General features: G+C 42.2%; 3 protein-coding genes across 6 annotated transcripts; 1 reads left to right on the plus strand and 2 right to left on the minus strand.

Moving 5' to 3' along the window:
* Positions 1-3,740: 3,740 nt before the first annotated feature.
* Positions 3,741-42,641, minus strand: PKIB (cAMP-dependent protein kinase inhibitor beta). The gene is made up of 3 exons (XM_028723295.2): positions 42,285-42,641; positions 6,530-6,707; positions 3,741-5,588 (listed from the first exon to the last, which is right to left on the minus strand). Exons 2-3 carry the CDS (start codon positions 6,675-6,677, stop codon positions 5,503-5,505), a joined length of 234 nt encoding a protein of 77 aa, XP_028579128.2. The 5' UTR covers positions 6,678-6,707; positions 42,285-42,641; the 3' UTR covers positions 3,741-5,502.
* Positions 42,642-56,470: 13,829 nt separating this feature from the next.
* SERINC1 (serine incorporator 1) lies at positions 56,471-66,998 on the plus strand. Its single transcript, XM_028723294.2, has 10 exons — positions 56,471-56,671; positions 58,592-58,753; positions 59,312-59,472; positions 60,857-60,936; positions 61,730-61,867; positions 62,376-62,545; positions 63,013-63,103; positions 63,806-63,947; positions 64,040-64,270; positions 64,515-66,998. Exons 1-10 carry the CDS (start codon positions 56,633-56,635, stop codon positions 64,651-64,653), a joined length of 1,353 nt encoding a protein of 450 aa, XP_028579127.1. The 5' UTR covers positions 56,471-56,632; the 3' UTR covers positions 64,654-66,998.
* Positions 66,999-67,248: 250 nt separating this feature from the next.
* HSF2 (heat shock transcription factor 2) lies at positions 67,249-83,237 on the minus strand. Of its 4 annotated transcripts, none has more exons than XM_028723290.2 (13): positions 82,955-83,234; positions 78,545-78,653; positions 77,439-77,566; positions 76,373-76,497; positions 75,145-75,220; positions 74,392-74,453; positions 74,181-74,265; positions 73,201-73,346; positions 71,304-71,567; positions 70,197-70,302; positions 69,836-69,889; positions 68,764-68,848; positions 67,249-67,949 (listed from the first exon to the last, which is right to left on the minus strand). In XM_028723290.2, the coding sequence occupies exons 1-13, from the start codon at positions 83,081-83,083 to the stop codon at positions 67,663-67,665; spliced, it is 1,656 nt and encodes a 551-aa protein (XP_028579123.1). In that variant the 5' UTR covers positions 83,084-83,234; the 3' UTR covers positions 67,249-67,662. The 4 variants fall into 4 exon arrangements, with proteins under 4 accessions (XP_028579123.1, XP_028579125.1, XP_028579124.1 ...); XM_028723292.2 differs by lacking the exon at positions 82,955-83,234 and adding an exon at positions 82,500-82,608; XM_028723291.2 differs by lacking the exon at positions 69,836-69,889 and having other exon boundaries at positions 82,955-83,236.
* Positions 83,238-144,179: the final 60,942 nt, after the last annotated feature.

Consider the following 144,179-nt stretch of genomic DNA (forward strand, 5'->3'; position numbering starts at 1 on the left):
TGGAAGACTGCTGACAATATTGAGTTAGATGGACCATAAGGCAGTTTCCTGTGTTCTTAGCAATAATTTTGGGGAAGGTCCTAGCTCAGTGGCAGAGCATCTCCTTTGCATGCACAAGTTCCCAGATTTTATCCCCGGCATCTCCCAGTAGAACTGTCTCTCGTCTGCAATCCTAGAAAGCCACTGCAAGTCACTATACTGAGCTGGATGGATTAATGGCCTGACTCAGGATAAAGCAGCTTCCTAAACTGCTAGGTAGATAGCCACTGTGGCAGTATACGGTATATGCTTCCCACCATTGTCATACCTTGCACATACGAACATGGCATTCAGGGATAACAAACCCAATGGCCTCTTCTTCCAATCACCAAAGGAAATCAAGAGAACTGGAGCGACACTTTTGCTATGCAGGAACAGCTGCCCCAGAGTTACTTGATCCATTTTAAGCTAGTTAATGCTGTGGTGTGGGGTGCTGAATTTACTGGGATCCTGTTGCTGCGGTATTTGTTGCTTTTACTATATTTTTACTGTTTTATTGTGAATTGCCTGGAGATTTATTTTTAATGGAAGGCAATGTAAAAGTATTTAAAAATAAATAACTAAGCCCCTCCTCCCGCACAGACATGCAACAGACCCTCCAAGTGTCCCTATTTTCCAAGGACAGTCTCAGATTTACAGAAGGTTTCTGATCCGATCCAGGAATGTCCCACTTTTCCTTAGGACGTCTCTATTTTCATCAGAGAAATGTTGGGGGGCAAGCACGCAATCCCAGGAGGAGCTCACTGCACTCCTATGACCTTACGGTTAGGTGGCCAACTTTGGGCTTGGTTTCATTTCTCCCCCACCCATTGAATGCTCAAAAAGGGGCATGGCTCTGTAACTCCTTACTATCTAAGCACGTCCACCATTTGAAAGCATCCTTTTTGATAGAACCAGGGCCATCATGGAAATTTCTCAAGAGACAAATAGTTGCAGGAATCTGCCTTAATCTTTCCGCTGTGATAAGGTCTCCTAAACTCTTTAGAAATGATCAAATCCTGTGTACACAGCTATCTGACAGTGAAATTCCATGGACCCGGTGAAATTCCAAGGACTCAGAAGGCTAGATTACTATTTGGCTCATCCATACTGCCATTTAATGTGGATAGTAAGCTTCTTGTGCCGCCAGCAATTTTCCACTGCCCTTATGATGTTTTTCTCCAAATCACTGCCTTCCCACACTTTTTGCTCCCTCAATCCAGTTTTTCTCATACCCTCTTCTTCCCAGAGTGTCCTGGCATGAGATGGTATGTGGTGACTCCCTTTCTCTTGAGATCACCTTCTCTCCCAGCTCAGACAACCCTTGATGTTTAAGTGTCTTCTAAAAACATTACTTGTATCCCCCCAGCCTTTGCTGTTACATTGTTATAATTGCTTTTCCTTTACTCTTGCTGTTATGAGCTGTGTTTTAAACTGCATTGCAGTTGTAATGTTATGTTATTTTAAAACTTTTGTACACTCCCTTGAGACCAGTGTGGGAGGTGTCATAAAAATGTATTAATAAATAATATATTCTAGCTGTGTAGCATGTGTTAGCCACAGCTCAATAGTGTGAAGTGCATTGCTAGTCTACGACTTTATCATCAAACCATAATGCAGTTTGCATAGGAGTTTCTGTGTGTTCGGAAGCACTGTGCAGAGAGGAAAATCCATGTCCAAGACAGGTTCTGTTCCTCAAAAGTTCAGCTAACACAAGCCTTATTGAGCTGAAGGCCTGAAACAGCTTAGGCTGCAGGACATTAAATGGTAGCATGCTTCACTTCAAATGGGTGCAGAGTGCCATCTACTGCTTGCAGCAAGCAATACCAACTTTGTCTGTTCTTTGCGGCCCCTTCACCTTATCTTGGAACTTTACAGCTTGTAAAGAACTGTGGAAACAAGCACAAGACTTTGCACAATGGTTTTCATATTTTACAACATTAAGGTAATATGCACTCCAGTTCATCACATTTAGCTTTGGAAAATAGATGCAGAATCACTGACATTCAGGACATGATTGACTTGCATGTGATGAGGAAATGTGACCTTTCTGAGTGAATTGTAGGAAAGCATTTACCTTTACCTGTAGGAAAGCATTTTCAGAATACTGTAGTATCTACCACTATCGAATATTTCAATTACCCCATCCCCCAAATGTGGGACTCAGTGGGGTGGAACCAGGGCTGGGTTTAGGTTTGCTGAGGCCCTAAGCTACTGAAGGTAATGGGGCCTTTTATACGTCCAGCTGTCCTTTGTCAACAACAAATTGCCGCTGTTGTTTGTGTTGAATATATGCTATATGGTAATTTATGGACCTAATAGGTATCTAAAGCCATTTGTACATAACAAATAGGAGCCTACACAACACAAAACACTATTGCTGTATGTTTTGTTTTATTTTATTTTTATCTTATATTTTGGAAATGTACATCCGGTTTTTTTCTTTAATTTTTTTGGGGGGCCCCCAAGAGAGTGGGGCCCTAAGCTATAGCTTGTTTAGCTTATACGTCAATCCAGCACTGGGTGGAACACAGTGTAGTACCAAGTGGGGTATGTGCACATGGAATGAGGTTCGCTTGCACAATGAGACTTTCCCTTCCTCTATTCCCTGAGTTTCTCCTAAACTTGTTCTGGTTTACCCCTCAACCCTCCAGAATAGACTTGGGGGGCACACAGGAGGGAAGAGGGGGAGAAAGTCTCATTGTGCAAGCAGGCCTTTTCCCATGCACACAACTCAGCTGAATCCTGCCCAGAGGCAGGCCACAACATTTGGTACAAATTGCTACAGGCTTGTCGTGGAGCATAGAAGGATGAATGCAGCATCTGTGGTGTGAAATAGAGGGGAGGAGAAACCCATTTCCCTATCCCATAATGTTGTTTGCAGCAGAGACCAAGGTATGCTGGAGCTGCACGCAATCTTCTTATCAAGAGACTGGCTAGCAGAACCCAGCCTGGCTGCAGTCAAATGATGCCATAGGCCTCCCTGAAGAATACTGAGCTACAGTAGATGAACCAATGATCTGACTGATCCTCAGGCCATTTCCTGTGTTCCTAACAAGTGAGAAAATTCTGCTTTGCTGACTTGTCACTTGCAAGGCCTATAACAACAAGCAATTGCTAGGTATCTGATGTATACATTATTTTTTCTAGCTGATAGCCAAACTTCCGCTTGGGTCAATTCTTGGCAAGGAAGGATCGTGATCATCTTGCCTGTTTCTAATTTCTGTATTACATGATAGTTCTGTATGATGCTGATGCCTGGCATGTGGTAATGATGACAATTATTGGCAAAACTGTACAACCCACTACATTTTGCAACTCATTACCCAAGGCATCTTTGGCAGTGCCTGGAGACAGATAGTCAGGTTGTGTATCCACAGCAGTGACCAGAGGAGGAATGACTGCTGGAAGGAATGCAGAGAGAAGAAACATCTGTAACAGCGGAACTGGATGCCTTCATCTGCCCCACCTGCAATAAAACATGTCTCTCCCGTATTGGTCTCTACAGCCACAGCAGTTGCTGTAACTCTCCAATGGTTTGACTTTACCCCAAAGGTACACTCTTCCGTTGTCTCCCAAGACAGATGGATGCCAACAACAACAACTTCTGATGCTAGAGCAAATAACAAAGTTGGATGGTACCCCATCCAAAAATATACTGCTATGGGTGCAATAATTCATACAAGTGTGCTCTTGAATTGCTGTACAAATAACATATGCAGTTTATTTTAAATACAACCTTTATTATAAAACGTGAATCAATCCTTTGGTACAGGCAAAATATATATTGAAAGAAAATGCTTTGAATGTTGATTTTAACAGGATCAGTTATGAGCCAATAAACCCACATCCTAACTCAAGTGAAAAGTTTGTGTCCCTGGGTCTTGTGAAGACACGAGTGACAAAAGACAAACAAAGACCAAAAGAAGAGATAACCAATTTCATTTTTCATGCTGAAATGAAATAAAAGTTTAAATCAATTACAAATGACACTAGTTCACTTTAGAAATTTATGGATACACAGAAGGTTGAGATCACTGGATAAGTCAGATTTGAGAAAGGGCAGCGCAGAATACTCTCAAAAGGATTTTAAAATCCTAAGTGATCTCAGTGCCTTGTGACATTTTGAAGGAGTGAGGAAAGAGTGTTTTTCATTTTCCTCTGTATACCAGGACGTCTCTAGAGTCCAAACTTCAAAAGGGTATCCTGGGGTTATAGACAGGTGGCATTCCATTTCCTCCAAAGATTAGACAGCCTACTATGTCAAAAATAAACGGCTTAATATAGCCTCGGATTCTGGAGAAATTAAAAAATGATAGGGGTGGGGGAAGAGAGAAAAGGTTACTTTAGATATGAAGAAAGGAGGGCCTTTCCAGATAGTAGCACAACACTTGTGCCATTGTTACAAGGGATCCAGGGACCTTTCGTACGATTCAGAGATACTTCCATGTTCTGAACACTCTGTATTCTCTGGCCAGGAAAATGTGGTACTCAGAGCAGCCCATTGCCATGGTGACGGCTGTGTGGAACACAGCTCCCATCAGCCAATGGCTGTTGTGCTTGCATGAGAGCCATGGGCACCTACTAGATTGTCCCCATGGTGCCTGCCCAACATTCCCCATTCCTGAAACGTTGTGTGAATGTGGGGTTGTACAATTTATTGTCTCCCTATCTCTGCCCGAGACACTGATAAACACTGCTACCCGTCTATGTAGACAATAACTGAGTTAGATGGGCAAACAATCTGGTCTGGTCTAAGGCCGCTCCCATGTTATTCATTTGTTTACATTTTTAGATAGTGCTCCTTTTGGCTGGGCTACAGAAGTGCTGCAAGGAGAGTTCTTAGGGACCTCTTAAAACAAAAAGCACCCTGGCAAGGCTGCCTTTCCTGCATCAGGGCCCTACCATTTTACAGCTTTTAGAAATGTATTGTTATTTCTGGAGCTTGAGCTCTCCTGCTCCACTCTGAAGCTCCCATCTCCCAGGATTCATTTTCTACTTTCTTTTTTAAAGCCTTGGTCAAGCTCCGTTGCTGCAGCACAGTGAACCCTACATCTTTTACATTAGTACAGTGCGCCTCCGGCTCTCAGTCAGGGTTAGGAATGTTTCACGTTAAACACAAATAGAAATGTTTTGGATTTATCCTCTGAAAAGCCCCCAAGAGATCAACCTAACAGCAGCAAGTATTTGGGTGGTTGTTGCATTTGATTATTTACACTGTATCCGAGAGGATATGCTGGCGCTGATTTTGTTACAGGACTGAAAACAAATCTAAAACCTTGACATGCATTCTGCAGATATTGGCTGTGGACTATAGCACACAAATCACTTGTTATTTCATGGATTAAGTAACACCACTGAAAACCTTCAACAGCTCCTTATTCATGTCTGCCAGCTGTTTGAAGTATTGTGTATTTCAGAGTCTTGCATACGCTGGGAGTGGAATCTGTTGGCGATCGCCACAAACCAAGCATTTCACAAATATTAGGAATCCATGCTCTTCACTTCCGTTTCTTGATTTTCCGTTGTGGTGTTGGAAGAGGACGTTTCCCCGCCAGCAGCTCCTTCATCTAAAAAGAAACAACATGTTAGATGTACCCTGAACAGTTTGGTCAAAACATTCTGATCGTTAGGAGGTTTGGTGAAGAGAATTCCAAGTTAAAAATGGATTATGTTAATATTGGACCATACGGAATTCAGAGAATCTGGGAGGTTCTACAATAAAGCTTTGGATAATGGAGATGATATGCTAATTTCATGGTGCAGGAAAAAAGCATGTATATATTACATACTACATGGAAGGTAGCATTCTGCTGCTGTTTTTTTGTTGTGAAGATATACATTTCAGAAGTTCTTGAGTTCCTCTGGCACCCAAAATAAATAAATTTATTATTATTTATACCCTGCCCATCTGGCTGGGTTGTCCCAGCCACTCTGGGCAGCTTCCAACAAATGTAAAAGCATAATAAAATATCAAACATTAAAACCTTCCCAATGCAGGACCACCTTCAGATGTCTTCTAAAAGTTGTGTAGCTCTTTATCTCCTTGACATCTGATGGGAGACCCTCTGCCTGGTTCCCTGTAAGTTTGCTTTTTGCAGCGAGGAAACTGCCAGAAGCCCCTCAGAGATGGACTTCAGTATCTGGGCTGAATGGTAGTGGTGGAGATGCTCCTTCATGTACACAGGGCTGAGGCCATTTAGGGCTTTAAAGGTCAGCACCAACACTTTGAATTGTGCTTGGGAATGTACTGGGAACCAGTGTAGCTCCTTTAGGACTGGTGTTATATTGTTCCTGTGGCCACTCCCAGTCACCAGTCTAGCTGCTGCATTCTGGATTAGTTGTAGTTTCTGGGTCACCTTCAAAGGTAGCCCCACGTAGAGCACATTGCAGTAGTCCAAGCATGTACCAGTTGGCCCGTACAGTTGGCAGTCACTAGCTAGGAAATAGTACAACCCTTGGCCATCAATGAGGGGTAACATCTTGTTCTCAATCGTTTTGTCTGCATTACCTTCAGACATTGAGAGCTCAGCTAATTTGTGTGGTAGGTCCGATGTTCCAGCACCAGCGGAAGAACCCAGAATGTCTGGTAAGGCATTTCGGCGACCGGCCCGTCCAGAGGCTGCAAAATCTGTGACCACAGGCTCCACATCAGTCATCTCTGACTTCTTTCCTCATAGCAACATTGACTGAAAAACACAGAGTAAAAAGAAGATTGTCAGCTTCAAGAGTCTAGTGTCAGAGAACAAAGTAATCCAGCTAGTTGACAGAGGAAGGTAGCTCGCCTTTTGAAAACCCAAATGTCAGCTGGCTGAAGGGAGCACAGAACCAGTTGTTCCTTAGTAAATGTCAGGGGTTCAGCACACCGATGCTGAAATTCTACCCTCAGAATCCACTTTTTCCTTTCTTTCCATTTCTCATTTGTTCTTCAACCACCAGTACTGAGCAGGCATAATAGAAAACTCTCCACATTCATGACTAGTACAAAGAAAAGCATCTGTGGACTTTCACAACTTTGAATAGGCAATTTTGTTTTGTGTATTTTGCGGGTAGTTTGATCAGCCAAATAGAAGGTGACCAGCTTTCTGTGTTATTGTCCTATCTCAGAGGAGGATTTTGTGCAAGTTAGAGAGAAAACTTCCCAACAATTCTGAAAGATATAGAAAAAGAAAGAATGAATGGAAACTTTTGTTTCAAATGTACGGCACAGGCTGGGAGCGAGCTGCAGGCTTTCGACTGAATAAAATAGACACAAATGGGATTCATAGTACGGTTTTATGGTAATGTGATCTGGTTGCACAAACATATGAAAAGCTTTTTAAATACAGTGGTACCTCGGGTTACATACGCTTCGGGTTACATACGCTTCAGGTTACATATGCTTCAGGTTACAGACTCCGCTAACCCAAAAATAGTGCTTCAGGTTAAGAACTTTGCTTCAGGATGAGAACAGAAATTGCGCTCCGGCGGAGCGGCAGCAGCAGGAGGCCCCATTAGCCTGGTGCTTAACCTGGTGCTTCAGGTTAAGAACAGTTTCAGGTTAAGAAAGGACCTCCAGAACGAATTAAGTACTTAACCTGAGGTACCACTGTATTAGCATTAAAAACATGTATTTTCTCTGCAATCCAGGAAGCACATTTGTGAAGTTAGAAAGAAGTACTGCTTTGCTATCATGTAACTACAGCGGGGGACGGGGGGTGGGGACAGGACGAATGGGCCTGCAGCTCTTTAGCTTCTACCAGCCCCAACCAGCATGGGCAGTGGTTCAGTGATGAGCCACAGATGTTCAACACCCTGAACTACAAGGGAGAACACCCCCAATTAATTATAGAGCCTTTCCTGGGGCTGCTGGGAACTTGCCAAGTGCTCTTCCCCATAACAGAACCAGTGATGTGGTTGCTCAGGCGCAGAAGTGCAGTTGTGAAGATCTGACCCCATGAAGTAGGAATAATGCAGCCATAAAGGGAGATTAGATGTGAAGACCCATCATAAGAGGAGTTAGGACCAGGAAGGATAAGGTGATAAATACAGATTAGTGCTCTCCCCCACCCCCCGAGTTTCCATTGATGGGCCTTTTTGACCACCCCAGTCCACAACAAGTGCCACCCTTTAAGATCGATTCCCTAATATGAAATAATATTGTACTGGGGGAGGGGGGAGCATCGAGTTGAAAAGCCGGGCTTGAGGCTCATTTAAAATGAGAAATAACCGTACAGACCAAATAAACTTTGGCTCACATTAGGATACATGGACCACACCAGGACATAAGACAGGGCTCAGCTGCATATGGAATCGCCTAGATTTGAAGATGGAGCAGTAGGTGGTGCTGTATGAATTCCTTCACACACATGGCTATTACTTCACAGGACTGGCTCTAGTCACAACAAGAACTCCACAGCTATAAAAAGATATTTTTTGTCATCTGGCCTTCGTAAGGGCAGTGGAGGTCATGCACTCAAAACTATGTCAACAAAATACTCCATCTAGCTGAAAACAAGCCACGAGTCATGAAAGCAACTTGATTCAAGCTCTGGTTAGTTCACACTCTTCTGGAGCAACCCTACGCATGTTGACTCAGGTGCAAGTCCCACGGTGTTCAACAAGGATTACTCCCAGGTTTTTGTACAAAATACGACAGACTTTGGCTGCAATCCTGTAGGCAGCTACAGGGCTCTTACTCTTATCTTATTTGGTTCAGATAAATGTATGAGACCTATAGGTATTCAGTGGTTTTTGTTGCATAGTGTTATGGGGGGGGGGGGTTATGTTGAGCATAATCGGTCTATAAAATCATGTCAGTAGAGTTATTGACCTTGTACCCACTTAACCTAGGAGTAAGTCCTACTGAGTTCTGAGTAGACACGTATAGGATTGTGCTTTAAAGCCATCAACCAATTAATTCACATACAGTGGTACCTCGGGTTACAGACGCTTCAGGTTACAGACTCCGCTAACCCAGAAATAGTACCTTGGATTAACAACTTTGCTTCAGGATGAGAACAGAAATCGTGCTCCGGCGGCGCGGTGGCAGTGGGAGGCCCCATTAGCTAAAGTGGTGTCTCAGGTTAAGAACAGTTTCAGGTTAAGAACAGACCTCCGGAACAAATTAATAATAATATAATAATAATAATAATATCTTTATTGTCATTGCCCCCTCTCGGGGACAACGAAATTACTTGGCTGCTCCATCCACCCAGGTAGGGCACTCCACACAAAATCAAAACAACTATAAAAACACTAATTAAAACAATACAGTATAATACAGCAAGGAAGATTAGATGACTTTCAAAGTCCAGGCTTCCCATTCAGGGCCGAGATCGCTCTGGAGAAGAAGCTGTTCTTAAGACGGCTCGTTCTTGTCTTCATCGTCCTGTATCTCCGTCCCGACGGCAGGAGCTCGAAGAGACAGTGACCAGGATGCGATGGATCTTTTACTATGTCCAGTGCCTTAAGTTCTTAACCAAAGGTACCACTGTATAAATAAGTGCTTTCTAATTGTCTTTGGCACTGTAAACCTTTGGTACACATCAGAGCAAGCCTTCAAGTAAAAAACAAAAACTAAGATTTTCACTGCCATATTCTGAACCATTAAAATATGACTCAATAATTCACTTCCAGCTGAAAAAGTTATCCATCTTTCCGGAAGCTTCCAGTCATCATAAAGACATTTCTCTTTTGCCAAGTATCAGACCCAGTGTGAGCTTAAAAATGAGCAGGTCTTGCCTGTCTGGTGTTTATCCCTCAAGGGAATATGTAAAATAAAACTTCTGAAACCTGATCAAGATAAACATGTCAATATTACCGTATTTGCTCCAACTGTCACTAATGATTCATTCCAAGATGGTTATTAACTAAAGCATTAAAAAAATGCAAGCACAGTTCGCCCAGATGTGGCACAAGTTTTCCAGCAGGGATACAAGAAAGGGAGTGAGATTGCTTATTCTTTATTTGGACTATGTCAGCAGCTTATCCTCACTGCCAGCTTAATTGTGGGAAATGAGTCACAGAATTCACTTAAAGCAAGTAACAAAAAGAACACAGATCTCTCAAAGCACCATCACAGTAGTTTATCTCAGGTTCAAACATGGTTCATAGTGGATGGGAGTGAAGAGTTTGTCCATGGAATATTTTAATGTATGTGCCCATCTCACCCCCTCTGTTACGAGGAAGTTCTGACATACGTGGTCCATTGTTTCCCTCTCCTATTATTCCCCTCTGAATGCAAGGCTCATACACGCAAGTGCAGAGTGCTGCTGGGAGAGATGGATACAAATGCACACTTAATAGCTCACCCAGGAAAGGAAACAGTTCCTTGGGAATTGTTATAAAGCTCAATTGCCTCCACTCCACACAGGGTGCTGAAAGGAGAAGAAAAAACACATTGCTACTTGCTGTTTTTAGATTCTCCCTTTTGAAACACTCTCAGTCAGCTGCAAAGATGACGTAAATTCTGTCCTCTTAAAAGATAAGACAATGCTGGCATGTGCTAAGTTCTGGATTGAGGCAACGGTTCAGATTTCTGGTTTGGGGGGTGGGTTCTCAGCATAGCTTAAAGGGTCGTTCTTGCATATATTCACAATCAAATCGCAGAAGAACAATTTACAGTGGTACCTCGGGTTAAGTACTTAATTCGTTCCGGAGGTCTGTTCTTAACCTGAAACTGTTCTTAACCTGAAGCACCACTTTAGCTAATGGGGTCTCCCGTTGCTGCCACGCCGCTGGAGCACGATTTCTGTTCTCATCCTGAAGCAAAGTTCTTAACCTGAGGTAATATTTCTGGGTTAGCGGAGTGTGTAACCTGAAGCATATGGAACCCGAGGTACCACAGTATATGAGTGTTTTATAAATGTAATATATTTAAAATCCCATAGATCATAATAAATATAGAAAAATAACTGGCACCTGCAGGTTATCTACTCCTATTTATAAACAGAAGAGACAGTCTGGTATAGTGGCTAGTATTGAACTGCCAAGTGTCCCTAGCCTGGTTCCCTCTAATGACTGGGGGGCTTCAAGTTGGGGAAGGCTGATTGACAAAGGAAACCCCTTCAAAAGATATGTAGAGCTGTCACGAGGAAGATGGAACAAGCTTGTTTCCTGCTGCTGTGGCAGGTAGGACCCGGACCAATGGATTCTAATTGCAAGAAAAGAGATTCAGACTAAAAGTTAGGAAGAATTTTTCGATGGCAAGAGCTGTTTGGAACAGGCTACCTCAGAAGGTGATGGGTCATCCTTCATTGGAAGTATTTGAACACACACAGTGTATTTGAACACTCACACCGTGCCCCACCTTTGCTGAATGGCCATCTGCCAGTGATTCTTTAGTTGGGATTCCTGCATTTAGCCAAGACTCTTCTAACTCTACATTTCCATGAATCCATGAGACCTGGGAGACCGGGGTTCTAGTTCCCACGCAGTCATGAAGCTCACTGGGTCACCTTAGGCTGGGCCAGTGTTTTTCAGACTTGGATCTCCAGCTGTTGTTGGATTACAACTCCCATCTTCCCTAGCTAGCGGGACCAGTGGCCAGAGATGTTGGGAGTTGGATCTCCAGCTGTTGTTGGACTACAAGTCTGAGAAACACTGGGCTAGCCACTGTCTCCTAACCTCACCTTCCTTCACAGGGTTGTTGCCAGGATATAATGGGGAGAAGGAAAACCACATCCATCGCCTTTTGCTCCTTAGAGCAAAGGTGAGATATAACTGTAATCACAAAATACATAACTAAAACACAAATAGGCCCACTTACCTTCCCTAGTGGTTTCTAAGAAAAGAGCTGTGCACTCTAGTTAGCTGGTGTAACATTAAAAAGGTCTTTTCCTGGGGCACACACATTTGGGCCCTGGTCTGAGGTTCCTCAGCCCTGTCCTAAGATGCTAGCAGAATTCTCTCTACTTAGTGGAAAAAGAAACAGAGAAGTGCTTCAAGGCAGCCATTTCACTAATCGGCACTGCAGCACACACACAGGCTCTGGAATAAAAATCTTATAACAGGCTGGTTGAAGTCAGTGTGACCTCTAAGCTCTGGAGGGTCTTTGGGCGAGATGCCTTCATGGGGCCCTTCCCTGAGTGGACCTCATTCCCTTATTGGCTTCTGATGCCACTGTCCGTAGCTCTCTACTAAATGCCATCTTTTTTCTTTTTTTAATGCATGGTAGCTATAATGTTAACACTTTATGTACTCTTCTAATATAAATCTCCAAGCATCATCTCCATAATGTTTTCCTGCTTTAATGAATTAAATGAAATTACGAATAGAAATCTGACTAGCACAAGGGTGACTCAGCATAAAATTGGATTTGAAATGCAACTCATCCTCAAAGTAAGCTCATTCTGACTCTGTTGTCTATCCAGAACCTGGTAATTGAAGTTTAAAAATCTCCAGATAGCTAGAACACACGCACACACATATACTGGCATCTGGATAATTCTGGGGAGCCAGTGAAAACTATAGCTGTGCAGTGCGCAAGAGACAAGGCAGACCCAGGCAGCTGCTTACCTCTAAAAGGGGTTTACAGCTGGTGCAAGGTTTGTGTTAGGCATTTAGCAGGGCCGTATGATTGGATGCAAAGGGCCAGTGCAGTCCTGCCTACTTCCTGCTAAAATGATAGTGTTGCTTTTCACCTCCATTCTCAACCTTTATTTCATCCTTGGCTATCTCTTCAGATCATATCCTAGCACTTGCAGTGAATTGCACCTCTATCGCTACACATGCATTGTCCCTATATTTCTTTCAAATTAACTTGTCAGTGTTGTTTTCCTTCCCTATAACTTCACTTTCTACAATGCAGATAAGAGCCCTCTTAATTATGCGTACAGGTTTCCTGCCAGCCTATTTGTACGTTCCTTTCCAGAAAATGCTGGCTGCAAGGCTTACTGATAAAACAAAAATGACCCAATTTGCACACAACATTATACTTTCTTTTCAACAACAGCTTGATGTGCATGAGTGTGTGGCTTGCACCTGTTCCTGACTGGGCCACACAGGGAAGGAAACAAGCAAAAGTTTGGCACACAGCCTAGGCTCAAAGTTCATTTCTTCCAAACAAACCACAAACAGAAGACGAAGGCTTCTTGGGAAGAAACAAACCACGATGCCATTTCATGACTAGCTAAACCGTGGCTTGCTAGTATGAAGCATAACCGACCCAACTCTATCTGTGGTAACAAATGGTACAGTAACTGTTTAGTGTCTGGATATTAAGCTGTTGCTTTTTCCACCTAGATACCTGTGACCTTTTAACACCTTTTCTGTCAGGTCCATTGCATAGTGCTCCAAACTGATTTCTCATATTACTAATATGCAGCTGTGCTTAGATGGGTTGGTTTTCATTACATGGCGTTTTATTTCCTTTAATAACGGCAGGAAGGAAAAGTGGGAAGGGAGATCTGCATAATCAGTAAATCCTTCAGTAATACAACACTGCTGCTTTGATATACAGATTGGAGTTGTGCAGCATGCATCTTGAAGGACATCTGCTGAGAAAAATAAGTTACAGGCAAATCTACACCCTTTTTGCCAAGAACATAAGAATGTGTCCCCTTTTTGGACCATTTGCCCCACCTAAAAAGGGGGGGGAACGGAAAGGCACTGGGTCTACAGCAAACAGCAGTATGAAAACAGCCAAAGACGTAGTGGCAACCTTAGCATTCTGGCAAAGAACAGGTTTTGCTTCTCTTCTGAAAATGGAGAATGAATGAATGGGTCCCAGGCCACAGAGAGGTTAGGCTGGCCTCAACTAGAGCCAGGGCTTTTTCGGCTGTGGATCCGATCTGGTGGAACGCTCTGTCACAAGAGACTAGGGCCCTGCGGGATTTGACATCTTTCCACAGGGCCTGCAAGACAGAGCTGTTCCACCAGGCCTTTGGTCAGGGTGCAGCCTGACTCCCTCCTTTGGCAATCTTTACAGAACTTAAGCTTATGGTTGCCATCAATTTGATTTTAATTAATTTTTATAATGAAATGTTTTTAGAATGTTGCACTATTTTATTGTTGTTAGCCGCCCTGAGCCCGGCTTCGGCTGGGGCGGGCGGGATATAAATAAATTATTATTATTATTATTATTATTATTATTATTATTATTATTATTATTATTTTCTAATTGCTAAGGCTGTCAAATTATCTGCTTCTAAAACTCAACTTCTATAACTTCCTTAATCAAGTATTGCCTCACAGCCTGTCAGCAAAGCAACCTCATTTATTTTCATAAATTAGCATATTCTTGAGCAGCTTTCGTTGCACCAGTAGCTATCCTTGGATCCGTTTGGGAGACAGTCCTCATTTATTTTTCATGTATAGTTAAAATACAAAATGCAGAAAGAACCAGGAAAACCAAAGCTAGTCGGAAAAAATGGAGATGGAGGAGACAGTTCGTGTCTATGCCATCTTTACCATTCTATTGCATAGTGGGAAATTCAGAAGCCCAGCAGACAAGGAACTGATTTGTTCAATTAGTATGTGGAGTTTAACTCTAAGACCCCTGCTTGGTTCTTGGCCCAGATAATATTAGCCTTATATTCACAAAAAGTCTTCCTCAGTGCAGCTCTCTGTTCTGGTGCTCAAAAGCTTGCACAACCTGCCCAGGTGCTACCAGGCATCATAGCCCATGAATATGCTTTCAGAACCATAACTGGACATGCTATTCTACCACGCAAACATACATTCTTGGTTTCCTCTCCAAGCTTTCTTCGTTTCTGCAGCCTAACTTGAAGGGAAGGTGAAGGTGGTCTCTACTGTTAAAGCAACTGGGAGTCAAACCCTTAGTCACCTGCTGCAAACCACCCAGAGATTTACTGATAGATTATGCTCTCTACATTCTCCCCTCCCTGTATCTCCAGTCTAAGGAAATAACTCTTGGAAGAAGTTGCTGAACAGACTTCTCTCGCTTCGCCTTAGTCACCTGCCTCTGGTTCTTTGAACACTGATCTGCGTTCATCAGAACTGGACTGCCACATGGGCCCCTAGCCTCTCACTAAGCCAGACTTGCTTGAACTCCTGCTTTTCCCCACTCTCATAACATTAGGCTTCTAACCAAAGGGTCAAGGAGATTTTTCACAATCTGTTCCTCCCTCAGTTCCATGTCTCCTCTGAAAACACTGGTAGTAGCATTGGACTCTTTCCACCAGCTCAGCCAGTGTGGAAGCTTTCACTGCTATAATCACAAGAGAAGAACTTCTATACCTGCTTTAGGGCAAAAAGAAAAAAGAAAAAGCTGAAAACCAAAATTAGATAGGGATGCATTATCAAAAGCTGGATTATTGCCCTCTACTCTGAGGCTTTACGTCACACATGGAATCTGCTTGCTCTCAAAAATACATTATGCAAAATCCTTGCACGCATATGGTTTCCATTAACATTCAGCCAAAGGAAAGATTTCTTCACCTGTCACTGCAGCTTCTAACAACTGCATCTTCACTTTTTAATAATTTATCCTGAGTCCCTGTCTTCGCCATAGACAGAGACGCCAGTTTAGGAGTCAGTTTTATCACAGTGCAGCGATTTAAATGCCAAAATCAATTCCAAGATATAATCCTGACTTTGGCCATTCTCTTTGCTGGTGTTACCCTCACTGTCAAAATAGTTTCTCTCTTCCCCTTAAAAACAGCACCCTCGGTTCTTACATTTAGTGAGCATATTCTCAGGTCCACCTTACCTTTCTGTTCTTTCTTACTTTAAAAAATATTTTATCCTCAAGGGGCAGCTAGCTGGGAACGTACATTGTAAGCAACGCCCAGAACAGGTGAGGTCTGACCAGAGTGGAATAGAGCAGTACAAGAGCTGGCTAATGGGCCATGGTCTGACTTGGGATAAAACATCTTCCTTTACTACAGTTAGCCACAGCCTTGGCTTTACTCATAAAAAGAAGGCAACTATCTCACACAGTGTCAAACCTTTGCTACCATTTTATAAGGCATCTCCTTCCACTAATCCTGATGTTAGGGCATGAGTGTTAAGGCTATCAAGTGTCAATACAATACTGTGGTACCTCGGGTTAAGAACTTAATTTGTTCTGGAGGTCCGTTCTTAACCTGAGGTACCACTTTAGCTAATGGGGCCTCCCACTGCCACTGCGCCCCCGGAGCACGATTTCTGTTCTCATCCTGAAGCAAAGTTCTTAACCTGAGGTACTATTTCTGGGTTAGCGGAGTCTGTAACCTGAAGCATCTGTAACTTGAAGCATCTGTAACCCAAGGTACCACTGTACAGATTTTTTTTTTGGGGGGGGGGAGAGAAAGAGCCAAGGACGACAGACTTCTCTTTCAATCTGCTTCAGAGACTGGAGTCGCAAATGTATCACAAGGCTTTTAAATAAAGACAGTGCAATTTCTTAAAAGTGGCAGGAAGGGAAATGGAGGACTTGTTTGCTTGCTGGTTATTATTCCCTAAACTGGTTTTGATGCTTTTCTAGCACAAACATACTTCATCATCCCATTTAAAAGAGAAGTTACCATAGCAACTTCTTAAATCACCTTGTATTCTACACTCGATACCAATCAGACTTAACGACATCTTAAGAGGAGGGAGAGGGAGTGAAGAAGTGTGCATGCATACACTTGCAGCAATCAGGGGTCTTCTGTAAAATGCAATGGCTCCAAAGTAAGGGGATATATAATATTTGCACTAGTCCATCATTGTGCTGTTCCCATTGGCTGCTTCCCCAGGTTCTAGAGGCAGGGGCGGGGGAAGGAGGGGGCAGAAAGAAAGAATAGGGACTCATGTCTGTAGTAAATGATTTGGGGGGGCAAAGGGGAGAGCGAGTGTGTGCAACAGTTTTAGTCCGCTTGTGATGTGGGGAGGAGAGAGGAAGGAAGAAGTGGGGAAGGGATAGGTGTAATTGGGGGGGGGAATAAATGTGGCATTTGGAGAGAAAAGGTAGAGGTAGGAAGGTAGATGCGAATGTGTGACAGTTTCAGGGCTCTGATGACAGAAGGGAAGAAAGCTGGAGAGGAGGAAGAATTGGGGAGCAGTCAGGTGGAAGTGGATAAAAGGAGCATTTGCAGTGCGGTGGAGTAAGAAGAGGCAATGGGAGACATGAAGGGGAATATGTCAGTGTTACTCAGTGGCGTAGCGTGGGGGGTGCAGGGGGGACCGGCCGCACCGGCTGCAACATCTGGGGTTAGGGCAAATCCACAGGTTAGGGGGCGCAAATAACTTGCCTTGCCCCGGGTGCTGACAACCCACGCTACGCCACTGGTGTTACTCCCTTCTCGCTGTACTCAAATGTCTCCCATTCTTCAGCTGCCTCATCAGAGATAAAGGATGCAGAGCCCTCATACATTTCATAGTAACTTCACCCAGTGTATTTCACTCCTGGTAGCATGGGTTATCTTCTATAAGAAGTTCCGGATTCCATGCAGCAGTGTAGAACAGATATTTCATTAACAAGCAAACATATGTGTATAGCATCCGCCAACTGAATTTAATAGTCTCTAACTGAACAAGCTTACTCTTCAGATTCTGTTTACCTTATAGATAGAGTAATGGGTTGTCCTGGGGGGCTTGTATGCAAAGGGGACTGCAGAACAGGAGAGAAGATGAGGCATGGGAATGAGTGCAAAGAAGAAAGGAAGGAAAAAAGCAGGAGAGGTGAAAAGAAGAGATTTCCTTCTGATAAATCTCTGATTTGGTGCTGATAAAATTGCGTCTGAAAATTGACAATATTTTTTCAACATAATATTTCCCAGTGGCAAATGAAATACCCATCATGTTTCGGCCTGTAGTCTCCATTGGTAAAAACATCAAAGTTTCTGTTGGACTGCCAATATGCCCTCATTTCGGGGATATAAATCCAAGGTCTCCTCCTTCAAGCCTCTTTGTTGACTTGAGGGAACATTAAATCATCAGTTCATGTTTTCCTTGTTCTCCTTTAGTGCCAATTTCAGGATACTTATCGCTCAGGACCATGACTTCAGGATACTTATCGCTCAGCACATTCTGACACAACCGAGTAATACGTCAGCAAATTAGGTCGCAGTTGTGGGGCTCTGTCTCCTTTAGAAGCTCAAACCTCATAAATATACTTTCCCCGAGTGCCTCTGTCTCAAAAATGGAAGACCTTTGCAAATAACCACACCTGCACAGTTACTTGCTCAGCATTCCATTGCATTTGTGAACTACCACATTTAGCATCTCTAGTCCCCTGTGAATCAAAAGGTAATAAATCATTTCCAATCCCAATGCCCAGCGCTGATGTGCTGTTCCAATGCTGGCGTAATTAAACTTAAAAAATCCCTTTATCAAGCCCATCTTGAATATAAACAAACACCACCTGCTTCACATCAGAATATACGCTATAGAAATCTACAAGGTCAACTCTATAGACGCTACCCAGCCAGGCAACCTATCTTCTGTATCCATCACAGTTCAGGACTGCCTACAAAAGTGAACATGGCATTTGGGTTGTTTGCCCTCTCATTCAACATCATGAGAAGCGAACTTCCATCAACTTGTAGCCACGCTTGCTGATACTGAAAGCTCAGTCAAATGACGGTAGATGTAGCTTACTCTTCTCCAAGAAGCTCAGAGTCCCATACATGGGCTTTTCTTTTTCGTCACAGCATCCATGTGGTCTGAGGGCTGGTGACTGGCCCAACAATTCTCCTAACAAACCACCAACATTTGTTAAAGCCTGCCACTTACTATATTCCCGAAACAATGGCTCCGGTGTCAAAATTAGTATGGGCTGAATGAGACAGGCTGCAGGTGATTCTGGCACAGTCAAATTGAACAAAACCTTGATTACTGCCAACATTTGTTCAAGACAAGATCTACACAGATGAAACCACAACACTTGAGTGGGGCTATGCAAACTAGCCCCATCCACTGGTATTTATGGAGGAATCTTCCCAACGTTCACACTACACACAGACAACCAACCAACCAACCAACCAACCAACCAACCATGTAAGTGCTTTTGCTTGCGTAGGGTTAGTATATTTTCCCGTTCTACTGAATATAATTGGCAGCTTATGTCATCTGTATTATCTGCTGAATAAATAACTTTGAGATGAATGGAGAAAAAGAGCACCTCACAATTTATTGGATCAAAGAGAAGAAAAATTTGTCAAAACTAACAAGTGAATACCTCCTTTAATCTCAGGAAACCCAATTAAGGCTCTTCTTCATCATTTATTTGTGGTGGTGGAAAACTATATTCCACACACATCAGTATTGTTCTTTTCCACTGAGAGATTAACCCCGGATTCCATTGGAAAGACCTCTCAGGATGGCTAACAAAAATAAGACATAATACAGGCAATCCCCTGACTGGTGATGGGGCTGCATTTTGGGTCACTGCACACAGTGACGAAGCATGTATAAGCCTGCTCCACCCCACCCCCCTTTTCCAGCCACTTCCGGGTCACTGCGATGCACGTGTGTGTGGTTGCACATCAATTGAGCGTGCATAAATCGGTTGTTGCCTGTGATACAATTTAAAAACATGTCAGCCAAAAGATAACATTAACAAGCTTCCAAAGGAGAACAATAGGCTGCTTGCCTAAAGAGAATGAAATCACATCATAAAAAAAGCAGAAACTGCACTACAAAAGCATCAGCTAGAACTATATAATCAACTTTCACCCACAGAAAGAACAATGCACACCAGAAGTCAAGAAGAGCTGATGGACACAACTGCTATGTAATTGTAATATGGAGTCATTTGCAAGAAATCAAAGGACAAAGTTGAGCTTGTTTCATCTACTGACAGTACAAAAAAAAAGAATAAATGTCAGAAGATTTATTGCCCTGCAGTTGTTAAACAAGTCCTAGCCAATAACTGGTTCACTGAAATTAACTTTGACTGGAATCCTGCCTGGGGGTAAAGTTCCATTGAGTTCAATGAGACTTATTTCTGAGAAAACCTATGTAGGATTGTTCTGTTACTGTATTAAGTAGAGGGGATGAATTTGAATCAACTAATGTGTGTTGCATTTTAAAATGTACAAATTGTGACATTTATTATAGTAAGAATCAGTTCTGCAGGTCACATTATTTAACACATGTGATGGAATAATTTACATTTATGTGTAGGTCTTTTTTCGAAGTGCATTTCTACCGAAATGGATAGTAAAATTATAAATCGAATTATGGGTGAGAAATATGCTATCCTTTGAGAGCTGCTTTTTAGAAACAGCTGCCCTGGTGAAATAACTTTCTTATTACCTAGAAACAGTGCTTTTTTCTAAAAAAAATAAATGTTTAGGGGTGCTCTCATTTTGACTCAAGAAAATCACCATAAATGGACAAAAGTACAAAGATTCACAAAGTGTTCAGGGGTATACGTACCTCTGTGTCCACCCCCCCCCCCCAAAAAGCACTGCCTAGAAACATGCTACCTGCCAACAGGAGAAAGCCTATCAAGCAATAATCTTTGCCAGGCCCTATGCAAATTTAGTAAGAGACAGAATGCCTGGCATCCAGGGTGTAGAGATTAAAATTGAAATCTGGCAATATAGTGCTTGCCCCATCCATCAAGTTAGATATTGCAAGGAACAATATAAATATACCCACATCGCTTTAACTAGTGAGTGTAGACTATAATACTACTTGGTATTATATACAAGAAAGAAAGCAAAGAAAAAAGTGTGACTAGGTGGCAAAGAAGAAGGTACTGCTTTCTGAGAGATTCAGGCAACAAAAAGAAATGTGTGCTCTGGGAGAGAGATATTTATGAGCTTGTAATGTCAGCTTGCTCATTAGGAAGGGTAAGAAATAGATCAAGAGAGATGACAATACTTGGCTCTACATCAAATAAGGCGAGAGGGGCCCTGCCTAGCAGCGTGTTTACTTTCTGTATAATGTATTATTGATGCACTCCAAAAACTAAAGTGTGATATGTTTAGTAACACCAATCTGGGGCAGTTGAATTTAGGGCACTTCGCTCCTTCGGGCATCCTTGCATCCCAAAGTCTTTAAAGCTGGAGGGGAAAACAGTGGCTGCCCTCATGTTCTGGACACATCTCCCATCATTGTTACCATTAATTATTATTATTACTATTACTATCCGTTGCAAGGTGGCTTACGACTATTAAAACACAATGTGAAAATCAGTTTAAAACAACTTATGATCACAGAAGTAAGCGGGGTGGGGGGAGGTCCTGAAAAGATACATTGCAGGCATCTATCAACACCCAAGGTAAAGAGGTGTAAGATGCACCTCTGTGGGGAGGGAGTTCTACAACTTAGGGGTTGCCACAAAGAATGCCCTCTATCAAGTTGCTGTTCCAGGAGCTTCTGAGGATGGTGAAACCAAGAGATCTCCACTGATCCTAACATCCAAAGAGGTATGCAGGGAAGCAAGTAGTCTTTCAGGTATTTGGGGCCTTAGTCATTTAGGTCTTTAAACCCTAATGTGACCACCTTGAATTGGGTCTGGAACCAAACTGGGGATCAGGGCAGCTGTTTTAAAATGGGGGCTATGTGAGATCTAAATGGAATCCCAGCCAGTAATCTGGCTACTGGATTTTGGACCAGTTGAAGTTTCTGAATTATCTAGAAAACACAGCACCCCCCCTGTAAAAAGGTAAAGGTACCCCCGCCCGTATGGGCCAGTCTTGACAGACTCTAGGGTTGTGCGCCCATCTCACTCAAGAGGCCGGGGGCCAGCGCTGTCCGGAGACACTTCCGGGTCACATGGCCAGCGTGACATCGCTGCTCTGGCGAGCCAGAGTCGCACACGGAAACGCCGTTTACCTTCCTGCTAGTAAGCGGTCCTTATTAATCTACTTGCACCCGGAGGTGCTTTCGAACTGCTAGGTTGGCAGGCGCTGGGACCGAACGACGGGAGCGCACCCCGCTGCGGGGATTCGAACCGCCGACCTTTCGATCGGCAAGCCCTAGGCGCTGAGGCTTTTACCCACAGCGCCACCCGCGTCCCTCGCACAGCCCTTGTAGGACAGAATAAATATATATATGTCATTCCCCGCCTTCTCCCTCCTGAAACATCCTCCTTGATGTCTCAATAACATTTCAAAGCTATTTCCAGGCTGCTGCTGCTACTGGTGGTGGTACCCCCTGCAAGGTATCATTTTGCTGAATTTCCCAATTCTTTCTGCTGCAATGGGACACACACCTATACCCCCAAAAACAGGCTTGTTTATACATTTGGCATTTCTTTGAAGAATACTCTTCTGTCAGCAGCATAATACCTCTTTGGGAATAATTCAGTAAACTGAGCTCTGCACAGAGACCTGCTAGATCACCCCCCCCCCCATCTCATTAAGACAAAAAGGCACATGATAACAATCCTTTTTGGAATGGTGTCATTTCAGAATGCGGGTAGAGAATCACATGACTTCCCAAGAACAAGCAAGTTCAAGTAACACCTACATTAGACAAACGGGTGACAAGAACATTCCTGCCACTGTATTGAGCTTGGATTGCTGTTTACTCACAGCAAATAAGGCGTGTAATGGCTCTCCCACCATTTCAGATCAACTGTGCAAACATTAGTACAAATCATCCACGTCAGCACTTGAATGGGCTAACAGATAGTGATAGTACCAATATCCAGTTTATGGCATATTTCAGCATGAATCTACATTATCTCTAAATAAGCCCACAAACGTGCATAGTCATTCCATTGTAACTTAAGAACATGATCTCACTCAATAGGGAAATTAAACGTGAATAGATTTTTTTGGGGGGGGGGGTCTGAAGAATCACACAAAGAATCAGTCTTGATAGAGAAATGTGGGACAGAGGCAAATGACTCAATAGCAAGGCTTGGAAAGAATTTCAGAAGGTTGACACTATGAATACATTGTGCCGCTAACAAATGCAACACAGAAGGCTGCTTATTCAATACGCCACGTTCTGTCAGATATCAAATAGCTCCTGCGAGCTACTCATGTGTTTGCACACATTTATCCATATTACACAAAAACATGGAATGAAGCGTGGAAGAGGACGTGCATGTGCACTGGAGTCACACTACCATTTGAAAGGCACATGGAATAGTCTGTATGGGGGGTCACAGTATACTCAAATATGTACGTGTGTGTGTGTGTATGTACACACACACACACACACACACACACATTTTGTGTTGGAGGTACCCCTCCTTCCAGGCTTATGGAGATCAACAAGTATATTAGTATGTTAGAAGATTAGCAAGTAAAATAGAAGATGGAAACAACCCACACAATTGTTAACACCATGTGCAGGTCCACACGCAACAGAACACCTATTTGGCAGGTGGACTAGATGAGCCTCGGAATCCCTTCCAATGCTGCAATTCTACAATTCTATGATCTCAACTACATTGCTTGACTGTAGCTTGCTCTTACAACAATTCACTTGTCCCAGTGTGCAAGAAAGAGAAACACACACAGTGGAAATGGAGAGTGTATTAATTATGGACTATGGCAGAGGTTTTTAAATTGTGGCCGCCAACCCAGTGCCCAGAAATCCCCATGTAGTTGCAACTGGACCCACGACAGGAGCAAAATGTGCCTGAGTAATTTCAAACATGGCCTAGAACTGGTTTGTTTGTCTCCCTGCCTGGTTTCTTTGTTTCTCTCAAGTTATGAGGAAACCATGGTTTATTCTTGGCTCACTTTTTCTTGGCTCCAGGCAGAGTGGAGCGAAGTGGGAGTGATCAAATAAGCAGTACACTAGTAAAAAAAAAAAAAAAGGTAAAGGACCCCTGACAGTTAAGTTCAGTCGCAGATGACTCTGGGGTTGCGGCGCTCATCTCGCTTTACAGGCCGAGGGAGCCGGTATCTGTCCGCAGACAGTTTTTCCGGGTCACGTGGCCAGCATAACTAAGCCGCTTCTGGTGAAACCAGAGCACCGCATGGAAACGCCATTTACCTTCCCACCGGAGCGGTACCTATTTGTCTACTTGCACTTTTGGGCGTGCTTTTGAACTGCTAGGCTGGCAGGAGCTGGGACCAAGCAACAGGAGCTCACCCCGTCGTGGGGATTCAAACCGCCGACCTTCTGATCAGCAAGCCCAAGAGGCTCAGTGCTTCAGACCAGTAGTACATGCTGCCAATGCTAAGCCATTATTTATTGCTTACAGCAGGAGTGGGGAACCTGTGGCCTTCCAGATGCTGATGGACTACAACTCCCATCATCCTTGACCACTGGACAAGTAGGCTGCGGCTGATGGGGGTTGCAGTCCAGCAACATTTGGAGGGTCCCTACCCATTATTGCATAAACCTATATGGATATTCAGATGTTAGGACACTGGTTCTTCCCCAGAGTACCCAGACATTTCAATCTGCACAATAACCCCAACCTTTAACTGCATAATAATTTCCAATAATTTCCATAGAGAACAAAACTTTATCATTCCTGCCCCGACAAACTGTCATACTAGCCCCCAGCTTACAAGCTGTATTTGTAGGATTTGAGCACAGCAGCAATTGTAGCGAGGTCCTGACAAATCAAGTCTACAAGATGTCCATCACAGGATGCTTCCGGAGCCCCCATCAAGCATGACCTTTTGCTTTACGTCTTTTCTATTATATAAGCAGCCTGTTGTCAAACCCTTTTCCTTACCCAAAGATGTCAGAGCACAAAGCAAAGTTATCTTCAGAAAACCTTCCTGAATGCGACTTTATTAAAAAGTCTCTGCACTGCAAAGGAAGTGAAGGAGACCTAGCCCACAGAAAAGAAGCATACGACAACAGAATGAGTTTTTTTCCTTCCTATGGATATTTAAACACAGTGCATCTGCATTATTTCCCACAAAGCTGACGCTTAATCACAATATGAAGCATTCGCTGAGCTTCCTTCCCTGTTTTCCTCCTGAAAAGCTTAAAAGTAGCAATTACTTAACATGCATTTTTGTTCAAAATACTATCAAAAACAAAGAGGGAATTTAAAAAGTCACATAAAGGTAGATTCAAGAATGTCAATTAAAAGGTGAATTACCCGGTATGTAATTATAAATATGGCACTTAATTGGAATATCCCTGACTTTGTTAAGTCAATTGGGGGGGGGCAGGTAGTGGTAACATATTTTATTTGCTTGTTTAATTGTTCTGCTTGCAGATCAGATCCATAAGTGATTACCTTAGTTACCGTTCAATGAATGGCTTTGCTCACTATGATAAAAACACCTTCTTTCTTGTAGCCTTGCCTCTACAGCTTCAACCTGCAAACAGTTAGTAGCGAGAGTGCCTAATTCATCTGAATCACAAGTCTTTCATGTAGAAAATTGTTGAGTGGGAGGGATGCTGCTCATCCAAAGTAAATCCATCCACACACATCAACTCATTAATATCTTTGATTTTTAAAATCATGCCTTACTGGCTCTCTGTTTAATTATTGCCTTCAGCGTTTCCCAAATTCTGTTTCACATCACCTTTGGTTTGTCACTGTTCAGCAATAATGTGGTACAACTGGGACTGGCAACAAAACGTTGTGGTGTATCACCACCTCTAACACAAGCACGCCTCTTAAAGATGGCAGCCGACCTTGCCCTTCCCAGGACACAAGAGCCGCTGTAAATAAGCAGAGAGCCTGTCAAACGGCAGTTAACACTGGACTAATGTAAAGGTAAAGGGACCCCTGACCATTAGGTCCAGTCGTGACCGACTCTGGGGTTGAGTGCTCATCTCGCTCTATAGGCCGAGGGAGCCGGTGTTTGTCCGCAGACAGCTTCCGGGTCATGTGGCCAGCATGACTAAGCCGCTTCTGGCAAACCAGAGCAGCACACGGAAACGCCGTTTATCTTCCCGCCGTTCGGTCCCTATTTATCTACTTGCACTTTGACGTGCTTTCACACTGGACTAGGTCCCCAAATAATCTCATTGTGCAGATTCAGTGGGTAGAATATAAGGAAAATTGGTAGATTTGAGGGCTATAACAACATCCTTCTAGTAGCAGGGGTAGCAAATATGGCACACTCTTGATGTCACTGGATTACAACTCTTATCCCAGACCACTGGCCATGTTGGATAAGGCTGATGGGGGTTCAACTCCACCACATCCAGAAGCAACCATGTTGGTTACCACAGATACACAACCATTTTCAAACACACACACACACACACACACACACACACACACACAAACCCTAAACCTGTTCTGCAGTTTTCTCACAGTACATAGCTGTATCCTTGTTCCCACTCTCCAATCTTCAATACTACCCATAAGGTTTGGTGTGGCAAGGTTAACCTAAAGTGGAACTACAATAAAACCATCTTGATCTGAGTCCCTGTCAGTTTCCCAAGCACACCATTCTGCTGAAAGATTCTCTAAGACCAAGACAGACTGCAAAGACCACCTTAGTCTGCTGCGAGCAGAGGACCTGCTAACTCAGAGTTCCCATTTGTGCCACCGTTAGGCCAGGAAATGAGACCTCCCCCCCAAAAAAATATATGCAATATGGAACAGCATATATGTATACTCATACTTTCTGCAGACTGCCAGAGTGGGGCAATCCTCTGTATCTGCAGTCATTATTGTTTCCCAAGCTCTTGCCATTGAAGATCAAAGGTTAAAACTAACAAATTAATAAGACTCACCTGGTTCATTCAGGCTTCTCCAATGTTGCCCCCCCCCCCACTGCAAACTGAAGAGCCCTTCATACATCCCTTTTATTTCACTGTAGTGCAAGAGTGCCCCCTCCACCAGACAGCAATAACGCAACAACTTTTGGGAAGCATCACAGAACTAATGAAGTTGCAAGAAATCCATCTTTAAGATACAGTACTTTGCCGATCGACATCAGTACTCTTTCCGGTGCCTGTTTAAACCATTTTTGTTTATGCAAGCCTGAACAAAGACAAATAGCTGTTGACGTGTTTTATCTCCTTCACTTTAATTATTTTCAGATGTTTTAAACTGTTTTCACTGACACTTTTAATATATCTTGTAAACCACGGAGAGGTCTTGCTACAATCAAATTGCATATAAAATCCAATTGGAAATGGAAAAATTATGTCCGGATGGTCCAGTATACATCCATCACAAATGCACTACAGTGGTACCTCGGGTTAAGAACTTAATTCGTTCCGGAGGTCCGTTCTTAACCTGAAACTGTTCTTAACCTGAGGTACCACTTTAGCTAATGGGGCCTCCCGCTGCTGCTGCGCCACCGGAGCACGATTTCTGTTCTCATCCTGAAGCAAAGTTCTTAACCCGAGGTACTACTTCTGGGTTAGTAGAGTCTGTAACCTGAAGCGTCTGTAACCCAACTGTATTACTGCATCACTGACATGTTCCAGAATATACCCACAAAAAACAAACACAAAACTGGTCTGGATTCTCCTGGGTGGGCTCAAATCCCTGATGTAGGGCCAAATCTTTATAAATGCGCTGAATCCAGCAATTTCCATTTCAGAAGCAGAAGTCATCAGACCATGTCTTTCCCAAGGGAGCAGTGCTTGGCTAAGACAGGTGTCAGATATCCTCTCTTGCTGTTATTTTAGTGAATCAAGCTTAAGAAACACAAGGGTTGACCCAGTTAATGTCTTCACTTTGACAAAAAAAAAATGTTTTACATTATTTATAAGCACCTAATGTTGTGTAGTAAATTTTTTTAAAATATAAAACTATTTGCAATCTAGCCAACAAGAGGCAAAATAAATGGGGGATGTGATGGCACAGGCTGTGGGGCAGAAAGAGGAAAAAAAGGGGTTTATTTATTGGAGCCCGATAAAGTTATTGCCCTCCTTATTGTTGTTGTCTGTCAACAGGCTCCCTGCTTACTACAATAGCTTTTGAAAACTGACATCCAGCCTCCTCTCCATGGGAAATGTTTTTGTTCAAGTGCTTATTATATCTGACCTGAAGTGGGCTCCATGATGCTGTAGCCTAATATGTAAGGATGCTTGACTTTTATACATAATGGTAAAGAAAAATGACTTATACATGAAGAGCCAGTCACTCAAGTATATGGCTAAAGGTGATTCTCCTACCTGCTTGCTGCATAAAGCTCCTCATTAAAGGACTTAATAGTAAAGGCTTCACAAACAACCATCCATCAATCGCCCTCTAGATACATAATGGACAGATTTATCATCTACCTCACAGCTGTCTTGCCATACCTACTGTGTTTTAAGGAAGATGGATGCTCTCGCTAGAATCCTAAATCTATCAGCCTACATAAGCCCTTCTGCTAAAGACAACTATGATGAAAAAAGGATGAAGAAAATGAGAGGAAAAGCAGCACAGGATGAGTTTCAAAGAGAACAATGACTTGTAGTTTTAGATGGTAGCACAAAGGAGGAAGGAAAATGGTAAGATACGGAAATGGTGTGGGGAGAAATGTAGTGCAATCTATTCAACCCATCTAAGTCCCACCAATTTGAACAGAAAGAGTTTAATTTATCTCTCTCATTAAAATGAATTGGTTTTAAGTATGCTTCACTTTGGGTGGATCATGCCCAGTGTCCAAAACTAAAGGAAGTTATGGAGCTAAAGATCTCTTGGCTATTATTTTTGCCTCTTTTTATTGGGTCTGACCCAAGAGCAACTAAGCTAAGCCTGTGGACTCATCTACAAAGCTGCAAATAAAACGTTTTAAATGTGTTGCAAAGTGCAATATATGAATGAGACACTAGATGGCGAAAGTGAGTTATGCAAAATTCAATGCATTTTTCAAAATGTTTTCTTAAAGCATTTTCACAGCATTTTTTATATGTGCGTAAATTCCGTCTGTTTCAACAGTGACACTGAATCAGGCACCCAAGTATCTTCAAGCAGAGAGGAAGACCGCAAATAAGTTATAAAGAAAACTTCTCAGGCCACAGCACTGAACTTTATATTGCATTGTATTGACCTTGAGGCTGCTCCCTCCCTTTGGGTATCCCTGTTCCTCAGCCAGCAGGAATCACCCAACATTCAAAGAAAGTTCTTGTGCACAAGATTTTTCTACAAGTGTGTCGTTGGTTTTTGGAGTTTGCGGGGATGTAGGACACCTTCCACCGAAAGCTCTCCATTCTCCTATACTGTATCTCATTTAAGATCCTGAAGTACCTGCATATGGGCACCTCATTTTACTAATACAGATGATGATGTGGTAGGAGCAAAACATTTCTCCATTTCAACTATTTATGGAGTATACCCCACACCCCACATCTTCTATTCTGGCCAGGAATTTCATAGCTACTTTGGATATGGAAAAAGGGGGTACAGGAAGTATGAATCAGTTGCACTTCGCCCCCACCCACTCCACTACTTTTCAGAACTCTCTCTCTTTTACTATGTACGTAAGTTCAAATGGCAACTTAATGCAGAAAACCTAATACCACTATTAACACATAAAAAGGGCATCTATGTCATGATTCTTGGCACCACAGCCCAGTGCTCTTCTGGTGACCTTAACATGGCACAGTCTCTAAATGTTTCATATGCAGAGTGATTTCTCATACCTTTTATAGCTAGGATCCAGAAAGCCATTAATTTATAGTGAAAATAAAAATTGGATGAGTCATTATTTCTGGATTAGATGTGAATGTAGCTTTTTTTTAAAGAGAGAGAGAGAATAAAAGAGGTCATCTGTTCACAGTCAAAACACAACCTGTCACAAATATTCCTTAGTGTCCTGTCCTGATACCTTGTTTGGATTAATAAACCTATGATAGCAGGGTCACAAAGAATGAAATGAGTAGATCAGAAATGCTCTAGGTTTCTTAGGGAGAATTATAATCATTTACAACATTTTGCCAAGGCAAGGCAGAGAGAAATCACTGTTTGTTCAAGTTATGTATGCCCACACCCATACCCACCCATTTCTGCCTCCAAATCTTTTTGAGCTTTCATACTGCAAGGTTAAGGGTGGAAAGTTTCTTAACTAATCAGGCAGAAATATAACATGTGTTCTAAGATGTGGGTTTTTGTACCTTTCCCAGAGTACACTGGAGTGTAGGTGGGTTCCCACGAGGCAAGATACAGTGGTAGCAGCAAGAACCTTTATTGAACTGACAGAACTAGACAACAGGAGCAAAGCAACTGCTTATACATTTCTGAAGGCCTGAGCCACTCCCACTCCCAACGTGATTGGCTGTCTAGACTTCCAAGCTGCGAATCATAACTCAGAGTTTAAGGGCCAATGGTAGAGGTCCAAATCCTGAATTGTTCTGTGATTGGATATCATGTATTGAATCAGAACACAGGGACTCAGAATCCAGACTCCAGACTCAAGCTCAGGCAAACACAGACCATTGAATACATAACATACACATTCAAACACACAAAAGCGCCAGGCTGCTTCTGTAACTTTAGGGAACAAGATTCCACCGGTTTACATAAGTGTGGCCAGATCAGCAAGAGACACAATCCATCTTTCAGGCAGCCTTAAATAAATCCTAATAGCAGATTAGCAAAGAACTCCCATTTCCTCTGGAGACTTCATTAGCACGAGCTTTTACTGAACTCTCCCACTCCAGAGAAGCTATTTAAAAGACTGTGTGTTAAGAGCAAAAAAGAACAAGAATGCTGCTGCTGAATTTTTTATATTTGCTCTTCTCAGGGCACAAAACAGCTGGCTGATATTTTAAAGAAACACTTATCTCAGAAAAGAAAGGTCTCTTTAGAATGTACAGATAAAATGCCATTAAGCTTTATGTATTATATTACTCAGAGCCAATCGGGCTTGTCCTGAGTATCTCTGAATCAAAGGGCAAATTTTTGACTGTGCCTGCACAGAAGCAAGCAAAGACAGGGCGGAAATCCTACGTATTTTTGAGGAATTTTCTTTGACAACCTGACAAATCTGAGGAACGGACTTTTAACAAATTGATTGCAAAAGCCGCCACACACTGGTTACAACAAATACAAACAATGCTAGTTTGCTTTATTGCTGAACTGGGTGTGACAAGTTAGGCTAGAACCTTGATAAAAAAATAACAGGAAAGATGTGATTAAGTTAGTTAAAAACAACAACACAACCCTGATTATTATAAAGACGAGAATATAATTTCCGCTCAGGAACCAAAAGGCAGATAAGCCCAAATTTATTATTTTAAAACTAATTATTTCTAAGCCAGCTCATGGCTTAAGAGGCTGATTCATTAGTTTTGAACCTTGATAGTAAAGCTGGAACTCTCTGTTCTCCCATCTTGGAGGGGACACAACTGGTGGGAGTGTACTTTGAAACATGGAAGTAATTACACGGAAGTAATTGATTCTTGACTATGAAGAAATACCACTTAAGGCAAGCACTGCTGTACAAATATAAAAGGAAAACCCAGTATGAAGCACACAGAGAACAAACCTCTCTTTTAGGTAGTCATGTACATTTTAATGGGAAAAGTTTCAGCTGGTGGCAATAAAGTGTGCCTAACATGCGTTGAAATTGGCTGTGATCTTCCTAATTATGACTCATGAAAGCCCACTGTGCTAAATTAGATTGTTCAGCTCATGAGTCTCAAGTAATTTCTGCATTTTTCACACAAGGGGGGTCGGGTAAGAGAGAGAAACATAAAACAAAGAAAAGTCAACATGTTTTCATTAACTAAGGTTTCAACACATGAGTTTCAAATACCAGAATAATTGATAATAATATGCAAAAGGGACAGATGGTATCAGAAAAGATTTGGGAAGCCAGTTTTATATTTTGTACAATCCACCACAGCGCCCCTAATCTGGTAAAGTTGCCTATAAATCTTCCATCTATATGAACTAAACTCCAAATCTGAATTAAGGCTCCAATCCAGACAACTGCAAGACTGACTGTTTACTCAACAGTAAAGTTATGTATACAAACTTGTTCAATGGGGCTTACTCCTGGAAAGTGTGTCAATGCATTGAACACAGAAAGACACTTGACGTTTATTCAAAAGTTTTGTTCTCTGAAGCTCCAATTCTAAAGCACTGAGCACAGTGGAACTCCCACGTAAACAAGAATAGTATTGTTTTGTCAATTCCACATGCTCAGCAAGTTATTCTGACCTTTTTTAACAGCAGTGGACACTGCCACCAGTCAACCCATATAGCAGACGGCGGAATTTCAGAGTCCATGATGTAGCCTGAAATGTGGTTGAATAAAATAACCTAAGTTCTGCCCAAGTCTCTAGGTGTACATTAAAGAACTGTATAGATTACAGACTCTACTTGCAGGTCTTATTTTCAAGGACACAGGGTAAGAAGCAGCAAGCGAGAAAGGACAATGGGTTGTATCCTACTCAAAGTAAACCCATTAAAATTAATGGACCCAAGTGAGAAAGTCTTAGTTTCAGTAGGTCTACTCTGATTGGATACAACCCAATTATTAAAAATTCCTGCCCTCACCCGTTTTCTAATTTAAAAGAAAATAGGTTGAATCCAAACTATTTCAAGAAGAAGAAGAAACATTCACTCATTGGGACACTGAAACTCTAAGTTTTCCTCAAAGTTTCCAGTCCCACGAAGCATAAAGAAAAGTTTGCAAACTGGAGCCAAGTAGTGAACACTGTTAACAGCTCAAGAGCTTATAACATGATTTGAAATCCTCAACACTTATGCCTACAAAATTCAAGAGTGCAAAGCTTTAGTTTTATAGGCTTGAACACTGGAAAGCACTTTAGTGGAGATAGCAACTATGAACAAATGAACCACGACTGGTACTTGGTAGGCTCTCATCTCTCAGCCATTTGCTAACTAGCCACTTAAGGATATTATTGTTTCTTGTCCAGGTTAATCCATGTGAAAGATTGGAAAACTTGGGCTAGCTTCATGACTTTTGCTCCTCTGGCCAAATTGGTTAACACCAGTTCTACTGTCATCCAGGTCAGGCACTCAGGAGGCTCACAGGCAGGACTATGTGGAAGGAAATTATCCTCAACTAAAATAGCCCTAAGTCTCTTCGGGTTTTTAAAGGTTAAAACAAGCACCTTGAGTTGGACCCAGAAACTGACTGGAAGCCAGTGGACATGACAAAGTGTTTGAGTGTCCAAGCCCATTTGCTTTTCTTCCTCCCTACCAATTCCTTTTCCATTCATATACAGTGGTACCTTGGGTTAAGTACTTAATTCGTTCCGGAGGTCTGTTCTTAACCTGAAACAGTTCTTAACCTGAAGCTCCACTTTAGCTAATGGGGCCTCCCGCTGTGCCGCTGGAGATTATTTCTGTTCTTATCCTGAAGCAAAGTTCTTAACCTGAAGCACTATTTCTGGGTTAGCAGAGCCTGTAACCTGAAGTGCATGTAACCCGAGGTACCACTGTATTGTCTTCTAGATTGTATGTATGAGCGTGAGGGCAAGAATGGTCTTATTACTGATATTTGTAAGGCTCTCCTTTGGCAGATGAGGTGGGGCAGCCAATAAATAGTATCAGAGAGCCATTCCTAATGGAGGTATCAAAAATACACTTGGGACCAAATGTCTGCACAATTCAGCATATTTCATTTGCATAAATCAGCAGCCCACAAGTTCAACTTCTGCTTCCTCTTGGGAAGAAGACAGCCACCACCAGCATGTCTGGTTTGTCTAGAGAAGAACTGGGAGAGAGACTGTGGGTGAGATGTCAGTGAATTATGACAAAATGAAAAAAGAACACATATTTAGGATTTTTTTTTAAAAAAAGGAAAAGGCACAAAAGCATCCTAGGCAATCTTGATATGCCAACTCTTTGCCTTTAACACAGGGGAAGAAAAATCACAGAATATCTAGGAAGTTTCAAAACCATCCAAGATAAACAAAATGGTTTTTTGCATGACAAATCCACCCAGACAAAACTGACACATTTCCCCGAGACAATCAAATTAGTAGGAACTGAGGAAGTGGTTGCTGTGTTGTATTTTCAGTTAAGCTTTTGATTCAGTGCCTTATAAAACCCACTCTCTAAAGCTAATTCTAATCCGCTTGGCTACAAACTGCAGTCACATGGGCTGTAACCTGGCTGATGGGCTGCGATCACAAAGCAAAGTTTCAGAGTCATAGGATGCAGGAATCTCTCTTAAGGTTGAATAAATGCTTCTCTCTTTCCATTCCCCAGGTAGGACAAAAAGAGGAAATTTAACAAATGGCACAAAAGTGAGAAGTGAGAGGAGGCAGAGCACTGTCATAAGAGGTAACAGATTTCAGAATTGAAAGCTCTGGAGAATTACCATGAGGTAAATAGATACCATGAGGTAAATAGGGAAATTAGAAAAGTGGAAGTTCAAAAGGTAATGGCTAATGAGTCTAAAGTACACTACATGTAAAAGCATTATTTTATGAGATTATCACATGGAAGTGAACTACCTGAGTGCAGTGGCTTTAGGCGTTTAATAAAGCATGAAAAACAATCCTGCACCATCCACGTTTATCTTTTTGTGCCATGCTTTCTAGGCATACGTCCACACTTTCCAAGTCTGCATGTGAGCACTTCTTTTTTGCCCTGACATTTTCCACAGGAAAGTCCAATCTTTACTGCTGAATCAGAGCAAACAGCAATTCAGGCTTTCCATGGATTGCTCTTTGCACTGATTCAGCAGTAAAGAGTGGGTTTTCGTGGGGGAAATGGTGGGGCAAAAAGATAAAAATAAAAAGCACTCGGACCTGGAAATCCCAAACTTGTGCCTAGAAATGCTCAGCAATCACTGTAATTGGAACTCCAAGAGAAGGCGCGTTTTTACATTTCTCTATCTGTAGCTTTAATAGAGTTTTCTAGTTAGGAATTTCCCTAGTATTCAGAGATATACAATGAACAGCCAGTTCTGGTGAGAACAAGAACAAGGGGATGCACCGCTATACAGTGGTACCTCAGGTTACAGACGCTTCAGGTTACAGACTCCGCTAATCCAGAAATAGTACCTCAGGTTAAGAACTTTGCTTCAGGATGAGAGCAGAAATCGGGCAGCGGCAGTGTGGCAGCAGCAGGAGGCCCCATTAGCTAAAGTGGTGCTTCAGGTTAAGAACAGTTTCAGGTTCAGAACGGACCTCCAGAACGAATTAAGTATGTAACCAGCGGTACCACTGTACTGAAAAAGTAAAAGTGGAAATTTTGAACCCAGAATTTCTGTAATTTACTTCTACGTAAAAAGAAAAACTGAGTCATTCTGGAGAGTGATGGATGTTATGCAAAGAACTCTGGGGATTCTGAGGCTGCTTAGAAAGATCTGAAGAAGTTTTGTTTGAGTTCAAGTCTCAACACTTCTTGTTTGAGAGCTATGACAGTCAAACAGGTTAACAGCAGGTTTACGGTTGTCTTTGGTGAAGCATCAAGCAGAGACTTCTCTTTCTTAGTGGCCTGGCTCTTTGGGGGTCAGTAAGTCCCTAGAACAATTGGCTGATATCCTAGGTTTAGGATTTGTGGTTTCCAAGTACTGTACGCACTCTGCTGTAGCACAAACGGAGGGAATGGGTAGTGGTAGGCTAAGCAGATCATCTTATGGAGGGTAAAAGACCAATGTTTCTGATGTCCAGGAAAAGAGGAAGGTGAACTTCTTTATGATAGTTTCAGGAATGCAGATGGACCATGAGGGTGCAGGGAGGACACCATCACAGTATTCCCTTGCCATTTCAGGTCAAGCTAAACATAGCCCATGTGTTTATAACCCGCGTGGCAGTAATTCAATCCTTCTGTAATTGGTTTAAATTGCAAGGTTACGTTCAACATAGAATTGAAAAATCCTCCAAACCATAAGCTGCCAAGTATGCAAGCTGCCTGACATCGGTTTAAATTACTTTGTTAGGTTTCTAAGATGACAGCTAATCATTTAGGAGAATGCCATTACATAACCAGACATGGATGCATCCTGCCACATTCAGGATTATCAATCAAACCCCTGAAAAGATATTGGGTGATATTCAACAAAGTTTGACTCAAAGTAGACCCACTGAAATTAGTGAACACAATGAACTTAGTTGAATACCAGTAACTGTATCTTTGCAAGTTCCTTTCTTTAAACCACTGTTTTGTGTTCCATATATGAAGAGTTTTATAAACATCAAGCTATTTACAAGCTAGGTATTATTTCTAACGCCATATGCACTTGCTCTTAGGCAAAAATGCTGTACCTGATAACCAACCAGTAAAGGAAAACCAAAGTGCAAATGTATGGCAAAGTAATAATCCACATCACGAAAGGGGGTAAAAGCAGCCATGCATTTAACTATAGCACAACAACAGAAAGCTGTGGACAGACATAGCTGTGACAAGGCCACGGAAAAGCACTTGCACATTAAGGCATTTCATATCACAGTCATTTTATTTAACAGATGCTTACTGCAACACACAAGGGACGCGGGTGGCGCTGTGGGTTAAACCACAGCGCCTAGGACTTGCCGATCAGAAGGTTGGAGGTTCGAATCCCTGTGACGGGGTGAGCTCCCGTTGCTCGGTCCTGGCTCCTGCCAACCTAGCAGTTCAAAAGCACATCAAAGTGCAAGTAGATAAATAGGTATCGCTCCGGCAGGAAGGTAAACACCGTTTCCATGCGCTGCTCTGGTTTGCCAGAAGCGGCTTAGTCATGCTGGCCACATGACCCGGAAGCTGTACGCCTGCTCCCTCGGCCAATAAAGTGAGATGAGCGCCGCAACCCCAGAGTCAGTCATGACTGGACCTAACGGTCAGGGGTCCCTTTACCTTTACCTTACTGCAACACACTGGGACATTTGCATGCCATGTGAGCGCACCAGTGATCTGCAAGCTCCAAGGCAAATCAGCAGCCACATGAGAATGGCCCAGTAAGCACCAGTTAAATGACACAGCAGATACCTGGAATGTCTAGCAGGTAAATGCTTTTGATATTTCAATCACACCTCACTGGAAGGATTTTAGAGAACAAAAGAGATTATGCTTTTAGAGATTCACTGTAGGTGAATATTGGAAGACTATCATTGCTTTTTTCAAATGCAAACATTATTGCAATAATCCATTTTGTGAAAGCAGGGGTTGTGATTTTAATATGAGACAACAGAACTGCCACTAAAAGTCTTGACACCATAATAGTAGTGGCAGAACTCTTCAGGTCTACACTTCATTGGTAATCCAGACCACTCTTTGATCTCCAAGTGCCCCTAGTGATCAGCAACCTAGCACAGCCAGGTAGGAAAATATTCAGTCTTATTAGTAAAAGGTAAAGGGACCCCTGACCATTAGGTCCAGTCGTGGCCAACTCTGGGGTTGCGGCGCTCATCTCGCTTTATTGGCCAAGGGAGCCGGCGTACAGCTTCCGGGTCATGTGGCCAGCATGACTAAGCCGCTTCTGGCAAACCAGAGCAGCGCAGAAACGCCGTTTACCTTCCCACCGGAGAGGTACCTATTTATCTACTTGCACTTTGATGTGCTTTCTTTCAAACTGCTAAGTTGGCAGGAGCAGGGACCAATCAAGTACCCTGAAGCTAATGCCTGAAAAAGAACTTGAAAGGTTCCGGTGCTTTTCAGTCTTTAAAACATTGTCATATTGAACAATGAACAGCAGTTCACACAGGTTGCAAGGCAAACAGGAAGAATGTGCATAGAAAATTGGGTTTCGTGGAGACTATGTAACCTCTGCACTTTTTGGTAGGCAATAATTACCCTCTCCTCAAAACATTATACATTTTAATTTAAATATTTATAAACCACACTTACATAAAAAACAACAAGACTGTGTACCACATAAAAACACAATATTACAACAACAGTAACAGATTAGTAAAAGTAAGTAAGTAAGTATCAAATACAACCCAGGTTTAGTTACAGATAGGTAGCCGTGTTGGTCTGCCATAGTCAAAACAAAAAAAAATCCTTCCAGTAGCACCTTAAAGACCAACTAAGTTAGTTCTTGGTATGAGCTTTCGTGTGTATCTGAAGAAGTGTGCATGCACACGAAAGCTCATACCAAGAACTAACTTAGTTGGTCTTTAAGGTGCTACTGGAAGGAATTTTTTTTTTGTTTTAACCCAGGTTTAGTTTTTTTAATTTGTATACTGCCCTTCATCTGATCAGGGTGGTTTACAACATAAAAAAACAAAAGGAGAACACAAAGTACTTAACAAAAAAACCAAACAAACCAGTTGCCCCACAAACACACATAAAAGGCCATATATTGTTTAATCAGCCAAAAGCTTGGTTGTAGAGAAAAGTTTTCACTCGGTGCCCAAAGATAGGCAAATTAATAAATGTTTTAACCTTTTCAGAGTTAAGTGAGCAAGTCAGGACAAACTTCTGTCATTGTGATGTATCAGGAGCTCCTTTTAAAAGTGCATATGTCTGTACTTCAAGTGAAAATTCAAAAGAAACATTTCCCCATTGCTGTAACTCAATGCAAGAGAAGCTGCACCCCCTGAATTGCTGCCTGGGCACATGGCAGTAAAAAAATAATGCCAAACATAGTCACCACGTGGAGATATTTATTAAACCAGAAGAGAAAGATAAGCTTGTTGTACTTTGGAGATTACAACTCAATAATCCCACTGTGTAAGCCACAACAGTTTTGAATTGCTGCAATAAAATCTATTTTTGAAGAGTATGAATCACTCACTTTATTACTGTCAATGACCAGGATCCAGTTTTTGAAGATTACACACTGCGGGTGCAAAGGCTCCTGACAGTGAATAACAGCCCTACCTCCTCCCCACTACCCTTTTCAGTGTGCACACTTTGAGTATTGATTATTGAATTTCCATACCGCTTAACATAATAAAAATATCTCTAAGCGGGGTACAAAAAAACTGAAGCGACAACAGAAAACTTAAACAGAACAGTATGAAAATACACAGTTACATATAAAAATGGTACATTTATACAAAGTTACTAATATACTGTATACAAATCAACATACAGTGGTACCTCACAAGACGAATGCCTCGCAAGACGAAAGTGAAGTGTTTTTGGTTTTTTGAGTTGCTTCGCAAGACGAATTTCCCTATGGGCTTGCTTTGCAAGACGGAAACGTCTTGCAAGTTTGTTTCCTTTTTCTTAAAACCGTTAATACAGTTGCGACTTGACTTCGAGGAGCAACTCATAGCACGCGGTGTGGTAGCCTTTTTTGAGGTTTTTGAAGACTTTCGTGATTTTTGAAGCTTTTCCAAAACTTTTCCGAAACCGTGCTTCGCAAGACGAAAAATTCGCAAGACGAAAAAACCCACAGAACGAATTAATTTCGTCTTGCGAGGCACCACTGTAAATTCATTTTCCTTCTAACAGTTTCGGGTTCTCACTCAGCATTCAAACAAACTCAGGTCACCCACAAAAGTCTCACAATGGAAAGAGATCCTGGAAACAGCAGACATCACTCTAGACTTGTGTTTTATGAAGGGAAAGTGTTTCACACTTTCCAGATCCCCATCCAGCCCTCCTCCTCCTCTTCCTCCTCCCACTCAGTCATGGAACTTGAGCTAGAAGCCTCCTTTCCTGTAATGGTCTGGTGCACTGAGTGCCCATAAGTGGGGGGGAAGGGGGAAAGTGAGCTACATTATGCCCTGTGGGGATCCGCCCAAGGACATTGCACCCACAGTGAGCTTGAGCAAATCCACCGTGTTGTTTTATTGCTGTAATTCAATGAGCCACCAGAGATTACAGTACTGTATGTACTTTTGCTGCCTTTACTGTGCATAGAACTGAAGACCTACGTGACTTGCAACTGATAAAACATCTAGTAGTTAATTATGATATCACTGCAACTTTCACGGGGGGGAAACACTAATTATGATCAATACGTTGCTGAGCAAACAATTCTTTCCTTCCCGAGCTGTTTTCAAAAGGAGTTTCTGAGCATTATTTGCCAGACACAGCAAGGAAGGCCTGTGTGCAGAAGCAGACCAATCTCTCTGTGTGTGCCCCCATCAGGGTGGATTTGTGTTTCAACTTGCCATTTCATATTTTTTGCAATCCATGAATTACCTAAAGAAGAACGCGTTCTGATTGGCTGCAGAAATAATCCACACATACAAGGGGCCTGTGACAAAATGTAGCCATATGGAATGTTCAGGGTTCCAACAACGCCCTCCCAAAAGATATTCCATTCTGCCCTCCCCCCATGTTTCCAAACACCCCCCAAAAAAGTCATGGCCACAAAGCACACTCAGTTCTCACTGTGCTTCTTTTGGGGTTCACTATTACAGTGGTACCTCGGGTTAAGTACTTAATTCATTTGTTCTTAACCTGAAACTGTTCTTAATCTGAAGCACCACTTTAGCTAATGGGGCCTCCTGCTGCTGGAGCCCGATTTCTGTTCTTATCCTGAAGCAAAGTTCTTAACCTGAAGCACTATTTCTGGGTTAGCACAGTCTGTAACCTGAAGTGTATGTAACCCAAGGTACCACTGTAGTTCATACAGTGATTAGCTGAGGCCATTTTGGCACCAGATCTTGGAACAGAACAGGAGAAATATGGTATAGTAAGGAGGAAGTGGAACACTTACCGTAAGCAATCATGAACTGCCTCTTTTTTTCTTTTTTGCAACTCATTAATAGAACTAGCTTCCAGTCTGGGATAAGGGTTAAGAGTTTCCAGGGCAGAAGGTGATGCACAACCAGCATCTCTCCTAATTACAGTATTTGACCAGCTTTAGAAAATATTGTGAACAAACCAAAGCTTTCGTTCCTAAGCTACTGGGGGACCAGCTTAGCTCATCCTGTTAGTATTTATGGCAATAACTCTTCTTCTCTCCAGATGCACACTGTTCAGCTGGCAACTCGGCATGTCAAAATAATTACGTCTTCATATCAGCTACCTACTTGCCTTCAAGGCTAAGGGAGGCTGTGCCAGTAGCAGGTTTATCAGTGCTTGTTGCAACAGCTCTGCCCCACCTCCAAGAACACCTCCACTAAAGTGCTATTAACACTATCCTTTGAAAATACATCATTTTGTCTGACACACATGAAAGTCACCTGGAAGAGCACCTCATCAGTGCAACCAAGTGTGAAATGTAGAAGACTGAGATGGCAGAAACTGGGTGCACGACATATTTTTTAAAAGCATGAACCATGGAGGGATGGGAAACGGCCAATGTTTTGACCCTTACCCTTGGCTGCAGCATTGCCACACAACCAGCAGCCTATCCCAGCAGGGCTTGGGATAGGGTTGACTGAATACAGAAGATGGGAAAGGCAGCACAAGAGCATCCTGCCTTAGAGCCTAAGAGCCCCAGCTTGGTAATCCTTGTTTATGATCTTGGAAGGCAAAAAGCTATCATCACCTCTAGACTGGATATTTAATGCAGGCACTGTAACCACCTTGAAGAAGTTTGGGTGGCCCACAGTTTGGGAACCTGTGTTTTATGACTACCTAATCACACTGATTGCTTCTGGAGTAACACTCCTCTTATGCAAATAAATAGGAAAATGCCTATTACACAAATAGAGCTACAAGGCTCACAGAAACATGCCAAATTATCACAGGAGCATTTTTATTTTTTTTTTTACTCCAGAAGCGGTAACAGGAACAGACAATTCTCTAGGGGCAGTGGATTGGAAGAGAGCTACTGATGGCACAATCCGAAGCATGTCTCAGAAGAAACATGGGAAGCTACCTTATACTGACCCAGAGCACTGGTCCATCTAGTTCAGTATTGTTTACACTGACCGGCAGCAGCTTCCCAACATTTGAGGCAAGATTCTCTCCCAGCCCTTACCTGGTGGTGTCAGACTCAACCAGAGGCCTTCTGCCTCTAAGGCAGATTCTGTGGCGCTTCCAAGTTCAACCGGACTTACTAAGCAGTAAGTGTGTACAAGATTGCAGTCCTGAATTGCCCACCTGCTGGCTGGGGAGTGCGGGCACTTGTTGATATTTACACCTGCAGATATAATCCCTCCACTAGCTAGAACACACACACACACACACACACACACACACACACCAGATTCTTGTCCGCTTCCTATCACGAACCGCCAACATTCACACGTGCGCACAACTTGGGCAAAGGAGACTTTCAAGAGCAGGTATCAAACAGCACCAGGACGTGCTTGAAGCAAAAGCGGGGACAGCCTCTCACCCAATTTGCTCCTGTACCAAACTCCCACGCTTTTGAGAAGAAAAAGCAAGTTTGATAGCTCCCCACTTTCACCCCCATCCCGACGGACAGAACCCCCCTCCCCCCAAACCATTACTTCGGAGAGTTCCCCCTGGAAACGAGCAAAACAAGGCAGCCCTTCCTGTCCGGGGCTTAGAATCAAAGCATCGTAGAGTTGGACGGCGCCCCCGAGGATCATCTAGTCCAACCCCCTGCCATCCCCGGGTGGGCTCGAACCAGACGCGCCGACCCTTTGGCTGACGCGCTTTAGGGAGCCAAAAGCGCGAGAAATCCCGAGGGCGCTTCCATTTTCTCCTGGGACAAGACTGGCTCTATTGCATAAGCTCGACTGCTGATCGTGAGGGGACGGAGGTGTTTGGGGGGTGGGGTGGGGACAGACCCAAAGCTCCCGGACCGCGGCGGAAACTTTGAGCCCAGCAGCCCCTCGCGGCGACCCGTCCTTACCCGTCGCGGGTTGTTTGGGTTTCCTTCTTTACGCGGCGCAGGAGCCCCGAGAGGCGCCGGGCGCGGGGAAGGAGGGCTTCTCCTGCTGCTGCTGCTGCTGCTGCTGCTGCTGCCGCCTCCTCTTCCCGGCTCCCGCCGCCTCAGGCTCGCCGTCCAAGTCGCGCGTCTGGCAACGAGGAACCAGGAAGGAGCCGCTCATAATGGAGCAGCAGCTGCTGGCGGCGGCGGCGGGAATGAATGAGCGAAGGCAGGAGGCGGGAACTCGCGCGGCGCTCGCTGCGGTTTCGGCAGGGGAAGATCCTATGAAATCCTTCCTACCGGTCCCCAGAAGGGAAGGGACGGCAGCCCTGCCTTCCGCTCCCGGCTCCCAGCTCGGCCGCCGTAAAACCCCAAGGATCCGGCTCTCCTGACGCAAGGGGCAAAGCGATCCAGAGGTTTCTTGCCCTCTTGCGTTTTGTTTGGATCCCGGTTTTCTCCTTTTCTTCTTCTTCCCACCCCCCTCTCTCCCCCCACCGCGCAAACTGTCGAGAAGATTAATAAATCCCGGTTGGTTTGTAGGCGGGATCGAGCAAGGGATCGAAGGAGATTTACAGCGCGCTGCTCGATCGTGTCAAATCCTTGGCGCTGTGATAGGAGAGGAGCTGCTGATGTCCAATGAGAGGGGTTGGATCAGTGGGAGGCTCCGTCAGTGTTCGTGGAAGTGCATGTACTTGAAAGCACGCGTGCAATTAATGGTTCAAAGATCAGGGCATAATTTGCCCGCAGGATTTCTTCCCATAGCGGCGACAGCTCTGCTAATAGGGAACAGGTCAAGTCCCGATGAGGACTTTCACTCCGTCCCCAGTTAGGCTGCAATCATAGACGCAGTTACCTGAGAGTAAGTCCCAATGAATCAATAGGACTCGAGCAGGCATGCCTACCAGGGTAGTAGGGTTGGATGTATTCCCCTTAATTAGATTTTCATATGAGTAGAACAAAAGAAATGAAGGGGGCAAGTCAACAAGTTTAAAAGTTTGTTGCTATATTTATATATATCCCACCTTTTCCTCTGGAGCTTTTTAGATTTTGTAAGTTTGTACGTATATTTAGATGATGCAAATCTTCATCTTAGATAAAGAGGCATTTGCTCTTGCATGAGTGGGAATGAAGAGCAGTTGTTTAAAGATAGGTCTTGCCACTTCCAGTTTTTATAAGTAGTTGGATTAAAATGCTATACCGTACAATAAAATACTATGTTGGTTTTTATTTAAACCATGTGAGTTTAATTTAAACAGGGGTCCCTTCCAACTCTGCAATGCTATGATTCTGCAATTCTATATTTACCAAAAGTAAGCAACACTGAGCTCAATAGGATTCCTTCCCCCTAGGTGGGTGTGAGATTGCAGCCTTAATATCATTTGGAGTAGAGAGTACTGGAGACTTGTAATATTTGCTTTATTATAAATGCACAAGCAGAACATAAGCGAAGGCAAAGAGCAAACACTCCTAGGAGGCAGAATAAATGCCGCTGGGTGTCAGCTACCCAGGCAGAGTCCATGCATTCTAAAGTACTTTACCTGCAGCCAAGCTGCAGCTTGTCTCATTTCTCCCTGAAAAGTAAATCTCAGTGACTGCATAGGATCATCACGCCCTTAATTTGTAAAGAAACCAGGATCATGGAAGGATTTCTGCTTTGATCTAGCAGCTCTGGGTGTTAGGCTAACAGCAGCAGGGAGAAGAGCAGAGCCAGCTAAACAAAGTTGACAGCTCTAAGAGGAAGAGATTACATTTCCTTTATTCAAGCATCTGTTCAAATACACACTCCCCAAATTAGCTTCTTCCTCCTTCCACACCTTTGTCTCCACATATTAATGCAGAGGTTTTCAACCTTTTTGAGTCCATGGCTCCCTTGACCAACTACATTCTTTCTGTGGCACTCCTGTGGGGCTCAGGAACCCTTGCATGCAGAGCTGGCAGCTTCTCACCCTTTTTCGAGCCCTTGTGGAGTGTTTCCTCAGCCTCCTCTCCTCTCCCCTCTCCTTGGGATTCCTCCAGGCAGTTGTTGCTGCCACCCCTGGTCTCTGACCTGCCCCCTCCCCCCAAGAGAGGCGCCTACTCAAACTGCCCCACAGGAGCCTGGGACTTGTCTGTCCATTCTAAACAGCAAGGGTTGGTGGATTGGCTGGCTAGGTTCCATCACCCGATTGCTTGCTTACTCCGAGGCCACCTCAGCTCATGGCAACCAGCAGCCCCATACCAGCCCCAGAGGCACCATTCACCTGCTGAGCTTGTAGCCAGGGCTGCTGCAACTAACAGGTGTACAAGCCTTTGGGAGATGTGAGAAGGCATCAGAGGAGGAAGGGAAGGGAAGGAGGACAGTGTCGAGACCAGTGTTGCTCGCTGCACCCCTGACCACCATTCAAGGCATCCCAGGGTGCCACGGAAAACCACTGTATTAATGGAAGGTTCGGAGCACAAAAAGGATCAGCATTATGAAGCTGTAAATAAACAAGGGCACTTTAAAATAAAAAGAAATGGTGAGTTGCCTTCATCGCATTTCTGAATCTGTTTAGGAATTACAGTACAAGCTTTCTTGGTAAGTGTTTGGGAAAACCTGGCTGTTCTCCAAGAGTATTTTACTTCTTCATAAGATTGGCACATGCGTATTAATGGTGTCATGGGCATGCACCTTATTCTGTTGCCCCCTGGGAATGGCTGTTCCCAACATCAGCCCACCTAGAGAAATTAAACCAAACACACCTGGGAATGACAGGCTTTTAGACCTGGATGAGTCAGGGTGGGACAACACTCAAATACTACATTTGCAATAAACAACCAAGGACATCAACCAGAAACAGAGGAAAGTTGCTTGGCTGAGCAACCTGGTCAGTGCTAATTGATTACCATGAACTGTAGTTTCAGCAGCAGTATGGGCTTTAATGTCAAAAAACACTTTTGCACATGTCCTTGTGAATACTGATCAAGCATGCACTGAAACGTATCTTCCATTTTGAGCTAGATAGCAACTTTTGGAGAAGGAGAGCTTGGTTCACCATACAGCTAAGCACTGCGAGGTGGATGCACTGGTATTCTGAAACAGGTAATTCTGAATGTTGTCAACATCACAAAAAAATTACACAGCCACATTTAACAAACTTAATCACCCCCTCTTTTGCCTGGTTTACCTCATTCTAATTAATGATTCATTTGCAAAATGATGAATACACACACACACACACACACACACACACACACATTCAGCAAGCTCCTGGAGACAAGCTTTCAGCCTCCTTGATGTCCCACCCCCACTTCAGATTTGTTAATGCCCTTGCCAAGATTCTCCTTGACTAGCTAATTTCCATACATTCATCCCAGCTTGTGTCTGATCTGCAGTTTTTGCAAAGAAATATATGAGCAGTCAGAAACCAGGATTACAAGAAGCATTTCCAGAAAGAAGCAACATTATCAGAAGCTGCTTAGAGAGACAGAGAGAGAAACATAATATGTATATATATATATTAACAGGGACAGGGTAGGAAGGAAAGCTTTCAGAAGTTATGAGTGGCTGCAAATAGCTAGTTATCATAATGTTCTTGTCATCCTACAGCTGGCTCTCCATTCAAAGTGTGTCTGCCCTTTTTTGTTCTTTTTTCCATCTCGTCTTTGTTCAGTGCATTTTATTTGCATCACTGTAATAAGTCTGGTTCAAGATTTGGGAGGGGTGCTGGCAAGGTGCCCTCTGATGTGTCTTTTCTAACATTGCTGCCTACCACTCTGGTGGGTAGCAGCAGTGTTCTGAAAGCAGCCATTAGAATTTCCACCAATGGCCTGGAGCTGCACTAAGAGGCATTGGGGGAACTTAAAATAGGAGCTCCCTGATCCAGCTGCCCAGCCCTGATAAGAATTCATGTTAAAGGGAGAAGCACTGCCATCAGGCATTAGTGATAGGGAGGCACAGGGAGTTCTTGGCATGACAGCATAAGTCCAGCAGCTCCCTGGCATCCGGGGCCAGAGATGCCACCTGGCTGCCCACCTTTGCCTGCCTGCCTGGGCCTGCACACACGCAATCTCTTCCCCTAGTGAAAGCTCAGAAGAACCTGTTTCTCTCTCTCTTTTTCTGCAACAGAATATAGATTTGCATAGTGCTGATCGGCTGTCCATTGTATCAGTCACAAAGCCACTCTCCTCTTTTAGGAGCATTTTTAATATTAAAAGCGTTGCCCTTTTTTAAAAGAAGGGCAGAACAAATAAGTGATCAGATCAGCATGTTAAACACAGGTTGAAAAGGGAAAAGGAGCAGTACAGCTAAAAGGAGGGACCAGAGCTCAGTGGTCTAAAGTACAGTATTGTAGGAAAAGGGAGACAACTATAGTTTGCAAGGTGAATGCAGTTAAGTCCATGAAAACTGATGCCGTCTACGTACCACCTCAAACGTCTTAGGCCCTAATTTGCCTACAGTTTGGCTACAGTCCTATGCACACCCACCTGGGAGTAAACAACATTGAACACAATGAGGTTTCTATCTGAATAAACATGCACAAGATTACTCTGTGTGCTAGATCAGGGCCTGGGTGTTAGTGAATATGCAAGGCTTGAGTTGGATGACCAGGGGCCAGGAGGTAGGAGTCATTTCCCCAGTGTGCCCGCATCCACATGCAAACATGCTCCCAACAGTGAACAAGCAATTACAGAGCCATTTGGAAGCACAATTAGAGATAAAGACATGCATTTTAAATGATGCCTGTGATGAAGAGCAAAACAGATTCTTTGATAATTAATATAATCATCAGCTCAGCTCAATCATACCGACAAAGTAAAGAGATCATAAGGTGGGTGGGTTTTTTGCCCTTATTATTTCTATCCTATTGAATTCTGATGAATGTAAAACCAACTGGGATTAATTAGCTAAAAGTGCAGTTCTGCAAGTTGAGTATACTATTAAAAATGGCTGCATATTGCTTGATTCTTCTTGCGAATAAGAAAAGTACCATATAATTTGAATTATAATTTTAAATATATTCATGAACCTCTTATCAAATCTGTTGAGTAAAAGTTCATTAAAAGTCAGAGTCAATTAAATAAATGTGTACGATTGCCAGCTATGCATCTCCTGGGGTATTTGGTAATATGTGTGAGACATAAGACAATATGATACTATAAGCTGTTATCATTGCTCAGCTGTTACATGGCTGAAACTCTTCAGCATTATAAAAGGCATTTTTAAGGATTGAAAAGCAAAACTGTAGGGCCTTCACCCTTTTTCAAATGCAAATTAAAGTGTGGTGTCAAAAACAGTAGATATACAACAAGTGCTGGAACAGATAGAAGGCAACATTTTGGAAATTGTACATATGAACGATACAAGTTACTATAGAATGGGACCATGGTTTGAATGTGTCACCTCAAAATGTGGATTTTACTGTGAAATGTTCGCATGGTCCATGGTGATTTTCTCAAAGGTGTGAAAATATGAAATCTGAGTGACCTTCGATTTCAGCACTGGCTTTAAGTGGTCCACCTAAAAAATGCAATGGAAATATTAACTGTAGATATTTTTGTTCTTTATTTAATAAGGAGAAAGGAGGATAGCCATTGGGTCTCAAGCCCAAGGTGAGTTAGGGACTTCCCCTCCATGTGAAGACAGGCTCTGGCAGATTGAGTGGATGAGACCAATAGTGGGTCCAACAGTCAAGAAGGGAAGTGGGGGCAGATGGGGCTCATCAACCTGGGAAGGTAGCCCATCTAAGAGAAGGAGAACTCTGGTCCTAAACTTCCACTGCCTTGTGGCTATACTCATTTGTGAGAAGGGCTTTGTGAGTAATCTGTACTCACTGCCATGCAGGAGATCTTTGGGAGAAGGAAAGGCTAGGGAGTAAACCCTACACAGATCCAGAGTGGAGTCCCTAAAATGGGGCCTTCTGGCAACTCCTGCAGCCAAGCGAGTGCCAAATGTATTGCTCTGCTTTCCTTTGGACCACATCACTGATACTGAGAGGGGAGTCTTGGCATCTGGGCAGCCCAGGACCTCTATTCACACTGCCCAGGTCTGCGCCCCATGGAGGTCACTTTGATCTGATTGTTATCCTGATATCCCAATACCCTTGCACAGGGGTCAGCAAACTTTTTCAGCAGGGGGCCGGTCCACTGTCCCTCAGACCTTGTGGGGGGCCGGACTATATTTTGAAGAGAGAGAAAAAAAGAACGAATTCCTATGCCCCACAAATAACCCAGAGATGCATCTTAAATAAAAGGACACATTCTACTCATGTAAAAACATGCTGATTCCCAGACCATCTGTGGGCAGATTTAGAAGGTGATTGGGCCGGATCTGGCTCCCGGGCCTTAATTTGCCTACCCATGCCCTTGCACCTCTCTTTTGCAAAGAAAATATTCCTTAGTTGTGTGTTTCTAACTTGACCGATGTGGCATACACAGCAAGGTTGTTTTTTTAAAAGTTCACTACTGTGTTCCTTGCCACTCCCAAACTCAGTGTGTAACAGGGGTGAGAAGTTCAATTTTTCCTCAAGAATGCATGCTTTACAAATAGCTACAGCCAACTCTTTCCTACAGACTTGTGTCAAATGAATAAATGATCACAGTTTTTATTTCAGGTCATTTATCATGATTTGCTATCTCTGCATTGATTTAACAGATTCCTCACTAATACTGGCAAGATGCTCTTAGGAAATGAAGTGCATAATTTCCTCTGTGCCTTGCAGGTATAAATATATTGGTCCAAGGTTAATGAAATAACTGTGCAGACTGCAACTGGAAAGCAGAGAATCTAAGTGGTTGTGATGTGACTCTTGATAACTAATGGTTGGAGACTATATTCAAGAATTCTCAGTGGTGCTAGCTGCAAACAAAGATTTGCTTTCTAAAAGGCTGGTGATAGGCCTTAATCAGAGCAGAATCCAAAGCATGCATACACTAGGGAGAAAGCCCCATTAGACATAATAGAATTTAGGAGTATGCAGGCATTAGGTTGTGCTGTACATCTAGAATCATAAAGATCTGAAACAAGTCCATAGGGTGGCAAGAAAGGGAAGTGCCAGGGTGGTTTTAATGGCATTTTCTTGAAATTAATAGTATTTTCACATTAGAATTTGAAGAAATATGTGATCCTCAGTTAATTTTTCATAGTGCTTTCCTCTCCCCCCTCCCCGTTGTGGTTGGTATATTTTGGATGTGACTTTGCAGCATGTCATTTTTCCTTCTTCAGGGTCCAAGAGTTGGCAACAGGCCCACCATCCCAGCAATGCTATCATTCTCACTTTGCACTGAACATTCAAGGTGGTCCGAGTGAGAGTGCATCTCCCACCTCTTACAGCAGGGGTTGGGAACCTCAGGCCTGGAGCCAAATGAGGTTCTCCAGGCATCTCTCCCCCAGGCCACAGCAGGAAGGGAGAGAACTGTTAAGTTGTGGGCGAACATATCAGATGATACAGCGATTCTTCAAACAGCTCTTGTTTATTCAAAGGCCAGAACAGAACTGAACTGAGGAGCTCAGTCAGCCTGCTTATATAGAGCTCCAGAACAACGTAACTGTTGCAACTTTCTAGAACTATCCAATCACTGAACGTCACTTTCGATCCTTCATTTGCATACAAACTATCCAATCACTGAACGTCACTTTTGATCCTTCATTTGCATAACTATCTACAGTAACCCCCTGCTGGCCCAGGGTGAGAACTTCAGTACATAACAAGAACCTCCAGGCTTCTTCAGCAGTCTCCCTGATCTCTTGCCTCTTGGCCCACCTCCTCTCCAGCCTATGCTTCTGCCTCTGATTCTGGACTGCTCTCTGCCACAACCTCTCCCTGCTCACTAAGCCCTGTTACCTCTCCAGCTTCTGACACCTCCTCCCCCCAGTCTGCTCCCCCTTCTCTCTCTGACCACTCATTGTTCCACCACTAACCCCCTGGCTCTGAACCTTCTTCTCTTGGGCACTCCCCAGCTGCTGCCTCCCACTTCTCTACATCCAGCCAGTCCCAAACACCTCCTGACCTGAGGACATAGCTCTCCCACCTTCCTCAGACTATAAGGACCAGTAACATCTCCATCACCTTAGGGATGTCAGCCCTGGCAGCACTGAGCAAAGGGCCCTTTGAGGAAGCACAGCTTCACCAGGAGGTGTGGTCAAGTGCAGTATTGATGTTGCCTCCACAGGGCCTCAAATGGCACCACCTTCTTGCTGAGACAACACATTTCTGACTTTCGCTTGTGGGTTCCAAGCCCAGCCTCCAGCAGAAGATGATTATCGGTGGAGGTTTGCCTACTTGCTTTTGAAAATCTGGGGTTTTCCTTTCATGGAGCTGTCGTCTCTTGACCAGTTCAGGAAGTGCTGAGTCCAGGGCTTGCAAAGTGCTTTGCACAGTGCTACCAAAACACATCACAGCCAGGTACGTCTCTGAGGAGAAGGAAGAACACATGCACTTTTATGAACCAGCTATTGTGTTGCACACTGAGGCGCTCACAAACCATGCGAGGAGCGTGGAGGTGTGCTGAGAAACCGTCGGCTGGGGTGGTTAGATCATGAAAGCCTGGAGCTGTGGAAGTCCAGTCTCAGATCTCTGATCTGTGAGTCAGATGCGAGCTGAAGGGAAACTCATTCTGGTCCCAAGCAGGGTTTATTTATACACTTTCCTCCCTGCTGTGCACACATAGCCATCACTCTGCCCACCCTGAGAATTATTCTAACCAAAAGAACAAAAATGAAAGAGGGAAGAGAAAATAAGAATTAATAGAGAAATAGATAGGAAGGGTAACAAAAGAAGCGTAACAGAAAAAGAAAGTTTGGGAAAATAATAAAAAAGGCAGTGAGGGAGCAAGAAAGAGAGATGTGCCTTGAAAAGAATGGGGGAAGTAAAGGGATCCCCCAATTATTGGGGGGAATAAATTATCTAAATTCCTTAACCTACAAAGCATAACTATGAAGCTGAGCTCCCACGCCTTCTCAAAACAAAAGAAATCTTAATGTGCTCAGCATAATGTGAGATGAAGCACCATGGCACAATCGTGTAATCTGTTTCTTTTGTGCTGGTGTGTAGCGATCAAAAACCTACATATACTGTGTAAGTAGAGTTCAATGTGAGGTAATAAATGCCTTTGACTAGTCAAGTAATTAGCCCCATCATGTACTATTAAGGTCGTGCAGATTTGAAAGGAGCCAGGATTCATCTTCATTTTCCATTTCTTTTTTTCTTTGCTCATCTATTTCTTTTCTTTTTTCAATAAATTACTTAGCTTCTTGTTAAATCCCATATGCCCAAGTGCACATTTCACACCGCAAACTATTTTTTCTTTTTTTGGATCCTGCACAAAATGTGTCTAACTGCACATTAGAATAAACCCTGGAGCCAAAGTGTCACTGAGAGGTTGCAGGAAGAAGAACACAGTGAGTGCAGGACCAGCCTGGCCCCATCCATCAGCCAGAAAGGAGAAGGAGCTGCAGGGAGTTTGCTTGCCCCACCCTGTCAGAAAGAGCACCCAGCCGGAGACAGTGGAGTTGAAAGGAAGCACTCTGTGGCACATCCATCATGTCAGGAGGATAAGGACGGCCAGGCTATGTAGGTTTCAGATCTGAACATGTGTGTGTGTGTGTTATTTCAATCTATCGTAAACCTTCTTTGGGATCATAGAACTGGAAAAGACCTCAAAGGTTATCACGCAATGGAAAAGTAGGAGATAAATTTTCTATATAAATAAACTCATATTCTAAGGAGAAATCTGGAATTGATCAGTGTGGCGTTTGCCCTCCTAGGTGACATCATGCTGGGTCATAAGGAAAGGGTTAAATGAGTGTGAAGTGATTGGCAAGTGGGAATCCAAGGGGAGGAGTTAAAGTTAGAGTTCGTGTAGTCGGGTGTTAGAGAAGAGAGAGGGAGGATAAGTCTGTGGGTTGGGATAGTTTTACCTGAGAGCGTGAGAGAATCTGTTAAGAGGAGTCAGATAGTTGGGATAATCAGTTAGAAGTTATTAGGATGGTATAGGCTGGTAAAGAAACTAAGATTAAGAAACTGACAAGAAAAATTATCTGAAACCATAAACTTGTTAACGCTTATCAAATAAACTTGTTTATTGGGTTTAATGTTAACAACTGTCTGGACTCCGTGTGTACCTGAGAGAAACGGGTTGGTGGCAGCGGGGAAGCAATCACAGTGGTGGCACAGGGATCAATAGACTGTCAAACGTCCAGGGACCCTGTGTGATCGCCACAATCAGTTTTCAGCATTTAAATAAACATGCATTTTATAAATATAAATATAAATATAAATATAAATATAAATATAAATATAAATATAAATATAAATATAAATATAAATATAAATATAAATATAAATATAAATATAAATATAAATATAATTTTTTTATTAGTTTACAAAAATACATGCATTGTCTCTTTTTTCAAGTTGCATTTTCTACAGATCAGATGCTTCCTTAAAAAACAGAAAAAATATAATGGTCACAGTGCAAAGATCTGATCAGCTAATGGCCTTTATCTTCTACTCTGCATATATATATCATGGCAAACAGCTTTTGGAGCTAGGAAAAGTTTACAGAAGCCAAAAGACCTGCCTATTGGCTTAATTTGAAATGTGCAAATGCTGCTCATGTTGTCAGTAACTGGCATGCACAGAATTTGGAAACACTTTTACTTTAAGATGGTAAGGCAGGGAAAGTATCCAGAAGCCAGATTAATTTAAGTACCATCTGGACTTGATATCTGTGTATAAGCTCAGCTTTGATATCAGGAGCAAAGCTTCAAGGCCATTTAGAATTAAACTGTCTTGGTTTCACTTTGACCTTTTAAGCCACGGCCAAAAATACCCAGATTCCACAGACTATTTTTAGGTTACATGCCTTTGTCAAATAAAGATTTTGTTTGTATAGAAGATACAATGTATCGCTTGGGACGTGTAATCACAGGAAAGTTGCTAGATTCTTTCTTGGGGTAAATGAGTAGTAGAAGTATCCAACTAGCAATAGCACAATGGCTACTAAGCCACTGACAATAATTGAGCATCAAAAGAAGTACACCCACTTTAAGGCACAACACATTTTGTCACCCAATTGACAATGTTGGGTTTTTAAATATATTTCCCAAGATAGCATTCAATAGCAGTCCAGCCTGATTTGTCATTGGTAAAATTCCAGGTGAACGAATTGTTGCAAAAGATTAGGGAGGTGAAATATACCCGTTTGTAGAAAATAAGCAGGCTTGACTTTTTGCTACATTCAAATCTCAGTGTTCCTTCCTTCCACTATGGTAACGGGTTGCAATCAGGATTGAACCCTGCCCAATATAGTTAAGAAAGGCTTGCCACTGTGCACATTTTGCAAACATGTAGTGGTGGTGTGTAAGAGAGGCTGGAGCAGCAGCAGCACCACTAGGATGGGGTATGGAAAAGGTTGCAGTAGTTTCCTAGTTGTTAGTAGTGGCAGTACTACCAGCAACAACCCAGGCCTCCCCTGACCTTGTCCAGGCAAGCAGCGAAACTCATTTACATTAGCGTTCCCCACATACGGCAAGTAAGGAAGAGGAGAAAAGACAGTGTCAAGGAACCCAAGACACATCACACAAGGGTTTTTATTTTAGGAATGATAATCAAAATTAGGATTGTGCTTTAAGTCTTGCAATAACTTCACAGTAGGATGCTGGGCTCTTTTGTGACACATTGCTGGGAGTCCTGACACAGCTACCAAAGGAACACTTGACACACTGTTTTATTTGAGTCTTTTACATTTTGTACAACTGTGTGTTCTTCCAAGCAGTTCAGCACTCAGAGAACAACGGAATGTACTTTCTAGCACAGTAATCCGAAAGCTCTTACCCCATCTCAAGGCTATTTCTTTAAACAGGCTGCTCCCTGTATATTGTATGTATTTCAAGGTCAGAATTAAACGTACAGTGTTTGATCTTGTTTAAACTAAGAACTTCTGGCTTCACTTGCATTTTAAAAGGAACATTTGTTTACTGACAGCACAATCCTTTGCATGACTCATCACAAGTACGTCTAATTGACTTCAATAGGAAAGGGTAGAGGATTGTAGCCTAAGTCTAGAATCCATTTCTTCCTTTGGAAAGCCACAGACAGTTGTTGTCATGGAAATGATTGCCCTGCTGAAAATATCGGCCATCATCTGTACTGATGCTGCTGTACGTGCAGCTTATATATAAATAAATGCCATCTAGGGAGATATTCGGTACACAAATACATTCTGGGTAATGGTGGTAATGCTAGTTAGATGACACTTTTCAAATTGACATCCCTGAGTGGGGAAAACACAATCTGCTTTAGCCTAGGGAGGGTGTACATTTTAGGAGCTGGTCATCATTGAAGGGCTCATCCATTTCTTGGCTTAGACTGACCTCTAGGAGTTAGGGCAGAAATACATGTTTTGAGGGGACAATGGTTTTCAGCCCTGCAGTTGCCTCATAATGGCATGAAGGGAGCTGAAGAATCAGGGGGTTATCATTTCCATAGCTATTGATCCCCCCCTCCCCATCCACAGCTAGGGTGTCATCTTTCTCAGTTGGCCTCTAGAAATAAATCCAGTGGAGGAAGTAGCAGGGGAGGCGGGAAACATTTTCAGGGAAAACTGAGAGGCATGAAAAACATTACAATTTCCTCCAAGAAATGTGTTCCCCGCTCCTGTATTCATGTCAGGTGACATGGACTTCCAAACGTTTTGCTTAATGCTACTAGAATGCATTTGTATACCTGAAGGAGGGCCATCTGGCGGTTCCCTCATTGCGAGAAGTGAGGTTACAGAGAACCAGACAGAGGGCCTTCTCGGTAGTGGCGCCCGCCCTGTGGAACACCCTCCCATCAGTTGTCAAGGAAATAAGCAGCTATCCTATTTTTAAAAGATACCTGAAGGCAACCCTGTTTAGGGAAGTTTTAAATATTTAATGCTGTATTGTTTTAAACACTCGATTGGGAGCCACCCAGAGTGGCTGGGGAAACTCAGCTAGATGGGTGGGGTATAAATAAATTATTATTATCATGTACTACACATGCAAGAGTTTTCAGATAAATGCCACAAGTGGCCTGCAAACAATAAACAATAGCGGGAAAATAACAGAACACCATAAATACAACACAGGTTCTCCATCATATATTTTGATTATTTGTTCATACACATTGGGACACCTCCTAAGAGATCTTAACCAATTTTGGCATGGTCATTCCTGAGGTAATGGGGCAGGTTTTTGTCTATGTTTGTATATTCCTGGTTGCAATGTTGAAACAAAATGATGAACTGCACCTTTAGAAAACTGCATTGAACTGGACACTGCTTAAGATATGGTAGCCAAAACTGGCATGATGGTTCCTAAGGTCAAGGAGCAGATTCTGGTTTATCTTTAGATATCACCAAAATAGTGGACTCAAACTTTCAAAACTGCAATAATTTGGACAGCCCTCCAGCTATCATAACCACATGCTGCATGATTGTTTCTGAGATGGAGGAGCTGGATTCTGTCTATTGAGGTTAAAAGGTAAAGGGACCCCTGACCATTAGGTCCAGTCGTGGCCGACTCTGAGGTTGTGGCGCTCATCTCACTTTATTGGCCGAGGGAGCCGGTGTACAGCTTCGGGGTCATGTGGCCAGCATGACTAAGCCGCTTCTGGTGAACCAGAGCAGTGCAGAAACGCCGTTTACCTTCCCGCCGGAGTGGTACCTATTTATCTACTTGCACTTTGACGTGCTTTCGAACTGCTAGCTTGGCAGGAGCTGGGACCGAGCAGCGGGAGCTCACCCCGTCGCAGGGATTCAAACCGCCGACCTTCTGATTGGCAAGTCCTAGGCTCTGTGGTTTAACCCACAGCGCCACCCACGTCCCTCTGTTGAGGTTAGGTTATTAAAATAAAATAAAAATAATAATTTATTATTTATACCCCGCCCATCTGGCTGGGTCTCCCCAGCCACTCTGGGCGGCTTCTAACAAAAGATTAAAGCTACAATACATTAAAGCTACATTTAGCGAATGGGGACAGGAAACATTGCTGCCCAGTCACACCTACGTTTAAACCCTGGATTTTCCCCGTACTGTTTTGCCGCAAAAACCAAACCAAACAGCATAACATAAAATACTTTTAAGGTAACTCAGAAGTCAGATGCCTGCGCGAGTCTACCCTACTAAATCCTGCGCGCTGAGGGGGGAGGTGGCCAGTGGCGGCTCTTCCTCCTTCAGCCCGGAAGTGACGCGCCGCTGCCTGTCAAAGCTCGTGGTTAGTGAGCGAGACAGGCTGGAGAGTAAACAAGCCCTCGCCGCTCGGTGCTGCTGCTGGCTCCATCTTTAAAGGGCTGCCGCGCAACTCAACCGCCGCGAGGAGAAGAAGAAGAAAAGGAGGAAGAAGAAGATGGGGGCTGTCTTGGGCCTCTGCTCCATGGCGAGCTGGGTAATGTGGCCGGAACCGCGGCCTCCTCCTTCGGGGCCCCACTTCGCTGGGTTAGGGAGTCACGGGGGCGGGGGCGGCTATTCAGCAGCAGCAGCAGTTCCAGAGGCGCAGGCGCAGTGAGCGGGCTCTCTTACTGCGCCCCCCCCCATGCATCTCCGCGCGCTGTCCTTTCTCTGCGGCGAGGCGGCCCCTCCCTGGCCGTGATGCGTCCCCTTTGTTTAAATCATATATAATATGATTTCGTTTGCCAACGCCCTAGAACTGACGGAGGAGGCGCGTTAACGTCTCGACCCTGTTGTCTGCACCTTGCAGGTGCTATGGCAAAATGACAATGCACCCCAAATTAAAAACCCTTAGTAATGGAAAGCAATGGGTTGGTGCAGGGCCGGATTTAGGTTTGATGAGGCCCTAAGCTACTGAAGGTAATGGGGCCCTTTATATGTGATATTTTAGGGAGCAGGCTAGCAGGCGGGACCCATTACTTACATCATAGGAGCCTACGCAACACAAAACACTGTTGCTGTATGTAGGTTTTATGTTATTTTAGTTTTTTTTATCTTATATTTTGGAAATCTACATCTGGTGTGTTTTTTCCTTTAATTTTTTGGGGCCCCCCAAGAGAGTGGGGCCCTAAGCTACAGATTGTTTATACGTAAATCCGTCACTGGGTTGGTGATGTTGCCTCTTTAAACACAGGCCCTTTGAAATTTGACAGTTCCTCGCTTGTTTCCTGGAGGGCAGTTTGCTATCTAGGTAGTTGCTCCCACCCCCCAGCATCATCTTCTATCCAGTCCTCAGGCTTTCCTCCTCTGTGGATAGCTTACTAAGGCCATTTTTAGGAATGTCTCTATAAAGGGGTTCTGAAGTTGCAATGTGAAAGGTGTTTGTGTGTGTGGTGGGGTTTCGTCATCTCTAATCGTTTATTGTTCCAAGGCATCTGGCAAATGTTTGTACCATCTTATACTGCAGTGTATGTTAAGTCACCATGCTAGGAGTATATGTGGGATTACCGAACTGAAAATTATGAGTGAAAGTGTGGCTTCTACCTCCTTTTGACAAACCCTGCATTAAAGTAGGATCATCTGTAGGTGTGTAAGAGAGAATCAAATCAGTCTAGAGAAAATGTGGACTTTTTGAGGAAAAACAACACAATATCTTGGGCCGTAGTAGAAATTCATAATATTGTTTTGTTAGACTGAAATTTGTGGATTTTTTTCCTGTTCCCTGGGATAAATTCCTGCTATGGAATAATAAAGGCAGAGTGGAAAGTTACAATGGTCAGACTGGGCAACTTGATAGAATGTTGCTTAAACTTTTGCTGATTTAACTGTTGTGCATTCCTCCTAATGTGCTGGAAGTTAGAGTAAGAGCTTGTCCTATATTTTTCCCTACACCTCTGAGGATATTGAAGTAAAGTGTGTAATTCAGAATATATCTTTGATTCAGGCATAAAGTAAAAACAAATCTCCACTAACCTGTAAGTCATATACTTTTTCTTGGCTATGGTATACATCACTATTTGCCCTGGTAAGCATAACTAATAACTTTTGTAAACAGTCTGTTGACTGTCTTGGCTGTACATGGGGCAATCACAGAGCCATCTGAGAAGCAGCATTGCAACATCACCTTTGCTTTTTTGCAGGACTTGTTCATGCTTCTATTAGTGTTATAGCACTGAATCAAGAGCCCAAGGACCTACTGCTCATATCTGCACACATTTTACTATCAAAGCCATGGCCTTTGCAGTAATGGGTATACCGGAAAACGTAATACAGAATATGAGATTACAACTATTACATTAGTAGGAGTGTGATCCTTAAATATTATGACATCAGAACCAGTAGTTAAACATTTTAACCACGTAATTAACTGAGCATAACTTTTTATTTTGTCCTCATACTCCTCCCTTTCTTTCATCAGATACCATGTTTGTGTGGCAGTGCCCCATGTCTGCTGTGCCGGTGCTGCCCCAGTGGAAATAACTCCACTATAACAAGGGTGATATATGCTCTGTTCTTGCTCCTTGGAGTGGGCGTTGCATGTGTGATGTTAATTCCAGGAATGGAAGAACAGCTGAAGAAGGTCAGTTTACTCTTGAGACAACTATGGTAGAATTATTGTGGCACTGCTACGGTAGTTTGGGATTGACCTGTATTTTCTTACGTTTCAGAAGCATTGCTTGCTCTAGAGAGCACCTTCGTATCCGCGCCTCCTTTTATTCTAGAATGTTATTTAGTGTTTTGTTTACATAGGCTAAGGCCTAACTATGGAGCAGTTCTCTCATTATGACTGCCTTTCATTGAAGTATTTTAACATTTAGCATAATGGTTGTCTGTAAAACCTTGCCTTCTTCCTGTATTAGTTAGCTATTATTTCAGACCAGGAGTATACATACATGTATGTATGTGGCTTTTGAAAACACCAGGGGACTATATTTTATGTATATTTTATGTATTTAAATATATATATTATGTATTTAAATCTTCAGTTTAACATTGGCTTGTGAGAACCTTAGACCTGTACAAATTTCAAGTAATGAAGAGATGTTAAATTAATCCTGTCATAGTCGGCTCCTAACAAAACAAAAAGTTTGGGTTCTTCATTGACATATGTTAATATATTTTATGTTGTTCATTACAGATTCCTGGATTTTGTGATGGCCAAGTGAATTGTGATGTTCTAGTAGGCTATAAAGCAGTATATCGGGTGTGCTTTGGTATGGCCATGTTCTTTCTCCTGTTCTCCTTAATGATGATCAAAGTGAAGAGCAGCAGTGATCCAAGGGCAGCAATACACAATGGGTAAGAAGAAATGATGGCCCAGCTATGCCTCTATCTGGACAGGGATAGCCTAAATATTGTTGTCTATGCTCTTGTAACCTCAGGGTTAGATTACTGCAATGCATTATACATAGGACTGCCTCTGAAGACGGTTTGGAAGCTTCAGCTGGTGCAGAATTCATTGGCCAGGTTGCTCATGCAAGATGGTTTGAGAATATTACGATGATCCTGGTCCAACTGCACTGGCTACTGATTACCATATTTTTCTGTGTTTAAGACAATATTTTTTCCTATGAAATAATATGCAAAAATAGCAGGTCGTCTTATACACGGATAGCAGGGGGGGGATGGGCGTTTGTTGTCATCAGACAGCATGAAATTTGCAGTGGCGATTGGGCATGTGATAGGTTGCTGTGGCAAGGCTTGCTGATGATTGTTTGCAGCTTTGGCAATGGTGCGTGCTATTTTCGGCATCATCGAGGTGTGTGTGCAATCTTCTGTTGTTGTGCTGAGTGTGCAGGTGGGCTTTTGGCGGTGTGTGTGCAGACGATTGTTTGCTGCAGCAATGTGTACAATTTTGATTGGCGCGCAGGCTGTAGAGCGATTGGCAGTGTTGACCCCCCCCCCCAAAAGCTCAGCAACTGTGGACAATCTCCCTCCCCCCCAAGCACAACAACTTTGGTCAATCCCCCCCCCCTTTTGTTGCGGTCCAAAAAAAGGGTCATCTTATACATGGGGGCGTGTTATACACGGAAAAATACGGTAGTTTCCGAGTTTTGACCTATAATGCCTTAACCGGCTCAGGACTGCAATACCTCAAGGGCTGTCTCTTTTCATATGAACCTATCATCTTCTGAGGCCCTCCTTTGTGTGCCTCCTTGAGAAGTCTGGAGGATGGCAACACGAGAAAGGGCCTTCTCTGCAGCGGCTCCCCATCTGCGGAATGCTCTCCCCAGGGAAGTTCACCTGGTGCCTTCATTATACACCTTTAGGCCCCAGGCAAAAATGTTCCTTTTTAACCAGGCCTTTGGTTGCTTTGATTGACATCCTATGTCCTTTTGAAATGTGGGGGTTTTTTTGGGGTGGTGGTGGTTATTGGATTGTTGTTTTTATTTTGATTATGTATTTTGGTTTTATATTTTGGTTTTATTCTGTGAACCGCCCTGAGACCTCTGGGTATAGGGTGGTATATAAATTCATTCATAGATAGATAGATAGAGAGAGAGAGATAAATTGTAGTCTTGTGTTTCCTGCACAAGGTATATAAATAACAAAACCTGAAGGCTGTTGCTTCAGGTCAGTGAAGAGATCATATGTAATATTACATACAGTATATTATGTAAAGTACAGATTTTAAAAATACTGCTGATACCCTAACTTTGATGGTTCTTTGGTGATATTTCAGATTCTGGTTCTTTAAATTCATCACAGCTGTTGCAATTACAGTTGGAGCATTTTTTATTCCAGAAGGACCCTTTACAACAGGTATGATTGTGTTGAAAGTCATGTATATTTTGCACAGAAACTGTTTCCAATAGCTTTCAATGTGATACTGAGTTCTTATTTAACAGATCTTAATGTTCTGATTTGTCACACTGGAGAAGATGCGTAGGTCTTTGGCATGACCTTTCTGGCCTGACAGGTCAGATCAGTCCCTACCTCAGTTTGCCAACTTTTGACAGATGGGTGGTCCCAACTACCTGTCAGTGTCCCTTGAGCAGCGATTCTCAAGTGCCCAACAGCCAGCTGATTGTCGGGCATTTGGAAACCATAGCACAAGGGGTATTGCCAGTTTAGGACTGGCAAATCTGCATTCCTCAGCAATCAGCTGTCCAATTGAGTTCCCCATGCTAGTTACACAGCTAATCCAGTGCTGTCTGTACCTGCCTCATACCTGATATCATGTATGATGTCAGGTGGCCATGGTTTAGGGAAAACAGTTTTGTGGGCCAAATTGAGCTAAATCTGGCCTGCAGGCTGGAGGTTCCTTACTTCAGCATAATCCCTTAATTCTCATTCCCAAAGAATCTAGTTTTATGTATGTATAGTCACAGACTCATATTTATCTCTTAAATCCTTGTGCTTTCCTCACTGTTGGTTTTAGATTATAAGATACCTGGGGACATAGCCTTGTTTATTTTTTAATTGTCAAACTCTTTAAGAGTTTATTTTACGAGTAAATTTTACCCTGATGACTCTGAATCACTCAATGCATGCTAACAATTCAAACAGAAAAATTATTTATTAAAATTAATATATTAATTATTTTTCTTCCTAGTGTGGTTTTATGTAGGCATGGCTGGTGCTTTCTGCTTCATTCTTATCCAGCTGGTTTTACTTATTGATTTTGCCCACTCTTGGAATGAATCTTGGGTCGAAAAGATGGAAGAAGGAAACTCAAGATGCTGGTATGCAGGTATGTAGTGGTTTGTTGGTCAGCATCACAGGGTTTGTTTATTAAAATTGGGACATGCAGTGCTCAAATTTCAGTTGTAGGAGTCATGAGCTCAGAACTCTTTGATGTTGCTCTTCACTCGCTAGTTGCTGACCAAGAAAGGGTGTGTTTTTGTGCATGGGCGGAACTGAGAGTCTGAATCCCTCCCATCCCCAACATACCATGGTTAAGAGGGAATTGGTGTTTCCAGAAGCATAATAATGATATTGATTACATGGGGTCAGAAGAGGAGAAAGTTGTGCCTGACTTGATGCAGCTGTAGTAACAACTATAATTACTGAGGATTGATTCAGTTTTTCCAGATCTTCTAGAGGCAATAGTAGTTTAGTCTGCCTACTGAAGTTAATCCAGCAGATCACTTTTCTTATCCAACAGTGTACCATAGGATTTATTTTTCATCACTGCTCTAGTGAGCCTCCTTCAAAAGTACTAATAAAACCTGAATCCAGTTTTGTTTGCTTCTTCACAGCTTTGCTGTCTGCCACAGCATTAAACTATCTTCTGTCTCTGGTGGCAATTGTCCTCTTTTATGTCTATTATACTCTGCCCGATGGCTGTTCTGAAAATAAGGCATTTATCAGTGTCAATATGTTGCTGTGCATTGGAGCATCTGTAATGTCAATTCTGCCTAAAATCCAGGTATGAGGTTACATTAAGTGGATATTTGTTTTCATAAGAATCTGGCTAATACATCAGCCGTTTGTCAAATTTCTACATATAGTTAATTCACATCTTATGCAAGCATTTGGTTCTGGGGGTGTGGTAGTCTCTGCATACATGCAAAAGCATATAAATCCAGGAAACCCTGGAACTGCTCCCAGCACCTCACAAGGTGAAGGACTGCTTACCCAGCTTTGGGAAGGAGGCACAAGGGCTCTGGGATATTGCCAGAGCCGTCACACCACCTTCCCCGAAGTCTGGTAAGCCTGTAATTACAGCTTTGCGCAGGGGAGTGGGGGGGGGGATAAGTAAATGGAGAGTTGGTTTCCTCTGCTCTCGATTCATTCATTTCCTACTCTCCCTCCCTGTGCTGAGTTGTGATCACATAAGAAAAATCAGCACAATATGCAGTTATCTGTATTGTTTTGCTTTCTGTTTGCATATAGGAATCACAACCGAGATCTGGGTTGTTACAATCATCTGTGATCACCGTTTATACAATGTATCTAACCTGGGCTGCAATGACCAATGAGCCAGGTAAGGAGATTTCATGTTGTTGTTGTTGTTGTTATTGTTATGATCCAGAAGTGACTCTGGCAGAACTCTGTTGTTTATTGCTGTCACACCTACTTTGGATGATTTAAAACTTTTGAAGCTTTGAAGGGACAAAAAACTGTTAAACAAAAAGTATTTCAGAGTGCAAGGTAGAATGCTATAAATTGATTGTTAGAGAATCTGTGGTTATCTAAAGCATGATTAGGATTGCAGTTTTGGTATACAAAAGACTTCTTGTAGGGCGGGCGGCTCATTCATTTTCAGCTTTGTATTCTTTTTATTAAAAAAAGTGCACCTAGACACTCCGTTGCAGTGCCCATGACCTAGGTTTAAGGTGCCATTTATCTCCTAGCTTTCATATATCAGTTTCTAACACTGTTCTGAACACTTGCTCTCTCACCACACAGTAGCAAGACTAGCCAGTGTCCTTCTATTGCATGGGGATGTTGCTAGTACAGTGCTCAAAGAAAGCACTGTTAATCCCATATCCTTTGTATGGAAAGGCCATAGCTGTATTTCATTGCAGTTGGAAAGCTACACAACAAACAGCTCAAAAACAGTTTCGAGCCGTGTAAAAGGCTAGCACCTAGTGTTTATTATTATGTTGGACATTGCTTCTGTGAGAAATAATTGTTTTGTGTAGAATAATCCGACTTTCAGTTTTTTGTGTCTTTACTGATCTAGACAGACAATGCAATCCAAGCTTGCTGAACATAATTGGCTATAATTCCACAAGCACTCCAAGTAAGGGTCAGTTTGTCCATTGGTGGGATGCCCAAGGAATTGTAGGCCTCATCCTGTTCTTAATGTGTGTTCTGTACTCAAGGTGAGCAGAACTTTTGGAAAACCTTTTCCAATTTTCAGTTATTTTTTTTTTTTAAAGGACATCTAGTGACACTAACTACTTTTTAACTGCAGCATTCGGACATCCAATAATAGTCAGGTAAATAAACTGACATTAACCAGTGATGAGTCAACACTGATAGAAGATGGACTTCCCAGGAGTGAAGGCTCTCTTGATGAAGGAGATGATTTGCATCGTGCTGTTGATAATGAGAGAGATGGAGTTACTTACAGTTATTCATTCTTTCACTTCATGCTTTTTCTTGCTTCGCTTTACATCATGATGACCCTAACCAACTGGTACAGGTATGTGGATCTTGCAGGACTACATTTCATTGACATTATCAGTGCTGATCACCTGTAGGGGTGGAAGTAGGCAGAGAGGCAAATGTTGGATTCATAATCTCCTCTCCCACTTAGCATCGGTGACAGTGAATTTTATTCTTACATAATTTTTTCAATTTTAAGAACATAAGTGATGATCAAGAGAAAAGTAGTTATTCTGTTCCACAAATGAGTCGGCTAACACTTTATCTCTCCTCTTTCTCAGCCCTGACCCTGCCTCTGCATCAATGACCAGTAAGTGGCCATCTGTCTGGGTGAAGATCTCTTCCAGCTGGATTGGCATAGTCCTCTACGTGTGGACTCTGGTGGCTCCACTTGTTCTAACAAACCGTGAATTTGACTAAGCCAAGTGTCTCATCTGAAAGCTCTTGCTTTATTTTGTTGCTAATTTGAAGCTAACAGTATTCAACATTGAGATGTAATTTGTAAATAATACGTGTATGTATCGTCTGAATAGTTTTATCATGTCTTCTGCATGGTTATACTTTTAAATCATGTTCACTTGCTATTTCAGTGACTGTTTTCTAGTTGAGCTTGATGATGATAATAGTACATATTAATGATTAATACTGAGCCCTCTTCCAATGTTGGGGGAAAGTAATCACATATGGTGGGTAGAGTAGTGATGAAGATTCTAGCACCACCACCCTGCTATTTTTGTCACTTTTACAATTTGTAAATGGTGACCGTGTGAAGCAGGGAGACTTTTGCATCCATGGAGACTCTCTGCTTCTGTGGGTGAGAACCTTGGTTTTCCATTTGGGAGCCTCCACAGATACAAACAGCTCTCTGCTTCACAATATCACCAGTTGGAAAGTGATGAAAAAGGCAATGTTGGGCAGAGCTAGTGTGATCTTTCCCACTGCTCCCTTCTGTATATTTTCTTTCCCCTAACTAGTACCTGGAGAGGGATTTAGGGTCAAACTAGATGTGAGAACAACAGTTCCATGTGTTTCAAACCCCACAAATATTTGGCTCAGCCCTACTGCTTACTGAAGAATTCCTAGATCATGTACAGTCAAAGGTGCATTAAAACAGTATTTTTCAGTGCATGTAGATAGGACGGGGTTGAAAGTCAGATATTTGCAGTTATAATCAGATGGGGAACCATGAAGAGTGTTAGAAGCTAGGGCTATCTATGACAATCTTACTGGCCTTTATTGCAGTTTAATAATTGCTACACAGCAGTTTTCTAGTTATTAAAATATCAACTTTGGTCTAGCAAGGAATTATAATCTTTCACAACTGTGAGATTTGCCCAGAAAAGATGAGAAAAATATGGCTATGACAGATAGGAGAGACAGTAATGGTTGTAAGCCTTTGGAGGATACTGTATTACCTCAGCTGAAGCATGGATGGATGGTTGCCTAGGAGAGTCTGATGCTGAATGAGAATCGCATATCAGGTGTGTGTTAAGTCTAGGTTACCTTTAGATCATAGCTGATCTGTAGGAGGTATGATCTTTTGTTTGTTGAACAAACATCAGATGAGCAGGAGCACAGGAATGTCAACTCTAATGAGCCTTAGCTGATGATAGAGCAGAGCAAGGAGTGGGGTTAGTAGGAAGGGAAAGAATGTACCTGTGATTCAGTTGCCATTTTAATCAATTTGTGGAGGGTTCCCCCCCTTCCACACTTTAAACGACAAAGGTCCCCAGCTCTCACTAGGGCTGGTGTGAGCATTTAAGAAAACAGCAGTTACAATTCTGTAGGACTGGTTTTTGTACTTGCAGGTTTGAGTAAGTACAAGGCCTCTTTTAAAGAATGTGAACAGGAGTAAATGTTTAAGGTTGTACTTGAAATTATTTAAAATGTGCATGGGGTATCAAAAATAGTTGCCATTTTGACCAGATTTGTTTTTTAAAGTGAAGTGCAGTGAAGTATTAATGCATGCTCTAGGCTTTTCATTTTTGTAACCATTTGATACCAAGATAAGTCTTTTTTTAAAAAAAACTAATCAATGCTTGGAAGGTATTTAGGACTAGCGCTCATTAAATTGAAATTAAGGAGTGAAATGGATTGCTGTCCCCCACTGCTGGTAGCTGTAGTATAGTATATTTCACGCTGATGAGGTAGACTTCAGGTACTGCTGTTATTTTTATAGCTTTTTAAAAAGTTACTTTTTAAAAAAATATACTGGCTCCATCTGTTCCTTGACTGGGTATAATTGAGCTTAGTTTGTAAATCAAGTTCTGTATCTTTCTAAAAATGCTTTCCTGGATAAATTGATGTATACCAATACTCATTTTTAGTTAAAGCACACTTGCATTTTAATAGCTGATCTCTTCACAGATGTCATTGATTTTTGTGTCAAAGGTATTATCTTTTGTGTGTCCATTGCCGGCAGTGGATTTGTACCTGGAAAATCCTAAGTCTACATAACACAGAAACTATTAGGTGTTTTGCATAGTTTGTTTGTTGGAAATCTTCAAATACTGTGCTTTGCTGCTTGAATGGGAAGGTACAGTTCTGGTTTGCTTTTCCTTAAGGATTGCACAGCTGACAGAACAGTTTCAGCTGTAGCAGCACTGTTGTGCATTACTGAGTATCAGTGGTGAATTTCTATTAAAAAATACTTATATATATTTAATGGCTGACTTAGGCTCAACATGAATGCAATTTCAAGGTAGCTTTAATATTAAAGTCATTTTGTGTGTATGCTATAACTTAGTAAACATTCAGAAAAAATGGCTGTTTAGGTCTTCCTAGTCTTCTTTTGATTTTTTATCCAATGTGGCTATAGGCCATACATTTTCATAGTACTGAATATACTTCCTCTAGCCTGCTACTGAAAATCCCCTTTAACAAAGAACACATTCACAGAAAACCCCCAACCCATTCAACAGCATTTGTGCCTATGGGGTGAAGCAAGTAGTGGATACTCTTACGACTATGAAATTAAGATGGACACTTGTCAATTCAATGAAGCACTATATTCAGTTCTGGTCCCCTAACACAGTTTTATTTAAACAAAGTTGTAAAAATAGAAAACAAAGTACAGAAGAATTAAACTCTGAGTGCTACGACCTCCATCCAGAGTTACTTATTTACTTGTGTATGTCATACATTAGGACTAAAAGTGAACAAGAAAAACTGTGAGTGGCTAATACAGAGCATCCAATTACCTGGCATATTCTGAATACATAATTCCAAATATGACAGCACTAGAATGAACTCATTGTGAACTGTTGATGGTTTGTATAAATGTTTAAACTGCTCTTTTGAGACCCGAGTTTTGGGGAAAGTGATAGAACAAACTGTTTAAGGTTCCACAGTAGCTGCTCACAAAATGCCATTTACAAAAGATAGATCCCAAACAATATCCTCAATAAATAGTTTGCTTTAACTCTCATTTTAGTTGTTCAGCAGTGGCATATCAGTGTCCATTGGCACAGGAGCAAGTTCACACAAATAAAATAGTGTAGCTTCACTAGCTTCTGCTTCTGTCAGTGGCTCCAGACGAACCAGTTTGCTTTGGGTTGGTTGAGGATCCAGACCACTTTCCAGGAGTTCATCCACTTCTATTGGTTTATCCACAGACGATACTGATTCAGGTGTCATATTTGCATTCTCCACTGAGCCTGGATTTCCATCAAGGAATGCAAGTAGGGGAAAGGCAGTATATTGAATGAGCTGTTTATCTGCAGGGCAAGAAACAAAACAAACCAAAATAATTACTCAACTGCTCTATATTCCTATAGAAAAGGCTAAAAAATGAAAAGAAACTTGTGCAATGTACAGCACAACTACAACTCACTTTCCAAACATACTGGGTACTGTATTTTCCGTCCTATAGGACACACCTAGTTTTTTGGGGGGGAAATAAAGGAATCCCCCCTTTATTCCCCCCCCCCCAAAACCAGGTTGGGGAAACCGAACCAGGTCGAGGAACAGCGGGATGGCGGCGCTGCGCCTCCTTGCTGTCCCCCGAGCTTGTGGCGCTGGCCGATGTCTGTGCGGCGCGAGGGGCGCTCTGCTTCAGGGTGCCCCTCGCGCCGGGCGGCAGGCTGCTATCTGCAGCGTGGGGAGCCCTGCGGGGAACTCCCACAGGGCTCCAACACGCTGCGGGTGTCTGCTGGGCGCGAGGGGCGCTCTGCTTCAGGGCGCCCCTCGCGTTACGGCAGGCTGCTATCCGCAGCCTAGACAGCCCTTTGGGAACTCCCGCAGGGCTGCCTAGGCTGCGGATGTCTTCCTGAAGCCTGGAGAGCGAGAGGGGTCGGTGCGCACCGACCCCTCTCGCTCTCCAAGCTTTAGCGAAAGCCTGCATTCGCCCCATAGGACGCACCCAGATTTCCCCTTCATTTTTGGAGGGGGAAAAGTGCGTCCTATAGGGCGAAAAATACGGTATATGTTAACTATTTTATTCATTTCGTGTCTAAAATAAGGGTATTTATGAATGCGGGTTAAATTATACCCAATCTACATTTCTGAAACTAAGAGAACTTGCATACCAACCTGATTTGGGGTCAGAATTAGGCACATCTTGTGTAGATGGTTGAGCACTATTAGTCTTCATAGTTTCAATTCCCTTTGTCTCCACCTTAAAAGCAAGCATGGTTACAAAAATCAGATGACTTCGTACTATTTTTTTTTAGGAACAGAAAAAACATTTGTCTAGAAGATAACTGCTACAAGCAAATGTTCAGGAACTTATCTAGCAGCTGGGACACGGGAGTGTTAGAAATCTAGACTGTCACCATGGGTAAAAAGGTAAAGTAAAGGCACCCCTGCCGTACGGGCCAGTCGTGTCCGACTCTGGGGTTGCGCGCCCATCTCACTTAAGAGGCTGGGGGCCAGCGCTGTCCGCAGACACTTCTGGGTTACGTAGCCAGCGTGACAAGCTGCATCTGGCGAGCCAGTGCAGCACACGGAAACGCCGTTTACCTTCCCGCTAGTAAGCGGTCCCTATTTATCTACTTGCACCCGGGGGTGCTTTCGAACTGCTAGGTTGGCAGGCGCTGGGACCGAGCAACGGGAGCGCACCCCGCCGCAGGGATTCGAACCGCCGACCTGACGATCGGCAAGTCCTAGGCGCTGTGGTTTTACCCACAGCGCCACCCGCGTCCCGTCACCATGGGTATATCCACCCAATCACATTCAAATTTTACTCTAGAAAGCATGTCTAAAATAAGGAGAATACATTTCAAAATGATGCAAATCTCCCGTTTAAAAAGCAGTTCTTAGCCTGTGTTTTTCGCCCTCTTTTGAATGCTACATGTACTTTGATAATAACTTTTTAAAATAATGATGTGTTAAACTGATGTTCCGGGCAGCATGTGCTGCCCCCCAATATAGAACTTGAAAACTTAAGATGCACATGTGTAATTTTTCAAAATCCAGAAAAAAAAAATCTGGAAAGCACAAAAAGGAAAACAGCTGCATCTTTAAATAATGTGTCAATATCAGCCTTGTTAAGGCACACAAAACGTTAAAACAAATATTAACATGCTATGCAACTGGATTAATTAGACAACTGGCCATTGACATTACACCGTATTTCCCACTGCTGTGCTACTTTAAAACTTACTTTTGTACTATTGATATGACCTGTAGGATTCATCTGCACGGAACTTGAAAAAAGCTGGACAAGACAAAATGTACACCAAGTTTTAAAATTCTATATTCTAGATATAAATTGGGTGACTTATAAACCAAACTAATCTTTTGTGCCTGAAATAGCCACAAATAGAAATGTTCTGCACAAATCCTCAAACACAAACTACTATTCTGCTGCTCTCTGAAACTGCAGTCTCAAGCTGTTGTTAATATAGACCTTTTAAGGTATAACATTTAAAAAATGCAAATATTTTTTTCTTACACAAAATCTTTGTAAAGCCAAATTTGTGAGGAAAATAGAAGTAAAAAAAATATATAGTGTAAATATTTACATCAACCAGGAGATCTGGATCTATGCTGAACTGTCGTCCTGACAACATGGCCTGGAAATCCTCTAAACTGCAATCAATGCTCTCAAGATAATCCAGAAGTTCCACCCTACAGGAGTGCAAGAAAACCCCATGAAATTCTAGCTTTTCTGAGAAATATATTGTACAAATGAATCAAAGTGCGGAAGAAAAATGAAGGTAAAGAGGACAACCGCTAGGATTATTTGGAATTCAACAGGTAAGAGTATAATTCTAGGTATCTGCAAGTGATCCATGATGTTGAGTGGGGGTATATAGTGGATCAAGCTTGCACTGATTCTACAGAAGACCACTAGTCTTTCAGTAAACACTAAGCATGAGATTATTCAGTATTAAAAATGGAAACAAGCACCTACTATAAAAGCTATCTGTACCTTGACTACAGAATCCAAAACTGAGGAATACTGAAGAAATACTATTAATTTGATTTATATACCACCCTTTATTCAAAAGATCCCAGGGCAGTGTACAACATTAAAAACATATTTTAGTTAAAGGTAAAGGGACCCCTGACAGTTAAGTCCAGTCACGAATGACTCAGGGGTTGTGGCGCTCATCTCGCTTTACTGGCCGAGCATATAAAAAAATATAATAGTAACAGTCTCCCTCTCCTTAACAGGCCACAGATTATTTAATACCCAAAGGTAAAGAGGTATGTTTTTGCTTGGTGCCTAAAGACATGTAATGATGGCACCAGGCTAGCATTTCTGGGGGCGGCATTCCACAGACGGGGAGCCACCACTGAAAAGGCCTATTCTTGTGTTGCTACTCTCTGAACATCTTGGGGAAGGGAGACATAGAGAAGGGCCTTGGATGACAAGTGCAGGGTCCGTGTTAGTTTGTATGGGGAGAGGCGGTCCTTAAGGTATTGAGGTCCTGAACTGTGTAAATGGGTCAGCACCAGCACTTAGAATTGGGAAACATTTGAATCTCACCCACTATGCCATGTTCAGAAAGCAACAAATCAGAGAACTAGTGCAAATTTAAATATCCATGTAGCTCTTCTTGAAGCTCTTAAAAAGAGAGAGAACAAGTGTGAACTTTAAAGATGATTTGAAGAATGTGACTCACTTTCCAAGAAGATTGATATTTTGTGAAATCACTCCATTCTCACTGAGTATTGAATCCATCATTGAGACTGGGTCTTCTGCTGTTAAGGTTGACTGGCTGTTTAACTGAACAGCACCAGACATTAATGGACTTGCACCATATGGGGAAGGACTGACAGAATCACTGGATGGAACTGTGGCTGGTTCAGCAGTTGTATTTTCATGGATTATAGGAGCATAGTCATCCTCATTGTCATCTTCGACTATTACAATGTCAGGACTATAACTGCAATAAAAGGATATAAAAGGATGTCATATAGAGGAGGGAGAAAGGTTGTTTTCTGCTGCTCCAGAGAAGCGGACACGGAGCAATGGATCCAAACTACAAGAAAGAAGATTCCACCTAAACATTAGGAAGAACTTCCTGACAGTAAGAGCTGTTCGACAGTGGAATTTGCTGCTAAGGAGTGTGGTGGAGTCTCCTTCTTTGGAGGTCTTTAAGCAGAGGCTTGACAACCATATGTTAGGAGTGCTCTGGTGGTGTTTCCTGCTTAGCAGGGGGTTGGACTCGATGGCCCTTGTGGTCTCTTCCAACTCTATGATTCTATTCTATTCTATTCAATACATAGATAAAATGTGATTCAAGAGAAGCAACACCCACATTTCCTTTGCAGCTCATATTAATGTAGAGAACAGCTATTAAACTGCTGCCCTTGTTATGAGCTGCATAATGCTATTGTTCTGCACTTCCTTAAATGCTCAAATACTGAGAATACCAGTACGTTTCTTTTTTTCTTTTTTTTTGGAGGAAGGGTAGAAGAGGGAAGTACCTGTTTGTTGGGGTCCAGGGAAAGAGAAGAGAGGTAAGCTCTTCCAACTCAAATGTGGCTAGGATGGCAGGTGGTAGCATATTTTAATTTTCTTTTTTTTTATCCTGCCCCCAGGAATCCTCTCCAACATACCCCATTTCATCCTATACTGGCTGGGAGTATATGCCTGTGTAGCTTTTTGTGAGTGTACATCAGGGAGACACTAGCAGGTGTTATATGACATCCCACTGCAAAGCTCCACTCACTCCACTTCTAATAATAATAATAATAATAATAATAATAATAATAATAATAATAATAATTTATACCCTTGCCCTCCCCGGCTAGGACCGGGCCCAGGGCAGCTAACATCAAAGTATAATACATTAAAAACATAAATCAAACAAACGATTAAAAAACATCTTAAAATCAAATTTGGAGTAGAATAAAATCAGATTATTCTGATTTCACGGATTATATCTATAGGGGATGGGAACACTGAGTGCTCACCAGGTGCAACTGTTTGTGCTGGTCTTATATGAGCCAGTGGAAAGGCTTAGGGCAGCCACTTGTATACTGGGTCTTATAACAACAACAAAAAAAAAAGTGTGTGGGGGGGTCCAGAATGGGCCCTGACCATAGGCCTGTTGGAACAGCTCCGTCTTGGACGCCCTGCGGAAAGATGTCAAATCCCGCAGGTCTCTTGCGACAGAGCATTCCACCAGGCCAGGGCCAGAGCTGAAAAGACCCTGGCCCTGGTCAAGGCCAGCCTAACCTCCTTGAGGCCCAGGACCTCCAAAGTGTTATTGTTTGTGGAACGTAAGGTCCTCTGCGGGGCATACCAGGAGAGGCGGTCCATAGGCTTTAGGACGGCTCCCTTAAGCTTACACCTTTCACCAGTTACCTTTCAGAACAATTTTGATTTAATGTTAAAATTTATAGACTAACCTATTGGATATATTGGATCTTATCTTTTGATTAAACAGTTATCTTGGGATCTACACAAGACCTAGAGGGTTAAACTATCAAGTAAGATAGGGACATAATTTCTGTAGGTCAGTGTGCCTGAGGATATTTAATTCCAAATATGTACAAATATTTTTTTCTTACTTTGAGTCTGAAGCAGCATCTTCACTGCTTTCTGGAGTAACTGGAGGCTTTTCTTCATCACCAATATCATCAGTGATATCATAAATAATAATATCGTCTGACAGCTGTTCTCTCTGCTTTAAGCCATCAGTCCTGCTGTGTGGTACCTGCCCATTTACAAGAACCAAAATAGTGTCATAATGATTTTTTAAAAAATTAAATCAACCATAAATTGAAACCCATTTAGATTTATAAATCATTAGAAATTCAGACATCATACTAAACAAACATTTAGGAGGAAAATGATACAATTTCCAAATGAGCTTTCTTGACAAACGTAAAAAGCAGCTTAAGACGAGAATCTGGAGAAACCACCCTCCGCTTAACTTTGTAAGGTGAGGGTGAGACAGTAAGTACAGTTCTGAACAAAAGCTGCCATCCTAATTAGGAAGTTTGTGCGTACACAGTAAGGGGGGGGAAATACATTTTCTCCTTCACAACCAATGTGGGCCTTAGAGGGTTCAAGATGAATGGAAGAAAGTTACAACATAGTGAAATAATTTGTGGGAGAAGATGCAGAAAGAATGCAAAATCTGTACAATGTGTACAGACAAGACTTCTTCAGATTGTGTTTAAGGAAAAAAATAGCTCCCACATCAATGACACCTGTTCTTTTAGCTGAATATTTTACCCTGCTTCCACCCCATTTAGCTTATCAAAACTAAACAATAATCTGACAATGCAGTATTGGGTGTAAATGCTATGGAAAAGCATCACTTGGTGCCCCCTCCCTTTCTGTCAACAGCATTCTTGGTACCTTACTGCTATATGCCTGATCTATTTTCACTCCATATAAAGGAGAACAGCCAACACAAGGGCTATGTGAATAATGATTACTGTACTCGTTTTCATGGGGAATATTGTATTTTCTTTGTCCAACCAAGCAGTGATTCTGTCCATTTTTTAATACTTTCCTTAAGTAAATTTCAGAATTAACTCACATGATGTTTGTTTTCTGCTGGTTCTTTGACTATCTGCTGGAATATGTTGGACTTCGGTGTCCCATTAGTATTCAGAAGCAATGGGCTAAATCATAAAAGAAAAAAAAAGTTTCTAAAAAACACAAGGATTTAAACTTATGCTTCTATAAACACTATATATTCACAAAATAAACCTGTGTTACAATTCCAGTATCGTCAACCCGATGCTTACCGTTTTCGTTTCAAACTCACAAGTTGGTTATTCTGAACAAGGGTGACAATGAACTGTACAATCTGCAGAGAAAGACAGAATGTTGCCTTTAGAAAAATCCTACACACAATTAAGAGCAAGTTCAACTGAACTCAATAGTTCAATTTTATTTTTATGGTACTATACACAGTCAAGTAGGCTAGAATTAAAGCCTGAAATATCAAAGCCTTAGAGTCACCTTCCTAATAGGAATGTTAAGGACAAGAGGATTTAGAGGTCTGGGTGTCATTCTAATGCAGAGATAATAGTGCAAATCCCTAAACAGCCTAATTTTTGTATGTTTAGATATCAGATTTGTCTAAAAACAATTTAAATTTTTTGAGAAGAAATGAATGTCTACAGATGGAACTTAAAGGCATTCAAAATATAAAACATGGAGTTCTGCAAGTTTTATATTTTGTGTATATCCCTGCGTTTAATCTCTTAACCATTTGTTATACAATTTTTAACAAAATTAGATTATTAATGCCCTTTACATTTCATGCTACCATATCCTAAACAGATCATCTGAGCTTTTTGCCACCCACTTTATCTCCGAGAAGATAATTTCAAGCTTTGCTGAATTCTTGCAAGTCACCTACCATTCAAGCTACCAATTTCCACTAAAACCCCTTCCCCTTTACAATATACAAATAACTGCTTCCCTTCCAATTTTGCACTGCATTTATATATGACTTTAAATGATTCTTCTGAAGAAAGAAGTTACATAATTACCTTTCGAATAACTTGCTGTTGCTGCAGATGTTTTGCTCTCAGTTCTGCTACCTCCCGCCAAAGAGATTCATTTTCTCTGTTTCAAAATGTTTACAGTCAATATAAGGATTACTAACTGACCTAGCTAAAGGTAAAAAGTTAAAGGACCCCCAGAATGGTTAAGTCCAGTCAAAGGGGACTATGGGGCACTCATCTTGCTTCAGGCTGAAGAGGCAGTGTTTGACCACAGAAAGCTTTCCGGGTCATGTGGCCACCATGACTAAACCACTTCTGGTGCAACAGGACACTGTGACAGAAGCCAGAGTGCACGGAAACACAGTTTACTTTCCCGCCGCAGTGGTACCTATTTATCTGCTTGCACTGGTGTGCTTTCCAACTGTTAGGTTGGCGGAAGCTAGGACAGAGCAATGGGAGCTCACCCCATTGCACATTTCTGAACTGCTGACCTTCCAATCGGCAAGCTCAAGAAGCTTAGTGGTTTCAACCACAGCGCCACCCGCATCCCAATAACTGACCTAGTGAAACTTGGAACTGTAATTATACCTTATTGTTAACTAAGCCAAAACATATATAATTAAAATAATCACATATTCATGCTTATTGTGAATTCCTTGAAACAGGGACCTGTCACACCTCTTCTTTGTAATACAAAATACACAAAGACAGCACTACAGGGAGTACAGTGGTACCTCAGGTTAAGAACTTAATTTGTTCTGGAGGTCTGTTCTTAATCTGAAACTGTTCTTAACCTGAGGTACCACTTTAGCTAATGGGCCTCCCGCTGCTGCCGTGCCGTCACCACGCGGTTTCTGTTCTCATCCTGAAGCAAAGTTCTAACCTGAGGTACTATTTCTGGGTTAGTGGAGTCTGTAACCTGAAGCATCTGTAACCTGAGGTACCACTGTACTCAGTTGCCTTACTCAGAACAGACCCATTGAAATGGAAGACCCATAGTCATGGCCATTAATTTCAATGCGTCTACTCAGAGTAACACTTAGGTGAACACCAGCCTTAATAAAAAACTGTTTCCTTATAAGTGCCATAAACCCACCAGTAATGATATAAATAATGATGATAATAATTGTAGTAGTAGTAAATACCCTGCCCATCTGGCTGGGTTTCCCCAGCCACTCTGGGAAGCTTACAGCATATCTAAAAACAGTTTTAGATGAACTAGTAGTCTTTCATACTCATCCTCCTGAAAAATCAAGCTAGAAATCTTATTTACCTCTTCAGAGCAGATAGCCTGGATTCAATAGTCTCTTGTTTACTTTGAACCTTCTGAGCACTGCTTATGATTTTAGACAGATCTTCCTGACGAATTTTATTTTCTTCAGGCCTTGAAGAAGAAACCTGTAAGAATTATCACCACAAATTTAACATGTTACTTTTAAAAATATGGATTACAGTGACTATTAACTGATAAATAAGGTTTTGCTCTGAATCCATGCAGAGTTTTGTACTTCTGCTTTCAATTAACAAAAATGTACACATGGATGGAACCTGCAAGATCATGTAGGGATCATATGCCATCTGAAAATGAACTAAATAAACAAAGGCTATGCTGAATTCAAATAATTCAAAAAGAATAAAAAGGGGAGTGCTATGTACTAATGTATTAATATTATAGGGCGGAAAGGTCAAGAGAATAATGGAGGGATATTCAAGCTGGATGGTCAGGGCCTTGTTCCATCTCTTACAGAGAATTCCCTTTTCACCCAGATGCTTACCAAAGCTACTTTATGCAGGTATCGTAGCAAATAAGTAGCAACTGAAGAAATAAATAGTGCAAACATTCCATGAGGTCAGATGACAATTTTTGCAAGCGTAGGGGATGAAGTGTGGAAGGTAAGCAAGTGAAATCTGACATAGTTCAAGTTGTGCCAAATGAAGAGAAGACTCTGAACATCTCCCTGGATTTCTGTTTCATTGGTGAAGCGCTTCCTTAGACTGATCAAAATAGGTCCAAGACTTGCTTCTGCCTTTAGATCAGAGAACTGGCCATCCCCCTTTGTTGAAGGCATATTTTAGGTTACAGTAAGCCATCCTTGATCTGTAGTTCTAGATCTTGATGTGACTGAAGGCTTGCATGCAGTTGTTTTGAACTGTTGCACGGCAGTCTTGTTAGCATGTGCATTGCTTTGTACTCAGTAAAACTGAATTGTACTGTTCCTTTTTTGCAATCTAGATTTCTGTTCCCACTTCCACTATCTGTAAGATCCTAGCAAACCCTCACATGGATCTACGTCAGTGCTTACAGAAGGTTCAAAGCTTCCAGACTCCCTTTCACTAACCTTTCTTTTAATGTGCTCCAGTAAGTCTTCCCGTCCTTGCTTGAAGTAGGGGTGTTGGAATTCAACAGGGCCATCTCTTTCCAATTTGACAATGCCAGAGTCAACATGGACTACCTTACGAAAACCATCTGAAAAGAATAAATCAACTATTGAAAAGCCTACTAGAATAATCAAGGCTACAATCCTCATTCAGTTGAGTGAAAAATGTTGCTGACTTTGTCAGGTAGCAGCACTGCCTATTCACATTTCTTTTGCCTTTAGTGAAAGCTATTCTGCTACAAGCTGCCCTTCATTTGTACAAGTTTCTGTGTGACTAACCCTAGGTGCATTATCAACCTATGCAGGGTCCCATTTTGTTTCCCTTCCAGCCTTATTAGTCCTGGGTTTTATCTTGGGATAACAAGGCCGTTCTCATAAGAGCAGCGGAAGGCAGAACAATAAAGCCAACCACAGCCTTCATATATTAGTACTATAAAGGCTATACCTAAGAGTTCTAGCTTTAAAGTGCCACTTAAAATATGACATACACATTCAATCATCACAACGCAATGCTGTGTTACAAGATGGGATGAACTTATACTGCTACGTGTCATGTCAAAACCTGTCCCTTCTGGAAGAAGATACTATCAATATCATGGGATTTCTTTTTTATAAAGCTGCCACACATGCTCTCAAAACACTTATAAAAACCATTATTACTAGTTGTCAAACATGACTGAAGTTCACACAAAAACCAAGCTGAAGGCTGCAGCTATGAGGAAGGCTCGTTGCTTTGAATCAATTCTCTGAGCGTCAGCTGTCCTTCTCCTAGTTGAGATTCCTACATAGATGACCCTCTGGGTCCCTTCCAAGTCTACATTTCTTTGATTCACTCAATATGCAGTATGCATTCTGCTTGTTTCCCCTTGCATTCCAGTCAGTGACTGCAGCTGAATGCCTTACGATACTGTTTTGTACAATAAATGATTAAAACTGAGGAATAGTTAGAATCTGTTATTACAAGAAAAGGTAGAATCCATCTCAGAACTGAATTCCATGGAGTTCAATTTTTTAAATGTAGACCAGTATAGCTAAAGGTTAATACTACATATTGTTATAAAACTCACACATATTCAGCTGTCTCACAAAGCTTGCCATGTTGTTGTGCTTGAAGTACTTTGGAAGAATCTCTTTGGCAAATCTTTGTTCATCCAACACAAGGAAACTCTGTCCATTCTGCAATGAAGATCACAATCACATTCAATGCCTAAATAATGTGGTTAGAAATGTAAAACAGTTTCTTAAGCATAGATTATCATTAACCAAATGAAAAACAACAAAGCCAGCGGATGTGATGGGATACCTGCTGAAGTCTTCAAAGTGGGTGGAGCTAAACTTACACAACAACTTCACTAGCTCATCGAAAAAATCTGGGAGAGCAGCAGACTTTAGGGATGCCAAAATTATCAATCTCTTTAAAAAAGGTGATAGAACGAATTACGGAAACTATCAAAGCATCTCTTTATTAGCTGCAGCCTGCAAAATTCTTGCAAGGATCTTAGCAAACTGTCTCCGAACAATATCCGAGGATACCCCTCCTGAATCCCAAAATGGTTTTCAACCTTCTAGGGAGACAGTGTACATGATTTTCAGCGCTCAACAGCTTCCAGAAAAATGCTAAGATCAAAACTAACCCCTGTACATGGCATTTACTGACCTGACTAAGGCCTTTGACACTGTAAATCGTAATGCCCTGTGGACTGTCCTCCTTAAAATCGGCTGCCTAGATGAATTTGTAAACATCTTTAGGCTCAACCCTATTTAATATGACAGCAACAATTGCAGATAATTGCTCTCAAAGTGAACCGTTCACAGTGGGATCAGGTGTTAAACAGGGTTGTGTTATCACCCCAACTCTTTATTTATTATTTTCATTGCCATGACCCTACACTTTGTCGAAGGGAAACTCCCCACCAGAATAGAAATCATATCAAACAGATAGAAAGCTCTTTAATTTGAGTAGGCTGAAAACAAAGAGTAAGGTTACCTTAACTTCTGCCATAAAGCTTCAGCATACTGATGACAACATAGCGTGTGCGCACTCAAGAGGATGACCTCCAAACCATCCTAAATATCTTCACATAAGCTTATAAAAAGCTTGGCCTATCGCTCAACATCCAAAAAACCAAAGCGCTGTACCAACAAGCACAAAACAACGCCTCTGTATAGCTACAAATCCAACTCAGTGGTGTAATGTTGGAAAGCGTCAATCACTTCCCCCACCTGGGCAGTTATCTTTCCACAAGGGCTGACATTGACACCAAAATCCAACAACCTTTGAGCTCTGCGAGTGCAGCTTTCTCCCGATTGAAGTGCAGTGTGTTTGTGGACTGGTACATTCACAGGGAAACCAAAATGCTTGTTTACAAAGCTATTGTACTACCAACCTTACTGTATGCTTGTGAAACATGGACCACTTATAATGCAACTCCATTGATACAAGTTAGGAATCATCTATTGCATCTTGCTCCTCACTATTTTTATGCTAATCTTTGTGCATACTGAAACAATGTGCAGAGTGCAGCAAGATCAGGTAAATCAGGAAGAAGGGGCTAATTAAAAATGAAACAGATAAATGAGAATCAACTGCAGAATGATTCTGCTGCATACATACCCGAGTAATATTCATTCTTATCATGGCTGAGCTTAGAATATTTCAGAATTGTTATTTATACTTACATAAAAACGGAGACAAAACACAAGCTTATTTCCACAACTCCTCAAGGTTACTTAGATAAAACATGAAGGAGGCAGACCATATTCCCTATTAGTATGGTATGCATGTTGCTCAGTAATTGGAAAATTACAAAGACGAGAATTCTTGGTTGAGAAAATATTCAAATGCTCTGGTCATGAAAGGGAGCAGCCCAAAAGGCTTATTCTTCCAACTTGTCTCTCCGTGAAAAAGTCTACTTGAACAAAAGTTTCATGTGCACATCAGAGCACATGTGCAGTGTGTACATTATTGGTGGTGTTGGCGTTTTTTAAAAAATTCTTGTTTACAAAATTAACTGCAAGATTTGGCCTGTTCTGCTTGTCCCCTGCAAATTTTGGGTTTCCAACTGGTAGCACCAGTGACTACACCACTGTCCTTGGTCTGTTACCTACTGCTTCCCTGTTGTCAAGCGCTTCGGTAGCATTCTTTATTGTACTACTTCCTGAAAGGTCCTTAGGAGAGATTGGATGTTTTCAATTGTTCCCATTACCTGGATGAAGACTTGACTAAGTCACCACATCTGCAGCTTTCCATAGAAATGCTGCAAGGGAAGATGAAGAGAGATTTCCTGGACAAGCACTCAGGCAGAGATTTTAACCTTTGCTGCCACCAATGCCCTTTCTATATTGTTTGCCCCTTCATCTACCCATAATACCCTGGCTTTTGTTTCTTTGCCAAACTGGTGTACATGACTGCACAAATTCCTGCAACTGTATCCTTAATAGAAAGTGTCCTTCCTCTTAAAGAGACCTGAAATGGATGCATGGACATACAAAATGGACTGCAAATGAGCAATAGGAATGCAGTGTAAATCTTACTGCTTATATTAAGATGATTAAATAGCCTATTTTTACCTACCAAATAGTTCCTAAGCCTGGAATCAAACAAAAGAATTAAGTACCTAAAACTTCATATGCTAAAAATAAAGTGTCACTGTTAGCAGGATAGGGGATGTGACACAAAAACTATGCAAAAGATGAATGCCTCCTGAGATCTGGACATTGTTTGCCTTAGGCATACAAAGACTGTCTGAAAATTGATCACCAAAGCTTTCCTACCCTGCTGTTCCAATTTGTACAAATTCCCAGACAATTGTGATGCTAATGAAAGAGGACCTCTTCTACATTGTTACAGAAAGAGTGTACTCAACATCAATTTGTTCATAACAATCTCTGTTCTTTGCTTCTCACCATAAGGTGAGGGCCCGGGAAGCCTAGGCAGCTGCTGCTACTCAAGTGTGCTTGGATGGACCATCTATCTGATGCAACAAATTCCCTGTCTTCCCAGCAATGATCCTCTGCTGCTCACCCTTCCATAATTCTTGGAATTTGTCTATTTGGGGCAAAACAGAGAAGCAGTAATCTAACAACCTGCAGCCCAATATGGTCTACGGAGCTACTGAGCTGCCACCTCCTCTTCTCCATATAAGCCTACCTACAGGGGAACACTACTAGAATCAAACCTAGGACAAGAAACTATAGTGATTATTTAGCACTTTAGTGCATTCAAAATGATCCACATCTCAATACACAAGACAGCTGTTTTGACTAAAGCAGGCCAACATGGCTACCTCTGTTTACAAGAGAAGTGACTAACCTTTTTTGACTTGAGAACCACCTTCAGCCCTTGCTCATCTCCTGGAGCTACAAACAGAGGTCTAAATCTCTCTACTGACTCCAACACTTTGTGTGTATTTATGTTTCCTTCCCAAAATTAATGGACTATTGGAAGTCAATAAAATGGCAGGTATGTGTGTTAGTGCATAAGAGGCTGAGCCAGTACCTGTAAGGGCAGTTCTGCCACTCCTGCTTAACAGTTTTGTAAGGCCCCATGTTGTGGAGGTAATAGGCAAGATAATGTAATGCTTCACCTAGAACTACTGACCAAGTTCATGCCTAAGGAGAAAATAATAATGGATGAACCAGGGACTCCCTCAAACCAGATCTTAACACAGTCAGTAAGATGCTCACGACCTAAGTATGTTCTCTTAAGTCGTGCCTTTTTTTGTGTGTACACCACACGCAGGAACACCCCTCACTCTCTGGTTGCGGACTATTTCCATACAAGGCGTTTCTCCTACATGCGAACCACCCCCGTGTTAAGGGCGCGGGTAGATATGTGCTGATCCACACGTGCCTACGTCAAAGCCACGTTTGGGAAGGGTCGCGCGGCACATCCTCCTCCCCTTTATATTTGGCTGCCTGTCGCCTCCCTTCCCCTGGAACTTGTTTCGCAGCCATTAGGTAGACTGGGGGGGGGAGGGAAGGTTCCATGTTGCGGGAACCGAAGCGCGGCCTTCAGATTACCGTGTGGTGTGTATAGACGGCTGCCGAGGCCTCCTTCTCCCCCCCCCCCCCGCGCTCCCTCGGACGAAGGCGCCCTCATGGCGAACCCGAGTACGCCTCGGGCCTCACGGGGCCCTTCGCGGGTAGGCCGCGTGAAGCCACCCCCCCCCCCACGCCCGTCAGGAAAACAGAAAGCGTGACCAACGCCTGACCACGCCCCCTTCCCTCCCCCCCCCCCCGGCCTTTTGTCCGATCGAAGGCCCAAGACGCAACACAGACGCGAAGATGGGCGGCTGAGGGGAGACGGACAGAAAAAGGGTGGGGAGGAAGGAAGGAGCGCGCGATCCATGAAACGGCGACGGGAGATGGCGGGGAGGCCGATCCCCTCCCTCATTCCCGCCTCGCTCCGCGCCGCCTACCGAGCGAGGAGGCCTCGCTTCACCCCGCTCCCCTCGCCCCCATCCTCCTACTCTTACCTGGCTCCAGGTGATGAGCTGGTTGCTCGGCGCGTCGCCCACCAGCGCCCAGAGCTTGCTGAGGAAGGCCGGGACTGCGGTGGCGGCGCCCGCGTTCGCCGCCGACGTTACCGGCTGCTGCTGCTTCATCTTCGCCCGCTGAGGTGCGCCTGAGGCAGTCTCGGCCGTCGGTGCCGCCGTTGTCCTTCGCTACCGCTGCTAATACCGTCGCCGCCGCTCCTCCTCCTCCTGCCTGCCCGCTCCTCCCCCCGCAAGGCGCGTGCGCGCCGCCCCGCACGCGCCGTGGGGGGGGCCTCGCGAGTTCTTCGCCCCGCCTTTTACATAACGAGTCCACGTGCGCGGCCCTCACGTGCCACAACAGCGAGAATTCTCGCCTTTCATTGGTCGCAAAAGCGCCGGAGCCAGCGGAGGGGCTCCCATTGGCTCCGGGCGCGGAATAAATAAATAAATAAATAAATATATATATAAATCGGGAGACGGAAATTTCCACCGACGTGGAATGCAAATTTGGAGAGAGCCGTAAGTTCGGCCAATCAGGGGGAGCTTCTCCAAATAAGAATGGAAGGCCGGAGCGGCAGCGGCGCGCGCGAAGGAGGGGAGGGAAGGGAAGTGGGCAAGGCTCAATGGTGGTGAAAAATCAAAGTTGTGGGGGGGAGGCTCTGGGTTGGGAGGCGGTAGCGTTGGAATTAGAAGCCTAGTATTTGCCACTGAAGTTGCCACGCTTCTAGTAATTCAGGCTCTGCACCCGTAGAAATAGCTGGGGCGGGGTTTAGCTATTGGTGACACAAGCAGGTGCTTTGCATCAGGGCCGGATTTAGGTTTGATGAGGCCCTAAGCTACTGAAGGTAATGGGGCCCTTTATATGTCCAGCTGTCCTTTGTCAACAACAAATTGTCGCTGTTTTTTCTGTTGAATATATGCTATATGGACCTAATAGGTATCTAAAGCCATTTGCACATATCAAATAGGAGCCTACACAACACAAAACACTTGCTGTATGTAGGTTTTATTTTATTTGGTTTTTATCTTATATTTTGGGAATGTACATCCGGTTTTCCCCCCTTTAATTTTTTGGGGCTTGTTTAGCTCATACGTAAATCCGGCACTGCTTTGTATGGAGAAGGGCTGGGGATCCACCCTCGACCACGCTCTGGTACAGCCTTTGAGAAGGGCCCGGGAAGCCTAGGCAGCTGCTGCTACTCAAGTGTGCTTGGATGGACCATCTATCTGATGCAACAAATTCCCTGTCTTCCCAGCAATGATCCTCTGCTGCTCACCCGGAAAAGTGCTTCTGTTCTTCCTCCCTCTACCTAGCACTCCATTGCACTGTCTCTTAGAATTCTTCTTTTCCTTAAAAAGAAATCTGGTCACTACTATGTTTGTGAATCATCTTCCTAACGACTAGTATTATGGTCTTAAAACACTGTGATACTCTTTAATTACATCTGGAAAAGTGTTATAGTGACAGTTACAATATCAGTACAATAAACCGGTAAAGGCTGGCCGGTCTCCAGCTGCTGGGCTCAGGTGTGTTCCAAGGCTCTGCCCCTCTATGTTGCAGAGTCCCTTCTGCAACAGGAATGTGCAGGCAGACCTAAAAAAACACACCTGTCACACTTTATTTCAGTGTATGTCTTTGGGGTTTTTTGGGCCCTGAAAGAGCAGCGAACTCTTAAAAAACTGGTCATTATTATTTTTAAGGGGAGTAGGGTAGGCAGGAGGCTGTTGTGGCTGGGAAGCTGCCAATTAACGAGGTCAAAACATGCAGGGAAATATTAAAAATTGTTTTGTGCGCTGGTGATAGATTATGTATACCCAATCCTGAATTTTTTTTGGGGAAAACTCAACCTTTTGGTTGGCTCTGGGTATGTTTAATAGATAGAAATTTTCTGGATACAAAACCCAAATGAATTGGCTATAATATAGTCAACCTTTTTATACCTATCACCCACAAATGAATCTTTATTGATGGTAAAATTTCCATACCGCCCACCAGTGTTCGATGGAAGGAGGATTCAACTTGTGCTGTAGAACCCTCAACCACCCACCCACTAGTGGGCGGTAGAGACCAGGTTGACAACCCCTGATAAAGACAAACCTACCAAAGAAGACAGTACGTACATATTGCTTGGAGAGACAGCCGGTTAAATATCTAGGATCACACAAAAATGGAAAGAGATCTTAGAATACAATCCTAATAAATTCATGTGGAAAGCAAAAGAAAATGACTTAAATAAGTGGACACATCTGAAGATCTATATGACAAATGTCCTTCATAAAAAAAATAGTTTTATTTTTGGAATGTGCCTTTACAGTTCCTCAGAAATGAATAGGAAAAAATGGCAGAAAATATTAATCCATTTTGTTGGGGAAGGGAAAAAGCAATAGATCACTTCAGTGAGAGAACTTTATTTAAAGCAGTTAAATCTGCAACACTAACACGAAAACATGATTCCCGACAGCTGTTCTTATTTTATCTGTAAGCTGCATTGAGTTCCTGTCAAGGAATAGGTAAGGGATAAATAAATTTAATATTAATAATAATAGCCCTTGAACATACTAATATTTCAACTGAATTAAAAATACATCATGTTGCTTAAGTAGATTTGAAAGAATTGATGCAAGCATATCTGTTCTTAATTTTTGTTTAAGTGTCCTGGATTTATTTCCACTCATGGCTATAACTTGCAATGAAAAAAAAGATTATTTGCTGTTGAATCAAATAATTTAAGGGTCTAATGAATGATACCTGCCTCTGCTGAGAAAATCAATTCAATTCATGACAGCTACAAGTTTGTAGTTCATGAAACTGAATTTTAAAAGAAACTCAACCTCAATTTTTACATTGCATAGTCTCAAAGACGACACTTTCTGAAAATTGCCAATGTATGTACAGCTCGTTAACTATTGCTGGCCTTAAAAAAGTGCACTGTGACCTCTGTGTGACAGTTGTAATTTGCATGTGGTCTAGAACTAGCTTCCATCTTGAGTATTCACACTGGTGTGTGCGATAGTGACTTAAGACCACAGTGCAGAATAACCCACCTGACTACCCTCCAGCTTTTTCTGCCAAAAAAAAGGTGGCACTTCAGAAACATATGAGGAGGCTGTTTAATTGAGAATCCCAGAATAGTGGGCAGAGTCTCTCATATTTTTGGTAGCAATCAGCCTGGAATAGACAAACGTCACACAATGTCTACCACTACTATGGACCTCAGCCCCCTCAATCCTAAATTGATTTAGTTCAGAACTAGTAGAGGAAGGTTTTTATAGGACTCACCGTAACTAAGCACTGGGTTTTTATGATTTGTGCTATGTTTTCTCCAAAGTAGTTAAGTGAGGGCCAGCCCATAATGCTAGATGGAGCAGGATACATTTGTCTAAAAGCTTTCAATGAGTTTGAAAAAATTGAAATGTGGATCTTGATATGTGGAGTTCTTCCTCCCTCAACCCCTTCCAGATAAAATATAATAATTCCTCTGTTCATTAATGCTTCAAAGGTTTGCTATCAGTCTAGCTCCTCTGAATGAAATGTGTCAAGCGTTTTTATATTTTTGGTGCCATTTCCCCCCTCATTTTGGTAGGAAAGCTGGCTTTGATAATCTAGCTGCACTAATAGTGTGTATGCTTGTATGCCTTTCGTTGCTAACAGGCTTGCTTATTAGTGGCCTGGGATATTGGTTGATGTTTCTTCAATGGAAAGTAATGGCTAGGAAATAGTTTGAGATTTTATTGGTACACCACCTTGCCATAGCTTAAAACCATGCTCAAGGCGGCTTCAACATGAAAAGATAATAGATTCCAAACATAAGAAACACACACACACACAATGTATACAACCAAACTGAACAATTTCCACATAAATAATGTGTTACTTTCTTGTATCATCATTTTCATATCAATAACAACAATATCCTAGCCCAGCTATACATATTTATCTATGTATGATCCCATTCAGAGGCTGGTATGAAGAAGTAATTGCCTGAATTTGTGAATAACAGTGTCAACACTGTTATTTAATTATATGATTGCTAAAATATTTTATTTTCTTAAAAAGAGGAATAACTGTTGCAAAATTTCAACACTGTATACTGTTAACGTCTACCTCAAGGTGGTGCCAGTGTCATTCCAATGTTAAAAAGTGGTGGTGAATGAAACATTTCTTGACCTTTTTTTTAAAAAAAACTTCTGGTAGTAAGCTTATTCAATAAGCGTAATGTTACTGGCTTACGTATAGAAAGAGCATGCCTACATAATTTCCACTGAACTTCGCACACCCAAACATATGTTCAGAGACATGTTGGGAAGCTAAACCGAAACACTTGTGCAGGATTTTTTTTCCAGAGAGAACAGCTTTTGAGGTGTGGGTGGGCTCAGGGGAACACAGGAAGCTGCCTTATACAGTGGTACCTCGGGTCCGTTCTTAACCTGAAACTGTTCTTAAACTGAGGTACCACTTTAGCTAATGGGGCCTCCCGTTGCTGCTGCGTGGCCGCTGTGCGATTTCTCTTCTCATTCTGAAGCAAAGTTCTTAACCCGAGGTACTATTTCTGGGTTAGCGGAGTCTGTAACCTGAAGTGTCTGTAACCTGAGGTACCACTGTAGTGAGCCAGACCATTAGTCCAGCTAGCTCAGGGTAATCCATACTGGCAGTGGCTTCCCAGGATTTCCATCGAAGTTGTCTCCCAGCCCTACCTGGAAATGCTGGGGATTGAACCTGGGACGTTCTGCAAGCAGGCCAGGAAAATCACATTATGTGAGCAAAGTTCCACTTCCTCAGGATCTGACACGTTGGTATGATGGGAAACCTTGCAAGTTCCATCCTGTGAATATATCTGCTAGAGCACTGAATCTTAGGTCAACTATACATGTTGTTTCAACCCCCCCCCCCAACACACACACAACAACAACAAGAACACCACATGGGGATTACCATGTTTTTGGAAAAAGCGTTCAGACTGTAACTGGTGTTTGAATGGCTGCACGTTAAAAGATATTGCATAAGTTTCATTTAAGTCACAAAAAAATGATTTCCCGAATTCAGTCTTTATGACCTTGTGACATAACAATGTAGGAACAGAGGTGGGAAGGGGTTGGAATCCCCCCCCCCCCCCAGTTCCCTCCCCACTTGACCTTCACATTTATATATCCAGTTTGCTGTGCCCTTTCTGCTCACTGTGCCACAGAAACCACTGCTAGGTTTGCAAACAAGCTTGCCACACAGTGGCAGTGCAGCTCTACCTGAGGTAAGCGAAGTCAAAACTGAACTTCAATTAGTGGTGAAATTGCAAACAGGAATGAAGCTTGTGTACACAGCTGATTAACTGAATAGCCATAGTAATTCTTTCTGACGTTGTCCTCAAGCAATATAGATCAAACTGTGAAGTTCTTTGCGTTATATTTTTAACCATAGCTGACCAGGGCTACTGCTGCAGTAGATGTGGTTATTGCTGTTAGTAACAGGATAATTCAAACTGAAATTTGTCAGACTAGAATATTGTGCTGAACTTACAGGCAGCTTTACCAAAAACTATCTTTGATTCATGTCTATCCAGGATTTTTTCCCACCACCATTGCTGTAACAAAGTTACCGTACTCCCACAATATTTTAACTTTTGCACCAAACCTCCTGTAATTGTGCCCATTCCTTATCCAATACCTTTTCTCACTCTTTCGCATTGCATCATGGAAGTTGAAGCAGCATGAACGCACCGGTGAAATAAATACTTACTTTTTATTTCACTGGTGCCTTCATGCTGCTTCAACTCCCATGATGCAGTGCAATTTTGAAAATGCACAAAAATGGTGTGTTCAGACAGCTTTACAGCTGCAAGTCTATTCACACCTGGGAGTAAATTTTGTTGAGATCAGCGGGATTTACTTCTGAGAAAACAGACTTGGAATGGTTCTGCAAGTATAGTAAATGTATGACATTTGCCTTTTATTTATTATTATTATGGTGCACAAGAGAGCACATAAAAGGGAAACCTTACAAATGTTTGAAACACAGAACACATTTTGCTTGAGGCACCATAGGATCCATGCCTAATGGAAATCTTATAAATTTTTGGAATGGAACAGAGTTGTTTGGGCAGTGACCTCACAGCTGTAGAACTCAGTTGTGAGACCAGGCCAGAACCCCAGCCTTCATTACTTTTAAAAGGCCTCAAATACCTGTGTTTTTATCAAGGATGTTGGTGGCTAACCATACTTGGGCTATAGAAACAGTACTGTGTTCTGGGTCCACAATATAAATTGGTTGCTATTATTGTATTGTTTATGCTGGAGTTTAATAGTGTTTTTAAAGAAATGGATGTTTTAAATGAGTGCTTAAAAGGGTTTTTAATATGTATATGTTGATATATAGTTTGCAAACCGTTTTGGGAGGCATGCTGTTTACAGGCAAAAAATCTTTTAAGTCCATTAATTAGTGATCCAACTAATACAGAAAGCAGTAAAGAATAGAATCCCATAATGAACTGACCAAATTTTGATTCAGACAAAGGATTTTCCACAGAAATCTATTGTTTGGTTCTGGAAAATGTGGAATTAGCAATGGAATTTCAGTGGCTTTCATACATTCCTGCCCCTGACTCCTTGCTGATTGCCAAGAAAGATTTCCTGACCCCAGTTTACTTTTCATTTTATCTACCAATGGTTCTCATCCCACAAATATTCAGAATTGGCTCCATAATACAGAAACTACTTTAATTCATCTTCCTCCTCCCTGGGATTTTCTCTCTCCTTAAAACCAGAATATTGCTCGTTGGGTTTTATGTCTAGAAAATACCAAATTATTGCTGAGGGGAAGACTCAGGAGAATGTTTTCGTTGTGCTAACCAAGAGGTATGGTTCAGTTGCCGAACTTCTTTTTTTAAGCTGACTGATTGTATCCAGTGAATCATATTCTGATGGTTACTTCTCACAAGTGCAGGAATTTATTAATTACATTTATATTCTACCTTCCATCCAAGAAGTTCAAGGTGGTGTACATGGTTCATGTCCCCCTTGTGTTATCCTCACAACAACCCTGTGACATAGGTTAGGCTGAGAGGCTCTTTTCCAGCTCCTAGTCCAGGGGTCAGCAAGGTTTACCCCGCCTGGGCCAGTTCACTCCAGTGGAGATCCCTCCGTGGGCCGGATCGCCCGTGCCCGCGATTTCCGGCGCCTGCGCAGACACGATTTCCGGCATCAGTGTCTGTGCAGATGCGATTTCCGGCGCCATGGAAGTGAGTCCCTGCGCCGTGTTGCGCCGGTTTAGTGCAGCGTGTGGGGACTTGCCGAGCAGGCAGCTTGGTTCGGGGGCAGCTCATGGGCTGGTTAAACGACCCCCATGGGCCGCTTGTGGCCCATGGGCCTTAGGTTGCTGACCCCTGTCCTAGTCCAACACACTAACACTACACCATGCTGGAATAGGAAACCTGTTGCCTGCCAGAATTCTGGAATCCAGCTGCTATCAGACCAAGCCAAAATAAAAGTTAAAAAGCTTGCCAACAGTAGAAATGTAAAACACACACACACACACACACACACACACACACACACACACAGGTTTATTGTCAAAATCAGTCACTGCAGATATATATGTATATATGTGTGTGTGTGCGTGTGTGTGTATATATGTATGTATGTATGTATGTATATGTATATTCAGTATTAGTTTCCTGTCAATATTGACAGTGACACATAAGTAAACACTGTGTAATTGCTTTAAAAATTAGGATGGAAGGGAGGTAGATACAACCCTAGAAGTAAATTCCATTGACTTACAGCAGAATCCAAACCATGTCCACTCAAAAGTAAATCCTATTGAATGGAATCGGGTTTGCATCCAGGTAAACGGGATTAAGATTTTAGCCTTAGACCCAAGACATGATGCTGGGAAGGACCACATTCAAAACAGGCTATTATTAATTAGACAAATAAACTCTCTTGTTCAGCCCAGAAAGAATATTTTGTAAATATAAAGAGCTATAAAAATTATCAGAACTTTTTGATTCCATCATAAGCTGAATGTACACTTTTTATATCTCTTCAAAAAAGCTGATAGGTTAGCTGTGTGCTGTGTTGTTCCTTGGAAATAAAATGAATATATATCAAAAAGCTGCACGGAAGCATTGTCATCATAACTGCTGTTGCTTAATGTGTATGCCTACCGGGGCTTCTTGGGTTTTTTGGACCTTGTGCTGGTTGTGGACAAAGAGAGAATGGTGGGCAGCCAGTGCCGGATTTACGTATGAGCTAAACAAACTATATTAGGGCCCCACTCTCTTGGGGGCCCCAAAAAATCTAAGGAAAAAAACTGGATGTACATTTCCAAAATATAAGATAAACCAATAAAATAAAGCCTACATACAGCAACAGTGTTTTGCGTTGTGTAGGCTTCTATGATGTAAGTAATGGGCCCCACCTGCTAGCCTGCTCCCTAAAATATCGCATATAAAGGGCCCCATTACCTTCAGTAGCTTAGGGCCTCATCAAACCTAAATCCAGCCCTGTGCACAAGGGCTACTGCTGCTGAAGGACATAAACTCACTCAACTCATGCAATGTCCACACGCCATTATCTGCAATGCCTGGGCAGCAGTGTGACAGAAGCAGGAAGAAAGGCAGCTCTGGCTGATGATGGCCAGGAAGGTGCCTTGCCAGTCACAACTCTTGATTGCACTCCCTGTAAGGTGAGGACCAGCATGTTGCATTTTCTCCCCTGTGTGTTGTCTTCTTCCCTTGGAAGTCAGCCCGTAATTCACTTGTGCACAGACTCCTGCCTGGCTAGTGCTTTGAGATCCTTTGCCACCGAAGGCACCATATAAATCCGAAGTGCTCTTACAAAGGCTGGCTGTGATGAGGCGCTAAACAAAACCATTTCTGCATAAAAAGTTTTCAGTCGCATATTTTCCCCCATCAACATTTTTTGGTTAGATTTTATGAGTACAAAGCTAATTTTTGTGGTCAGCTGTATACTTTTATTCTAAGTCTAACTGGCTACGGAGTTATGAAACGGAACTACTGCTCCTTAATGGGTCCCAGACATTGGCAGCAGTAAGTTGATTGTTCACAATTTTTCATGAGGCCAAGAGAGAGAAAGGGGGAGGGACTCTAATGAAGTGAAAACAAATGCTGTACCCGCCTGGTTAATATGCTAAAGAGCCGTTATTTCTTATTCAGAGTGCTTTGCAGAATACTCACACAAAGAATCTGTGCCCAGTTCATTTCACTTACTTGATTTATGTTATAGACAAGTGCAGCACCATTGGTATTTTATTTTTATTTTTAAAAAAATGTTGAAAAGAAACATTGAACTTTACAGTACTGTTCATTCTTTTCCATTATTAAAACTCGAAGTGATACGCATCCTGGCATAAAAGTCTCTGACTGACACCTCGGCTGGAAAAAATGTTGTAACATTAGCTGTGATCCGGAATTCTCTGTGGAAAAAAAAAGTTTATGTTATGTTGTGGGTGAACATATCAGACGACACAGCAATTCTTCAAACAGCTCTTCTTTATTCAGATGCCAGAACAGAACTGAACTGAAGGGCTCAGTCAGTCTGCTTATATAGAGCTCCAGTACCTTGTTACTGTAACAACTTTCTAAAACTATCCAATCACTGAACGTCACTTTCGATCCTTCATTTGCATAACTATCTACAGTACCCCCCTGCTGGCCCAGGGTGAGAACTTCAGTACATAACAGTTTACATGCTGTCTGTGGGACCATAAATCATTGTCTCTCCATTGTTATCCATTGAGTCCCACCTGCTTGCAGTCAGCTAGATTGCAGCCATTGCACAGTTCTATGTCCTCTTGACTTTGGGACTTCAGGATCTGAGCTTTTAAACTTGCCTTGGATATTCTGAGCTTTGGGCCTTTCTCCACCAATGCATTTGGGAGAATCGTCTGAAAGGGATTTACATGCATGGTAGTTCTATATTAGGGTTGCATGTGTGAGGAACACCCACCTTACAGCAGATACCCGTCTGGAATGCAGAGATTCTGTAAGCAACAGTGCTCACATTCCCCACACCCCAGACATCCATGTTGTTGTATGACTTGTGGGAACACTTTCCTCACCTCAACACTCCCATTTTTCTAGCCCTAAATCTGCAATGGCACCATCTGAATTGTCCAGACAAAGCCGAGTGGAGCTGAAGCCTTGGTGAATTGGGAAATGCCTTGCGGGGAAGGTGTCTGTACTTACTGCAAATCCTAAGAAATCTCTGCATGCATCATTCATAAGCAAAGAGCCTAAATATCCAGGGAAAAGTTCTTTTGGGATTGTCAGGTTAATCCTGGGCAGCTGCAAATTTAGGATTAGGTCTCCCATATATCATTAATAATACAGAGCTACTCTCTTTAGCCCAAACATAGCTGTTATTTAACTCTCTTGAAAGCAGTGAACTTTGATAAGAACTTAGCCAGCATCTGAATTACATTAAAAAAATTGGCTTTATTCCACTAATATTCCCACTACTGCTGTTATTAGTGTTGCTAATGTAGGCATGGATTTAGAGTCTGGTAATGCTTCTGTGGCAGGTTCTAATAAAGAACTTCCATGTGTTTCTGGTTAGTTGTTGCATGCATGTGTCTAATAGGCACTTTCAAGGTCAGAAAACCATGTTGGCTAAAGGCCTCATTGTAGAAACACTTGGATCTATATAGCCTGTCTCCAATTTCCATTTCAAGGGTTCTATCTGGTTAGATAATATCAGCTCTGTTTTGGCTCTTGATAGTACTGTGTGATATGATACAGCTTGCATGCATGCTGGATAGAAGCTGTACCTGCAGGTTATAAAAGTTCACGCACACAATTGCTCTTTAGGAGTTCATCCGCGGCGTGCGATAATCCAGCATTTGGGGAGGGGTAATCCGGCTATTGCAAACGTGCCGTGACAGTTTTATGCCACCAGCACTTGCATCCTAAGATAGTATCAATTTGCTTGTAGGTATTGAAAATATTCATGAGTCATTCTGAATCATTTTATAGTCTTATGAGTCATCCCAGAGATACGGGGCCCATACATGCCCTTTTGCCAGGTGGTAGAGAGGGATCTCAAATTCCTCCTGCAAGCTCATTGCCGAGGGTATTATTTCCATTTTGTAGGTGAAGAGATGATGGAGCTGCAATAAAGGCTTTATTAAGCGATTTGCCCATGGCTGGGCGGAAAATACACGACAGAATCTGCTATGATCGAATGCTTCTGGAGCCTTGTAAATGAAAGGCATGGCATCTATAACCCCCAAGCTTCTCCAGGTGGGGCTCAGAGAAATAAGTTTAATTTCCCCACTTTAAAACAAATGTTTCATGTTATATTTATTTCCAAAGCCCTGTGCTCTGGCATTTATTGAGGAATCTGTTAGAATGTAACATATTTATTTAAACAATCTGACATCTTTTGATCAATTCTATGATTCTTAGTAACTCCTCACAGAAGACTCATGTACAACTATGGTGGATCTCACACTGGATCTCAGCTGCCCTCCTCTTTTTTGGTAAAATGTCAGGTTGAACATCTGCTTCAATTTCCAAAACGATTCTAAGCTTTTGATGGCCTAGCTGATTCATTTTTAGAGCCCAAAACTTCTAAGCAAATCACGAAGGAAAGTTAAAAACATTATTTGCTTAATTATTCACACCACATTTCTGGGAGAAAAAACATTGTTTGCTTAATTATTTAAACAACAATTCGGGGGGGGGGGGGAACCCCCACCAAACCATACATACCTGCATATATACCTTCTCTGCTGCTGGTGCCATCTAGGACACGGTGATAGGTTATGGTGATCTTACATTAGTCCCCTAGAATTTAAAGAACAAAAATAAAATCAAAAGTACAATATACCTTTTCCTATAAACTCAAGCATTGTGACCCTATACAATAACAAAGGTGACTGCCATGACTGTAACAACTACTGTGGAATCTCCCTGCTGAGTTCTGTGGTGGAAAAAGCCTTTGCCTGTGTAGTTCTCAGAAGTTTACAGTCACTTGCTGACAGGGTCTATCACAATGTGGCTTTAGAGCTCAGAAGTCGACAGCCGACATGGTTTCCTCACTGCACCAGCTGCAGGAGAAATGCCGAGAGCAAAGACACCCCTTGTATGTTGCCTTCATAGAGCCACAGCCTTTCCTTGGACCTACTTCTGCATCAGTGATGTTGCATCTCAGCAGTGGCTAGGAACACTTTTATTCACTTGGCCTTGTTTGACTTAGGTCACCATATGCCTTGTTTCTATTTGAAGGGTTGTTTGGTCCAAGTCTGTTCAGGGTATAACTTATATACCTGACCTCCCTTCACCACCATTCCTGTGGTGTACTGGCACACCATTTCACATGTGGATGCATATGACACAGCAAGGTGTGCATGTGTCCTTCTCCCATGGCCATCGTAGGCTCAGTTGGCGGGAGGGTGGCATTACAGTATAGCAGTGGTAACTCGAGGGATTCCTCCCTCTCCTGCTGCTAGTTTTCAAAGGAGCCAAAAGCTGACAAATCAAATGTTGTAGCCCTGGGTTATCCAAATCAAATGTTGTAGCCCATTGTTATCCATTGAGTCCCACCTGCTTGCAGTCAGCTAGATTGCAGCCATTGCACAGTTCTATGTCCTCTTGACTTTGGGACTTCAGGATCTGAGCTTTTAAACTTGCCTTGGATATTCTGAGCTTTGGGCCTTTCTCCACCAATGCATTTGGGAGAATCGTCTGAAAGGGATTTACATGCATGGTAGTTCTATATTAGGGTTGCATGTGTGAGGAACACCCACCTTACAGCAGATACCCATCTGGAATGCAGAGATTCTGTAAGCAACAGTGCTCACATTCCCTCACCCCAGACATCCATGTTGTTGTATGACTTGTGGGAACACTTTCCTCACCTCAACACTCCCATTTTTCTAGCCCTAAATCTGCAATGGCACCATCTGAATTGTCCAGACAAAGCCGAGTGGAGCTGAAGCCTTGGTGAATTGGGAAATGCCTTGCGGGGAAGGGTATAACTTATATACCTGACCTCCCTTCACCACCATTCCTGTGGTGTACTGGCACACCATTTCACATGTGGATGCATATGACACAGCAAGGTGTGCATGTGTCCTTCTCCCATGGCCACCGTAGGCTCTTTGGCAGGAGGGTGGCATTACAGTATAGCAGTGGTAACTCAAGGGATTCCTCCCTCTCCTGCTGCTAGTCTTCAAAGGAGCCAAAAGTTGACAAATCAAATGTTGTAGCCCTGGGTTCTTGGTGACCTGCAGTGGCAAGGGGTGTCAGAAAACCCAAATCTGAAACTTCCTAATCTAGCCCAGTGACTCCCCAAACAGGCCACAAACAAGCTGCCATGCTGAATCCCTTTATGCAGAAGGATATTTGACTTCAGAGCCAATAGGCAGGTGTCGCTGGATGCATGCCTATAGCCAATTCCCACCCGCCTCCTGCTGCTGACTCAATTGGCTTGCTGAGCACATACAGGGCTAGAAGACATTATGAAAATAATTGGTATCAATTATTGCACAAAGACCAAGGAGGAAGTTTGGAGAACAAATGAACAGAATGTACTCTCTGGTGTTTTTACGTTTTCCCCTTAACGAGTCTCCTTATTTTCTACGCGTTGGCATAACAGAAAAGAAATTCATTGTGCAATAAGCGTGGCGATCTTTTCGCTTGTGGTGAAATGCCTTTTGCTGTGCATAGTTTGGAATCCTGGGCGCAAGCATAAGCAATAAAACACAACAAAAATTTGTACAGAAAAGTTTGTTAATTAGAGACATTTGGCTTGAAAAGATTGATAAGAGGCAGAGATGGACCAATTAGTCAGTTCCCTTCCACATGTGTGCAGTTTAGGCGTCCAAGTCCCTGCTTTCCAGCGTCGGCCTCTCTCATCCAGCTCTGACCCACAACAATGCACATGCTCAAGCACTTAAATGTGCTCAAAGGAGCTCTCAATTCAATTAGCGAAATAGCTATTGCAAATGGAGAATTAGTTGGCCTGAAAGATTATCTGAATTGCTGAATTCTTAGAATTAGATGAATGCATTCAGTAAGTTTTAACACGGAAAACAACTATAGATTATACATGAGGGGGCTCCTGAGGCTTTCTGCATGCAAAATTTGTTCACTACCACTGACCTGTGGCCTAGCATTCCTCCACCTCCACAGCCACACATAATAGTTTACGGTTGCATTTGGTGTAATGCCAATAAGATTGTTCCATCAGCGCAAGCATTTCTGCTTCTCTGATAAAACAGGTATCTCCTCTCCTCTCCTTGCATGCTGTTTTGCGGGTGTTTGGGAGGTCCTCCCAACCCTCTGAAGCAGATTTGGGGAGGGCACAGAGTGGGAAGAGGGAAGCCCTGCTGCGCTAGTGGGAATCATTGTGATGGCTTCCGCTAGAGCATCATGCTCGTTGAATATGGCCCATAACTTGTAAAATGCATCTCTTTTTCCTCTGTAGATTCTAAAGCTTTCAAAAACCACTAAGGTATTAAAGCTGCAATCCTGTCTCCACTTGCCTTGGAGTAAGTGTCACTGAAATTAGGACTTACTTCTGAGTAGACACAAATAGAATTGTGCTGAAGCTTTCACATATTGACTTACTAGGCAGGAAATAATTCCCAAGGGCTGTACCTCAAAACACAACACAACAATAAATGATTAAAAGCTTGGTGTCACTTGGAAGGCTAAGAAATACTTTATGGCATAAGCCTTGGAGATCAGAGTCCATGTAATCAGACATGGAAAATGCTTAAAACAGGTGTTGGCACATTCTGTTCATTTTTTAAGAACTTTTTTGGGGGGTTGTGCCCATCTTGCCTCATCTTTGTACAGCAAACAGATGGACTTGCTTCTGATTCCAGTACTGACTTAATCTTCCGTTTCACCCTTGATGTCTGCCAGTCAGAGCTAGTACAGTAAGCATCTAATGGAAACAGGCAGAACCATTTTCCTAAGTTTGCTCCTGGAGAGAAATATTGTACATCTGCCAAAAAATACTAGAACTGCAGTTCTACAGCTGGCATTTGGTATGTTTTTATTCTCCCCAAGTTTCTTGAAGTGAGTTGTTGATTTGCCAAATATACTAGTAGTGCACCTACCGCTAACTGAATATTTCTCTTCATACTTAGCTGGAAAACCTATAGTCCGAGGAGAAGAAAATAATCTGGGAGGAAAAAGGAATTCACAAAGGGAATTGTGGTCAAGTGCAGGCCAGATTACCAAGGTAAGGCAAGTGGAGCATGATCCCCACATTGGTTTATAGAGTTGATACTGGAGTGTCCTCCTTGTGTCTCCAGCCCAATAGATGTTGACTTTTCCCTTTATTTTTTTGTAGCGGAGCCAGAAGTGTAGACTTGTGTGTCGCACTAATTTTTCCGCCTTTGCAGGCAGAAGGATCTGTGCTCTGTTGGTGGGAAGGGGTGTTGACAAGCATAAAAGCTGGCAACGCATGGAGAGAGCAGCGGTGAAGTAATCTCCTGTTAAGCCAAACATCTGCAACCAAAGCGCTGTGCTTTAAGGATCAGTTATGCATTTGTACAGGGAAAAGTTCGAGCCTCGTGCGGCAATCACATGAAATTATTTTCCCATAGTCTTTCAGTATAGTTGAGCAAGTGTGGGCCTCTTCTGAGTTCATTAAAAACCTTTTGGCTGCTATAACAAACCAAGGACAATTATAGTTTGTTGGAATTGCAGGGAGATGAGCAAACTCTTGATTTGGCTCCAGGGTTTCAGTTCCAAATTAATTATCTTTCACACAGCTGGGTCTCCAGAGTTTGCTATTAGTTGACTTTGGGAGAAAATGTGATGGTAAGTTTAATGGCATTATGTAAAAGAGGGATGGAGAACCAATGGCCCTACAGATGTTGTCCCACAAGATTGGAAGGGTCACAGTTTCCCCGGGTGCAAGAGGGACAAAACTTTTGACAGGTCCTTATTTCCATACCACACTGATACATTAATCTTCCAAATCCTTCAAAAATACAAGTATCTTAGGTATGTATATTTCTTTTAGACATTTCTATTCTGTTCCCAAGCAAGATTCATAGGTATATGCTGAGTGCCATGCTCTGGGTCACACCTATAAAAATGAAGTTTATTGGGTGGTTTCTAAGCATAAAAATTACAACATACACAACGTAAAACAATAAGTGGAAAAGTGGTAATTACAAAGTGAAGAAGTCTTTAAACGATGAAAAGATGTCTTTCTGTGTAGGGGTCAGGATAGGTGTTCATTCTCTTTAAGAATTGATTTTACTGTCAGGTATCCAGGCTTAACAGATGGTGATAATATAACAATAAAAATTTATTATTCATACCCCGCCCATCTGGCTGGGTTCTCCCAGCCACTCTGGGCAGCTCCAAACAGAAGATTAAAAGCACAATAAAACATCAAACATTAAAAACTTACCTGAACAGGGCTGCCTTAACATGTCTTCTAAACATTAGATAGTTGTTTATTTCTTTGACATCTGATGGGAAGGCTTTCCACAGGGCAGGTGCCACTACCGGGAAGGCCCTCTGCCTGGTTCCCTGTAACTTTGCTTCTTGCAGTGATGGAACCGCCAGAAGGCTCTCTGCGCTGGACCTCAGTGTCTGGGCTGAACGATGGGGGTGGAGACGCTCCTTCAGGTATACTGGACCAAGACCACTTAGGGCTTTAAAGGTCAGCAACAGCACTTTGAATTGTGCTCGGAAATGTACCGGGAGCCAATGTAGCACTTTTAGGACCAGTGTTATATGGTCTTGGCGGCCACTCCCAGTCGCCAGTCTAGCTGCCGCATTCTGGATTAGTTGTAGTTTCCGGGTCACCTTCAAACGTAGCCCCACGTAGAGGTATCCCTGTAAAGATGCAAGCCAACCCCATGCCAGGTTGTGGAGGGCTTGGATTGAGTGGATGCATCACTCTGCTCACTTCTGTTGGCTTGGCTGACCTGCTGCTGGTTGCTGAATGTGTGACTCTAAGGCTCACTGCTGGTATCCTAGCCAGTGGAACCTAGCGGAAAGCCCCTTCTGAGGATGAGGTGAGGGAGGTCCTGAGGTGGCCTGGAATCTGCTAGATTCTGAGCTGTTCTTACATCCAGCTGTGTAGCACTGGGGACCTGGTGCTGGCCCAATCATGTGTTAACCCAGAACTGTTCACAAACCTGCAAGAATTACCAGTACTCATCTATTTAAAAATAAGTTGTTCTGTGGCTTGTTCCAGTTTGATTTCTCCCTCTGCAGCAGTGATGGCTAAACTCGCTCCCCACAGCTGTTTTGGGACTACAACTCCCATCACCCCTAGCTAACAGGACTAGTGGTCAGGGATGATGGGAATTGTAGTCCCAAAAACAGCTGGAGGGCTGAGTTTGGCCATCACTGCTCTACAGCTTTTTGAAGAATTATACTGTGCAGTGAGCTAGGTTGGCCTGTAGGTGTCAGAAATCTGCCGCATTAAGGATGTGTGCTTTGAAATACTTTCAGATGAGTCTAGGCTGCCAGGCTGATCAGAAGCAAACCAGTGTGCGAGGTCTCTCCTTGTTTTTCCATAGCCTGAGCGTTCAGCTTGAAATCTGCTTCCACTACAAATCTGGGTCTGATGCTGCTAATCTTTGAATGCTGTAAACAATTTAACTTCTGAATTCTGTTCCAGCAAAGCAAAATATCCATCACTTCGTCATGTTGACTTCAGTGGCAGAAACATGTGGTTCTGTTGTCCCTGTTTTTGTACCACCTGTGCCTGTCTTTGGTGAATATCTATCCCTGTTTTACCCTGCAGGTATGTTGTTTGTGGGGAGGGGGCATGTTGCAAATGTTAGGTGCCTTTTTATCATTGATTGGTGGGGGTGGGACATGCCTGCACTATTTTTGTGGCCCTGTTTCATATCCGTGTGGCAGCCGTTTTGTGCATCAACATCACTTCCTTAAACTTCCAAGTGTGCCCGCTGGCTCAAAAAGGTTGTCCACCCCTGGTTTCTTCAGACAGTAAACGTTCCATTTCACTCTGACCACGCTATTTACAAGCCCATCCCCAACCATGTGCATATGCACATCTGAAACTCAGGACAACACTTCATGCATAAGATGAAGTGGGCTGTCCAGGAAAGCCTATGCCATAATAAATGGGTTTGCCTTGAAGATGCCACAAGTCTCTTTGTTGTTTTTGCTGCAGCAGATGAACTGGAATGTGGAATGTTTCTATTCTGTGATAAGTATAACCAGATTCACTGTGAGATTATACATTCTGTTCAACTCTTCTATTTTTTAAAAAGGAAAAGGTCAGTTTACTACACACTTCAGAAGCCAGCACAGAACTGTATTGCATTATGTATATAACATTATATGTTGCAAATGGAAAAGAACTATCTGTAATGTTTTCATGGGAGGTAACATGTTCAGATACACGACCTTAGTATGAGAATGCAGTGTTATAAGATGGTGAGATACCTGAGGGTATGGATTAATTAAATGCATTTTATCCTTTTATCCAAGGAGCTACATCTGAGAGGACACACAGTTTACTAGTGATGTGCTTGTAATCCTTCTTGAGAAATTCAGATACTGTAGTTTTCTTTTCATACATTGAACAATGGTGGCTTCTGTAAAAGATAAAAGGACTTGAAGAATATATTTGGTGGTGGAGGAGAAGGAATATGGCATTTAAAATGGCGAAATTTAATGCCCCAAACTGCAAGGGTTGTCTAGTTTTGTTGAAGGGAAGACATCCGTTTGAAGGCAAAGGGTGACAAGACTTGATAAAGTTTAGATTCCTGAGAGCATTCTTCTGGAAGATGTTTTGACTATAGGGATGCCAAAACCCACAGCTGGAACCCAGAGAGGCTGCAACCAGTATTGTGTTCATTGTTATGGGTGCAAAGATAAGCTCCATTGGCATTTCCTGTTCTATTTGCTGCCAAAGTGAATTGGAAATAGACCTTCTAAATTGACAGGAGGTATCTTTGCCAGAGGAGCGGAATTATTTCCAAAGTTTTGATGACTCCTTTCAGCTAAGGCAGCAGCTAGGATACAGTTTTGTAGCTGATGTTTGCTAGATGTATATTTTTGTCATAGGCAAAGGACTACTTTATCTGAAATGAACTTAGGCTGTGCACATATTATCAGCTTGAAACACAATGAGGTCTGCATTTCAAATTGAAATTTCTCCTTGTTGCACTCCTAAGTATGCTCTGATGTGTTTCCACATTGCAAATTGCCTGTTCCAGTGGATGGAGAAGGCTTGGGGTTTTCCTCATCTGATGCACATGACACACTTTGTTTCCTCTCTAATAATCTTCATATGGCTCTCATCCACAGGCATGATCCTGTACACCAGGGGTTCTTAATCTGCAGTCCATGAACACTTAAGGAGTTTGTGGATGGTCTTCAGGAAGTCCATGAACCAAGAGCAAAACTTTTTTTTTCTTTGATATCCTTCCTGCTACTTCGAGAATGATCTTTGCTGGGGGGAAAAATTCTTGGGAAAGGGTCCATAGCTTTCACCAGTTTTTCAATGACCCCAAAAACATTAAGAACCACTTCTATACATCTTTCAGATACAATGGGATTTACTTTCTTATTCCTAGTTGGAGACAACAGTGCTTCTGAATACCAGTTGCTGGAAACTGGTATTCATACTGGGGAGACATACTGGCATGCTAAAATGAGCTGTGCCGCCTCCTGCTGTAATTCAGTAGCAGAGTCCTTTACGACCTCACAGGTGGTCGATCGTAAGTCGTCTTCTCTAGTAATATCCTGCTCAAGAGTAGCTACCTTCTGCTTCAAAACCTGCAATTCATCATCCTGTTTCTTCACAACAGTTGTAAACAGCCACCTGATGGCAGCAGTCTCCTCATGTTTCCCCTGGGTTTCCGTTTCCAAACACAACCCTTTGAGGGCATTACCAAAGGCCATATATACCCTGCTGTCAGCCATATTTGTATGGGACTATGTGTGTTGCACAACTGACAGTAATTGGAAGAGGACACTTCCTATGAATAGTGAAGCTCATTTATTCTGACCTTCAAGAAAGGCTGTGAGTCTTGGCAAGTCCTCTAACAATTGAAGAGAAGTGCACATAATTTCCCAGAAAAATAATATGAATCCCACAGAAAAGTATAGAACCGGCCAAACCAACATGCACTACTAACAACTCATCTAAAGTGTTCAGAACCCATTTTGTTCCTTTGTGGCCTTCAAGCTTTATTAAAAGAAATTACTGTTGTAGGAACACAGGGTCTTTGGCTTTCCTGCCTCCCCTACCTGAAGGTTTTAATCTCTTTTGGGGATCCTGTAATTGTTGCTGTTAAAGGAGAAGTATGGCCTTCATGTCCTAAGCCAAAGTGACTCCATAGGCAAAGTCTCTTACTGAAATGTTGGTACTCATTGAAACAGCATGAATTTCCATACAATGAGCATCTGAAGACCAAAGGAGACCAATTAAGTGTGTATGGGCTGAGCAATATTGTGTATTTTTCTTTACAAATACCTGGGATTCTTTACAAATAGCCTGTGGCAAAGGGAATAATACTCGCCCGGACACTATGCTCCTGGTTAAAATTGCCACACATACAAATGCCAACCATAAAGCTGCCTTAGGAAGGAAGTGCCATTGGTGCCAGGATGATTTTGGGTTGTATTTACTCTGGAATTCACAAATGAAAAGATTTATTGTGTGCTGCCAAATAAATTATATCTCCTGTCTGTTCTTCCAATTTAGCATGGAAGCATCTTACAGAACCTTCTGGAAATATTAAGCAGTTACCTCATATGCTGTCCTAGTGTTGCGTCGCAGTTGATTTACATGCAATACATAGGTCATAGAGAGTACATGAAGCAGGCTCTGCAAGATTTCATCTCCACATGTAATTTGTTGCTCTTGATCGGGGAGATCAGTGGCTCTAATATTCTAACCATCTCATTATTGCCATTGTTGTCTAATAGCAACTGCCCAGGATTTCAGGGCTTACTAAGCCTGTAACATGGCACCCAGTGAACATAGGATCTTAAATAAATCAATCTTAAGCATCCCTGCTGAGTTGCTGCCCAAGATCAAAGTTTCACCCCCTGTGCACAGTTAACTGGAGAAAGTCAACATGGCATAGGACAAGAGTGGCCAATGCTGTTGGACAAAAACTTCCATCAGCCCTAGCAAGCATGGCTAATGGCCAGGGATGATGGCAATTGTTTGGAGGACATCAGGTTGGCTAACCCAAACATAGGACAGGTGTCCATATTAATACCACAAACCTGCCACAAAACCAGCCTCCCTTATGGCAAGCTACTCTTGTATTCAGGTTCTTTGTGCTGCCAACGACAGTCATGAACAATGTTCATTTTGGGATCATCTTGACAAGATGGCAGTGATTTGCATGGTAAACAGTTACAGATGTTATGGCCAGGATTGAGATAATGGACTATGGGAAACTTAATTCCAGAGAGGTAACCATGTTATTTAGCTGCAGCAATCCCCTACCAAGAGACTAATAGATTTATTGTGGAATATGCCTCCATGTTCATAACAGCTTATGCCGCAGTAAATCAGTCTTTAAGATGCCTCCGGGCCATTTGCTGTTTACAGGAAGCCTGTTTTTACCAGCACCTATGTGTTAAGTATGTACCAGTCCTGACTTTCAACTAAACATGGCCAGGACTAGGCTACAAATAACGTTATTGTTGAAATGCTGTTTGTGATGTTCTTCTCAGTTTAAATTGATCAGGGTGAAGCATGGGTCCCTCAAGCGAGACCCATCTGGTCCAAGATTGCTGGTTTTATGAGTTCATACCATTTTACCTCTTCGTGCAGAGTACGTTGCACTTCATAAAAAAGTGACTCCAGCACAGACTGAATCCAGTACCTGTAATAAAATAAAAATCCTACTTATTTCCCTAATCAGCAACATGTTAATGTGAGTGTGTGTGTGTTGTAAATACAGCATTTATAGTTTAAGATAGGGGTCGGCAAAGCTTACCTTGCCTGGGCCTGTTCACTGCCGCGGAGCCCCCTACGTGAGCCAGATTGTGGGCATGTGTAAGCATGTGCCCACAATTTCCAGTGCCTGCGCAGATGCGATTTCCGGCACTGCGAAAGCAAGTCCCCACGCCACGCCACGCTGCGCTGGTTTAGTGCAGTGCGTGGGGGCTTGCTGAGCAGTCAGCTCGGTTTGGGGGCAGCTTGTGGGCAGGTAAAACGACCCCCGTGGGCTGCTTGTGGCGCATGTGCCTTAGGTTGCTGACCCCTGGTTTAAGAGAAGAAATTATTTCATTATTGATGGATCTGTAAGCAGGAGATAAGTCAGTGTGGTTAGATACTGTTTGGGAAGCACAGTAGCTCAATGGAAGAGATAATGCGCTGTGTGCAAAAGTTCCCAGGTTCAATCTCCAGCTGAGGCCAGAACAAACTCCATGTCTGAAGCCCTGGTTAACCACTGAGCTCAATGAATGAGCCAATGGATTTACACAGTATAAGGCAGTTTTCTAAGCTTCAGATGGTATATCAAGGCACTCGGATTGACAAATTTGAAAAAACAAACAAATCACCAGTAATTTTAAAATGGTGTAATAATTAGCAGACAGTGCTGAGGCTCATAGGCTGGGAGATGGAAATAGCTAGGCTGATAAGATAAAGGATGAGAATGATATACCTTGAGAGAGGTGGGAAACAAGGATACTAAATAAGATACAGTGGTACCTCGGGTTACAGATGCTTCAAGTTATAGATTCCGCTAACCCAGAAATAGTACCTCAGGTTAAGAACTTTGCTTCAGGATGAGAACAGAAATTGTGCTCTGGCGGAGTGGCGGCAGCAGGAGGCCCCATTAGCTAAAGTGGTACCTCAGGTTAAGAACAGTTTCAGACCTCCAGAACGAATTAAGTTCTTAACCAGAGGTACCACTGTACAGGATGCTCTTATGCTTTGGACAGAAAATATATTTTCAGGGATCTGGAGATGGTATTGTTGAACTGTCATTGTCTGCTGTATTCACAACAGTTACACCATTTCTTGTCATGTGCGTTGGTCAAATGACCTTTCCATATTTCTGTAGTTCTTACAGCACTGGCACAACATAACCAAAAGTTCTGCAATAGATAGGTGTGTGCTTTGGTGAAGCAGGCATCAATTGGATAGTTCTGCTAGTGGTGCTATAGCATTTTTGCACACCTCCCACACCCTCCTTACAACAAGCCTGAAAAGCAGGCCAGTGTTGTTATGCCCTCATTGTAGGTGGGGGAATTGGTCTGAGGCTTTTTTTTAAAGGCAAGTTAGTTAGGGGCAAAAGTCTCATTTGAACTGGAAACTCTGTGATGCATGACTCAGCCATTGCCATTTCACCCGCTTTTATGATAAACATTCAGATCCTTGGGGATGGGTTGCATCTCAGTGGTTGAACACTTGTTTTGACTGCTAAAAGTCTCAGGTAGAAAATGACAAGAAAGACCTCAATAAATTAATGGAAAGAACAAAGAGAAATAAAAAATAGGACCAAAGAGAAATTAAAACTTCATGAATGTGAGCTGTAAGAGGAAAATAAATCACTATTAATGCAACAGGCCACACATTGACAGGAGTGTCAACAATTAATCCAAATCCTGACAGTATGTCCTTTGACTTCATCATTTACTGAAGCATGACCACATGGCATGAATTTTAATAAAAAAGATTTCAACAACTCGGTTTGCTCTGTAGTGCGCAATGATGCATTGAGTAAAAATTATATTGCATGTTTAGCCATTTGTTTTGTCTGCCACTCTTGAAACATCCAATAGAGGAATATGTTGCATTCCACTTAATTTATGATTTTCCTTCCCTTTGCTTCCTGAACAGGGAGAAGTTCTGCCCTCAGTTTTTAAACCAATTTCCTGCTTTATTTTCCTCCTCTCTCGGTTTTAAAGTGAGTTGCAATTTTATATTGGCATTCTTTGATTATGAATTTGTTTGTTTCAGGTTTTGTAATTTATGCAGAGACCTTAAGTTATAGGGTGACCTATTCATTATGTGCATTAAATGATTACATGTATTAATTATTTTTGCTATCTGGAGGGGACGCTTGTGAAATCACTATTTAGCCATTTAAACTTTTCTATTCCACCTCCCACATCCATCTCAAACTGGGGTACAGAAGATATTGAAAATGTAGCATTGGCATCACAATAAAAAATAAAATAACCTAGGGCAGAATTAAAGCCAGAAGATAACTTAGGTTAGAATTAAAATCATAGCCACCTACTGGAATCTAAACACCAGCAAAGGTTCAGCGCTGAAATGTCACCAGTTGCATACACGCTAATCCATTTGCAGCACAAAAATGTCATTTTTCTCAATCGGAGATCATTCATGCTTCTGCTCAATATGTTTTCTACCTAGATTGCTTCTAGCCTTCCACAAGGGTGGTGGTGGTGGTGGTTACTAGATATGTGTTGAAAACTCTCCCCTTGATTAGGTTATCTGTGCCTTTTGTCACTGCCCCTGCCCCCAGTGAACGAAGAAGGAAGTGGTGGCTGTGATCTTGGCAAGCACCGACCCACAACTTCATTGAGTAGGTATGGATATGCTCCCATTGCCAGGACCGCCTCCATCTGTTTTCAACTGTTTTCCAATGGACACACTGCGGGGCAATGCAGAATCAATCTGCAACGAGCATTTGTTTTTGGCAAGGAGCTGGTTTCTCAGGAAGTGCTTTTCAGGGACAACAAATGTGCAATGGATCTAGATTGTGTGTGGACTGTGGAGAAAAAACGAGTACTCAATCTCCATTGAGTCCAGAAAGAAATGTCATATGTATGGTGCCTACCTGTGTCCAGAGGGGAGGTCATTCCATAAGAAAGGTATCACTACAGACAAGGCAGATCTGTGCGAGGAATTGTGTGCTGTATTCAGCATCAGCTTCAACCTTCTGAAAGCACTATTCTGAAAGATGGGAATTAATCGGAAAGAATAGAGTCCGCTTAGCATGTGCAAATTTAGCATGTGCAAATTTCTATGAAGCTGCCAGGAGCCAGGGAAAAGTTAAAGTGGTTTCTTTATTGGGCAGTGCTTAGGCTGAGGTACTTAACAGGAGTCAGGAGTCTAGGTGAAGGCTTTTTGAAATGTCAAAAGTGTTCAGTTAAGCAAAACTTTAATAGCCCTTCTGTCCAAAATAATAAGCAGAATTCTGTGTCTGGCTCAATAAAATACACCCAGGGCATAAACTTTTATTGATCAACATAACAAATAAGTTGCTACCATCTAGGAAAGGCCTGCACAACTCTTAGGAACTCCCTGACATTTGGAGCTGGGCAGCAATTTGGGGTACACTTTTGTTTAGTGATGAATTGATCTAGGTTAGGCTACCCTGCCTTTCCAGGGGCAATCACTATACAGTACAAGCAAATTTATTGCTTTACTACTTCAGTGTTAAGGGCTATTGATAAAAATTAACACATTTGAGTCTATTGTTTACTGCATATTATCATGAAATTGCCATCATCAAACTTTTCTGAGGTACTTTCACAGTGAGTTTGGCAAGCGTGACCTGGTTGGTGTTGTTAGTTGTACCCTATGGAATTGGCTAGAAATGAAATGAATGTGTGGGCAATAAAAGGTGTCAGAGACAGCTACAAGCAACATTCATGCAGATCCTGGCTAACCTTAAAACACAATTACCCGTATGACTGTAAATGAAATTTCTCATAATGGCAGTGCATGTTAAACATCTCTGTCCTTTGGGGAAATATTTAAGTAAATGTTCTTCTATAAAAGCTTTACCATATGCCTCTAAAATTTACTAAAATAGGGTACTTTAATAGGTCTTTTATGAGCTTATTTTTGTGATTCTGTACCAGCATTATAAATACAGACCACAATCCCATCATTATTAAGCAAATTTAGCCCCCTATAATTTCAGTGGGTGAATTGTGCATGCACATAGAGCTCTCCCATTGGAATCGAGGTGACTTATTTGTCCCGAGCCTTTGACACTGGAAAGAATAACAAGTGAAATCACTAACCATGTTTAGATCTTTGAAACCTAAGTAATTGCTTTCATTTCAACCCTTATGGACCAGAATAGATCAACAACATCCATGACCTTCAGGTACAGTGAGCCTTGCCCAGTGTAGGAACAGATCAGGTGCTGTTTGAAGCCTTTTGCCTCCACCCTACAATTCCATTCATGTTGTGTAATATAACAATATAAATAAAGCTTTGGCTCTGCCCTTGACATTCCTTGAGCTAAGTACAGTTTGTCCTTCTCAAATGGCTTAATAGAAGTTGCACTCCCACCCAACCCAAAGTGTTTACAATAATGTTAACTTTTTATTGTATTAGATTGTTCTCAAACAAAGCTTTTGGCATGGGCAACTGAAGCCTGGAATGTTTTAGTGGCCATGGAAAATAAGATTCTATTCAGATTCATTATGGATGGTCCCACCACCACTTTTGCTCTAGTGATGGGGAACATCAACTCAGTGGCACTTGCCTCTGAGTGGAGATGCATAGGTTTGGCCAGTCATTTAAGAACAGGAGTTCAGTAAGGGCTGTGCAATATTTTCCACTTTTTCTGCATAGACCAAATCATCTGTGTCATTGGCTGCTTGATCTGTGAACCTGCAGAGCCCACAAATCTCACATGATGAAGTTCACAGATGATGGCAACTGCCTACCCCACCACTATTTCACAGGTGAAAATAGGAACCTGTGTATGTAACATTCCACATGTCAAGGTCAGGATTCCTGCTGAAAAATCACCAGCTTGATCAGCAGCCTGGACAAATGCATTTCGGTATCAGAGGCGAATCCCTAAATGGCACCCCCTACCCAGTAGGGAAAATGGGTGAGGGAAGACATCAGAAGCAAAGTGGGGAGAAAGATTGACATTGGGATCTGCTGCCCCTGGTGAATTCTGCTGCCAGAGGCGGTCACCTCACCTTACCTCATGGGTGGGCCAGCTTTGTTGGCCAGCTTCCATCTCCATATTGACTCCAGCTGCTACATTCTGACATTGATTTAGCCAATATATTCAGTATACACATTGCCTATTCACACCAGCAAACTTAGAGTTAAAGGTAAAGGGACCCCTAAACGTTAGGTCCAGTTGCGGATGACTCTGGAGTTGCGGCGCTCATCTCGCTTTACTGGCCGAGGCAGCCGGCGTACAGCTTCCGGGTCATGTGGCCAGCATGACTAAGCCACTTCTGGAGAACCAGAGCAGCACACAGAAACACCATTTACCTTCCTGCCGGAGCGGTACCTATTTATCTACTTGCACTTCATGCTTTCGAACTGCTAGGTTGGCAGGAGCAGGGACTGAACAATGGGAGCTCACCCCATCTCAGGGATTCGAACCACCAACCTTCTGATCGGCAAGCCCTAGGCTCAGTGGTTTAACCCACAGCACCACCCGTGTCCTAACTTAGAGTTAGGATCACCAAAAGTCAGAAATAGGAACAGAATACTGACAGTGATGTTGATGTTCATGGGGCAATGAAGTGGCTATTTATGGATTTTGTTCAGGGACTGTAATCCAGTGTTTCTGACTGATATGCCAGTAGTATGGATTGGGGAGAAATTCACACTTTCTGAAACAATATTAGAAAGAGGGAAATAACCAACTTCTGAAATTCACACTCACCTGAATTTTGCTATGCAGTTCTTCAACCAAATTATTTTTACAAAAATGCATATATTTGGGGGAAATGTGTGCATAAATAATGAATATATTAGTGCAAACGACATAATAAAGCACACCATTAGAAGAAATTGTTCACAAAAATGTGTGCCTTGGTCAAGACTGCATACAAAAATGTGTTTGTAAGGAGAAATTTGCACTAAAACGCTGAAATATTTTTTATTCGAAATATTAAAAGATCACAAATTGCTGAGGAAATGTGGAGACCTGAGAGAACCAAAACTGACAGTCCTTCCATCCCTGTCTGACAAATATTTATATGAAAGCTGCTGTATTTCACTTTGCTTTTAGACATACTGAATAAGGTACCATGGTCACCACACAGGACCTACAGACAGGGCAGGGTTCCATAATTGAGACAGAACATTTTTATTGCTAAAAAGCACTGGGCTGGTTTGGACATAAAGTTGGGACTGCAGGCCGTGTTTGGGAATGGAAATCCTAGTTTGCTTAATTTGTTCACTTGATCTCATTCTGGCTTCATACCCTGGTTAGTAAACCAACGTTAAACTAGACTTCCCTGTACAGACTTACCAAAGAATGCTTGTTTTAAACAAACCAGAATCTCTATGCTGAATCTGGAGAGGGAGGGTGTAGCCCAATGCTCATTCCCGACTTCATAAAATAGGGCTTATGAAGCCACCTCATTTGAACTGGTCCTTTCTGTAACAATAATTGCAAGTATTCAGCGCTGCACATCTGCCTGACTTATGTGAACTTCAGAGTTTTTTATGATAAAATAATTGATCTTCCCAGCAAACAATCAAAACACCACAAAAACAAAATTTTCGCAAGGGCATAGCATGATGAATCATGCCCATAGCAAGTGTGTGTGTGTGTGTGGGGGGGGGGAAATGTCACTACTTGCCACTGCAGAGTACAACTGCCCCAAAAGTGAGCAATGTAGCTGTCTGAAATATATGAAATGTCTAGTCCTTTGTTTTAATGTCCATAGGGTGGCACATGATGGATGATATACTATTAAACTAGTGTGAAAAATAAATTGTGCAAACCGGTTCAAGTGATGTCTCATGTAAATGGGTGCTTTTTCAGAAAGATTGGCTGATTTATGTTGCTGAGTTGTAATTTGTCTTGAACTAATGGCACCTCTCTTTTTAAAAAAAATAAAAAGTAACGTTTGGATGCAGATAGAAACACTGGCTCCCTTGTATTGTCCGAAACAAACCAGCAAGGTTCCAGGACCATTATGAATTTGGCAAAGAGATGAAGCAGTGGGAAACAACAGTGGAAAAATAGTTAGCTGTAAGACAAACAAATTAAAAATACACACTAGAGAAAGTAATAATATAAAAATGAATTACAAATGTGTTCAGAGCATTCAAAAATTAAAGCTATGAAAGCATGATTTGTCTTGCTTTGATATTTAGAACATTTACAGCTGATTTCCATGGTTTGAATTAGTATTTTTTAAACATTCATTTCAGAATTACATGCTTAATATACTGGGGGTTCTTAAAAGAGAGGATACCACATGGATGTTCCATGCGGTCTATGTGTCGGAAATGAGAAAAGGGGGTAGTTTGGCAATTTGCTGAACAGTATTATCCTTGTCTTGCTGTTCAAATTGAGATCATCATAGCTCAGGGGTTGACAATGTGGTAGCCATGAGTGCAGATGCATCCACAGAGACCTTCCTTGGTGCCTACACGGTCCCCTTCCTCCACTGAAATTCAACTTGAAAGAAGGATTGAATTGTAGTCTGTAGCAGAGGTTGCAGTGTGTGCTAGATTTCTCCAGCTAGGAAATGGAAGAATGGGCCCCCCAAAGTTGCTGGTCCTTGGCAGCTTTTAGTACTGTTACACATAAACAAGCCCTTGGAATTGGGGCTACCAGGATAGTCCTAGCTATGTAGCTTTATAAAAACTCAAAGAAGGGAGCTTTGGTTAGCACTCGTGTGGCCTTCCATGAACACCTTCAGATAGGTATTGTTGGACTCCATGTCCATCAGTCACAGCCAGCATGACCAATGGAGGACCACAGGTTTCCTTACACTGCCTTAGGAAGACTAAGTCTAAACTATGGGAGAGTGTTCTCATGATTCTGTTTGGACCCTGTCGGAATAGAAAGCTGAACTGAATAGGCCTTTGGTCTCAACAAAGCACGGCTATTCATATGTTTTGAAGCTTTTGTGGTTCTCTTGGGAAACTCAAGAAGATGCCTCACAATTCTGAGGACCATGCTTGCACTCAATATGTCCTGGATCCCACACAGGGCAGCATGAGAGACAAACTTGATACATTAGTGAGTATGTGTTGGGTGAGTTGATTAGGGACTGACCAATCGCTGTGAGAAGTTTGTTCAGTTACACAGACCTACAAATCAGTGTTTGTCAAACCAAAGTGTGTGGAATGCCTAAGGAGTGAGCGAGCCGTTTTGCATATGGCGGCCAGATGACAATGGAGGGCAGGGCTTCTGCATTTTTAATAGTTGTGTAGAAGAGGGAATGTCATCATGACAAGCTACAGCTGCTAAAATTCCCTCTTCTAAGCAACAATTTGAAGCACTGAAGCAGGAGCACTATCCCCATTTTTGCCTGACCAACAAATTTTGTGTGTTTTATTGGTGTGAAGAATGCAGTGGATCATACATGGCATGGAGGGAGAGCGTATATGTAAAAGCCAATTGGGGAAAAGAGTGGAGTGGAGACAGTGGTGGACCTTGGGGTCTTAAATTTCTGTGCAATGCCAAAGTTTTGTGGCCCCACCTCTTGCCCTCCATTCTATATAATAGTTGCAGCACCCCCTGTAGTACCCCTGAGGCTCTGCACCCAGTGCAACCAAACTGGTTATGCTCCCCTAAGAGAGGCTGTAGCTTTGGCACGTCTCAGGCTCCCTATAGACTGATGGGGTTTTTTGCAAGTGTATTCTGGAAAATGCTATTGACCCAATAATAATGCTTTCATTGTGAATTTATACTGGACCAGCCACACATCATTCTACTTGATTAGTTGTTCTGCAATGCTTCTAACACTCTTGCTCTAGAGTGCAGCAAAAGTGGGAGAAAAACATTCATGAAATAGGAAGTTACAGGATTTTAGCAGGTAGTTATGGGGCATGCACCGATTGGATTGGTCCTCAGATTGAAGAAGATTCTTTGCCCTTGTGATATAGGGACCAGTCAGGTTTACATGATGGGATTGAAAAGGGGTGGGAAGAGATCAAAGAAGTTTGGAAGAGGGTTGAGATTTCATAAAGTTTGAGACACACTGTCTTCAATAAAAATGTGTTTTATTACTATGCTCTAAAGAGGAACACAAAAGCTAAACAGTCATTCTCAATTAATGTGAAAAGAGTCGGGCACCACAAAGGATTTGATTTTCAGGCATCAAAGTGGTCTCAGCTGAACGGTGTTAATAAATAGTGATCTGGTTTCATTTACTATGTTGGAGCTGGCTTGTTCCTCCTCTGAGAGATAAAAAGCAGGAAAATGTGGGCTACCAATGTGAAGTGTTAGAAATCCTTTAAGGAAACTTTTCTATAATTGAAGGGCAGAGCTATAACCACGTAAAGAAAATAAAGGTGTAAGTGGATTTTTTAAATAAAAGAACTCTCCAGCTGAAAAGTTTGTAACAAAAGTCTCTTGTATTTTATGGTATGTAGAAACAATCTGAGTAGATTCATGATCTACACCTCTCTCATGAGAAGGGCAGGGGATCTGTGGCACTTCAGATGTTGCTGGACTAAGGTTGCACACATAATATTTTATTCTAGAATTAATGGAGACTGCACACTTGTTACTTCTATGTAGTACATGCACAATCTAGATCTATCACATATTATTAGCACCTGAAAAACACTTCTTGAGAAACTGGTTTCATTGCAAAACAAAAAGTTTATTGCAGATTGATTCTGCATTATCTTGCAGTGTTTCCCTTTGAAAAGAGATGCAGATAGTCTTAACAATGGTGGGAGGGCGTATCCACACTCCCCAATGACATCGTGGGTGGGCTTATATCAAGATTCTGGTAAGCGCCATAACTCTTGTTTTCAAGTCCTCTTGGGTTCTCCTGGCCAAGAGCGATAATTAAGTGTTGGCTTAATGCTTGACGTTGATCGTCTTCTCCAAGTTGGAAGAGCATATCTTCTGCTCGCTCACAGAGTTGTTTGACTTCACTAATAGTTCTTGAAGGTTTCAAAACCACCCAAGAAGTATTAGAATAAGATTAACTATATAAAAACTTACCTGGCTAATAAGCAGAGACTAAAAGCTAACTAAAAACAAACTGCAGACTGCAGAGCTCAAAGGAGATGCAACCTTCTCATCACCATCTTGTGTTCCACCAAGATTGCAAACACCACATCCTTCTTCAACAGGGACATGTGCAGGAAGGGGAAAAAATGGATAACTTTAGTGGAAGTTTTTCAAATGTATACCAAGTAATCACACCCACCCTTGTGGATGGCAGGATTCAGAATCAGTGTAGATTGAAAACAGCATGTTGAGGACCAGCCTGAATGATTCCAGATTAAAGTGAATAAATGTAGTTTTTCTCAAATGGGTTAGTTTGAATCCCAAGGGTACCTACAGACTGTCTGCATTTTGCAGGAGCAATTCAAGTGCAGAGGTTTGCATAATTGAAGGTTTGCAAGTGGATTGAAGTAGTCAGTTACCTTGCCACAACAAATCCATTTTCAACACTGTTCTAAACTGTGTGCCTGGAAATCAGTTGTCCTGGAATTATTCAGAAACCTAGTAATTATTTCAGTATTTTTGTGTGCAAGTCATTTACATATTTTACTGGCTTGTGTTTTATTTCTCCATGACAAACAGCTTTGTTACATGTCCAATGCCTTAATTTCTCTTAGTACATTATTAATGGAAAAAAACTGTAGTCTTCGAGTTGTATCCAACACAGAACAGGACTTCTGTTTCCTTTCCTCTTTCCTTGCCCTCACCCCCAAATCTGCTCCAGAGGTTTCCAGTCCTGGGTATTTCACATTAATTGAATATGCTTCTTAATGTTTTTAAGGCTCATTTAAATTTCCATTTGTCCTGGGATTACATTGATTGTTCTTTATTCATGGTTTTAGCTAGGCTTGGTATGAAAGCTCAAATAGCTTACTGTTTAGGGATGGAGGAGAAATTTGATTTTCTTTGCATATCCACGAGAAACTGTGTAATTTGCACTTCTTGAACCAACACGTGAACTGAAAAACAGCTCTCCTTCAAAATTCATGTCTTTGAATTTTGTGATGCAGTTCTCCAACCAAATATGTACAAAATGCATACATTAGTAGAGGAATGAGGCTATATTAATGAAAAGGAAAAGAATAATAGGAAGAATTTCTGCAAAAATATGTATATTAGTCAAAACTGTGTACAAAATTGCTGACAAAATTTATTATGAGAAATCGGCACAAAATTGCCGATAATTTTTCATGAGGGGTTTTTCCCCCAGACAAAACAAATCACTGTGGAAATGTGGAGGGCTGTGTTTAAAATTGGGGGGAAAATGAGAGTTAGAGAACCAAAATTTACAGAGTCATCTGTCCCTAATTGTTTAAGAATATGAGTGTCTGTGCTGGAACATACCAAATTCATGTTCCTTCTGGCAGCAGCAAGTTTCTTATCAAATACAAAGCTTGCTTTGTGATTTATGTTGCTGACCGTCTAAGATGAAATGCCTTAACCCTGAAGCATTCAGGAGATGAAGTACCCACGTCTGAACTATATGATATAGTGAATTATGAATAATTGAAAAGAAAAAGAGTGGGCTCCATTTTTAAAAGCAGAAAGCCACTTCAATTATTACATGGTTTGCTAACAGGAAAGAACGAGGGACTTATTAAGGCTAATTATGAAGCTGCAAACTGTTTGCTTGAATTTTCAGATATGTTCTTCTCCAGACATGTTTTATTATCTGCCAAATCATGTCAAATTTATATTGTGGTTTCCCTTGTGCATTGTTGCTTTTATATCTGATCCCGAATGCCTAACTGAACATTTGTATCGATAATTCACTTTGTCATGTACCAGCAAGGAATTTCTTTTGTGGTCAAATTAAGCAACAAAAAAGTATAAACAACATAGGCAAGGGTGCATGCCGAAATGTAAGGAATTCCCCCCTCCCCCAAAATGGGCACCATCTGATAGTTATTCGAATGAAATAGACCACCCAACATGATGGGAGAAGAAAACTCATAGAATGTTTTGCAGAGTTTTGGCACGTTAAAATCTATAACAACAGGTAAAAAAGATTTCTGAGAAGTCAGATTAAATTGGCAGCTACTCTTTCTACAAGAAAGTGTCAATGTTTTAACCTTATTCATGATCAAACCAGAAAACACCAGGAGCTTTTAACCCCCTTTTGCCATCCATGTCTCCCATGGAAAATGTATAACAAGTATTTTAATCCCACACACAAATCCTACATGAATTTCCCATTTGGACAAAGACCCAGTTCAACAATGGGCAAAACCACAGTGTACACCATAGGATGGTCTCTGCTCTGTTTTGTACTGTTAACATGAGAGTGAACATGCCTAAATTTGGGTCAGGTTTTCTTTTTATTGGGAGGGGGAGGTAGCTATTACTTCCCAGATGCACCCCACCCCCAAATAGACTCCTGCATGAGTTTAGGCTTGTACAAGCCACTTAGCGGCCTCAATTAATGTAGTGTAATTATGGTTCACAGAGAGGGCTGAGAAGGGGAAGCTCAGGGCTTGATTAGAGGCTCAGCTGGCCACATATGGCCTGTAGTTTGGTAGTTCACTGTGTCTGCTCTAATGTATAAGGATGAGTTTGGAAACAGACTTGCTGAGGAGCATCAGAAGTTGCCTTCTGTCAAATCAGATCATTGGTCTTTCTAGCTCAGAATTGTCTGTGCTGACTGGCAGTGACTCTCCAGGGTTTCAGAGAGGACGTTTTCCAGGGCTGCCTGGATGGGTTTGGATTCATTCTGAGACTTAATACATACAAGAATATGCTATTACTACAGCTTCACTATACATTGCATTGACCCAAATTTCCAGGTGTGTAAAGGGAGCATATAACCTTTGTTGGATACAGGTGATCCTTGCATAGCCTTTAATGTTCACCTACGTTGGAATAAAGTCAATGTGAAGATGTGCTGGGAAAAGTAAAACCCTGGTGACCCTCCATTCACTTTGTTCCAAAGACAAAAATGATCTTTAGAACAGGAAATACGGGAGCTGGAAAGTCCATGGGGGGGGGGGGGATGTATAGACTACCCTTTTCAGGTACACTACCATTAGTGTTAGTTGTACAGTCATACCTCAGAAGTCGAACAGAATCTGTTCTGGAAGTCTGTTCGACTTCCAAAATGGTCAACTTCCAAAGGGTGGCTTCTGCAGTCAATCAGAAGCCTTGGGAGCCCTGTCAGACATTCAGCTTCCGAAAGAACATCCCAAAACCGGAACACTCACTTCCAGTTTTCGATCGCTTGGGAGCAGAAATGTTCGACTCCCAAGGCGTTCGGGAGCCGAGCTATGACTGTAGGTTTTTTTTGCTGACATGAGCCTTTTCTAAACATAAGGGGCTTGACGTGCACTTAGTTGGTTGAATTTGGGTCCCATAGAAACCAGCGAGACAAGTTAGCAATGACATTAACTAACTTCTTTGCTGGATCTGATCCATGGTAATATGGTGTAGTGTGGAAACTGACTCACTGAATTTGCACTTGTGAGTTAAAAGTTATACTTGGATTGATTTAACTATCTCAGTTCCTCATCCCATGCTACATCTATAAATAGCTGAGGGAGGGATTCCCTTAATGAGGCACATCAGTGTTTCCCCTTGAGCAATGGGCATTCCCCCCTCTCCTCCCATGGTGCCCCCCCCCAAATTGGCTCAGGGAGGGGCATTTGGGCAGCCCACAGAACAGGGCTTTAGAGAGGAGGGAAACAGGGGTGGTGAAGTTGGGATTGGGCTACCTGACAAGCTGCAACACTTATGCTGGTGGGGTGTTCATAATTGAATTCCACCCTTAAGCTCCTTGAGTTTCAGTTGGCACTGCAACAGGCATATGCTCTCAGATAGAAACTAGAAATCTTCTCCCAAACATTTGACTCTGTGACTATTCACTTTCAGAATCTTATTAGGAACTGCCATTTGTTTCCATTGTGGCAGCTGCTTCCTACTCCCTTGTTAGTCACATGCGTGTCCCTATCCAATTGGAGATCACACAGAAATTGGGATGATGTCACTTTGCTACATAGAACCAGGTTTAGCTATACTATGATCCCACTAAGGGCAACCGAGGGCAGTGTCAATGAATAAGCAAACATGTAAGCAAGGAATGCTGAAAAATTGCTCAGAAGGGAAGACATTTCTCGGAATTGCTGAAAAAGCTTTTCTTTCTTTTTTAATTGTACTGTCTCTGCAACTCAGCTTTATTTTCCAGCTTAGAGGAATATTTTGTAAAGATATTTTGCAAGAGAGAGAAATTCTCTTTGAAATTTTAGAAATACAGTATGTGTAAGCAGTACTCTGAATTCTCTGCAAGGCTAAAAGGATGTTTGGAGTTAGGCTTTAAAAACAGTGGGATTTAGTGTAACAGATTTGGCAGTTGAACTGGTGCAGTTCATTCAACTGATGAATTGATGTAGACCCGACTGCCTAACATGTACCATGTGTTTGCTTTGGCAGCAGAAGTGGAAAAATCATTTGGAGAAAAATGGTATTATTCAACAGATTTTTTTGTGGTTTTGTTTACATTTGTGGGTTTTTTCCTTTTCCTTTTAAAAAAAAAGTCTTCCCTTAATCGAAATCACAAAGGTAGAGTTCAGAGATCTTGCCCCTGATTAGAACCATACTTGTGCTGTTGAGAGCAATGAAGGGAGCCAGCAAATAAATTTGCACACCATGGCCAGTCTGATAATGGCCTGTCTCTCTTTCAGCTGCTAAAAATCAAATGCGCTCTCTCTCTCTCTCTCTCTCTGTCTCTCTCTCTCTCTCTCTCTCAGACACACACAAAACACAGAAACAAAATGCTAGAAAAACATTTGAAAAACAGTTTTCCAGCTGTTTTTAGCTCTAAAAAGTAAAAAACCCCAACAACCTCACACTAGCAGCAATATGCTAGTAAAGTTTAGTTATTAAATGATGCAATTATCCAAATCCCAGTGGTAATCAAATACAATTGTTTTAAAGTTATTTTAATAAAAGACAAGAGATACAGAACTCCATTAAGATATCCACATGTTTCAGAGGCAAATACCAATATTTTTCTTTTGCATTTCTAGATCTACAAATATTTTGTAGTGCTTGACAGCTGTGTGGCCCCAGCACATCAAAACTAGACAGCATCCCACGGTAGCTCAAGTCTGGGCAGCTGGGCTAGAAGTTGCACTCAGCAGAAGGGCCTGTGTGGTCCAAATGGGCATGGCAATGGTAGGGAGTAGAGAGATGGTCTTGTGATTGTGTTTCCATTGAGAAAAGGAAAAAGAAAACTGTACAGTATACCAGTGCACAAATAAATGAATAAAAATACCCATCAGGAACTGCATTGACACAGAGCAATAGTGGTCAAAAAGACATTGGGTCTCCTTTGATATTTCAGCAATGAACCTGAATTCAAACAACTTTTTAAAAGCAACAGTGACTATGGTTGCAGTCCATTGGAATCTTGCATGGCAATAGACTCCTTTCAAATAACTTCTGAACAGGTGCTCCATATCTGTCTGTAGGCTATCATTGGTTTGATCCCAATTCCATGTATAGAATTTCAATATAAAGCATATGTTCAAACCAATCAAAGCTTACAGAACAACTTGAAGTACCTACTTCCTAAACTTACATTAAAGACTGCTATAGTGCTTTGTTGCTGCCTAACATACTCCATATGGGATGCGGGTGGTGCTGTGGGTTAAACCACAGAGCTTGCCGATCAAAAGGTCGGTGGTTCAAATCCCCACAATGGGGTGAGCTCCCATTGCTCAGACCCTGCTCCTGCCAACATAGCAGTTCGAAAGCATGTCAAAGTGCAAGTAGATAAATAGGTACCACTCCGGCGGGAAGGTAAACGGCATTTCCGTGTGCTGCTCTGGTTCGCCAGAAGCAGCTTAGTCATGCTGGCCACATGACCTGGAAGCTGTACGCCGGCTCCCTCGACCAATAAAGTGAGATGAGCGTCACAACCCTAGAGTCATCCGCGACTGGACCTAATGGTCAGGGGTCCCTTTACCTTTACCTACAGTGCTTTGTTGCTGCCTAACATACTCCATATCAGTAGATTAAATTGGAATGTCAAATTAAGCATCTAACCCAGAGGTTTCCAACCTTTGTGAATCCATGGCTCCATTGACCAACTACATTATTTCTGTGGTATCCCTGTGGGGCTCAGGAGCCCAGTTATGTCACCCCTTGCCTGCAAAGCTGGCAGCCTCTCACTCTTTTTCAAACACCCTCCCTTGTGGAGTGCTCCCTCAGCTTCCTCTCCTCTCCCCTCTCTTTGGGAGCCCTCCAAGCAGCTGCCGCAGTCACCCCTGGTCTCTGAGCCACCTCAGCTCCTGGCAACTAGCACCCCCTGGTCAGCCCCAGAGGCACCATTTACCTGGGGAGATTGCAGCCAGCAACAAACAGCTGTGCAAGCCTTTGGGAGGCAGAGATGTGAGAAGGCATCAGAGGAGGGAGGGAAGGAAAGAGGGACAGAGGCCAGTGCCATGGCCACTGGTTGAAAACCACTGGTCTAACCAACTGAGCTGTCTAAACTGCTTTAGCAAAAAGTGGATGTGTGGGTGAATTCTGGGTAATATGGAGAGAGAGAAAAAGTACCTCTTCTGAGTGGAAAGATGCTGCCAAGTTTCTTTTCCGAACATTATATGAAAGTGCAAAACTCAGATTTGCTATTTGCACAACCACTTCTGTTCCCACCCTTTTCTCTGAATGTGTGATGTAACACTTAAAGGCACTTTTAAGCTGGTCTGAATAAAGTAGAGAAGAAGTAGTAACTAGTTAGGGAAATTAGTTAATTTTTTTATTCAGCTGCCATGGTTCTGGGTCCTTAATACCCTGCTTATGTCAAGGGTGCCTCAGACATTTTGAATCCCAAGCCTGGTTTAAGTCAAGCGCCTAGCATTAGTGGAGCAGGTTTGCATAATTTGATTTCCTCTTGCTTAATTCAATTTCCTCTCATTTAATGCAATTTCCTATGTTATTTTTTAATAGCACACAAAATGTACAAAGGGAAACAAAATAGCAAGAAACCAGGATTTAAAAAAAGAGTGAACCCCATCTTCCATCTGCATCTTTTTGATTAAATGAGTTGCAAATGATATCACCATCAAGACTGAAAAAGCAAACATCCCATTCCACAAAGTTTACGTCATAGGTCTGGTTTGCATACAGGTTTCGTATCGGGAGACAAATAACTGTCAGGAAACCCTTTTCTCTATTCCCCTCCACACACTTCCAGTAAGGTTTTAGATTGCAGCACAAATAATCCTGAAAACTGTGTTATATTGAGGAGGAGTGTTTACAAATATAGTAATACCTTGGTTTTCGAACAGCTTAGTTCTTGAACGTTTTGGTTCCTGAATGCCGCAAACCCGGAAGTGTCTGTTCCGGTTTGCGAACTATTTTTGGAAGCCGAATGCCTGACATGGCTTCTGCGGCTTCTGATTGGCTGCAGGAGCTTCCTGCAGCCAATCAGAAGCTGTGCTTTGGTTTCCGAACATTTTGGAAGTCGAAAGGACTTCTGGAACAGATTCCGTTTGACTTCCAAGGTACGACTGTAAAAGGAATTGAGTATGACTGTAACAGGGTGCATGACAAGAGTGTTAAATTTCTAAAATGAAAAGATGAAGGATCATATCTCAGGGACAGAGTCCCAGCTTCAATCTCTGGAATCTTCAAGTAAGGAAAGGAACAACCTCAGTCTAAAATCCTGGAGAAAACCACTGTCACTCAGTAGACAATACTGGGCTCTAAGGCAAGGCAGCATCCTAAGTGTCTGAATGACAACCTTTGATTTTGACACCTCCCCTTCCATCAAATTATGTTATAGAATATTGCAGGTATATGCCCCCTGCCAGATGTTGCTGTATTACAACTCTCATCTGTCTCAGCAAACATTGTCAGTGATCAGAGGTGTTGGGAGTTGTAGTTCACTGACTTCTGGAGGGCAAAATGTTCCCCACACCTGGAATATTGGATACTTTGTGTTGGCTGACTGAGGTTACTTGGCCTCAGAGGCAAAATACTCTTCAAAGAACTCCATCTTTATTATTACTTGAGGGTTCTGGTCTGTTCTGGTTCAAATTAATCCCTGCATCCACTTTAGGTATTATTTGCATGGGCCTCTTCATTACGTAGACAAAGAATCCAGTCTGCCTTCACCACCACCTTTTTCTTCATATTCTGGCTGGAATGAAAATATCTTTCCACTTCCTGTTGTAAAATTCTTCTTTCTACAGCTGGAGGATGGAATTTGCTCAGAAGGATAGCTGTAAATTTATGCAGCAGTATTTTGACCCGTTCTAGTTTTAGCAACATTGGAGAAGCCCAGAGGTCACATTTTGTCCGTTCTGACAAAAAGAGCATTTGATCAAAGATAAAGAGAATTTGTGAGGAGGGATCAGTAGTTTTGGCCATTGGTCTGTCTTAAAATAGGGCAAATTCAGGAGAGTAACTCAGTGGCTGAGCATATGCTTTGCACACAAAGATCCCTGACATCTTGAGCGCAGAGGATCTCAGGTAGTTGGTCTTGCAAAGGCCACCATCTGAGACTCAGTACATCAAGTACCTGTCGGAGCAAGCCAACCTTCTCCAACATGGTGCCCTCTAGAAGTTCTAGAGGGCAATTTTCATCATCCCCACCAAGGAAGGTCAGTGGTTAGGAATGGCAGAAGTTGTAGACCAAAACACATGGAGGAGACCAGGTTGAAGTAAAGAGCACCTCAGTATAAGGCAGATTCATATAGATCCTATATTCCAGGGCTACCCTCCATCACCTACTGAAAGTGACTGTCACTAGTTTCTTACCAGATTAACAGCATCCCAAACCATTCCTAGTCTATTTTTTTCCCTATGAAGCAATCATTTAGCACTTAGTGGTTGAGTGATGCAAATCTTGTAGGCGGTAAAACATGTCCATTTCCATCTACCTCTTTTACAATGTTTCTATTGAAGGGGAAAAATGATGTGGAAGTTGTGAAAAGGAATTAATAACTAAGTTCAAATAAAAGACTCATGCTATCCTCAGAAGGATAGTTCTGAAACATTGTATGGGTATTGAAAATGATTTGTGTGTGTGTGTGTGTGTGTGTGTGTGTGTGTGTGTGTAAAACACGTAATGACAAAGTAACACTATGTTAGAGCAATCCTAGACTTGAGTTACATTTGCTTGCTGAGAGAATACTGCCCAACTTTGCCAGCAGACTACAATGCTGTTGTGGAAATAATTATAGGCTTGTGGGAATAACGATACTATTGCAATGGTGGGGCTCAAACCCTTATATAGAAATAAGGTAAAAAAGGTAAGGTAAAGGACCCCTGGACAGTTAAGTCCAGTCATAGGCGACTATGGGGTGCGGTGCTCATCTCGCTTTCAGGCCAAGGGAGCAGGCGCTTGTTCACAGACAGCTTTCCGGCCAGCATGGAATAGCCCTTATACAGAACAGACTGCAGCCAGGGATGGTTTGGGGCACTGTGAGCAGAGCACTGGGGGCGCTGCTGAGGAGGGTGCCTTCTCAAAGCCCTGTAAGTGCTTGCTTGGTTTCTGGAAGGAGGCATGAAGGCTCTGACAGGGTCCTAGATCCCCTTGCCTTCTTCCCAAGGCCAGGATTTAAGGAGGAGGTAGCAGGGCTTTAGGGCCCTGCTGTCGAGCTCATTCATTACTTGCAAAGATTCTTTCATAGTTCACCCTGATATTTAAAAACTGAGGCTATTAAGAAACTACAATTTTTTAAAGGCATAAAATGACACTTATATATAGGCCATTATGGATAGAGTATAGTTAGGTGTTAGGGAATATTTTAAAATATTCTTATTCCATCTAGATTCAAGTGTACATGTTAAATCTCAGAAATAATTAAAAATCAAATTTTATGAGTACATTGCTGCTATGTGCAAAAATTAGTAATTGTACTAATTACCCAAATTTGTTTTTGTTTTTTGCTTTTTAAAAAGTTTCCCTCTGTAAAAATAGTTGGGAATGTATTGTATGAACTTTCATCCTCACTAGCACAGCTGATCCAGGCACAATTTTGGTCTTTCGTGATTTTCTGCCTTCCCAAATAGACAATTCTTAAAATTAATTCTGCAGCTGATGAAATCTAGGCTTGCTCTGGCTCCTTGAGCAATTAATAGTGGGAACTGCTTCCCATGGATTTCAATACATAGCCATTAAAAGATCAAATGCATTTGAAGAGCTCCCATCTCACTCAACAAGCTTATCCTTTCAGTAGGGTTCTACTAAAGTGCTAGTAATTGTAGGGTTTTCACGGACCACGTAAGAGTCAGGTAATTAAGTGGTTCTTCCTAAAGTGAAATCTGGTGATTCAAAATTTCTGGTCTCCCACTAATCACTGCCTCTGCCTTTGGGTGACTTCAGATGTAATTACCACTTTGCAATCTGCAGAACGTGCAATTTCTGAGCATTTATTATATGGCGCTTTTCACATAACTGTAGACCAGGGTTCGGTAATAGAGGTCTTGTTAAAAACAAGAGACTCTAAATACCTATTCTCATGTATAACTATTCTCCAGCAAGAAGTCCATGTATTGTTTAATGCAGCAAGGCTACTAATATTGCAATCCTAGACATGTCCAGACAGAAGTAAACCCCATTAAGTTCAAGGGCACTTATTCCAGGTAATTGTATAGGACTTCAGCCTTAACGGGCTTGTGAACAGCTTTTCGTCTAGCTGCCTCTGCTGCTTATATGGAGAGCTTGTCATAGCACTTCTCAAAGAACAAAAACCAACCTGATTGATTTTAAAAACTTAACTGTGTCCATATAAATCTTTAACTATTAAAAGCAGTCAAACTGCTAGATTTAGGTCGCATTTAATCAATCAAAGGCCCATGTGGGTTTATTTCCTTTCCCTGTATTCCATGTCATACTTTGATCACTTGTAATGAAATCCACATGGTTAAAAAATGCTCCTATCTCACTTTAAATTGTTCTTTAGTCACTGAATTCCTTCCCATTTAGTTTCTGTGTTCTGGTTTTCTTCTGCGGTGTATAATTGAGAAAAAAGTTACATTTTGGTAGGGATGGGGGACAAATAAAATTCAGTTAGCATTTAAAGGCGAACCTATCTATATAGTTCTCACTTTCCAAAACACCACACAAATGAAAACACAGCCAGTCTTGAAAATTCACACAGTTCTCTAGCCAGGAGATGTCTACAAAAATGCAGGGTAAACTGTGCATAGAAATGAATGTGTTAGTGAAAAAGCACACCAAAAATGCAAGTTGTATGGGGAAATTGCTTTGCCAAAATGTGTATATTAAGCAAAAGTGTATATAAAAATGTGTATAAGAAGAGAAATTTGTGCCAGAATTCTGATGAATTTTCAGGAGGACGTATTTTAGAAAATTTTCAAACTGATGTGGAAACGTAGGGAATTGGAATAACAAGAAATAGAGAATCCAAAACTGTCAGATTCAGCCACCCCTACTTTTTGGTAACCCTAAATTGCAGGAGTTTATCACACACTATCATAGATAATGACCAAAGGGTTGCCTCCATGCTAGTGCCCTTTTAGTGTTACTTTTTTATGGACGTTCCACACCTGTGGGATGAAGGGGGATATACATTTAATAAATAATATATATAACGTATATTCACAAGAAAGACTCATGAAAGCAAATGTTCTTTTCAATGTTGATTAAAGTTTCTTGCTAGCATGCTTTGCTCAATGGAATATCTTCATTGGCTCCCAGTACATTTCCAAGCACAATTCAAAGTGTTGGTGCTAACCTTTAAAGCTGTAAATGGCCTAGTATACCTGAAGGAGCATCTCCACCCCCATAGTCCAGCCTGGAAACTGAGGTCCAGCGCCAAGGGCCTTCTGGCGGTTCCCTCACCATGAGAAGTGAGGTTACAGGGAACCAGGCAGAGGGCCTTCTTTGTGGTGACACCTGACCTGTGGAACACCGTCCCATCAGATGTCAAGGAAATAAACAACTATCTGACTTTTAGAAGACATCTGAAGGCAGCCTTGTTTAGGGAAGTTTTTAATGTTTCATGTTTTATCATGTTTTAATATTCTGTTGGAAACTGCCCAGAGTGGCTGGGGAGGCCCGGCCAGATGGGTGGGGTATAAGTAATAAATTATCTTCATCTTCATCTCCATCATCTAATAAATTATCATCATCTTCATCATAGTTTCTTCCTGTTGAGTGTAGCAATGGGATTCCTCTGAACTTCTTTTCAATAGCCACATTAAACTGCATGGCTCATCAATTTCTGATGAATTCTATGTTTGGATGAATGTAAAGACCACCTTCCTTCACTGAGACTTTAAGAAGTTGTAATCCTGGAAACATGGGGAGCTGTCTTAGTCAAATCAAACCATCGGTCCTACTAGCTCAGCATTGTCTACAGCGCTGACTGGCTGTAGCTCTTCAGGGTTTTTAAGACCACTTAGTATTCAGGGGATAGAACCTGGGACCTTCTGCCCGCAAAGGAGATGCTCTACCACTGAGCTACATCCCATAAAATACAATGGGACATGAACTTGGGCTTGCTTGTACTAAAGCCAGAAACAAGCTGATACTTACTTTCTTCCCATGGTACTAGATTAGTATTCAGCTGTAGAAGTAGGGATTTACTTTTGTTATTTGTCCTTAATCTCCTTTGAGTAATGTTTAATGACTCATTGTACCTCTTTCCGAGTTTTTGAAAACAAAACCATTTTTCTGCTTCTCTGTGTTGACAAGAAATGTAGTTGTCTCCCCTTTCTGCATTTATTCTCCAGCAAATAAAAAATAAAAATAAAACAAAATTTGTGGAAGACTGTCAGAACAGGTCCTAAATCATGTATTTGTCATCTCTAATCAGTGATTACACTTTGGCTCATGACTTCAGATCTATAAGAAAATTTTTGGGAAGCAATGTGAGGGAATAATGCAGCCAGTTAAATCAGTTGGACTAGTAAGTACATTAGGACAAAATGGGTGTTACCTCTGTAATCATAGGGGAGCTGAGATTGCGGCATGGCCATGGTGGGTGGGGCTTTTCCTCCTCCCAGCTGCAGCACAGTTGGAGGAGCTCCCACCATGGCCCAATGGAGAATGGCAACAGATAGGATCAAGGCAGTTGGACGCTGATACTCCTTGGCCTTTGGAACTTACATTTGTCCTCATAGGGTCCCAACATTTAGTGCCTTTTGTTGAATTCTTGCAAGTTTGGTTCAGAAAAAAGTTCAGACCTGCGGGCATGGCATCATGAACTGGGCAAGGCAACATGCTCGTATATCATGAAATAAGGCCAAAGATTTTCCATCCCTGATTTACAAGACGAGAAACAGCAAGTGTTCTCGTGTAGTGCATCCCCCAAACCAGTTCATTTAACGTTACCTTCAAAACAACACTGAGAGAGAAACGTTGGTATTCGTTGGTATTATGATACCCATGCCACAGAGATAGTAGCTTGTCATTGCTTCTCAGCCTTTTGGCTAAAATCAAGCGATAGTAACTTGTCTAGGACCGTCTTCTGAGAGCACGACTGAGCAGAGATTTGAATCAGATTCTTCTCAACTCATGTTCCAAGCCAGTATATACCACACTCGGCTTCAAGATGCCATTTGATCCTTCTTCAGAAGCCTTGCAGAAGTAAGAGGCAGGAACATGTTGTTTAGAGCATCACATCAAGTGCCATGTTGTTGTTTTTGTTCTTCTCATGCACTTGGTGGTAAAGCACTCAGGACAAAAGAATGTAGTAAATAAATCTGGAAGGCCCTGGCAATGTCACTACAGCAGAAAATGGAACAGCTGTATTCAAAATGAGACTTGTCACTACAGGATGTTTCAGACATCAATTTGTTTCTTTTCATTAGACTTTATCGGTCAGAATAAATTACAATGTTTGGCTTCCATACTCTTGGAAATCAAGTTTATTCACAGATGCAGTGCCAAATCTAGAAATTAATATATAAACAATGACAACTCCTCAAAAACCGCAAAAATCAAAAGCAGGCCATGTCATGGTTTCTCTTCCAAAAAGAGGATTTTGAAGGCTAGAGTTATGGCACAGAGAAGCTCCACCCTTGAAACTTTAAAAGTGATTGGACACTATTTATAATCCCCATCTTTGCAGAAAGCAAGAGTCAGGTTGAAAATGAAAAAGGAGTGTGGAAACTGGGGAGGATCAATCCCATTGTGGATAGCTTGCGTATGCCCCGTGAGAATGCATGATCATTTTACAGTCCATAAAAAACAAAACAAAAAAGGTCCTTTAGGGATGATTATATCTGATGATCATGTCAGAAATAAAATGATAAACATACTGGTTGGTTTAAATTTGTTCAAAAAGCAATTTGTGAAGTATTTCTTATTCCTCACAGAATGATGACTTCAATGTGTCCAGGTGCATTTCTTCCCATCCTTTGTGAAGGAGAGTGATGTTCACCCACAGCAGCTGACATATGGAGATACAAGTCTTGAGTACTCGAGGACCATGCCTAGAAAAACAAGCTACCGGAAAGTCACTGTGGGCAGAGAAAGTGCACAGGTGAAACCACTCTAATGCACTAGAGTGTCTAAATGTGGCCTTGAATTTTTGGAGCATATCTGAGCAGTCATCACAGTAACCCCTCCAGTCAGGTCTTAAATTGTAACAAGACATATTGGAGTTCAGCTCTGGAACACCACCGGGCCTGAACTGAATGTATTTCCATCACCGCTGAATAACAACAGCCAGCTTCCACAGAGTAGTGGTGGGAGAACAGACTACGCTGTATAGTAATATAATAATAATAATAATTTATTATTTGTACCCCACCCATCTGGCTGGGTTTCCCCAGCCACTCTGGGCGGCCTCCATAAAAACCAAAGATACAGTAAAATATCACAGATTAAAAACTTCCCTGAACAGGGCTGCCTTAAGATGCCTTCTGAATGTCAGGTAGTTATTTATCGCTTTGACATCTGATGGGAGGGCGTTCCACAGGGCGGGCGCCACTACCGAGAAGGCCCTCTGCCTGGTTCCCTGTAACTTGGCTTCTCGCAATGAGGGAACCGCCAGAAGGCCCTCGGAGCTGGACCTCAGTGTCCGGGCAGAACGATGGGGGAGGAGACGCTCCTTCAGGTATACTGGGCCGAGGCCATTTAGGGCTTTAAAGGTCAACACCAGCACTTTGAATTGTGCTCGGAAACGTACTGGGAGCCAATGTAGGTCTTTCAAGACCGGTGTTATGTGGTCTCGGCGGCCGCCCCCAGTCACCAGTCTAGCTGCCGCATTCTGGATTAGTTGTAGTTTCCGAGTCACCCTCAAAGGTAGCCCCACGTAGAGCGCATTGCAGTAGTCCAAGCGGGAGATAACTAGAGCATGCACCACTCTGGCGAGACAGTCCGCGGGCAGGTAGGGTCTCAGCCTGCGTACCAGGTGGAGTTGGTAGACAGCTGCCCTGGATACAGAATTAACCTGCGCCTCCATGGACAGCTGTGAGTCCAGAATGACTCCTAGGCTGCGCACCTGGTCCTTCAGGGGCACAGTTACCCCATTCAGGACCAGGGAGTCCTCCACACGAGCCCGCTCCCTGTCTCCCAAAAACAGTACTTCTGTCTTGTCAGGATTCAACCTCAATCCATTAGCCACCATCCATCCTCCAACCGCCTCCAGGCACTCACACAGGACCTTCACTGCCTTCACTGGTTCTGATTTAAAAGAGAGGTAGAGCTGGGTATCATCTGCATATTGATGAACACCCAGTCCAAACCCCCTGATGATCTCTCCCAGCGGCTTCATATAGATGTTAAAAAGCATGGGGGAGAGGACAGAACCCTGAGGCACCCCACAAGTGAGGGCCCAGGGGTCTGAACACTCATCCCCCACCACCACTTTCTGAACACGGCCCAGGAGGAAGGAGCGGAACCACTGTATGACAGTGCCCCCAGCTCCCAGCCCCTCTAGGCGGTCCAGAAGGATGTTATGGTCGATTGTATCAAAGGCCGCTGAGAGATCCAGCAGAACTAGGAAACAACTCTCACCTTTGTCCCTAGCTCGCCGGAGATCATCAACCAGCGCGACCAAGGCAGTTTCAGTCCCATGGTGAGGCCTGAATCCCGATTGGAAGGGATCCAAATGGTCCGCATCCTCCAGGCGTGCCTGGAGTTGTTCAGCAACCACGCGCTCAATCACCTTGCCCAAGAATGGAAGATTTGAGACTGGGCGATAGTTGGCCATACTGGCCGGGTCTAAAGATGGTTTTTTAAGAAGCGGTTTAACGACCGCCTCTTTCAGCGGATCTGGGAATGTTCCCTCACAGAGGGAAGCATTCACCACCCCGCAGAGCCCATCGCCCAGCCCTTCCCGGCTTGCTTTTATTAGCCAGGATGGGCAAGGATCAAGGAGACAGGTGGTTGGTTTCACGCGTCCAAGCAGCCTGTCCACATCCTCGGGGGTAACGGATTGAAATTGATTCCATGCAACTTGACCAGACAGAGCTCCAGCACTCTCCCGCCCCAGCCCTGCTCCCACGGTGGTGTCTAGCTCCTTCCGAATATGAGTGATTTTATCTGCAAAAAACTTTGCAAAATCGTTGCAGGAGATCTTGGGGTCTTTACAAGGCCCCGGTGGTAAAGGTGGTTCCGTTAAATTGCGAACCACCTGAAAGAGTCTCCTGCTACTATTTTCTGCAGATGCAATAGAGGCGGCGAAGAAAGTCTTCTTCGCCGTCGCTATCGCCACTTGGTAGGCTCGACGTTGAGCTCTAACCTGTGTCCGGTCAGATTCGGAGTGAGTTTTCTGCCACCGACGCTCTATAGAAGGGATGGAGAGCCTATACCCCAGCAGATGTTGCTAGACAACACATCACATCACCTCTGACCAATGTCCATGCCTGCTGGGGCCTACTGGAGTTGAACACCATCTGGAAGACCACAAGTTCTCTGGGTTTTGACTGCAATTTCCAGTAAGGCTTGATTACCAGGTACAGTGGTACGTTGGGTTACATACGCTTCAGGTTACAGACTCCGCTAACCTAGAAATATTACCTCGGGTTAAGAAATTTGCTTCAGGATGAGAACAGAAATAGTGTTCCGGCGTCGTGGCGGCAGCAGGAGGCCCCATTAGCTAAAGTGGTGCTTCAGGTTAAGAACAGTTTCAGGTTAAGAATGGACCTCTGGAATGAATTAAGTTCTTAACCTGAGGTACCACTGTATACACATCTGACTAGCCGCACCTCTACCCCAAACACCCTTCTTAACTGCATGCATAGCTGCTTGGGAAAATTTCTGATCTGCCACGCAACTCACCTGATGTATATTGCTCAGTAGTTCTCAAGGTTTATTTGAGCCTTTGGTCAGTGGGGTGGATGGCACACCATTTACGGCAGATGGACTCTTGATTGGTTTGATGGAGAACAATTATGCAGGCTTGCCTTATGGTTCTGATGGTTTCTCAGGCCTGTAGATTATGAATTCATTCTTGACATTCTTGAGAGACAGGCTTGCAAGAGTGGAACCCTGTTCCTCCAGGCAGCAGGACTGCAATTCTGCAGTGCTCTATTGTCAAGTCCTTCTGTGTAGCTCTGCTGCTGACTACCACCAAGTATTTATTTTATGACAAGATAAAACAGGATTTCTTACTGCAACCTGCAGATTGGGATGTGCATGTTGCCAGGGGGGGGGGGGGGACTTCTTATAAACTATGTAACACAGCAAAGTGAACAGTAAATTATCAAAGAAAGCGAGTGTGTGTGAGAGAAAAGAGGGAGCGAAACCTAACAACACAAGCAACTTTTCCATAAGGGGTCACTGCTGTGCAGCTGCTGGCAAACCCAGCCTCGTAAAAAAGGGAAGAACCTTTTGGAAATAGTGCCCAACTGTTCCCCCTGGATGGGATGTCACCATTCTGTCCTTGAATAACTTGCCACAGTGTTCCAAGCCAGCCTACTCAAGGGCTTTGAATGAGACTGATTTATTTTTACAGGCCCATTTTACAGGGGTGAAGGGGATGGGGAGGAAGAAGGAAGCATTTGGGAAAGCTTACGAAAAGAATAGTTGTTTACAGCAAAGAGCACCATGCTTTTTGTCTTATGTAACTTAGCATCCATAATTGGCAAGGACTATAGTTCTGGTACTCCCAGTCCCTCCTGAATTATTCATCAAGAGAATGCAGGCGGAATAACTTTATCTGCAACAAAGCAGTTGCTAAGCTTAACGTTTGGGAGATCAAATAATGCAAGCTTACTTATCCTTTTCTCCAGGGAGCTCTGCCACTCACATGTTGGGGGTAATGCATCTTAGCAAGATCCAGGCTTCAGGCTTCTTTCTAGATGTTCGGCAAAGGAGTAAATGTGGGGGGAAGGGATGAATTTTTTTTCATCTGAGCAACATATAAAAGTAGTGCTGGAAAGGTGTGGTAGACCTAAGGGCATTTAAAACATAAGTTGACCACCCGCCTCCCCAACCGAGGGAACATATTCAGAATGCTGGAGCTATTTTTCCAGGCACTCCTTGGAAACTTTCTCAGTTCTTGTCTTCTGAAATGTGGTATGAAGGACAGAAAACAAATGGAAATAGTTTGGAGATTGTTTTGCAGAGAAGATAGAAGGTTAGACAGCTGAGAGAAAGGTCTCTTCCGGATGACCTGTTTAATTAGTCATTCATTCTGATTAGTTTGCATGAAGTTATATGACATCCAATAGTCACTGAGAATTCATTCTGAGTTGTTTGCAGGGAGAATATACCATGTTGCATCAATCAGTTGTTTCCCACACTTTCCAGTAGATCTTTCTGTCACTTTCCTTATCACAAAATGTCCAATCTCATTTTCGGAAGTGAGTTTGTTGTGCAAGACCCCAAATCCACTTTAAGTGCACAACCTGAATTTGCTGGAATCTCACTTACAAAATAGTGGCAATCTGGAAACATCCACGGAGAGAGGGTGAGATGGAGAAGGGGGGGGGGATAGTTGGTTGCAAGGGGAAGAATCTTTGGGTAATTTTATTCAGGATGAGTGGATTTGCTGCCTTCTCTATGAGTGTCTATTTGTTTCCAAAATGCTCTGCTAGTATATTTGGAAATGGCATTTCACAGCCTCCATAACTATCCAGTTTTCTTTCATCCTGATGAAACAACCAGAATGCTATGCATTTTTTTAAAAAAAGACTGAGCCTTTCTCCTGCTATTCATGCTTTGCTGCTGTGCCATTGGTTTTTATTCTGCTACATGCCGTTTTGCTTTATTTTGCTGTATAACTGTTTGTGCTAGGTTAAATTAATTGTTTTAGGGCAGATGAAGGTGATATAATATATGGGATTGGCAGAGATGACGAGCAGAATCCAAAACCAGGGAAGAGAAACAGCGGAAGAAGACTGGGAAAAATTTAAGGACTATCTAAAGAAATATTGTAAAATTAATGAATGTTAGAATGACGTTGGATTAGAAAATATGTGGTTATTAGCGGTAATGGATAAGTTAAAAAGAAAGAAAGGTCAAAATTAAGTGAAAAATAAGGGAAGGATTTGCTGAATAATAAATTAGAAATTGGAATACAGAAAGGGGAGGTATGAGGAAGTCGGGGAAGTAAGTTATAAGAAAATAAGGGTTGAAATTATACTTGTTTTTTATATTTTTTGTTTGTTAGTTTTATTGTATTGTTTTGTTTTGTTGTTATAAAATTTTTTTGAAACTTGAATAAAAAATTTATAAAAAAAATAATAAATTAATTGTTTTAGACTGCAATCCTAAACATGCACAAAAACACACGCTGGCATCTTGAGTTAAAAGAATCGGGTCGCAGGGCATGGGAGAGAAAGACTTCCACTGGAGATATTACAGAGCCGCTAGCTATTATTGTAACTGGTACTGGGCTGGCTGAACAAGTAGTTTAACCTGGTATAAAGCAAGTCAGGTCAAGCAATCCTATGTTGGATGACGGGGGAAGGAACCATGACTTCCTAAGCCCTGCCAGGCTTGTCCCAGCCAGGGCAGAAGTTGAGGAAAACAGCTCCTTGGTTTCCTCCTCCCATTGATTTTGATTGGAGATAAAATATACTAACTCAAAGGCTAACATACTCTTCATCTTGATCCAGGTGCACATCCAGGTAATGTTTGTTTGTTTGTTTGTTTGTTTGCTCTGGTGGGTCCAAAGTGACTGCCAATCTGTATACTATAACAACAACAACAATTTATTACTTATACGCCACCCATCTGGCTGGGTTTCCCCAGCCACTCTGGGCAGCTTCCAACAGGAGAATAAAAATACATTAAAACATCAGTCATTAAAAAACTTCCCTAAACAGGGCTGCCTTCAGATATCTTCTAAACATCAGATAGTTGTTTATTTCCTTGATATCTGATGGGAGGGCTTTCCACAGGGTGGGAGCCACTACGGAGAAGGCCCTCTGCCTGGTTCCCTGTAACTTTGCTTCTCACAGTGAGGGAACCGCCAGAAGGCCCTCTGCACTGGACCTCAGTGTCTGGGCCGAATGACGGTAGTGGAGGTGCTCCTTCAGGAGCTGCTATGTCTCCAACCACCAGCAATGTTGGTAGTGCTTTCTGTGGCTATACCAGGGGAAGGGGCTGCATGTGACTATACAGCCAGGGAGAGGGAAGTCTGTATCATCCTCTGGCCCCTCAGCTGAATTCACAAGACCTATGCTTTAGTGTTGCTTTTCTTCCAAGCCCTGGAGTGCCCCTTTCAACGTTTCCTTAAATTAAATCAACAGAGGTGGATGTGACAGAATATGATGACTGTAATGTGAAGTGAACTTAGTGGTATTCTTGAGCTCTTTCTGTGCATCTTGGAGTGACATGTATTTTCCTTGGTCTTTTCTGCCAGCTGAGTTGCTGACTTCCCTGAATTGAGGAAAAATGCCTTCCCTGAGTAGGATTTCATTGAACAAACATACGAAGGTTAGGTTTTTGCATGCAGGGTCAAAGAATACTGAGGACAATTGTGAGTGGGCCTTAAGATCACTACAGACAAATATTTGTTAAAAAAATATTTAAATATTTTAAGAGATTTGACAGATGCCAGAAATAATAACTCTTGATTTTAATGAGTACCAAGTTCCTACAGAAATATTAGTCATGGTATGTAATATGGAAAAACAACAAACTTCATGCTATGCCATGTTCTTGTCTTGAGGTCAGGGTGGATAAAAAGGGACTTACTTATTATTAATTAAAAGGTTTCCATTAAATCAGATTTTAAAATTTAATTAGTGGTTTGTTTGTTTTTATATTGATTGTGTTTTAATTCATTTTTAAATAGTAACTTGGTTTAAAATGCAATATGTTTAGGACTCAATAATTTTTATAGTTGTCTTTGAAAATTGAATCCATGACCCTTTGTCAAACATATTAATTAAGGTTATGGACTTATCCCTACTTCCTTCCCTGGAAGTAAGGCCCATTAAATTCTAAGTACACATGGAAAGGACGGCAGTCTTATTTCTGAGTGAACATGCAGAGAATTGTGCTGTGAAGCCTGCTTTAATCTAAAGGAAAATAGGCTTCACATTAGGGATAAATAATTGGCTTTTTAATGCGAGAATATAAACACGAAACAAAAGGTCATGCACCGTTCTATTATTCTGGCAAATGATGAATATTTATTATTAATAGTTCACCATGGACCTTTAGAAAAACACTATTTTGCCTGTTATTCTTGGTCTTCTTGATGGAGAACTTCACTACAAAATTGAAGAAGTGTAAAATTTTTAAAATGGCTGTGCCTTGGTTCACATATTGTTTCTGGAAGTGTGGATTAGGTAGGTTCATCTGTAAATGCAAACTGAATCAAATTTCATCCCTGCTTGCTGGTCAAAAGTTTCTAGAGAGCTGCCCCACAATTTCTGGGGCAGAAAAGATATTCATTTATTCTGGTGACCCCTCTTGTTCTCTCCTCTCCCCTTTTGGATAGTTCAAAAATCTCTTGCACATACTCCTATTCCTTCTGTCTTCTCATTTTCTGCCATTGCTCTTTGATGACGACAATTATATGTCAATAGGATAGTCGCTTTAACCATGCGTTTTGCTAGAAATCAGGAGCGAACACTATTCCGCATAGCATTTGAGAGAATTAATGTAATAAGGGCTAAGTAGGCTATATTGTAAACTATGACCACAGAGCAGAAAAATTTAAAGGGCTTTGGAAGAAAAGAAATCTTCTGTTCTCATTTAAAGACTGATATTGTGTCTTACTGCAACCATCTACCACCAGTAGCGCGAAACCAGCTTCCTTTATGCAATGCATTTTTCTTTTACCACTCTGCTAAACCATTACCGTATGTTATGTACCTTATCTTCTCTGACCCGTTTACTTCTGTAAACTCCGTGGCATATTTGTGCGGTTAAGTGCTGATGGTATCAATTAGTCTAACATTTTAAAATGTCTAGCTGCCAACTCCATTGTATAGTCAGTGCTTATGTATCATTTATATTCTGCAATGGAGAAATTTAAGCCACTGATGCAGTTGTTTTGGCTTGAGCTTCATTTGGTTAATATTCCAAATAACCATTTAGTAACAATAACACTTAGCATTTATATAGCACCTTCCAAGTATTCAAAGAACTTCATATATAAGTAGTCTTGTAATGAAAGCCAATATTATATCTCCAGATTGGGCAGGGTGGGAGAAATTCAGATTTATTTCCCATTTTAATGAGAAACGATGTGATCTGTGCTTCTAGAACCAATATGGGAACTGAAGCCCTGAATGAAATTCACTCTTCCAAATTTTGTGATGCAGTTCTCCAACTAAGCTGTGTACAAAAGCACATATATTAAGGGAAAATTGTGCATAAAAATGACACATTAGTGAAGATAACATATGAAGATACATTATGGGAAAGAAATTGCTTTCAGAAATATGTATATTATCCAAAACTGCAAATCAAAATGTGTATTTTAGGAGAAATTCACACCAAAATGCTGATGGATTTCCATGAAGATTTTTTGTTGTTGTTAAAGTTGTGCAAAGTGGAGAACTGAATTTTAAGAATGGAAAAGTAAGAAACTGAAATTGACAGATGAATCCATCCATCCAGGGAGATGGGCTGCTGAGAGATCAGTGGCTTCTAGAAGGGCACCAAGGGGCTTTCCCTGCTTATACATTTTAGGCAGTTCCACAGGGCAGTTTACAGTGCTGCTGCGCATCCCCAGAAGCTTCCCACAGCATCCCCAAGACATCATCAAAATGCAAGCCATTACCTTAATCTGGTTTTCCCTTTACCACCGAAAAGCTGCTAACCCATTATATATCACTGCTGGCAAAGAAGTTCTTTAGCATGAAGATCAGTTAGCAACCCAAATTTGCCTTTATTATTTTAGATCTTGCATGATTTTGTTAAATCAGAATTGTACATTTTTTTTAAAAAAAGGAATGTAGCCAATGTTCCCAAAGGGGAATTCTGTTCATGCAGTGGGACCTCCCCTCCCTCTCCTCCCTCAACCCCCTGGAGCTGATTGAGGGTGTGTAGGAAACAGCAGAGAAGAAGAGAGGCTCTCTTCTTCAAGCAGAAATTTCTTGCACTAACAGAACAGAAATGTTGGGTAACAACTAATGATTAAAGAACACAATTGCAATTTAATCCTGTAAATTAGCGGAAGGAAGCATGGAGAAGAATGATTGAGGGGAGAGATGAAAAACTCCTACCTGGGATATTTTCTGTTAGGCTCCACCCACTGGTGAGAGGAGCAAGCGGTGGAATAGGAAGGAATCACACAGAAAAATCTGAACAACTAATTTGCAAGCTAGCACAAATCTCCTGATTTTATAAGGATGTGAAAAAACAGTGTGTTTTGTCGGTCGTATCCTCTAAGTGTGTTTCAGTTTAGTCTTTCTCGTTCATTGAAACCCCCCACTACATCTGCCATATGGAAGGACTGGCCAGTTTGCTCTCTGCCAAAATCAGGAAGATATTCAACATTACTTCATTATATTTCAGTAACTATAAACATGGACCAAGAACTGGAAAATCCTAAATGTTAACCTTTTGAAAGCTGGAACCATTTTGTCAACATATTAGAATAGCCTTTTGGACATTGTGCTTGTTTGTTTGTTTTAAAAAATGTCTTCACCTCTTTAACTGATTGAATAATTTGATAAATTATGAAGCTTAGATTAACGTGTTTATAAATGGCAGGTGCCCGCTTTCTCTCTCCCAACCCTTGCAGATGAGGAGACAAGCACAAGTAAAAGTCTCCCAAACACATGAACTAGAGGGATCAAGCATTCAGTCCTAACAGAGGTCAGAATAGAGCACCATGAAGACACATCCTTAGACAACAACTGTGCAGTTAGAGTGAACATAATAAAGTGAAGAACATAATAAAGTGAAGGGACGCGGGTGGCACTGTGGGTAAAAGCCTCAGCGCCTAGGGCTTGTCGATCGAAAGGTCGGCGGTTTGAATCCCCGCGGCAGGGTGCGCTCCCGTTGCTCGGTCCCAGCGCCTGCCAACCTAGCAGTTCGAAAGCACCTCCGAGTGCAAGTAGATAAATAGGGACCGCTTACTAGTGGGAGGGTAAACGGCGTTTCCATGTGCGGCTCTGGCTCGCCAGATGCAGCTTGTCACGCTGGCCACGTGACCCGGAAGTGTCTCCGGACAGCGCTGGACCCCGGCCTCTTGAGTGAGATGGGCGCACAACCCTAGAGTCTGTCAAGACTGGCCCGTACGGGCAGGGGTACCTGTACCTGTAATAAAGTGAAACCAATTGGAAATGCACTTCTCCACACACAATTTTTGCAAAAAGGAAATCTAGGAATCACATAGCTGCAAAACAACTCTAATATTAAGCGAGAATTACTTTCCTGTTGGTTCCTTACATCTCTCCAGCCATAGGATGACTCAGCATAGGATGATTCAGCAGCCTCCTGCCACTCCTGGAACACACAGACCTGTCTAGCACTTACTCAGAGTCCTCTTTAGGGAATGTGATTGGCGTGGAAACATGGCTTTAACATGTCTGTTTGCATTTTTCGACACACTGAGGGAAAGCAGTGCAAAGGCTGCTCTTGGACAACTGCAGAAGCATTATATCATATTTGACAAGCACTCTTTCTCTCTTCTAAAATTCAGGCTGAATTGGTTTTCAGATATTTTAACCTTCCCCACAAAAATGCTACCATGGTTCAAGTTTCTTTTAAGCAGGGCGGCAGCTGCCTTGAAGCAAAGCGTCTGCTAACAAGTAACCCTGAAAAAATGACTGGCATTTTTTTGTTCTTAACTACGGTCATATTCTGCACTGTTCCTCAAAGCAACTTCTGAAACTAGCTGGATCCCTAGATATTTTCTTGGCACTCTGTGTGCTCCCTGCAATGCAGACTCAAAAAACTAGTCACTCTAATGAGGAAGACCACGCATTTCCATGGTCAATTTCTTTTTTTTTTCTTTTTTTTTTCTTTTTTTCAAAATAATTTTTATTAATTTTCCAAACATATAATAAAAACAAACAATCAAACAAAACAAACAAAACATACAAACATATAAACATGTATACTTTCGTAATCTTGTCTTCCTACACCTTGCTTCCCGGACTTCCCCATACCTCCCCTTTTCTGCATCCTTGTTTTTGCCTTTCTTCAGCAACCCTCCAACTGATTAATTAATTCACTTTCATTCTAATTTCCTTAACTTATTGTTTACAGCTGCAATTCTCTATTTCTTAACACCTTAACATCTCATCACACTTCAATTTTACAACAATTTTTAAGGTAAGTTTTAAATTTCTTCCAGTCTTCTTCCACTGTCTCTTTCCCCTGGTCACGGATTCTGCCGGTCATCTCTGCCAATCCCATGTAGTCGATCACCTTCGCTTGCCATTCTTCCAGAGTGGGTAACTCTTGTGTCTTCCAATACTTTGCCAAAAGAATTCTTGCTGCAGCAGTAGCATACATAAAAAACGTCCTATCCTTCCTTGTCACCAATTGGCCAACCATGCCCAGGAGAAAAGCCTCAGGCTTTTTAGAGAAGGTCCATTTAAGAACCTTCTTAATTTCATTATAGATCATTTCCCAAAAGGCTTTAATCTTCGGGCATGTCCACCAAAGGTGATAAAAGGTACCTTCAGTCTCATTACATTTCCAGCATTTGTTATTGGGCAAATGATAAATTTTTGCAAGCTTGACTGGGGTCATGTACCACCTGTAAATCATTTTCATAATGTTTTCTCTTAATGCATTACATGCCGTAAACTTAACACCAGTATTCCATAACTGTTCCCAGTCAGCAAACATAATATCATGACCAATGTCTTGTGCCCATTTAATCATAGCTGATTTAACCGTTTCATCCTGTGTATTCCATTTCAACAGCAAATTATACATTCTTGACAAGTTCTTAGTATTGGATTCTAACAGTTCTGTTTCTAATTTTGACCTCTCCATCTGGAAACCTATTTTCCTGTCCTGTTTAAATACCTCGTTTATCTGGAGATAATGCAACCAGTCTCTTACCTTAGATTTTAATTTCTCATAACTCTGTAGTTTAACTCTTTCTCCGTCTTGTTCTAAGATTTCACAGTATTTTGGCCATTTCGACTCCATATTAAGTTTTTTAGTCTCTTTAGCTTCCATTGGTGATAACCACCTGGGAGTTTTGCTTTCCAATAGGTCTTTGTATCTTATCCACACATTGTATAATGCTTTCCTAACAATATGGTTTTTAAAGCCTTTATGCAATTTTACCTTGTCATACCATATATATGCATGCCAACCAAATCTATTGTCATACCCTTCCAGATCCAAAATGTCTGTATTCTCAAGAAGCAGCCATTGTTTCAACCAGCAGAAAGCTGCCGATTCATAGTAGAGTCTTAAGTCCGGCAGGGCAAACCCCCCTCTATCTTTTGCGTCAGTTAAAATCTTAAATTTTATTCTGGGCTTTTTGCCCTGCCAGACAAATTTGGATATGTCTTTCTGCCACTTCTTGAAACAGTCCATCTTATCCATGATCTGGAGTGTCTGAAATAAAAACAGCATTCTAGGCAATACATTCATCTTGATGAGAGCAATTTGGCCTAACAAGGAAAGTCTCAATCTTGACCATATTTCTAGATCTTTCTTTACTTCTGTCCAACATTTGTCATAGTTGTCCTTAAATAAGTTTACATTCTTAGATGTCAGATTTACCCCCAGGTACTTCACTTTTTTTGTGATCTCTAAACCTGTTTCACTCTGAAACTTCTCTTTTTCAGCCATTGTTAGATTTTTCTCCAACACTTTTGTTTTCTGTTTGTTCAGTTTAAATCCTGCTACTTGACCAAATATCTCAATTAGTTCTAATACTCTTTTGGTACTAGTATCTGGCTGTTTCAAAGTCAATACTAGGTCATCTGCAAATGCCCTTAGTTTGTAATGTCTGGCTCCGACCTGAACTCCTTTAACCAACTGGTCCTTTCTAATCATATTTAACAAGACCTCCAGGACTGATATAAAAAGTAAAGGGGATATTGGGCATCCCTGTCGTGTACCTTTTTCTATAGGTATTTCTTCCGTAACCACATTATTTACAATTAACTTTGCTTTTTGTTTAGAATATATAGCACCTTTACCGTTTTCAAAACCTTGGCCTACCCCCATCCCTTGTCCGTGGTCAATTTCAGGGCGCTTCCAGACTCTATTTTTGGGTAAGATTCGGTTGCGCAATAGTTTGCCATTATAGTTGATTTATAGGGTTTGCACAACAAGCCTGCTTCACCCAAAGACCAGACTTTTTGCAGTACATATATAGGAAGGGATGGGAAAATACACTTGAAAGTGTGTGTCACGGTCTGGTCTACGGGCGCTCGAAGTCCCAGCTGAGGACGTCAGGACTGGGGGCAAGATGGCGGGGTGGGAGCAGGAACGAGAGTCCAGAAGCCAGGGTCAGGAATCAAGGAGTCACGAAGTCAAGGGTCTGAGGGTCGAGAAGCAAGGAGTCATAAAGCCGAGGTCTGAGGATCAAGAAGCCAGAAGCTGAAGGCAGGAAACAAGTTGCTGTGGCAAAGAGCTGAAGGGAAATGCTGACCTTATATCCCTTCCCGGCTCTTGCCACCAGGTGCAGTGAGTTACCAAGCGGCCTCACCTGTGTGGCTGCGCCTTGCCTCTCCAGAACAAACTTAGGAAGGCCCCAGTCCTGCAAAGCCCTACTGGTCACAGGGCCTGGCTTCTGCATGCACTCCTGACAGTGTGGGAATAACATTTACTTGATGTAACATCATCTAACCCCCACCTCCCAAACAAACTGGAATGAAAGATCCATAAAAAGTTCAAGTGCTTTGGTGATTACCTGTCATGTACATTTTGTGAACATTCCACTTGCTTCTCTAAGTTGTACTACAGCAGCACACCAAGGGATTCCATGCCCAAGAGGAGAACAGTCCACTCACAGGCTGTGCCTGGAGAATGTGGCTGAGTACATGCAGGACGCCTGGTTCAATCACCATTTTTTCTCCATTAAGGGGCCCTTCAGCAAGCTGCTTCTCCAGTTACTGGGGGAAAGATGGCACCTGACCAGCTCTATCCCACTTGTGCCGCAGCTAAAGATGCTGAGGTTGAGCACCTGCTCACAACTGGTCAACAGTTTCATTGCCCGGATCATCACTGCATTGTAATATTTTGGATCTCCAGGCTGCAAGTGGATTCCTACAAATACCCTGGTTCACCTGATTAAAGCTTTGCCTCATCTTACAAAACTGAGCCTCTCAGAGGCCAAGTGCAACACATTGTCTTATTCATCAGCTATATGTTAGCACTTTTCAATTTAATCTGGTAAGGTCTATATGCTGTTGAAGACATAGAGGGTTGTTGGTTTTTTTGCTCTCATTTTGCAGGTGGTTTCAAAGCTGGCCTGTATCCCATTTTTACGAAGCTGAAATTGACACTGAAATGCTTCAGAGATATGGTTATAGTACAAATGTCAGTAATTCACATCACTATTGCAACTTCCTTGGCAGGGCTACCGCTAGTTATATAACTATCAAAGACTACCGTAATATCAGTAATGTTCATAATAGTTTTCATCTTTCTAGTTCTTCTACATTTGGCTTTGAAGTACACCCCTGTTTGGTGTAGTAAGCCGTCTTGATTGACTTATTCTGGCAGCAGGAATTTCCAGATGACATGCATCAGAAGATAAGAAAGGATTAATGTCCTAAGAAAAGTTCCCTTACTGCCAGTACCAGATATTTTAGTATTATGGATGCAGGGATTATAGGAGAATAGATTGGAAAAGAGGCAATTTAATTTGCTTAAATTACATTGGCAAGAATGGATAATTTTACATTTAATTGACTGTTCTTTACATAAATGGAATAGGGTGCTTGCTGTTTTTAAAGAGGCTTGTAGACCTTATCCTAAAATATTTTAAAATCATTTGAACCATTCAGAAATGATTACTTGCTACAATTGTTCTTCGATTTTTGCTGTTTCTCATTTATTTACACTGGTACCTTGGGTTAAGGACTTAATTCGTTCCAGAGGTCCAATCTTAACCTGAAACTGTTCTTAACCTGCAG

This window comes from Podarcis muralis, chromosome 3 (genome assembly GCF_964188315.1).
Source record: "Podarcis muralis chromosome 3, rPodMur119.hap1.1, whole genome shotgun sequence".
In the NCBI taxonomy this organism is placed as follows: domain Eukaryota; kingdom Metazoa; phylum Chordata; class Lepidosauria; order Squamata; family Lacertidae; genus Podarcis; species Podarcis muralis.

Bases quoted from the DNA above. Each gene is read 5' to 3' on its own strand.
- HSF2 (XM_028723290.2), bottom strand. From the start codon at position 83,083: ATGAAGCAGCAGCAGCCGGTAACGTCGGCGGCGAACGCGGGCGCCGCC. The intron at 70,303-71,303 runs GTGAGTCACATT...GCACTCCTGTAG, and splicing joins AATATCAATCTTCTTGGAAA to GGTGGAACTTCTGGATTATC. The intron at 69,890-70,196 runs GTAAATATTTAC...TGTCTTGTCCAG, and splicing joins ATCCAGATCTCCTGGTTGAT to CTTTTTTCAAGTTCCGTGCA.
- PKIB (XM_028723295.2), bottom strand. From the start codon at position 6,677: ATGACTGATGTGGAGCCTGTGGTCACAGATTTTGCAGCCTCTGGACGG. The intron at 5,589-6,529 runs GTAATGCAGACA...GTTTCTTTTTAG, and splicing joins TGAGCTCTCAATGTCTGAAG to ATGAAGGAGCTGCTGGCGGG.
- SERINC1 (XM_028723294.2), top strand. From the start codon at position 56,633: ATGGGGGCTGTCTTGGGCCTCTGCTCCATGGCGAGCTGG. The intron at 56,672-58,591 runs GTAATGTGGCCG...TTCTTTCATCAG, and splicing joins TCTGCTCCATGGCGAGCTGG to ATACCATGTTTGTGTGGCAG. The intron at 61,868-62,375 runs GTATGTAGTGGT...GCTTCTTCACAG, and splicing joins CTCAAGATGCTGGTATGCAG to CTTTGCTGTCTGCCACAGCA.